This window comes from Gallinula chloropus (genome assembly GCF_964237585.1).
Source record: "Gallinula chloropus genome assembly, chromosome: 3".
Classification (NCBI taxonomy): Eukaryota; Metazoa; Chordata; class Aves; order Gruiformes; family Rallidae; genus Gallinula; species Gallinula chloropus.
The window spans coordinates 29,431,639-29,575,817 of NC_140087.1; the positions used below are offsets into that span (position 1 = coordinate 29,431,639).

General features: G+C 39.8%; 1 protein-coding gene across 1 annotated transcript; it reads right to left on the bottom strand.

The window, feature by feature from the left end:
* Positions 1-39,309: 39,309 nt before the first annotated feature.
* On the bottom strand, positions 39,310-97,061 carry SCAF8 (SR-related CTD associated factor 8; the record flags this gene model as incomplete). Its single annotated transcript, XM_084260979.1, has 20 exons — positions 39,310-41,734; positions 42,514-42,735; positions 43,317-43,397; positions 43,881-44,025; positions 45,401-45,531; positions 46,707-46,863; positions 47,515-47,628; positions 48,916-49,016; positions 51,414-51,607; positions 52,090-52,202; positions 52,347-52,478; positions 55,211-55,328; positions 55,742-55,821; positions 60,962-61,138; positions 64,482-64,612; positions 66,254-66,410; positions 69,039-69,200; positions 73,493-73,537; positions 74,988-75,071; positions 97,032-97,061. 20 exons carry the CDS (start codon positions 97,059-97,061, stop codon positions 40,260-40,262), a joined length of 3,849 nt encoding a protein of 1,282 aa, XP_084117105.1. The 3' UTR covers positions 39,310-40,259.
* Positions 97,062-144,179: the final 47,118 nt, after the last annotated feature.

The window sequence follows — 144,179 nt, forward strand, 5'->3', positions numbered from 1 at the left end:
ATGGGTTATTGTCTGCTAAGGAAATGACTTAAGACCATCGTATTTGAATGTGAACTACATAGTCACATATTACATTCCGTCAGCAAAACCAATGCTCTTGCCTGCTAAGCCACACAGTCCACATTAAGTATTTGTTCTAATTGTGCAAATATTGAATTGCTCCAAGTCATCAAAGTCAGCTAATACTTTTTGTAAAGCCAGCACTACCCAGATTCAGATGTTTAAAGTTGCCAGAAAAGGAAAGACTTTTGAAAGTTTCCTTTGAAGCTGACTAAAGAGAGGGGTGCACTGCAGGCCTCTCCATATTCATGTCCCTTCACAAAGAAGGGCTTGTCCAGATGCTGAGGGAAAGCACGGGAGCCTTCTCAAAAGGGGATTCATCCAAAGAACAAAAAGACCCAACCTCTGCCCTTACCCTAGCGCGGGAGGTTTGCCTATTTTGTTGTGTTTTGGTTTTTAATTGCTCCTTCGACCGTTGGGCAATAGTCACACAGCTTATCAGAGAAGTTCACCCCACAAGACAGGTTTAGCTCCCAGCAGCTCCCCCCCACTCCGTAAGGCACAGACAAAAAGCTGCTTCTCTAAAGCAGGCCCTGCTCTGGGGGTTTTGACATTCAGATTCAAATGGTGCCATGGTCAAGCTCAAGCATCTGTAGCTTTGTTGGGTTTAGCTGGCCACAGGCTCAGCTTGTACCTCACCCATAGCCAAAGGTCTGCTAGTGCAGGGGACTCCCGCTGCCCTAGCACTGCCACAGCACGCAGCCTTCACTTCTGTTTCTCTACAAGAGTTTTGGTCATCAGAGTAATTTAAATGACAAGAATGTATACCTTTCATGACGATGTATTTTTCTTGTACCTCAAGTACTGCCCCGACAAGTGATTTTAAAGTTTGGGTGGTGTTTAAAGTTTCGGGGAGTTTTAGGGTTTTTTTTTCCCCATATAGATTTACTTAATTTCCAGTGTTTTATTTTCTTTGCAGTGTTACTGAATCAAGGAATACTCCTTAGCCACAAGAAAGCAATATGCTTAAATAGAGAGTTTAGGTGCCAAGATTAGTTAATTGACTAGTTAATTGTTGGCTCCTCCATAAGCATAAGCTGACCTAAAACTAAACTGCTGACAAAAAGGTGTTTGTTCCCACCCTCTCCGTGGTGTTAGAGCTGGCACAAGAGTCAAACTCTTACACAGGGATGTTTTCCATCAGACCAGGAAGCCTGGTGTGCAGCGCTTTGAGGAAAGTAGTGGGAAGGTGTGAGCCAGGCTGAAGGGGAAGGCAGGAGTGCCCCTATGAGGAGCACAGCCTTCGGATGACCTTAAATTGATAGGGAAACTGTGCTGAGAGCCTGATGTATGACCCCATTTGCATTTCAATGCCCTGGTATGGACTTAGATTCGGCTTAGACTCAGCTGCTTTGCAGCTTTTTTCTCCCCTACCTTTCCAGGATTACTAATTAATAGAGTCCAGATGTCAAATACTTTAGTATGGCCATAAATTCTGGATGTGAAGAGCCTGATCTCCTTATTGCCCTGGGGCCTTATGTGCAAACTGAATTTAAGTATCACTGTGGATTTGCTAACATTTTGTATCCCTCTGCCCTTTAACCTGTTGTAAATCATGACAGAAAGGAGAAAAAGGTCCAACCTTACAAATACCTTCCTCTCTAACAATTTTTGCCATGTCTTTTTCTACACAGTGACCAGCTGTAAGCAAGATTCGAACCCAAGACTTGCAGATACGACATAAAAGTAAAGAAAAAAGATGAGAAACAAAATTTTGAATTTAGATCTTTATTATACAGGCCCAAAGCTGTGGTCACCATGCAGATACACTGTAATGGGAATGATTTTGCTGAAAGGATCTCACTAAACAAATGTAAAGAGACCACAGACTACAGCATTCCAAATAACTGGCACTTTAATTGTTGAAAGAGCAAAAATAAATAAAGGAATGACGAGTATGTCCTTTTCACATATGGTGGGGCATATACATGTTCCTTCTTTCCTATAGCTATTCAAGAGACATTAGCAAATACTGCCCAAAACACAGACCTTTCATGTGAGGACTCAGCTAACATAGCTGTTTCTCTCCCCTTGGCTCTTAGATCAAACATACATCCAGACAGGCACATAAGCCAAAAAAGAAATGCAATGTATTTTTTTATATTTTTTTAAAAATTTTATTTCTACTTCCTGCCCTTTTCCTCCTCCTTTCAGGATACTAACAGGAAGCAATCGGAGACATCTAGTAAAGTAAAAGCCCTGGAACTCTTCCCCTCTAGTTTTTCATGATACTCTCATAATTTAAGGATTCATCACAAATCTAAAAAGGTTCCGGTGTCTCACAAGGAATTCATCATCTCTGGGATACAGACAGCCACAGTGAAGAGCTGCACATAGACTGCACACATAGTGTTTTGTAAAAGTGGTTATCTTTTAAAAAAACCCAAACCATTCTTTTAAAATTTGTAGATCAAAACAAAGCATGTCTTACTCCCTACAGGATCTTCTTGCAACCTGCTCTTCAATTATTTGCACTAGGAGATGCTACAAATGGTATTAGTTACAATATACAGTCCACTGTCATCTTCTGGTCCAGCAGAAGAACCTGTCTCTCTGATGGACGCAAAACTGTTCATCTGAGCAGATCATCCTCAACAGCACAAATATGATCTAGAAACTCATAGAGTTTATGGTTTTAATTTATAAAATTAAACCTGCCCCAGACAGGTAATACTGGTATGTAAGTTTGCCATCCCTGGGTTCTGTCAGAAACGGGGTACTGAGGTGCTCAGAGCCGTCTCAGTCTGCAGCGCTGGGATCCTTCTGGCACTTCAGACCCAAGATGCGATGTGATGCACGCTAGAACATGGGCGCACTTCTCACTTAACTCTGCAGAGCCCGGGACATGGTAAGCTGCCAGAACCTCCTTCATCTTGCCTGTTGACAAAAGGAACAATAACTAGTCATCACTGGTTGCTGGAGTGGAATTCCAATTTTAAAAAAGCCCTATAAATGAGAATATTTTTTCTTTAACCAGGCAATAGCAAATGTTTCATTAATAACATTAATTTGGGATAAAGTTTACAGTCTCTCTGTTAGCCACAGGATGCTTATAAAGGAGAATGGTGTCTTATACCCCATGGTTCCAAAAATGTTTTTCAGGATGGAAACATACCATAATTAAAAAAATATTATTAATTTTTCCTTTCAGTGTCCAGTAGCTTAGTACTTTAAAATCTTCATTAAAATACCATTTCTGTAAGAATATTTTTACAGTAGATTTCCTGGCTAGAAATGCCACATTGTCCCTCACACACACTGTACACAAACACAGTGTAAACAAGTGAAAGGATTAATAAACAATTAATGAGTAAGAATCCAGGAGATTAATAAGTGGCTTACAAGTGGCTTAGAACTCTATCTAACACATATTAGTCACATCCATTATGTTTTGCTAACAACTGTTGATCATAACAACACTAAATCTTTCATAAAGGGATTAACAGAACTGAGGGTCAGAAAAGACCACTAGATTATCTGCTCTGATTTCCTGTCAATTATAATTCTTCCTGATAGTCCTTGGTGTAGTACAGGCACTTTGGTTCTCAGAAAAACAAACTTTTAGTATCACAGACTAAGAAAATGGAAGACTGTGAGTACACTTCCAACACACATCTGCTGCAGAACAGGAGGAGGCACCTCTGGAAGGTGATTCACCCACTCCTTGGGCCATCTCTAAAAGTTGCCCATCGCTTTTTCTCCATGGATTATAAGTAGACTAAAGTCCGAACTTTGTTATTGCTTTGTATCCTACCACTGGTTATTTATTTCACATAGACCATTCACAAAGCCATCAGACCCTAGTAATTTTCAATCAATACTGACACATGCAAGATTAGAATAATAGCTTCAATCTAATGTAAATACAGGTCAGGCAATAAATTGCAGAACTATTATTAAGGTCTTCAATATCTAGCCTGAAATTTCATGGATGTATCTGAAGAACTCTTTGCATGTATAATTATTACTCTAATTATAATAATTATTACTTTATTGCATAGATTGAAAACCCTAAAGGAACAGGGCTAGCAGCTAATTTGAGAGATTGCTTCGTCCACCCCAAACTATGCTATGCCTGCTGATGTTTGTCTAACCTAGCTTTAAACATCGGCAAGGCTGACGTTTCCATGAACGCCCCCTAAACAACCTACTCCACTTCCCCTTGCCACTTACAGTTTTTTTCCTGATGCTTATACTAAGCCATCTTTGTTCAGATCTAAGCTTATTATTGCTTTTCCTGTACTGACAGCATGCATGGCAGCCAAATCCCTTCCTCTTTAGAGTGACCCACTGCCATACGAAGGCTGCCATGACATCTTCCTTTTCTCCTCTCTCCTCCTCTCTAGACTAAACAGCCCTTCAACCTTTCCTGGAAGGCTCACGTGATTCAGATCTTTGAGCCCAGCTTGCTCTCTTGCTGGATCCTACCTAAGCTGCAGTTCCTGCAAGTGGGTAAAGCTCTTCCACTGAGGCCTTATCAGTAGAGCAAAATAATTATATTTTATGCTTTATTACTCCCCTTCCTGTGGCCCACAACAGCGCTGGCCTTGTTTGCAATAGCACAACATCGCCGGTGCGTGTTCAGTGTGGGGTCATTAGGACACCAGGTCTTTCCTGTGGAACTGCTGCTGGCCAGTTGCTTCCCATCTGTATTTTACCTGCAGCTGATTATGTCAAGCTGTATGTACAGTTCTGCATTTGCAGTTCTGCATTACTGCTGGAAAGCTGGTATTTTCTAGGCTACTTTGCTACTTTATCAAGGTCATTTTCAATTGCCTTGCTTCCAACACGCTTGTTTGGGTCTATGAATTGATTAAGTGTACTTTTTAACCTTTCATCCAAGCTGTCAGTGAGAGTACTGAATATTACCAGAATGAGGAAAAACACTTGCAGAACCACACTTAGTTGTGGATTTTTGAGAACTACTCTCTGCGTATGGTTTCCAAATTATTTATGCCCTCATGTAATGATAATTTATTCTAGCCCAGTTTCCCCAGCACATGAGAATAATAACAACTGACATATTTTGTCACACAGTCTTGTTCAAATAAAGCAGATAATACCAGTAAATATCTTCTTAAATGAAGTATTGTATACATTTTGAAAAAGAAAGCATTACAGAGAAAAGATTTCAAGTTAGAACACGGTCTTGCTGACAACTGATTTTACATCCATATAGCTGCTGTTATGAAGTATGTGCTCTACTGGAATATTGTTCAGTTTAGGCTTAATGGGAGTCTTTCATAGCCTCTTAAAATTGAGTTTTGTTCAATGGAAACCTCTGCTGAGAAAGCAACAAAGATGTACCACTGCAATACCTCTTCTGGAAATAAATCAGTTGCACAGCTTCACAGACCTCCAAGCCACAAAATTACTGTTTACTATTTATCTTGCATAAATTCTTGATCAGAAACCTACTGAACAAGGACTGCTAGCACCAACAGGACTGATCACACTGTGTCTTTCAAAGAAAGAATTATGATTTACATCAATCCTTATGGACATACAAGTCAATTCCAGAAACACACGAGGCACATATCACTCTTCTTACCTAATCTGGGTAAATAGGCAGACCTATTCTACTTCTCCCTCTATGATATATTCTGTTTATGAAATAACTTGTTTACTAAGGCAGACACGGAGTTCCCAGTTCCTTCCCAGTGACGTACAATGTTGTATTTTCAGTTCTAAACTGGAAGAATTGGAGCCCAGCACAAGCTGAAATAGTAAATATAACACAAAGCCCACCTTCAATTAATAAGAAATTTGATTTGATATTTAGGAACACATCCCATTAGATTTCCAGTGAAAAGAGAGAGACTGACTTTCCTCTGAAAAATATGTGAATACGGAGAGACAGCAGCAAAAAGAGCATGCACAGATACTTTTGAGTTTCTCCAGTGGAAAAGAAATAGGAGAAGGAAGGGCGGGCAAGCCAGCCTGACCTGGGATCGCTCATGATGTACAGCCTGCTGTCTGACTGCCGAGGCAGAGAAGGATTCCCACAAAAAACTCACTTGTTACGGGAAGTCAGAAGTCCCAAGGCTGAGATAAACCAGATGTCTGCGCCTCTCCGAGAGGAGCTCGAGGGATTTTAAATTATAAAGATTTAATAGATTTCACTGAGAATCCTAGACATCCAGATACCAAAATTACCTTGGTCTTTTTGTCAGAGACAGGGCTAGGATTTCCAACCTTTCCTGGGATCAAGACCTTTGCTATCAGTGAAAGGGAGAGACAGACAAACTGCTCAGTCAGAAACACAGCTGAGAAAACCCTGGCAGCCACTCACTCAGGAGCAGAAGAGCTGATACTCTGTTGATGTGGAAAGATGTATGTGTCGTCGTGACTTAAAAGATCATCATTGTTCTCCTCGGGATCTAGGATGCATGTGATGTCAGTAGTGCATCTGGGTGGCTGGGTTGGTATTACTGTGACCTGAAACCTAGATGGCTGGAGACAAAGGTAATTCCTGTGCAGTAGTTCCACAGTGTAAAACTGTTTTACACAAAAACCTTGTGTAATCCTGCTACAGGTTCTTGAAACATACCTGGTGCATTTTTTCCTGAATGACTGCTGCTTTTCTGAGGTGGCTGAAGCTGCAGACAAAGATACAGTTCCAGTGCATGCAAAATCTCCTCTGATGCCTCACACAACGTGTATAGGAGCTGCTCCAGCCACATGGAAAGAGGCAGGGCACCCTCACCTCATCTGGGTTTGGTACCTGAGGATGGGGCTCGGTTGTCTATGTTTAGGTGTCTAGTGCCTTTTCAGATGCCCTAAAGGTTTCCTGCCACATTAGCATGGACATCTTTAATGGCACCAGACACTACTGTTTAAGGTAAGCACATGCTTGATAGATGCCACATGCTAAGCCAGCGTTATCTAGAGCCAGTCAGGAGGAGATGTCAATGTGAGGAGAATTTGTCCCATGCTCGCCTCAGTGTCTAACACAAGTGGCAGGAGGAGCTGTGAGAGGTGCGTGGGTGTCCCACCCCCACTGTTTAGTGCTCACTCTACTCTACAGAGACAAAACAGTCAGCCTGGCAGTGTAAACGTTTTGCAAGGGTACAGTTAAGTGAGATGAGTCCCACGCATTTTTTTCAAAAGCCAAGTTAGGAGTCTGTGTATAAAACAGTGTGATGTTAGCGCGGCGACTGACAGGGGGAGAATTGCTAACACCCAGTGTAATTAAGACTGAAGTTACCAAGTAGAGATTAATAGCAAATGCAAAACTTTTCCTGATGTTAGCAAACAGCATACAATCTACATAATTTAACTGTCTTTAAATTTCAGTGAAAGCTTATGAGTAGAGTAGTAGACTACTGACAATGAAATACCGCGAAGAGATTTGCTCCTTGAAGTCAAACATTTTAGCCTTTGCAGTAAGGAAATGCTGATGTTCGTGTATACTTGAGTTAAATTATGAAGTCCCTGTCTCTGATGTTAGAGAAGAGTCTATCAAAGCAATAATGATATTTGGAACGTGTTGTGACGTTATATATTTCAGTGTCATATCTAAAGAGGTGTTTTATATGACTCAATTTAAGGGTTTCTTTGCAGAAGAAATGAGGAGGGATGTTCAAATACCTGAATTGCTGCATTATTTCTACACCTGTATGCAAAAAGATTCTTACAGAAAAAGATTGCTTTAGACAAATGAACAGGGAAACATTAAATAGAAGCAGTATGGTTTTCATGAGCTCCGTGATGTGACATTTCTCCATGAAGCTTCTCCTTCTGAAGAGGGCTGCTCACATGAGCACCCAAGTTTTTACCTTTTAGTTTATTTTTGTATGCTCACTGATGCAAACAAGAGGTGTAAAATGTGATTTTAGGTGCTGATAGGCTCAGAAGAGACTGAGAAAAACAGAAGGCAAAACAAAAGGGATTTCCAAAGGCTTAATTTTAAATGTCAAGATTTTAAAACCAGGCACATAACTGGGCACGATTTTGGAATGTTTGATATTTGCAAGACAAGAAGCATCCAAATCTGCTGTCTTCTTGCTTTGTAGGCTGAAGCAGTTACTGTGCTCTGCCTTGCCACGAGGGAGACAAAGATTTATGTTTGTTTTGGGGTACAACTACACAGTTACATGAGGGAATCTTGACCACAAGCCACCTCTCCGCGTACTTGCTAGAACACTTCATCTACATTCGAGCCAAACACTGCTCACCGAGGTGTCTACAGTATGGCAGAGGGTATGAGCTGGAAACTGCAAACAACACTTCAAGGTGTTAATGAAGAGCAGCCTTCATCTCTCCTCAGCTGGGCTTCAAGTTGGGAATGCTTCTGCTATGTGTCAAGGCAAAGGCATATTCATAAACACAGCGGGGGCAGCTCAAGTAACCCTTCTGTGCTGAAGTGGTGAGGACGGGCTCACCGAGCGCTGGTACGCACGGCGACAGCCATCCCACCACACAGCCATGCGGCTAGTGGGACAGCCGGGCACAGGCACCACAACTGCTCACATGCTGCCACATTTATCCTGCAGGATAAGCCTAAGAGTAACCTGGACTTCTTGGCATTGCAGGAGCCAGGGCCTATGGGGGAACTGTCTGCTGCCAGGGTCAAGGTGAAGGTCATTTGTCCCAAACTGCTGCTTTTTCCCGGTGTGAGCCAGCAGGGAGGGGAAGCACCCATCGCTGGCACCTCTCTCACTCAGCAAGGTAGGTTGGGTGCCACTGCCTCCCAGTCGTGGGGCTGGCGTGGTCCCATAATTGGTCGCAGTGGGACAAGGTACTTAAAATGCCGTTGTGCAGTCACTGAATATCAGATGGATCAGGTAACAAATTGCCAGCAGCACAGAGCAGTACTGTCTCAAAGCAGTAACTGATGGTTGTCTTCCAAAAATGTGAAAGAAGTAAGATGAACCCCAAATTGGCATCCCTACCAGGAAATGGATCCATCTGAGCATTTGTCAGGGCTGTATCACACCGATGGCTTGTGGAGATACTGAGACAACCAACAAACCTAGATTCTTCTTTTTTCCTCACAGCTGAGGTATCTTCTTGCTTTTTTTACTAATGCATCCCACCTCACTGAATACATACTAGTGTCTGGTTCCCAAAGGCAATCTCAGGAGCATAAAAAATTGTTCACAATGTTTTGCTATGTGGAATAGGAGTGGTACAAAGTAGGGGAACAGGAGAAAGAAAGGTCTCAGTGTGTAGGCTCCTCTTAGTCCTTTCCATTAACTGGCCAAGTTCCATCCTAAAAGTCATGTGTGTTTTATCTTTTTTACATCTTTTTCCTTGTTATTCCAGAAATTCATTGCTCTGATGGCTAGAATCTTTTTTTTTTTTTCCTAATTTGCAGCTTAGATTCATTCACGACCAATTTATATCCTTGAGGTTTGTGTCTACAATAAGCAGATTGCTTGGTTTTCAGGTGTATGCTACTGGAAGGCATTGTGATCACAGTCTCTTTCCCAGGCTTCCTTTTACTAGGTTAAGTGAACACCTGTTAACATTCCCTATTCTTTCCCTAGCTTGCCTCTGAATCTCTTCCAGTTTGATTTAATCTTTCCTAAACACAGGTGATGTGTTTACATACTTCATCCTACAAAGGCTTGTTTAGGAGACTGGTTGCCAGAGTCCTTTGGGAGGCAGTTCTGATGTGCAAAGGAGTCCAGGAAGGCTGGACATTGTTCAAGCAGGAAATCTTAAAAGGTGTAGGAGTGGGCCATCCCTATGTGCTAAAAGATGAGCTGGCAAGAAAGAAGACCGGTCTGGCTGAATAGAGAGCTTTGGCTGGAAGTTGGCAAAAAAAGGAGTTCATGGCCTTTGGAAGAAGGAGCAGGCAACTGAAGAAGACTACAAGGATGTCATGAGGTTATGCAGAGAGAAAATTAAAAGGGCTAAAGCCCAACTAGAATGTAATTTGGCTACTGCCATAGAAGACAATAAAAATGTGTTTGTAAACACATTAGCAACAAAAGGAGGGCTAAGGAGAATCTCCATCCTTCACTGGAAGCAGGGGGAAAACACAGTGACAAAGGATGAAGAAAAGGCTGAGGTACTTAATGCCTTCTTTGCCTCAGTCTTTAACAGTAAGACCAGTTGTTTTCCAGGTACTCATCCCCATGAGCTGGAAAACAGGGAGGGAGAGCAGAGTAAAGCCTCAAAAATCCAAGGGGAAATGGTTAGAGATGTGCTGCACCACTTAAAACACACACAAGTCTATGGGGCTGCATGGGATTCACCCAAGGGGACTGAGGAAGTTGTCAGAAGTGCTCACCAAGCCACTTGCCATCATTTATCAGCAGTCGTGTAACCAGGGAGGGACAGTTGACTGGAGGTTAACCAATGTGATGCCTATCTACAAGAAGGGCTGGAAGGAGGATGTAAGAAACTACAGACCTGTCAGTCTGACCTTGGTGCTGGGAAAGGTTATGGAGCAGATCTCCTGGAATGCCATAATGTGGCACGTACAGGACAACCAGATAGTCAGGCCCAGCAAGCATGGGTTTATGAAAGGCAGGTCCTGCTTGACCAACCTGATCTCCTTCCATAACAAGGTGACCCACTTAGTTGATGAGGGAAAGGCTGCGGATATTGTCTACCTGGACTTTAGCAAAGGCTTTGACTCCATTTACCACAGCACTCTCCAGGAGAAACTGGCTGCTCATGGCTTGGATGGGCATACTCTTCACTGGATAAAAAACTGTCTGTCTGGTTGGCTGGGCCCAAAGAGTTGTGGTAAATGAAGTTGGTAACTGGTCACAAGTGGTGTTCCCTGGGGCTCAGTACTGAGGCCAGTTCTTTTTAATAGCTTCATCAGTGACCTGGATGAGGGGATTGAGTGCGCTCACAGTCAGTTTGCAGATGACACCAGGTTGTGTGGGAGTGTTGATCTGCTGGAGGGTAGGAAGGCTCTGCAGAGGGCTCTGGCAGGCCACACCAATAGGCCAAGGCCAGTTGTATGAGACTCAGCAAGGCAAAGTCCTGCAATTGCGTCACAACAACCCTATGCAGTGCAACAGGCTTGGGGCAGAGTGGCTGGAAAGCTGCCTGGCAGAAAAGGACCTAAGGGTGTTGGTCAAGGGCTGGCTAAGCATGAGCCAGCAGTGTGCCCAGGTGGCCAAGAAGGCCAAAAGCTTTTTGGCTTGTAGCAGGAATAGTGTGGTCAGCAGGACTAGGGAGTCCCACTGTACTTAGCACTGGTAGAGGCCGCACCTCAAGTGCTGTGTTCAGTTTTGAGACCTTCAGTACAAGAAGGACATGGAGGTGCTGGAGTGGGTCCAGAGAAGGGAATTGAAGCTGATGAAAGCTTTGGAGCACAAGTCTTATGAAGAACAGCTGAGGAAACCGGGGTTTTTTTGTCTGTGAGAAAAGGAGGCTGAGGAATACCTTATCACTCTCTACAACTAGCTGAAAGGAGGTTGTGGTGAGGTGGGTGTCGTTCTCAAGTTGTACCAGGGGAAGGTTTAAATTGGATATTAGGAAAAATTTCTTCACTGACAGGGTTGCCAAGCCCTGGACCAGGTTGAGTCACCATCCCTGGAGGTATTTAAAACACTGGTAGATGTGGCGCTTAGGGACATGGTTTAGTGGTGGACTTGGCAGCACTGGGTTAATGGTTGGACTTGATAAATTGCAGAGACGGTGTTTATTTCGTTAAATGTCTGACTTTATATTTGTACTACTAAATTTCATCCTGGTCTTTCAGCATCTCCGTTGGATGAAAGGTACCCATATGCAGTTGCCCTCTAGAGTTTTGCCAATCTGCAGAATTAATGTGTTTGCTGTGCTGATGTGCCCCTCTGCTATTAGGAATTGTGTCTTCTGCCTGGCTTTAGCCACACAGTGGAGAACATCAGCTTCCTTCCCACATGCCCTTTGCAGTTTCCTCTTTCCAGTGTAATTACCTTTTCAAATAGCCACGGTGTAGGAATTGCCTCTCTGGTGAATTAATAATGTTTGAGTAGCCAGGAAAGGTGAACCTTGCAACCTAGAGTTTCTCTTAAAGATCTTGAAAATATCAGTCTACATTTAAAATTAAATATTTATATTTAGGTTCAGTTAATACCTTAAATAACTTTATTTTAGTTAAAAATTAGGCTCTGTCACTACTTGTGCTTTCTCTGTGATCTTAGCTGCTATTGATCAGAAAGTCAGTAATTCCAGTGCTGATTTTGTCTTGTTGGGCCTGGAAGGGAAATATTTTGGCACCTTTAATTGAAATTTATAAATTATGTAAAGAGATTGCCTCTTATTCCCATACTTCTGTTATTCTATAAATGTCCCTGTATTGAGGGCAAAACCATCCAGCATTAAATAAGAAGACACTCTTGCTGTAAGTAATTTTCTTTCAGATCATTAACTCCCTTTTTCTAGTCAGCCATCCCTCTGCAAATTCTAAAAACATTGAATCTATATCATTGATTGAATCTATATTGGTGTTACTGTGCATCCCTACCAGTTATTCTATTCAAATACCACAGCACATGAAAAAATGCCTTCAGTGATCATGATGGGATGACAAAGCCTCAGGGCCCAGGCAAGGCTCTGCCACCTGTTGAAGACTATTGGTCGCTACTATGCCACCTATGGTCTCCCCTATAGTCTCCCAGTGACTTACTGTTAAATCCGCACTGGAGGTTTAACTACATGAACTGTTCAATGGATTTAATTTCTACACTCGGTCATATTATATTCTAGACATTTTAGGATGCCAAAATCTAGCTCTTAAAAAATACATATATAGAGAGAGTAATAATCTTTAATATCATTTTTAATAAAAATAACTGAAATAGCTGAAATAGTTCTGTATAAATAATTTCGATAATTAGAAAAATACTCAAGTAAGCAGTATTATTAATACTACTGCAAGAACCAAAAGAAATCCTAATGAAGAAGACAAGAATTAATTACTTTACCAGCTACTGAGCCCACCTTTCTCTTCTACAATACAAACCCAGGCACTTTTCATGTCAACACAGAAACATCTCCATCACCACTAACTTAACTTCTCCATTAACTATGACAAACAAAGACTTTGATGTGTTTTTAAACAATGGTAGTTGCATTCACTTGATACCACCACTTTTAAAACGATCCCTTGTGCACATGCCCAATTCTAAAATCTTCTGAAGTTCCAAAGTTGTCTGGCATCCAATATTAGGTCCTTAATATTTTATCTTTTTAAAACATATTATTGTCAGTAGACAGTAGTTTTTCAAGAAATGGGAATATTAAAGTAAAATTCAACTTTAGCTCTGCAGAGACAATATTCTCTTCTAAAAATGACTATCACTAGAGTTAGGGTTTCTGTTCCTCAGGTCCATTGCAGACCACCCAATCTACAGAAAGTTATCCATCAGCTCCAGTCAGTGGAAGAATGCAGCCTGCTCTGCATGCCAATGATCTCCAGAGAGCAACACAGCCAAATTCATATCATTCCTGTTCACCAAAGGATTTAAACCAGAAATGTTCTTGCTAATGACTGTAATCTTTTCTTACTGTAAGTACCATCAGCATTTCTGAAGTGCTCTGACATTATGCAAAGCATGAAAATATATTAACAGATTGTCTGAGGCAGAGGAAGATAAAGAAACATCTGAGGATAGTTGGTTTCTAATCAGATTAAATGGTCAAGAATATTAAATTCAAAATTAATCTGATGACCCTTATTTTCACCTGGCAGAAATATTCTGGGTGGTTTGGTTTTTTTTTTTCATTTGAACAAAAATTCAGCACAAAGGAAAATCCCTTTAAAAAAAAACTAAGGCATTGCAATAGAAGGTGTTTAAGATATACTAAAAAGAACAATCTATCTCAATGCCAAAACAGTTTTTAAAAACAAAACAAAGCAACAGAAGCAGAAAAATGGTAATTAACTTAGTAACTGTTAGGTCATGCTCTTTGGCTTATATCACTAATAGAAAAATCTTACTACCAGTATTTCATCTGTAATTCTGCTTTTATAAAGTGAATCAATATGTATTTTTTCTTTAATTGTAGGACATGTTTCTGCAGTGGTATAAATAGTAAAAATAAAAAAACCCCAAACCATATGTACTGTGGAGAACAACTGCATCTGACCAGAAATACATACAATTTAATGGAGACAACTGAGTGCAAAGGCTCAATCAATCCAAAGAAAACTTTATCCCCACAGCTACTTTAATTATTGAATTCCTACATATGTGAGTGTAAGATTGGTGAAAGATAACAGTCACCTAACATATATACTTATTATATCTCTTGGACAGCTTTGGCCTAGGATAATTGAGCCTGGTGCCTTTAAATACAACTTCTTTGGAGATTCCTAAGAATGTAGAGGAATTTCCAAAAATGTCATTTGTAAAGTTTTGGGTTTTTTTGTGAGTGGGGTGCTGCCAAATATTTTTACCACTAAAGAAATGCTATTTCAGCTGCATTTGAGCAGAGTAATAGTGGTAGCTAATGGCTTATTCAGTTAATCATAGTTATTCACTCCCTGGAAATGCCTCAGTATATAATAAATGTTTTGTTTTCTTTGTGGGCTCTTAAATTACAGGCATTATATAATACCCATGATATATAACCTATCAGTATGAATACAAACTGAATCCAAAACCACTCCCCTAAAATAATTCTAATATTTGGAACCTCCAGAGAAAGAAAAATGCTGTTGTTACTCACAGAGCTACTGAAATAGCACTGATAGCAGGGTAAGAAAGGGCTATAAAGAAAGTTCTGGTTTAACTAAAATGTGGCTATTTGTCATCCATTTATGGAGGCCTAAAATAACTATTATGGAACACTTTTTAAACAAAGAAAACAAGAAACACGCTCAGATAGCTGAACCACATACATCCTTTCCTAAAGGAAACAAATGGCTGCAGATGTAGGGTCGCTGTTTGGCCCATAACAGACAGATAAACCTTAAAGTTTTTGCTCTGAGCCCAGTGCTCTCATAGGGTGTTCTCCCAGTACAGGAGTTACCTGCCTCACCTCTTGTTTTTACAGGCACATAAGTTGAAGAAGCCCCTGTCAGACGTAGCTCTGCTTTGTTTGCTGCTCAGGGAAGATTGTATTATTGTATTATTTTTATGTTATTATATTATATTATTATATTATGTTGCATGTTGACCGGCTGTCAAAAGGGTACAGTCAGTACTGGTCATCCCTCATCTCTTTGTGACTGCCATTACACTGGTGAGGCACAGCACCCCTTGTAGTTTTGGGTTTTTTTTCAGGAAGTTTCTTCTTTAAAAAGCTGCAGAATACTTCTTAAAACAAAGTTAGGCTTCCAAGGTCAGGACAGGCTGTGGTTTTTAGTTGCAATTGCTTTGCACAGAGGATTAGATTACATGATCATAAAAATATTCCCCTGGCTACTTCAAGGAGTGAAGGCTTCCTCCAAAACAGTCCTCTCTTGGCTTCCTGCATGGAAGAACTCCTCCAGGAAAGCACACAAAAATCTCAGAAAGGCTTTCAAAATTAGGACATGGACAAAGTTCGGTATTAAACACCTCTTTTATTTCTCTTGGAAAAGAAGATACTTAGGTGTTTGCTGAAGAGGTAACCTGGCAGGCCATCAAGTGACAAAGGCCACTGCACAGGAGGTGGTGTCCTAGCTTTAACTTTAGTTTCATAAAAGAACTGTTATGAATTTAGTGATGTAAAGAAAATCAAGTGAAAGTGATTACAAAACAAGAGATTAAATGACTCTTAGGAAAAGAAGAGCAGACAAATGCTAGGGGAGCACAGGGCATGCAGGCACAGCCAGTTCCAGGGACTAATCCAGGATGCCCCCAGGCAAAGACAGTCCAATGGGAAGAATTCAGGGGAGAAGACAAGTTTCCAGAAGGGCAATGCTAAAGGCACAGCAGCAAATTAACTCAGCTCAGAGTAAACCAGCAGTATGCTATACCAGGAGACATTTAATTACCTTAAAGCCCTAGCATGTTGGGAAAACTGCAAAAAATCCACCGTGCAAAGACACAGGGTAAAGAAAGAATATTAAATATAAGAAAAAAATGCCACAAAGGTGTTAGAAAAAGGAAGGAAGCATAGAGCTACCTTGCTAGTTCAGAAATAAGCTCTGCCTGAGAGAGAGAAAAAACTGCTGCTGTCACCTGGTGCTCCACAGAGGCTCCTTTAGCACCTGAGTTTTGCCTTTGGTGGCTGAAATGTCAGTTACCTCAGGTCACCCTATGCTGGCACAGTGACAAGCAGAGAAAGTTTGACTACGTCCTACAGCAGAACTGATGCTCGCTCACCAGAGAGGTGGACACAGCCAAACACAGAACTCTTTCATCAGGGTTCTCAAAAAAAGCTAGTTCTAATGCTGGTGCCTTGTACATTTGAGGGTCTGGTACTTTGGTGATAAAAGAGACTTGTAAAATCTGATATGATATAACTAACTGTGTGAGGTTGCAAGCAGTTTACAAGATTGGATTAGGATTCACCATGATCACAGCAAATTGGATAAATGTTCTGAAATTAATGCATTAGTTTCACAAAGAGAAATGCAAATTACCACAGAAGGATAATTCAAGCGCTCGCGTATTAACAGGAGACTTGCTGGACAAGTGTGCTGCAAAAAGGATCTGCAGGGGAGTTACAGCAGTCTATAAGGAAATTATAAATCAGGATGATGTCCTGTTGCAGAAATATGAATAGATTATATATGTTCATAGCAAATCAAGTCATTATTCTTCCTCTACCAACAGTGGCAAAGCCTTATTATGTTACTGCATCCAGCTCTGCCTACCGGGCTGTCGGAGGAAGGAGACATTTGGAGGGAGTCCAGGTAAAAGCCACAAAAGATGAGAGCAGATGTAGAACAAGGCAAGTTTGAGAGAATTAGATTGTTTAGTCTAGAAAAAGTGAAGACTAAGAGAAGACAAAATAGCATATTTAAAATATGTAAAAGTTTGTTATGAGAAGAGGACAGTGACTAATTGTTCCCCATGTCTGTCACATAAAAGACAAGACAATTTAGGCAGTTGTGGAGAAAAGCTTTCTAGCACAAGGATGAGCAGCATGGCAGCAGGTTACCTACAGGTACCACATGTAATGCTGTCACAGGAAGCAATGAGCACAGTTGAGACAGACACCTGTCAAGATGAGGGTAGGTTTGCTTGATCCTCCCTGAAAGCAGGTGAACAGCCCAGGTGATCCCATGTGAGACTAAGCATCCATCTAGCCTTACATCTCACACTTAGGCACAGAAGCAAAGCACAGGCCAGAGGTTTCCATCAAAGAGACTAAACATCATGATGTGTACGATGTCATTCATCTGAAGATGCCGACGGATCCTGCAGGACAAGGATCTCCCAAATCCGTTTAGTTAATGAATCCGATTGGCTGGAAGCAGCAGAGGGCACCCACACAAGTCAGTGCTGCTGGCTCTTTTACTTGGGTGACATGCTGATGCCTGGCCATACCTTTATTTACTTCACCTTTGCTGCCAACAACCATTTTCACTGTTTTATGGGGCCTGCTACACAGTAACGAGGCACACAGTGCTGTGCAGCCCCCCGAGAAATGAACAGGCTTTAAAAGAAGTGGGCAGGGCCGAGGCCCAAGCAGTGCTGGCAGCGACCAGGATGGTCACGAAGGCGGTAGCCCAGAGAGGGCAAATGGCGCATAGGGCAAAAGGGGGGACATGCCAAGTGCTTGCACCGTGAGGATTCCTGTTGGTGCTGAATCTCTGATGGGATGGGAGAGCAGCTCTGCCGCTTCCCCCTCCCCAATCCAGTGCAGGGTTGTTGTACACAGCTGGCTGGAGAAATAGGATCAGAAACCCTGGGAGATTTAGCATCTGAGGAAAACAGGGAGGGAACGGGGAAGACAGCCTTCATGAGGGAACATCAGAGGTGAGGGCCTCGAGTTTGGCCACCTTCAGAAGAGTCTTGAGGAGTAAAGATCAGGGGAAAAGGGCGCAAAAGGTCCTATTCCCTCGCAGAAGGGCAAGCCTGAGCACGCAGACCCTTAGAGAGGCTTTGCCCTGTGTGCTGGTGGATTCACAGCAGGTCTCTTACTACTAACATTATTAAGGTTTCTTTGTTAAGCAGCACAGAACTCAGGGATTTTCCAAAACAAATCCACGTGCAAGCTGGTGAGCAGGGCTCACTGATTCACAGAGGTTCTGGCCGCACAGCCAGAAGGTGCTGTTGGGGTGGCCACTGCCAGGGCTCTTCCACTGTTCTTTCCCTCTGGTATTGTCACACACAGCCCATGCTGACTTCACTGTGTTGGGCATAAAGTGCCCTGACTCGACCTGATGCCCTCCTGGTAGAGCAAATCCATCTTCCAAACCACAGCATGTGCAGTCAGAGTGCAGAGTGAAATATTTCCACTTTTGTGTGGTGTTTTGACTTTAAACACAATTATCTACAAAAACAAACTGCCCGTGCTTTAAAATAAAATGGAGAGCAAGGCAAACAAGTCTGCTCTCATCCTTGATGATTTGTAAAAGCTGCAGAACCACTGCATACGCTGAAACTTTCTCCTCGCATGAGACGCACAGACTATGTCTCTTGTCCTGGAAAAATCAAATCCATGGATAAACAGGATTAAACAGATCCTGTCAATTACTCAGTCTTCTTTCCATTTTTCTGTTAAGCCTGACAGCCTTCTGAAAAACTTCCTCAGGTTAGAACAAAAAATTAAGTTCATACTTCAACCATTTTTAATGATTTACATGATTTTCCTGGTATGATATCAAAATTGCTGTAATTATGTTAGTTTTTACTTACAAATGTAGATGACTAAGAAGACTGTACAGTTTAGAGAAATTCAGATGTGAATGTTGTAACAGTCCCTGCAGGGGAAAAAGCTTCTATAAAAGAAATAGTACAATACTGATACAGAAGTGTTTGTAACACAACATCCTGATTACTCCCTATTCCTTGTCCAATGTACTGAGGTAATATTAGTGTGTAATTGCTTAATGCCCTTTAAAATTAATTTAACAGTTGTCTTCACCACTTTTCACTACTGGGGGGTGCACCTGTAATTCTAGAAATGAGCAACAGAGCAATGCTCCGAGGCACTATTTCCTCCTTTGATTCCTCAGCCGCTTTAGAGCCACTGTGGTCTGCGTTGCGTGATTCCTGAAGAAGAGTAATTCTGCAGGCGAGTTCTCTATAAAATGATGTAGAATCATAGAATGCTTTGGGTTTGAAGAGACTTTAGAGATCATCTAGTTCCAACCCCCCACCATGGGCAGGGACACCCTCACTAGACCAGGTTGCCCAAAGCCCCATCTAACCTGGCCTTAAATGCCTTACAGATTACAATCTGTAATCATCAATTTCCAGAAAATGCTGCCTTTTCTTCATTTAATAAAATTGGCCTATTAGGCATCTACTTTAGTCTCTGTGCTGAATGCCAGCACCAGCGAAATGCTGTGAATGTAGTAAATCCTCTTTGTGCTGGGTATCGTGTCATCTTTAGATTGCTTCAAGTTGAACAATTATTACAGACAGTTATGGTGAGACATATGCTAAAAAGACTAATTAGGGACTGAGGACAGAGGAAAGAAACATGAGCTTCCATGGTCAGAAAAGTTGCCCATAAACTCCCAAACTACATGAAAGCATCCTTGTCTGTCTTAAACAGTTAAGTTGAAATCTCCCAGAAAGCACACAGGACGTTAGATGAGAAGACATCACAAAACGTTCCACTATCTGGAGTGGCAGCAATGCCTAGCACTTCTCCTATGAAATGTAACGCACACATGCAAGTAAGTTCCTCAGCTAAAAGATCACACTCTAAAGAGGTAAGAGAGAGAACTGAAAGAAGGAAATACTGCCATCATCCCTTTATCATGAACAGAAACCCAAGACACTGAGACATGAAGCAGTTCGTTCAGTATCACGGTGAAAGCCTACAGTAAGCCATGTGAGATCTTAACTTCAGAGCACTATCATTGATGTGTTGGAATGAGAGTCCCAGATCCCTTCTGACAAGAAATAAAGGGGTGAAGCTTCTCATCTGAACTGGAGAGTACATAGCGTGGGAGCAGGAGGGTGTTAGCCAAAATGCTCAGGTGATGAGATACAATAGGAAGGAGAAAAGTAAAGCTGCAACAAGGGATCAAGGTTTATGGAAGTTAATATCGTGCTTTCCCCTGATCTCTGCAAAACAAGGAAGAGGAAGAAGGAATTCACGGAAGATGAGCAGCCACAATGCTCTAACCATCACCATAAAGTTCTGGATTTTGTGACTTTAATTTTACAAAGAGCTTAGCACAAGAGCATGAAAGATAAAACAGCGTATTTGTGCAAATGGCCACAAGTCCAAAAGAATTGAACCTGTTTCAGCATTGCACCTCAACTCTTTCAAGTCAAGGTCTCTGGACACAAAGTCAAGCACCTTGAGAAACTGGGTGATGGTGTGTGCAGGAGCTGGGAAGCTCAAGGAAAGCTTGAACATAAGAGACATGACACTTTGTGGGAAGAAACAGGAAAATCCAACATGAAATACTATGTACGTGCATATTTATAAACACGCATAGAATGCTTATTCTGTGATAACCTCACCCTTGTTAGGCTGATTTCAGCACAGCTAGCAGAAGCTATCAAACATTTTGATTCAAAATCTGCTCTACTTCCCAGCTGCAGTTCCATTGGGATTCCCACCCGCCTACTTGGGGACAAAACTTGTGTCTCTGAAAACCCTCTGTATTGCACTCAGGATGAAGGGAAGCCTCAAAGGAAGGGAACGATGTACATGTGTAACCTCTGAGACTGAAATTGTTGCTTTATCTTTAGTACTGAAGGCCAGATTGCCATGTCTTGTAATTGACTGATTACTTTTCATAGTTACACAATTGTAAGCTAAAAAAACCTGATAAAGGTAGAAGCATTCATTTCTTGTGAGGAAAAAAAAAAGATTCTTCAAGAGCAAGGAATAAAATGGCCTTTTCATATCTGCAAAGCAAATGTAATTTATTATGGCAGAGGAGTCCTTTTTTAATATGATGACACATTTGATTTTTGGATGTAGCTACAAAGCAGCTTTATTTTGTGTAGCAGCTTCTATACAAATCTTATCTTCGTTTAGGACTTCTTTTGTTTAAACAGTGCAGCAGTTCAATAAAACAATTTCACAGTTTATGTAAAATAAAAGCAGAAAAGGAGACAAATTAAGGATGTGTAGCTATTTACATCTATATCCTCACTGGCCAATGGGGACTTAAAAGTGCTGTAAATTTTCATCTGTTAAAAAAAAGAGTCAAGCTAAATATCTGTAATTAAAACTTGAAGGATCTTTGTGACGAGGTATTTTACCCAGACAACACCCAGGCTTATGGACACTCATTTGCAGGCGTTAAAAATATGGTTTAATACACATACACAAAACTCCATTAAAATCTGTCTCAGGTAAAAATCTTGCAGCCTGGAAAACTTACTTGCTTTATGAAAACCTAATTAAAAGCCGAGGCAGGCATCACACACATCTCATGGGGGTCATGAAAAATCTGCCTTCTGCTTCTGTCAAAAAACATGAAGTGCTGCTGAAAGCAGATGGCAGGACAGAGATTCACAAGGGACAATTTGTGACAGATAAGGCACAGGGTGTTTCAGAGGTTTAAACTCCTGAAAGTGAAGTATTTTGAAATTCGCCAAAGGTAACTCCATCAACCATCCAACCAAGGGTAACCATCAAGTGAGAGCTTGCTGGTGGGGAAGGTAGTTTTGGTGTAACGTTTTCCTAACTTATAATATGAAACTAAGAGAAATCAACCCAGTTTCATGAAATGTCATGGGTTTTAAAAATCTGAATGGCACTGCATATTACAAAACCGAAAGAAAAATCTCACAAGCTCATCTATCTTGACCCACAATGTCAGGAAAACAGAAACCTGGGAAATAAAAACATAAACTGAACAAAAGGACAAACTAGTGGTGTGATTTAACGTATTAGATTTTAAAACTTGTTGCTGCTTTATGTCAGGCTTATAACCAAGTAAGCAGTCAAGCTTACATAATTATTGTTTTTAAACTCATTTTTCATTTTGTACAAGTATTGTTTACGCTATTTTCTGTTTCTCCGTAGCTGCCTTAGTTGTCCCTTTTCACACAGGCACTACTGCAACTACGCACTCAACATATGCTTAAATGTAAGCACATAGAAAATGACAGTGATTCTAATCAGACCCATCACGTTTTATGTGCTTGGTTGGATTAGTATCCAGATTCTTGAATTTAGTATTAATCATAAAAAGGAGTGGTAAAAAAACCCAGCACAATCGACGGGGGAAGCAGTTCAAATCTTCTTTTCAAAGTATTAACGAGAAATTGAAGGCCTTTATTGCTGCAAGGGTTAAAGCACTGCTGAGTGTCTAAATGAACGCTCTCACAGCTATGAGATGTATTCCGTGGACATATTCCAGTGGATTATGTTTATGCTACCTCTTTTTGTCAGCATCGCCCTTCAACCTCTTCAAATGCACTCTGATCCTGTAAACTGTCAAGGATGAAATAAAAGTGTACAAAAGAAGGCAGGAGAGCTATAAAGCACATACCATTTTGAAATTAATGTTTAATTATTGCTTTCAGATGGTCATTACTGAGAGCTTAGATTCAGAAAGCAACTGTGCAATCAATAGCTACCAAACAACATCCATCCCCACCCGCCACCAGCTCACATGTAAGATAAAAGGAAAAAACCCATGCAATCGGTTTTAGAACAGCAGCATAATTGGAACTGGCAGGAACTGGTCATAAGTTTTCTTAAATTCATTAACCTGTCCTCTGACAAGGAAAGGTCTAATAATTTTCAAACCAGAACCTAATCTAACTGCAAATACTTCATTTTGACTAAATTCTACCACAAGGTTATTTTCCTACCTGTTTAGATACATTATTAAAACTAACATTACATAGTCTCTGTAAAAAAGAGTACAGACAGGGGCTGGTCATGAGGCAGAGGCGACAGCTTAAGACTCAGCTGCCTGGCCAGTTTGAGGGGTGCCTTCCTCACCCTCTCGGGGGGGTTGGCAGAGCAGGACGAGCATCTGCTCCTGACACTAATACTGATGATGGCCCCTCATGTCACTGGAAATTACCGAGTGCTTCATTTGACATCAAGCAAGAAACCAGGAAACAGGTAAGGTAGGCATCTCGCCAGTCTGGGAACAACTGTGACCTTAACTAAGCCTTGCTGTCCACAGCGATGTCTAAGTTGGCCTAAGTCAGTGCCTCTAGTTGTGTTGGTGTTGAATATTTAAGATATGCTTTAGAACAACACATTTTTGTTAGGGATACAGAACACGCCTGGAGCCACAACGGGGAACTGTGATGGCCCGACAACCATGAAAACCCCAGTAATGCAGGCCCTCTTCTGTGTCAGCTCCTTTCATGCTTTAACATGCAAGCTCAAATTTGCAGAAATCACAGTATAAATATGATCATTATATAGAAGACATACATAGTTTCTCCTCCCAAACTCTCATCCTGTTTCTAGGCAGTAAAAAAAATGTTAGCCACTTTGGAGATTGAGAATTGAAGTGATTTTGTTGGCTCCTTCCAAATGATACTATGATTTCTCCTGGGTCTCTCAGATTTTTACAAGCATCTTAAAAGGAGGACTGTAAAATAAAATGAAAAGTAGCAGTTTTTCCCAAGATTTGTCAAGGTGCCAGGAGAGCTGTTTCTCGGCAGGAAAAGCCTGAGACTTTGTGTTTCACAGAAACTCCTTTGGGTAACATCACCTTGCTGGGGCTTTGTTCCAGGCATGCCCACTAGCAGATGAGCAACAGTAGGGTGGGTGGCTCGTAACTTCATGAAATGAGCATATTTTCTTGATATGTGAAGTATCTTTAAGAAAGCTGACCTTTGGGAACTGGTATATTCAGCGAGCAGTACACCCTCCCCTTGAAAACTCCAAGGAAAGTTTGTACTTTGCTCTGACAGGAAAGGGAATGTTTTGCTCCTGCATCTACTTGGCCAGCAAAGGGGTGTGGTGAGATGACTCCCTCCCTTCCCTTACTTCCTTGGAATATTTAAGAGAATTATAAAAATTATGTATCTTATTTTCAAAGTGATATTTTTTTGTTATCTTCAATTCTCACCCTTTGAGTTACAGTCGTTATCTGTAAACAGTATTTGAGGACCTAATCAAATTTCACAAAATCACAGAATCACAAGTTTCGAAAAGGCCTTTAAGATCAAGTCCAACCATTCCTGTCCTATGCTAAACCATATCCCTGAGCACCTCATATACAATTTTTTTAAACACATCCAGGGATAGTGACTAAACCACCTCCCTGGGCAGACTGTTCCAGGCCCTGACAACTCATTTCCATTTGCTTTATACTCTCCTATGCACTGAAGTTTGTCTTTTGCTTTACACAGGCAACAGAGTTTTCTTTGGTATATCCATAAGTATCTTTGGTATATCCATCTGCCACATGGACAAAGTGACTGTACAAAAGCCCATCCATGTCCTTAGTGCTCTGACTCTGCCATGGAGAGTGGCCTTTAAGCACTCCCATTAAGCAGGCAGCTGCTGTGCTTCTCCACCCAAGCTGTCCTCCCATGCCATCCATGTCCTGCCATGCCATCCCACCTGCCATCTCTCCAATTACTGTTCATTAACCAATCCAATGCTGCTTCTCTTCTGCCTCAGCAGGAGCTGGACAGCCTGATCTAGAAAATCTGGAAGCCAGGAGAAATCTCCTTCTCTCTACTACCAGAGGAGTGCAGAAGCAGAGCACTTGACAAGGGGAAGGGACCAGGTGAGATTTTACCCCACTCAGGTGCCCTCAGTAACATGGTAGCCAGATGGTAAAGAAGAATCCAAGATGGACAAGCAACAATATAAGGTTATGAATGAGACAACTGCCACCCTTGGCTCTACACACAGGGAGACCCGTCCAGATGTGTGTGCTGGAATTGCCACACTACCCCAAAGCAGCTACCAAGTAACGTGACTGCTACTTGATCCAATCTGTGTATTGATGTGTGGAAAGTAATCTCTGCATCCAAACAACTCTAACGAGAAAAAGGACTTAGAGAAGTTTCTTTCTTTGCTGGTAAAAAGAAAACTGGAAAAAAAAATATGCCTCTTTCCTACTATTTGGGACAAATCAGGATTTCTGTTAATAGACTTAATAAAAAAAAAAATCTACCAGCTTCATTTTTTCTAAGCAAGAGTTTTAAAAAACACTTTATCGAATCTGTATTTGACAAGACTTCATGCTCTTATAAAAACTGAAAATGTATTTATACTCTAAAAGCCCATGGGTGTAAAACTAGATTCCTCTTTACTTCCTTCCGGAGAAGAACCATGAAAGACCTTTATTAAAAGATAAATAAGAAATTAGTTGCTCACAACGATGGTTATCACATGAAAATCTCTATTTTTCTGGTATTTCCTTTTGCATGTCAAGATTACAAGAGTAAGCTCATGCGCTGCTTTTGATGCACTAAGTACAAAGCACTGTGAAAAAAAATGAAATACAAAAATCCAGCCAGCATACAGTGTAGTAAAGGTAACCCTGGCCTACAGAAACTGGCGTAGATAGAACACCCTCATAAAGACAAATCTCAACCAACCCAAACTGTACTCAGACTAATTTTCTTATGAATGAGATTAAGGTTTTAGTAAGCAAAGCAAAGCAGCCTTCAAATCACTAGCTCCTTTAGATGCAAGCTTCCTTTCACCACCCCTCCTCCCAGCCACCCCAAGCCAGTAACAATGAGACTAAGTCCATACAAGTAAGTTACACTTGAAACCTATTGTGCAGCAACCAGACATTGCATTGCCTAGCAGAACCCCTGTTGTTCTCTAAGAACAGTCCCCAGAGTCAGAGACATCAGAGGCTTGAGCTACCTTACCAGCATCTGAGCATTCTTTGAGGCAGAAATGGTCTTTACGTGGAAAAGAAAGAACCGATGACATAATGAACTGCTTAAGTCACTGGCTTCCAGGCTGCGTGTCCCAGACATCATTAGACTATGGTTTAAGGTGAGAAAAGAAAGACCTGAGGGAAGCAAACCCCACCACAACTTGCTTAAATTTGCTGTTTGACATTGAAGTGACCAATTAACTTCAAAACATTTTGAGCTATTTCAGAGGGCTGAGGAAGCTTCAAAGCTTAAGTCTGCACCAGTTACAAAAATCAGTGTTCTCTAGACGTGGTTTGACACTTTCCTACCTCTTCCTACAAGGGCAGTCAGCTGGAGGGTGACAGGAAGAGCATAGGATGATGTCTGTAATTCCGTAAGAAAAGTTTTTTAGGGCAACTGCTGTTTTGAGTTTCTGTTTTCACCCAAGAGATACAAAAATAACTCAATTGGAATTATGAAAGACTTTTTTTTTTTTTTACAACCAACAATACAAAGAAAACAATTTTGAAGCTTTGAGATCCAAAGTAAGGCATTTAATTACAGTGTCACTCAGCTAGAAATGAGCCTGGCCTGCTAGAAATAAGCAAAAAATCAACTTGTATTTGATACAATGAACTTGATTCCAGCAAGAAGCTGGAAAAACAAGATGCTTTGGAAAAAAATTACAAATAGAAATTTGTTAACAGGAATATGTTAACAGGAAATTGATCTACCAGTGATTTATGGCAGGCTAATTCACAGAATTAGTCACTTACTCTAACAATCAAGTGTTAGAAACTCAGATAGCCAAACATAAGGGTAAAATTAAACACAGGATAAAAGTGCTTCACTGTGTGACAAAAAAAATCCTGTGATGTGATATTATGCAACTACATCATACTGATGCAAAATGAATATTCATTCATTGGGACTGTACAAATGTACTGCAACAACTCTGGAGGAATGGGGAGACACCCACAGCCCTGCCAAGCAGTGGTATATGCTGCAGGGAGAAGGAAAATCCCTATCAGAGAGAAGGGATTTGAAGGCGGGGCTGTTACAGAGCTGCTGATCAATTCTGGAGCAGAACTTGACAACCTGTCAGCACACTGATTTCCTAAGCAACTGATAACAAAACAACATGAGCAGTCAAAAAGCAACAGGAGTATTACTTATCTGCTGAACCACAGCACTCACCATTATCCAGCAACATCAGAAACATATGAACAATAATCTAAATGCACACAAGCCCAGGAGTGTTACTCTATGAAGAAAACTAATCTCATTGACGGTCTATGCAAATACAGGGGAATACTATACAGAAGAACACAGGAGCAGAATCATCCTACCAGAAACCTTGACAGACCTTCAAAGCACCTCAAATCCTAACCCCAGACACCACAGCAAAAGGTTTTAGACAAAAGCTTTTTACACTCAGTTCTTTGCAGAGACGTATTTGGCCAGTCTCCTTCCAGACATGATCCATTTACAGGGTTAAATTAAACAAACAAACAAAAAGTATTCAACGTAATGAAACTTACTAAATAGTTGTTAAATAGGCCATTTCTATCTGCAAAAAATATATATTCTGAAGATAATGAAAAGCAGATTCCCTCAGCTACATTTCTTAACTGAGCTCTCCCAACCACGTTTCTCTGATGACTAAAATAGAAAGTGTTTCAGGATCAAGCAGAGCAGCACCAGTCTGACAAAAAGGAGCCCTGGACTTGGAAAAGAAAACAAAACTTTTAAAAGTTATCAAGGTCCTTGAACGATTTTTATAATGGGCCAGGTAAGGTAGAAACTGGTAGACAGTAGGCAACGAAAGCTGGTGGGAGCAGGGAGGGAGGGTGGGAGTCATCAGCAGAGCCCGTGTGCTGACACAGGTTAGTGTCAGGAACAGTTTTGTTATGGGCAGTTAAAAATGCAGAGAAAAATCTAAGCATCCACTTCCAAAATCCTTTCTCATAAAATAGGGTGGTGATAAAGAACTACGATTCACCAACGTTATTTTAAAGTAGGGGGACGAAATTGCCCCCACTTAGCACACACACACGCGTATAGTGCAGTGAAGCACAAGAGTGAATTGTCTTGAGAATCGTGCTGAAGTGATTGGGTACCTCGCCGGAACAGGACTCCAGAGGGCTGCTCTCCTGCCTCCCATCTATCCCCACGGCAGTGGGCGGCGAAGAACCAGCTACGATCAAGTACGTTCCGGGCCCCCTCTGCCGGCTTCACAGCAGCAGGCAGCCACCGCCGGGAGCCAACGCGGTGAAGCGGGCGGGAACTCCCGGGAGGAAAAGCCACCTTCCGTACAAGCAACGGTCAGGGGAGCTGCTCACCTCACTTTCAAAAATTAAAAGTAGTAAGCATCTGAAAAGCCTTTTTATTTTGAAATTACGGAAAGAAGGTCCCTTGCTCAGAGATGGTCATTACAGGAAGGAAATTACCAGCTACTGCTTCTACTGCAGCTTCTTAATAGCTGATGAAATTTAATTGCGTTTTTCAGAGAGACATTTAAATGGGCATTTGGTGTAGATTTTGGTATCCTGTTCGTTTGTGAGAGAACGAGTTAAACAGACTGATCTTAAAGATTTTAGCAAAGAAATTGATGTCAGTGATTAAGTTGTTTTTACGTAAGCCAGACATTTTCCTATCAGCCACCTCATCTGTCTTTCGTTATGTTTTCTATCAAACTCAGACAGACACTCTACTCTCACAAACACAAGATTCAGCATTTCTTGTTTTTGGAATCACTGTTTTCCTTCCAACATAGCTTTCAGGAACATCACGGCTTGCAACAATCATTTCTGCTTGGCTTACAAGACTCCTCTTGACAGTTCACGGAGCTACACCTGAACCTCCACCTTCATGACTTGAACTCTTGCATCTCTGAAATTACCAGAATGTAAAGCAAAACAAAACGCTGAAGTATACCAATGCTAACCCTCAACAGCAGCCAGCTAGTTAGGCACCAAATCTACTTTATAACCCAGGGAAACCTCAACTAAAGCCCAGTTAACTTCCCTTAGTATCCCTCACAAATCCTCTAACTTCACAACTCTTCAAAACCGCAGTAGTCTCCCTGTTGTCACTGCTGATGCTCCTAAAAATATGTGACCAGCACTAGAACGCAACATAAAGGAATATCAAAACTCGAGTTCATTGCATCACTAGCAAAATCAAATGCTTTGAAAATGTTTTTGACTATGCAACACTCTTGTCTCTTCGTGAGAGGAGCTTCTATATGACATCTAATTTTCACAAACCCAGGACCTCTTAAAAAAAAAATCCCGTGATGCTCTGTCACATGACAGCTTGCTACTGCCTCTGGATTTGATTACAAAAGTGTTCATCATTTTAGAGCAAAATATTGCCGTTAACCACAAGTAAGGTGATGGAACTTCCAAGATCTCTCCTGTTCCTCTACGTACCAAGCTGCTTTAACAGACTCCCCCCTTCCTGTGCTATTCATCCTGCATTTTGGCTGCGCTGCTTTACATCCCCTTCTCACTCCATTATGTTGTGATATGCTCACATGGAAATAAACTCAGAAAACATCAAATTTTCCAGAGAAGTTAATAAACTACCAGTAATTTTTTCAAGAAGCGCACTGTATATAGAACCAATATACAAAATACAAAGGATAAAAGGACAAAAAATTCTTAGGCTGCAGTGTCTATAGCCAGAACATACCTGTTTGTTTATGGCAATACTGCGTTCCAAGAAAGATTTAACCACACTAGAAAACAGTTAAGAGTCCAGGGTCCTCACCAAGGCCAGACACTGGCCTTGCAAGTCATGTTAGCTCCCTGAATCCCAGCACAGGTGATAAGTTACCAGTAACCCATCCAGCTGCCATTCTCACCTTCCTATATGCTGGGGCTTCCTGCAAAAAGGAGCTCATGGATTGGGTAAGGTGTTCTGGCAAGGCAGCCTCGCTCTTTTCACATGCTCCTCTCTGGCTGCACATACTCTTCACAGTATGTATGCAGAGGTATGCTGTTCACAGAAGGTACAAGTATCTTTTGGGGACATAATGAACTTTCTTTTCTTAAGAAGGTGAAAGTAGGCTACAGTGTCTGGCTGGACACCACTGCTTTATGTAGCAGGGGGGAAGTATCAAGGCACAGCAAGAGGGAAACTGTTCCTTCAACACCCATCGAACTTCACTTTCAGACTTACGACACTGGAGACCATGCTATAATCATCAGCTTTGAAGTGCCCACTGCAAAGACCTTTTGCCAAAGAAAAGAAATTAAAATAGACCTGAGGAAGTTTTTTTTTTTACTCCAGCAGAGATTTTGTGCCAAAACACATCAAATCTGAAATTTCAAACTCTTTTGAAATGGAGAATGATGGCATCAGAAGGATTCAGCAGGCCACTGGAGGCACCCTAAGACCATCTTACTTATGCACAGTGATGACAATGGGATGTAGCACTTTCATACCAGCTGTCACCAACGGTCAAGACCAGATGAGGAATGGGAATGCGAATGCAAACAAACGGTGTGTTTGCAGGATCCACCTACTACTAGTATTTCAGGAGGTCAGTATTTCTGAAGAGTTTCAGAATTTAACTCTTGGCCTTTTCCCAGCAAGTGAGACCTACAAGTAGGAATCACACGCCTGCAACGTCTCCAGATACAGTTCTGCTTCAGAGCAATCCAAACAAGCACCTACAGTGGTTTAATCATCTCTCATCTTCCTTGTTCGTAGCAGGGTTCCTTGCAAGCACAGCACCTGGTTCACAAATCTGACTTGGCCAGCAACGTTCAACTTGAAAAAACCATATTGCTTAAGTACTTCTATTTTTAAGTATTAACCCTGTGGCAAAGCTCAGTATAAAGACTGTTCTGCTGCCTGCTGTAGCAATGCTGCAACTGTGGCTCAGGCAGAAGAGAAAACCTAGGTCATGTCTATATGGCCCATGGCCAGCCCACCTCAAGACACCTGCTCGGGCATCTGTAAGGTGCAGCAGTCTGCACTCCCTCCATTACATCACAGCCTGAGGTGTGAAGTTGCAGTAGTGGGTTTTCCAGCCAAGTGCCAGAGTAATTAAGCTTTGTCACAGTCGACTGTTTCCTATAGTGTTAGGAGCTTTACATTCTCACACAACTAAACCGATCACCATCAAGACTGAACCTTTCCTAAGTATGCAGCAATATTTTGTTTCATTTTACTGAAAAAACCCCAAGATCCCAACCACCAAATGGTGTAAAAATCTGTTATAACCAACCAGCTATACTTAGACCCCCTAACTTAATATTTAGTTAAATATTCGCCCAATTTTCAGAGATGTGCACTTACACCTATATGTGAACAGACCCACATGTAACTTTGACCCCGTTGACACTGCAAGAGTGGAAGACAAAATAAAGATCCATCAGCTGCAGGAACACCGTGTCACATATACAGCAAGAGGAAGAGGTCATACTGTGCTTTGTGGTTTGTTTCATATGGTGTAGAGTAAGAGTAAATAAGAGTGGCTGAGCTTTCCAGAAGCTTCTGTAAGATGGTTATATACACATATCTCAACAGTTCAGTAACAACAAATTCTAATGTGTTGTGCACCTTGTGCCAAGTAGCTCAAAGTCAATGCCAGGTGCGTTATTTCAAAACTGTACTGGAAGGTGCTTAATAGGTCCCAGATTTGGGGAAAAAAATTTAAAAAGATCAAAGAGCAACAGTGACATTTCTTTGAAAAGACCTCTAAAAAATAAGTAATTTTCAAATAGATGACTTTGAAAAAAAAAAAGCCAATCAGATCGTGAAACAAACCACGAATTAACAATTTTCTGGTACTCTAGCAGACTTTCCTTGGATCTTATTTTCCTACCCAGAAAAAGCTAGAAGTGTTTAGAAAATTGCTTTCACATATTTGTTTCCTTGCTTTTCTGCATCAAGCTGGGAGGCATTCAGAACAATTCTCAAAAGTTGGGCTAAGTGCAATTCTTCATGATTTTCAGACCATCTGTTGGTTAAATTTCCTCACTGTGAATATGACAGACTACAGTATGTGCTGACAAGGTAAGGCACGGGAAAGGGAGGTACAAGACCTTCTCTACAGGGTGCAAGGGCTGCGTGGGACACAGCTCCTGAGGTCGCTCTAACTTGTGTGGAACTTTTCAAGTTGCTTCTCAGAGGCAGCACAGACTGCAGGTGATGTGAATAGAAAGCCCTTTCGGTTATGTTCTTTGGCATGCTGGAACCAGACTATCATGACAAAAATATGTAATTTTGGATAAAAATTTTATTTCTTTTTTACACATTATCCATTCTTATTTCTATTCTAGTTAATACAGAAATGTAAGAACTTTCCATTGGAGAGGGAAATTTATTGATGAGTGTTAGGCAGCGCATCATGAAATGAAATGAGAAAACTTTATTAACCTAGTGCATTATTTTTTCTTCAAATCATCTGAAGAAGAAACCTGCTATTTAAATAAAACATAGCTTGCAAAGAAGCAGTAAGCAGACAGGGAAAAGAAAGCTAGATGACATAATGGATTCTAAACAAAGATCGTTAACCTCGTAGCACAGGGCTGCTCTACATGCTGCAGTGGAAAGATCAACTTTGAAAGTACAATCGTCTGGGGAGAGCCAGAAGACAGGACCAATGCATTTAACTAGCTTTAATTTCCTTGCTTTCTTTTACTCCATGAAATTTCCTACCACAGGACTAGGTAACTACAGCTCCTGCAACTGTTTTCTCAGACATTTTGTACAATCTATTCCACCATACTCTCAAAATCTTGAAAATTTTGAAAGACTCTTTATTAGGGCTGCTTGCTAATAAACACACTGGGAAAAAGGCTTTGAAAGAAAAAAAAAAATATCCCCTAGAAGGCTTTGGACTTCAAAAAGCCACAGGAAAATCAATGTAACTACAACTAGACAGTCTTCTACCACCTGCTTTTCCAAGGGCTGCACAAGAAGAAAACTGAGACACGCAAGACTAAGCCTCTGAAATTCTGGATCCAGGGAAGCCAGTTCTGATGCCCCCTGATAAAGTGAGGCTTATATCCCATACTGGTTTATTACTAGAACAGAAGCAGCAGTATCTTAAAGTAAGGTAATGTAATAATTTTCACTAAGAAAATTATATTTTTTACAGATAGCAGAAAGCAAATGATTCCGTAGGATAGGACTTTCCCAACCAGGATGCTGTTGTGAAATGCCTGCTTTTAGCTCCTGAGATGTTTGAAAGTAATCATTAATCATCTCTGTCCTAAGTAGACGTTCTTCAATAGCTGCGTTTCAAACTGGTCGTTCATACAATCCCATAGGCTCCTCTGTTGATTTATCTGATGGTTTTGCCCCAAACTTCTCCCTATCTGTCTGTGTCTGTATTACAGTGGCGTCATACATAGGATGTATTACATATTATACAAAATACATATGCATTAATCAGAGTACCCTCTAATCTGTGTTCAGAGTAGAATCCTGAGCACAGTCAGTAGGGGACTGGAAGATAACACAAATGAGGAAAAAAAAAATCATGTATTTTACACCAAGACCTCATCTCAGCACATAGCTTGCAAGCAAGATAGTTCTTCAGTGGGCTTTTACCTGGGTTCTGCACTATCTACTACTAAAAATATGCAAATAGGTATATTAACTTTGCATCAAGTTATTTTTCTAACCTTTTAATCTTAAATATTACATCTTCCTGCATTTTCTGTTCAGGGTGGGTTGGTGGTGTTTGGTTTTTTTACTTTTGTGGGAGTTTTGTTTGGTTTTAATTGAGGTATGAGCAGTATTAAGAAAAATGCTCCGGACTAATTAAAATCTTTGGATGTTTTCTTGATAATTAGTGAATATTTAACCAGAATGTACACATTAACTTTTATTAAATAATTTTTTTAAAAGTTTATTCATGCTTCATACTTGAGGATTTTAGGCTAACAAGCTCTTGCCTCTGAAGCAAGAATTATCCATCCACTGGTTTACAACACAGATGCAATCTGTACAGCAGTTCTGGTGCCTGCAAGAACTGGTCATCATCTACTTTCCTGTTCCCCACAGCAGTTCTCATCACGCAATGAGGACTGTGGGTTTAAAGGCTGTATACAGAATACGCACAGGAACTGCAGACACTGTGCACACAAAACTGAAAAGACCACATTTTCCTACTTTGTATGAGTATTTATCCTAACCACTTCAAGGTTTTATGGTGTAATAAAAACAACTGAGTCCCTCACTCATTTTATCAATTCATAGAACTACAGCCCATCAAGTTCAGATTTTTAATCAACATGAAATTTGAAAAGATGTCATTATTTTGCTTTTAATAAGCAACAATATTCCAAGTTAATCAATAAGCAGTTCAAGTTGGTTTGAGTATTTTAATCAGAGACTGCTTTAACAGGTAATCATACAAGAAATCCATGAATTTCACGACTTAAGATTGTCCTAGATTTCACAAACTCAGCTATGCAACTGAATTACATGATTTAAATCTATTTTTTATTTGTGGCAAGAGGAATTTTGTGATGGCACCACTTGACAAAATGTATTGAAGCACATGAAAATACATGAAAAATGAACTGGACAAGCAAGTATAAATTTCAGTAAAAATTTTTGAAATGAAGAGTCCATTTAGTATTTTTGTAATTACGCTATTGAAATGACACAGATTTTCTTTAAGAAAATCACTGATGCCAAAATTACCTTTCAATTCTACAGACAAAATTTACTGATTTCGTACACATTTTTATATAAAGTTTGAAACACAGGCTTTCAGCGGGAAAAACTTAAGGCACACTTAGAACTGCATTTCATTGCATTGTTGAATGAGATCTTTTTACCTTAGAAACAGCATAAATCTAAAGAATTTTTTTCCCTTGATCAGCTAACCTGACAATGAGAAAGCTCCCTTTGACTAGACAAAGGAAGATGGATTTTAAGAAAGGACTTTAAACACTAAGATTTAAAACACTATTTAATTCCTGCTGTTATTAAGAAAAGAATACATTCCTTATTTTCCCAGTTTTAATTACGGTATGATCTCGCCTTTAGTGTGAAAGTGATGTTCAGATCCAGTGTCCCTGTGTCTAAGCCCTACGTGAATCCTACCAACCTACACCTGAGTTAACAATTTCATGTACTTCACTCACTGAGAATTTTTCACACTGGCTTGCACACAACTGTAACGCTCTAACACAATTACAGTTCTCCAGTACACAAATAAATGCAGCTGTGAAGTTTACCCTACTTTTAAAAACACATCAAGTCATCTACCTTAATGACTCTCAGAATTCTTCTGCATGTCTACTGAAAGTCTGATACATGCAAATGTAAATGCACACCCGTTATAACACAGATATGCGTACAGAACATCATTCACAAGGAAAACTGGAGCATTAAAGCAAGGAGGAAAAAATGTTCAACTAACCTTTCTACAGGTTAAAATACTCTCTGACCACAAACAACAAAGCAGTCTCCTGTCTGAGGGTATTAGTATGATTTCATCTGATAGGAGAAAATTTGTAATTGGCATTAGTAGCAACTTTAAGAGAAAAATAACAAATCAGGTTAGTAAGCCAGTGACACCACTATGCACCAGTGATATCACTATGCAAGTGCTGAACTGTACGTTTTAAACTATTTAAAAAGAGAAAATACATTCATATCTTCAACTGCAAAAGGTATCTTAATCTGTTGATTTTTAAGTGTGCACAGATCACTAGTCCGTACCCTCCTCTAACCTTTGGTAGCAGAGCATCTAAAAGATACTAGAAGTAGGATATTCAGTAAGATTACCCTTTTTCATCAAGTTTGTAAAAGATAGAAAGAACACCAGAATTATGACAAATACAATTTAGTAACTTTGTCAAAAACCCTATTAACAGACGTTCCCATCCATAATACCATCCCATCACTGACAAGAACCAGTTTTCAGATCCTACACACCTCTGCTGGAAGTTAATTACTCTTGAAGACACGGCACTCATTTTCTTTTTAGCCGCTCTACTTCACTTTTCTTGAAAGATCATGTATATATGTTAATAAATATTTTGAATTTTATTGAGTACCCAAAGAACTTGTACAGACTACGTGGAGTGAATAAAATCACTAAGATGACCCTTTAAGGAGAAAAGGTAAGAGAAGTTACAATTAAGAAAGTCTTGCAACACAATAGGCTCTTTGACACTGCAAAATTTCTGCTGATGAGAATGAATATGATAAAGCAGCATGGCTGAAAGATGCTTTTGCCATTCTTGGTCAAATAAACAGTTTCAAATTCAAAAAGAATATACTGCCTTTATGCCTTTTAAGTCAATCTCTCATCTACACAAGTAGATGGTTTCACAGGACGTGCTTACTTGCGAAAGCTCAGCACTTGAGAAGAAATGGAAATGACTAATGTAAAATTCAAAGAATCACCAATAGCCACCAAGAGGGAAAGATCCTTCCATTACCTAAATTATCAGTACGAAAAAATTGTCCTGGGTACCCTGTATGACTCTAATACTCTGCATACTCTTAGCTCCCATTATTCACAAAAAAAAGTCACCCTTATTATGATGTTATTTTTACGGACATAAATGAAAATACAAGAAATGTCATTTGCAATCCATTTTTACCAGTGTTAAATCAAGTGACCCTAAGATTTGAGTTAGGAGAACATGAATTGATAAAACAAGTAGTTCAAGCGTTGACCAGCATAACGTATCCTTGCATGTGTCCAAAACCACTGACGCCGTGTTTTGAGCGAATTCTGCAACAGCTTATTTTATAAATACCTCCTATAGATAGTTTATTTGATAATTTAATTCCTGTGCATGCCACATTACAGGCTTGATTACAGCATTCCCATCTTGCCTTACTCAGGATAAGAGTACCTTAGCTTCATAAATAAAGCCATTTAAATCACAAAAATGGCTTGAAGAATGGTATAATACTCTACTGAAGCAAAGGAATCTAACAGAATCTATACCTTTGAGCTTGTAATAATACCATGAAGTGCTACTTTTAAAAATGAAAGTGTACCAATATTTCACAGCAAAAGGCTTCAGCAAAGAAGTCACCCCCCCTCATAGTAAATGAAGGCTATGTTTCATCTATGTAATCTTTAGGGACTTGGCATTCTGCTCAAATACAGTACAGTCAAAGATCAGAATCACAGGCTGTTTGAAAAGGTAGTAAATGCATACAACTTACTAACGTGTAAGGTCTTCAGGTAAATGTGCATGCCTAAATACACTGTTGCCTGCAAAGCTACTTGAAATATGTTTCAATATGTATGCTACATATTATGATCAGCTGCTTCATTTGCTAGACTCAACACCTTTCAACACTAGAACAAGCTTTAAACAGGTATAAGCCAGAACAGCTGCCCAAATGCCTGGCCTCTGTCTTCTTGCTGTCCCATTCTCACTCCTTTGCATCAGCAAAAATTACATGTCACTACCATGAACTACATCAAAGAACTGGTCTGAATCTCAGGACAGCTCCTTTCATGTGCACATGTTGGCTTACAATGGCTTAATCTATAGTGAGAAAGGAAAGTCTCTGATTCTCAAACTCTGAAAGACTTTAAAATTCCTACTGGAACTGAAATTCCTATGGAACCATATTGTTCTGATAATGTTAAGTACCTTCTGAGTTTCTGAATATGGCTATTTTGGTAATATTTCTCTGCATGCTACATGGATAAAATAAGAAATGGAACAGTTACAGCTGTAAACATGATGCAACTGAAGACTGTAAAAGAAAGTTTTATTCTACAAAAAAATAGTTGTTATATATTGATGGTATAACACATATGTACAGTAGCCAATTTGTTAATGCTTGAAAGATATTAACAAAGATGAAAAATCGTTAAATAATACATTGTTTTATACCACTATCAACCAAATTGTTTAACATCCTTCACCTGGTAATTTACCTAAACCATATTATGAGCAATTTAGGATACTGCCAGCCCCAGTTTAGAAAAAGGAGTGAGATTAACTTTTGGTTTTAAAAAGGCTTGAAAGTTTTTAAAAGAGGTTTGTTTGAAAAGTAAAGCTACTGCCAATATGTGTGTGATTCTGAGAATTTCTGAGCCTATGACTTAAGCCTTTTCAAACTGGACATACTAAAATGAAATAAAGAAAATCCCTTAAGTTCGTAAAGTATTCTTATAGCTATTTTGTGCGTCTGGACTTTCACACAACCGTATCTGCCTGGCCACAGTACAAATGGTAGGTGGTGCAGCAGCATCAGTCAAGTTCTCTGAGCCAGAATCTGCCCATGAAGGTACTTTTACCTTAAACATCATTCATCTCAACTCCTGAGACACGTTCTGGTAATAAACACATCATCCAGGTCTATTACAAAGCAAGAGTTATTTAATGCATATCTCACTACATCCTAATGATTACTACTTGCACAGTAAAGAATCACTCATTCAAGTCCACTCTTTCAAGGGGCTGCCTTCATTAAGCTGACAGCTTGTTTACTATCCAGAATGAAAGTGCCCGTAATTGAAAAACTAAACCGTGACACTGCATGAAAAGATACCCCACCTCCCGGAGGAAGAGGGCACCACACACATGCCTACCTTGCTTCTACCCTCACAGGGGTGCTGATGCTTTGCGCTCAGATGATTCTCTCACACTTTCATCTCTTTGGAGGGGGGAGCAGAAGGGCAACTAAAACCTGCGTGTTAACACTTTAATGTTAAAGATCAAAATTCTAATCTGAGCTAAAAATGTTTCTTCTACCAAAGGGGCATTCGTGTAACAGAATCTACTCTTGGATCCTATTATGCAAGAGGAAAAAACAACCTTCTCAAAGCTGAGTGAAAGGATGCTTTCAGACACAGAGTTTTAACAAAAGCTATGTTGAAAGAAGCTGGTGAAATGCACTTAGGTGGAACAAATTGAAAATCTGACGTTACCCTCCAGCCAAATCTTTCACCACCAATTTAAAGGGTACACAAGCAGCAAAAATAGGTGAAACAGGAGAGAACAGTGCTACTAATTTACCTAAGCAGCCAATTCATCTCAACAATTTAACAAGAGGTTCTACTTCAACATTAAGCCATCACAAGACAAAGTCCCTCTTATTTCTATTAAAAACATGTAGGGTTTTCTTTAGACCAACAACAGCTTTTTGCTTTTTGTGCAACATGTCTGGACTTCGAGTCACTAAAAACAAATAACCACAAAGTACTTGAACACTACCACTATCTACCCAGAATACCAAATATATTACAAAATAAGACAATGCAAATACTTGCTTAAGATTTGGCTTCATGCATATCTGCATTTTAAAAAGTAAGCTAAAGTCCTACTGTATATTCTTACAGCATATCATGTTCCACCTTCTAGAAGTAGTAAGAGCACTAACAATCAGCACAAGAAGGTAAGTGTAAGCTGGACAGCAGTGCAGTGAAATAAGTTTTGTTATCTTACTACCTAAAGAAGGTGAAAGGCAAATCTTTACAATCTATTTTCATTTCAATTTTATTGAACTGTCTACAATATTCTGTGAGTGTGTGCATATACACAGGCACGCACAGAAAAGGTGGTATCTACAAACAGTTTACACAAATATTTACATACATATATTATTTACATAAACTAAAAATGACTGCATGATTTTCATGTAAAAACCATATGCTTCTTGCACATATAACTGTTGCATTGGTCTTACAAAAGTAATAGAAACCTTTTGCAACAACTAGCTAAGCACATATTGTAGCTGATTCCAAGTTTTTAGAGCTTGCAGGTTTTTAAAAAAATACAATACCTAGAACACTGTTATCAAACAAATATGCTTTATTGGCATCTAAAAACAAAATGCACCCAACATTAAAATGTACTTTTTCATTTTTTTTTAAACCCACTGCAGTACGAGGAACAAATCACAAACACTTACTTTAGAGAAAACAGAGACTATAGTGTAGATTTTACAAAATCACTTTTAATCTCTGTGTTATGCTCCTTAAATAACATGGGCCATTTCTTTTTCTGCCGAATTGTAGGAACATAAAATATCACAGCTTTGTCTATACTTTAAAATTCTGCAGCAGCCTAAAAACATGGACAAGATACACCAGCACCTGTTTTCAAGTATAACAATTTCAATAGCCAACCTAAGGGTAGTATCTAAAAAATTCCATTTTCTTCCATAGGAAGTCTTTGTTTGACAAGCTGTTATTTAATCTTGGTGAAATTAAAAGCAAGTGGGGGCAAGTTTATGCTTTACCAGAGAAATAAAAAAAAAAATTTACCTACCATGTTCAAATTAAGAACAGTGTTCTATACAAGTCAGTTGTACAGTTATTTAAGTGAAAGATGAACATGAACATCAGATTAACTTAATTCTGGCAGACAAAAGTGAACTGCTTACGGTCCAGTCAGCCATTTATCTATTACAGAGAGATGACAACTTTACAAAAGGTATCTTTTACCTACTGAGTGATGATTATGTCCCCTCAGTTTCTGTGCTTTCTACCACTGGTTCACTTTCTATATCAGCTTCTGTGTCACTCTTCTCTTTGTTTATCTCGACGGAAGATGTCAGTTTTTCATACAGTTCTGGATCGTCCCGCACCTCTGCAGCTGTCTGACTTTCTGTCTCTGTATTTTCACCGTTTACCTGGGGCATATTATCGGCTTTGCGTTGGGAAGTGGCCCCGTCAAAATATTCAAAAACCCGTGGATGTGGAGGGGGGATCCAGTTGTTTGACATTCTGTCTCTTCCATATCTGCTTCCGTTAATTTCTCTGCAAAAATTAAAATCTCTGTCATCCCTATCCCTCTGTCTTTCCCAGGGTCTTCTGCGGTCATCAAAATCTCTGTGAGCATCTTGTTCAAATCCTCTATTCCAATTGGGACCACTTCTACTATCAAACCTATAGTTTACATGCCGAAACCTCTCTCTGTCTTCATGGAAGCCTTTAGGGCCACCATAAATAGGGAAGGCATGGTGCTCTCTTTCATCATAATCTCCTCTTTGACCCCAGTGCTTGTCTGAATTGAAACCAAAATGCTCTCTTCGACCAAGGTTGTCTATACCTGGTCTTCCAAAATTTTCTCTCATGTCTACATGTGGCCTTGCAAAGTGTTCTCTTCCATCTACCGGAGGCCTTCCTATACCCTCTCTTGGATCAACTGGTGGTCGCCCAACAGAATCTCTGACGTCCACTGGAGATGGTCTGCTAAGATTATCTCTGTTTTCCACTGGAGGAAAGCGGTAATCTCTGTCTCCTTCCTGCTGGATGTTATCGCCTCCAAGCGGCAGTCTTTTCTCGGGATTCGAAATGCTATCGATATTTTGTCTTCCTGGGGTTCCAAAAGGTCTTTCCGTTTGATTGAAAATATCTCCTGGAGGAAAAGGACCTCGAGGCGGTGGGTGAAGAGATGGATCAAGGATTGCTGGAGGAGGAATACTACGCTGCGGTGGCATCCCTGGCTGCATTAACGGAAACCTTGGTCCAGGCGAATGGGGCATAAGGCCTGGACGGATGTCTATGAGAGGCATTCCAGGCATTCTTTGACTACTAATATTTAAATGAGGCATGTTTTGAACCCCAGCGGGATGCTGCATTGCCAGAAGTCCAGAACTATTTGAAATATTTGGTGGTGGCACTCCCATAAGTCCAGAACTGCTCGAAACATTGGGTGGTGGCATTATAAGAAGCCCAGAATTGCTTGAGACACTTGGTGGCTGTATTCCTGCCAGAACTCCTGAGCTGCTTGAGACATTGGGTGGCTGCATTCCTGCCAGAAGGCCAGGGCTACTTGAGACACTGGGTGGATGCACTCCAGCTAGAAGCCCTGAGCTACTTGAGACATTTGGCGGCTGCACTCCAGCCATAAGTCCAGAGCTACTTGAGACACTGGTTGGCTGAACTCCGCCAGCAAGAGAAGAACTACTGGAGACAGTAGGCAGCTGTACTCCTCCCGCAAGACCAGAGCTGCTTGAAACTGTCGGTGGCTGCACTCCTCCAAGTCCAGAGCTGCTTGAAACACTAGGTGGCTGTACTCCCCCTGCAAGTCCAGAGCTACTTGAGACACTGGGTGGCTGCCCTTCTCCAGTAAGCCCAGAACTGCTTGAGACGCTGGGTGGCTGCACTCCTCCAACAAGTCCAGAGCTACTCGAAACGTCACTTTGCACTAAAAAGTAGCAACAAGAAAAACAATTAACAGAAAATGCCAGTGTAACACAGCATTCAAAACAAAACTCAGCGATACTATTGCTGACAAGGTCTGTCTCAGTTCCTACTGTGAACTTGGATCATTTTAATCAAATTAATGCCTCTACATAATAAAGGATGTACAGCAGATTAAAAGTTCCAAACCCCACAGCCATCACCCAATTTATGCAAGGGAAGCATTAATATCTTTGATGTAATTCTATAAATTCTATACTATCCTATCCTTTCCTGCTCTTTTTCATTAAATGCACTTTTAAGAAATTTTCTAAAGGGCTCCCAGTCTCAGCTTTACTTCTTGAGCCTATGCAGGAAATATCTTTGGGCATCAGCTGCTAGAAATTAACGATCAGATGATGACAAAGATGGTTTCCACCACTCCTCCAACTTAAAATGAAAATGATACCCAGCTTAAATCTTCCTACTCCACAGTTACTACTGCAAAGGAGTACTACCTGCAATAAACCCCCTCAGCAGCATGTTTCCAGTCTGCGAATATACCAGATAATACACATTCCTCACCAGATCTACTGTTTTCACTGGAAGAAATCTGAAGGTCTGTAAGATGCGACCCCTTTTCATCTGATTCTGGTTTGTTGATTGGCAGAGGATTAAAAGCACTTCCAGCTGATAACGTTGGAGTAGCTAGATTGCTAGTAACTGTGCCAACTGGTAGAACAAGGCTAGTAAAAGGAACATCCTTCATCGTCTCTTGTGCAATTGGTAACGGAGGCTGTACTAAAGCTGTAGAGAAAGAACAGAAGTGTATCACAGCAATCATACATTCAAGCCTTATTTGGCAAAGATCAGGGTGATTAAGTGAAATTAAGTACCCTTTTGATTTTTTATAACAATTTCTTATCTCAATCAGCACTGTAATATTTAGGGGGTTTTGTAGAGACCACTGCAGGCAACCTAAGCAATCAGTACTCTTTAACAGGTATTTTTAAATGTTAAAATAATACAGTTAAAAGACTAAACAATAAAAAAATATAAATTATTCTGTAATTAATGCCAAATAGTTCAGGTAACAGATAAATCTGTTACAGACAAGTATAAATATTGAACTATGAATACAAATCATAAATAATTAATTTGCCCCTTTTTAATTTTTTTTCAGTAACTCCTCAGCAACTATCATTTTTCAGTCAATCTGGAAAGCTCTGTAAATTTTTTTCTCAATACCTACTTATAACCAGCTAAACAGTATCTTCTAAGTTGGTGTTTTCCACTAGACAGGATTCACTCGCTTTTCATTAAGTAACAAGTTGCATATCAAATAATTAAGCTTTTCATAACACACAACTATAAGAATCAAAACTTACGTGTTGGAACAACTGGTGGGACCACAGGTGGTGGGACCACAGGTGGTGGGACCACAGGTGGAACTGGGGGAGGCATGTAACCTGTATGCAGAAAAATGGCAAATTATTACAAGGGAAGCAAATAAAATTCTGCAGTACAAGTTGCCTACATGGTTTATCCTGAAAAGCTGCATCACTGAAGACTAGCAAACAATAAGATTATGGATTGTTATTGGTTTTGAAAACAACTCCATCTGTACTGAAGATGATCTGTGATTTCTGCTTAAAATATACAAAGAAGAGTATGACATGATTAATTTTGTTTTTCCAAAGAAAGGATGTTAATCTTAAGGATTGGTAACAAAATTTTTAAAAGTTTTTTTTTTTAATTCTGCTGTAATTCCTATTCCTGACAGAGTTCACTGGTAAAATACTAAGTCAGGTATTTGGCATTTCATACTAGATTAAAGATTCAAATGTCAACTGGCTCAAACAGTAACTGGTAGCTGATGGAAAACTACACCCAGAAGCTCACAAACTGGGTATATATCCCCTACATATTCAACTTCACTTTTACAAACTTACCTGGAGGTGGCTGTGTAGGGTTGAAACTTGCTCTCAAGAAGGGTGGAGGAGGAATTGCGCTATAACCAGGAGGAGGGACAGACATTGTGACCGGAAATGCAGGTGGAACCAAGCTAACAGCAGGCACAGCTGGAGCTACTGGAATCTTTCATGGAAAGAAGAAACAAGCAACTTCAATACTTAATGGTATTTAATGACATTAAAAGAGAGATAAACTGATTTGACTGAAATTCACAATAAGCACTAAATGTACCAGAGGCTTTGTATTTATTCTGAACATGCTGAAGAATTAGACTGCATTCTGAAATGGTACCTACGCTACAGGTGAACAAGGACACTTGAAGAACCCTAAGCTATCTTCTCTTTATTCTAAACAGAACCAAAAAATACAGTTAAACACTCTATCAAAAATAAAAATTTACTTATGGGAGAGAGGTGAACGAAGAAAGGGAGAGGAGGAAAAGGAAGGAAAGTGTAGATAGTGTGGTGGTTTGAGAGCACTAAGAAAAAAGTCATTCTATTCGAAACAAAAAATTCACGTATTTTAGAACAGGACTGGAAAGTTTAGCATATGCAATTATAAGGCTAATAATCCTGATGAAATCCTGAAAATTACCTAGTATTTCTCAAGAATCTGTTTGAACTCTGTGTGAGGAAAGGTAAAATAGTAAGAATACAGAATTTTTTCTATTAAGCAACTGCTTCTCATCTTAAAAATTTCATATGGTCATTACAAAAAAGTATTTAACAAGTTGGTCAAAAAGGATTTGTATCCTTTTTGTATACTTGATAAACATGCTTATTGTAGTACACTAAAGAAAAATTAGTGTATTCTTCCAGCTTTCCACAATACCTTGTTACTGACTGGTTGGTAATAAAAATTATCTGGTTTAAGCACAAGGAAAAAAAAATAAGTAAAGACTCTCATGAATTACTATACATAGAGCTCAAGAGCCTACTACTTGAATAATCAGATCTTTTAAAGGTGAGACTGACCCTTTGAAATCCTGCCCAAAATTACTGAGAAAGTAATTAAACTTGTGTTAAAAACTGATAGGGTCAAAAGCACAAAGGTAGGGAAGAAACAAGCACAAGCGCAAAGATGATTGCATTGCTTAGCTTACAGAAAGACTTTTTCTTCTATAAGCAAAATAATTCCTGTAAACTCATTTTAATTTCTGTTTTGCAAATTAACATGCCAGTATTTTTGTGGGGTGTTTTTTGATGTTGGGTTTTTGGGGGTGTTTGTTTTTCTTTTTTTTACAACTGCTCAGTCTTGAACATCTAAGCCTTCATTTGAGATTGTACACAAGTTGGGGACATGCTGTGCATGAAGTTAAAGATCTGGCTCAACAACGGCAACTGATTCATTTCTGAAATATTTCAGAGATAAGTAAGTTCTGTGTCCATGTGTAAGTTATTAAAATTGACTTGAATGCAGCATTAAAGTTTATCTGTCTTGAATAAAAAGTTTGCCCTCTTGTTATGAGGGGTTTATGCAAACTCAGACCAATACAAACCTGCAGCATAGTGACTGGTTGTGTGTAAGCTTCTGTCTGTGTTGTAATAACAGTACTCTTATCAACTGCAGCGCTCTGTGTAGTCTGAGTATTTTCTTTAGCAGCTTCTGAGCTTCTGGCTGTTTCCCATTCTTTGGAGAAAAAAATGTATATTTTTAATATAAGAAGTTAATTAATGTATTATTTTTGTTTGAACTCTAAAAAAGTCCTCTTCCTCAAACAATAGATTTTTTATCTGTTATCTATATAGATTCATTACAAATAAAGCCAAAACTTATGTGCAAATTTATTATTATAAGCAAGTGCAATTATTATGTAAAATTATCCTTAATTACCTTCAATACTGTTTAATTATGCGTGTATACAAGCTGATTTTTCAACACTAGCCAAGCTGTTTCACCAATCATTCTGTTAATAATTTCTAATATAAAAGTATTGCAGTTTTCTCAAAACTATTACTGTCAACATGCCCACGTGACCAGCTGGCCACTGTACCATGACAAAGAATCTTCATCTCAAACAAACCTCACATCCTCCATTTTCTTCCTTCTGCCACTTCCTCAAAGTTTTGTAGCTTACATATAACAAAGTGAATGTATTTCAGTAATGATCCATGTTTAATTTTTCTGTCGTTTATATTCAATTTTTACTCAAAGCAGGTCTGCATTTTGACATGAATAATTATTTTTGCTACTACAGAACAATATTATTCTACTGTTTACTTCAGCATAGTCCAGTCATTTGGTGCTAGAGCTGTTTCAAGAAAACACAGCACTCCTGAATCTTTTACAAGCTTAGCAGACCTCTCAATTAACTGGGTTTCAGAGTAAAGGTCTAACGTTAATTGATTTTCTGTCTCTTCAACTTTACGAAGGAAATACCTTAAGGCTCAGCTAAGCTCTAACTATCTGGACCAGTTCCAACTCCCAAGTTGAGTCTTATTCCTGAACAGAAAACTTTTCACAATCAGAAGTAGATTGTAATTTCTTCAAAAGTTAATACTTTACATATTTGGAAACGAATGCACAGCAAATTCAAGACTGCTTTTAAAAAATGCTAACCTTTATTAATTTGCTTAAATTAATTCTTCTTTGTCAATACCTCATTGTCATGACAACCAACTAGTTACCTAAAAAGACAACCCAGATTTCATGATTACAGTTACCATTTAAATCGTTAGCAAGTAGCTAGTAATATTTATGTAAATTGAAAAGTAGTATTACCTAAATAATAAACTTTCTGATGATTTGCAGTTACCAAAATAAACACTTTTTCTAACTATCAGAATCATTGTTAATGCCTGTACCTGTATTTACTGTTTCTTGGTCAATCATGCCACCTTCAGCGAAGCCCTCCAAATCATCCAATTTTACCTTCTCCCAAGGTATATAGGAAACTCCCAGATCCACATCCCAGAACTGCTTGTATTCTGTTTTCACACCTTTATTCAAAGCCCAGGCAATCTGAAAATAAAACCCAGCCAGATGATCTGGTTAAATCATACAACCTGTGAATATACTACTCCAGATCATTTTCCTCCTCTTTCTGTCACTGCAGGTCAGTATCAGTTTTTAGAAGTCTTTTGCATTAAGCGAACCTGTAGGAAGTTTTTTTGCAAATGGTATGCATAAGATGGATTAAATCATACAGTTTAAATCTGTTCTGCATTATTTCTAACATACATATAGGGAAACTAAAAATACTGTATTTCAAGGTCCCACCCTAAAAGCATCAAAGAAAGCAGAAAAAACCCACAACATTTAATCATATATATAATTCTGTAAGAATTCTGTCAAACTTTGTATTATGGGATCCACACAGTCAAGTACAGGGCTTAGGTTGTTTACAGTCTTGTACTTTTATCACTAGCACACAGATAAAATATTGTCCCAAGTACTTCCTAAGTAACAAGTCATAATTTATTTTACTATCTTTCATTTAATCCATTAAAAGCTGCATTTTTCAGAGAGGAAATTAAACAATTTACACCTCAGTGTTTCATTCTTCTTCTCCATGTTGTACATTTGAAGGAACAGCTACTAGATAACAAATCATCATATTAAAACTGTAGTGTATTTGGAATCGGCAGCATCCTTACATTAAAATCAACTCACCTTAATAATCTTAGATCCAATTTTATAGGACCCAGAACTAAGTTTCTGAAGAGCACGATATGCATCTTGCCTATGAACCATACAGACATAGGCACAACCTCTTGGGGGAATCATCTAGGGAAAAAAATGAAGTGGTCTTAAAAAGTTGGAAAACCAGTATTTCAGATTACATAACTACACCAAGTGACTATTTATACTAAAAAGAAAAGGCTTACACTGTAAACAATTGTTTACAAGAACTAGGAGCTATATTATGGCACCTTCAGAAATGCAGAGGCTGCTGCCTCTTCTTTAAGCTCCAAATTCACTGTGAGCTGAGCAACAACCTGTCACAGAGGCACAAACTAGTGATTAAAAAGTATCTTGCATTTTTGAAGGGTAGAGTCCTAGCTACTGATGTGGGATTTCCACTAGCTTTAATGTTTTATTCAGGAAAGAAAAGTATTATGTAGCAAGTTATCTTTCAAAGTTTGCAAATCATGCGTAACAATTACTTCTTTTAGTTTTAGTCCAAAATGTTGTTTAGGAGCACACATTAACATAAACCCCCAAAATATTACGATGTTACTATTACAGTATGTTTAAGATACACAGTATCACAACTAGTGATTTATTGCTAGTCCCTGCACACAAAATGATGCTTAAATGCCAAGGTTGTTTTTTCTTTAATTGTGAAGTTTTTTTAAAAATTCTGTAATGCCACAAAACTGTTCCTTATTAATTATATATTTGAATATATTAATGTGATATGAAAAATAAAAATATTATCTGAAATGAATGAAAATGCATAATCAGCACTTCAAAACTGCTGAAGCAAGAGAAAAAATTCAAATTTTGCTCATGTAAATATGTTATTTTGGCAGAAAAATACCTTCTCTTGAAACTAAATTAATCACTGAAGCATGACTAAATATCTAAGTCTAAAACACTCTAAATCATGAGAAATGTTGTCTCCTAATTATAAGCATCTTTTTCATTCTCACATTTTAGAATAAATACTTCTCTACACTACATTTCTCTTCTGTTTTATCTGCATTGATTCCATTTATGAAACCCTCTGTATGGAATTTAACCAAGAATAAGATGGATATACATCAGTTTGTGTCATTAGCCCAAGGAAAAGTATCACCTGCCCCATATCACATCACAAAAAGAGAAAAGGCATAACCTTTTATATGTAAGCTATTAGTGCTTGGGAATAGCCATTTACCACAAAGCTCACTGTCTTTAGTGTTTCAAAGGCCAACCAACAAGCCAATATCATAGCCACAGTTTTTGAACAGTGATAAAACCGCGTCTCCTGAATACAAGCTTAAGCTGCTAAAGGGAATTCAGAGGCACAGGCATGTCGAAGTTGCTAGTCTGTAATCCCTGAAAATGCACGATAACATGCTTACTTACATTAATTGATTCTATTTGTCCAAATTCTTCAAACAAGTTAGTTAAATCTTGCTGAGTAGCCTTCTTGTCTACTTGACCTACCCAAAGAGTAGTACTGCAAACTGTCAAGAGACACATTCACATCAATCAAAATACTAGAATGTTAGCTTATAAAATACTCTAAAGCGTAAATACAAAAGGATTTAAAATTACACAAAAGTCACTGATCAAAAAGCAAGAATAGTAAATCTATTACTTACTATATAGAGCTTAAGTACATTAACAAAAATGTTAAAGGGTTAAAAGACAACAGTTATTCAGTATGAGTGTTTATTCTTGTTTCATTTTCTTTTAAACAAAATAGTTGTTTTAAAAGAAAAGAAAAAACTAAAATTCTGTAGATTATTAGCTAAGGTAAACTGCAGCAGAAATTATTTATGAAACAGAAAAATAATTTCTGTTCTATAAAAAAAAACATGCCTCTAGGATTTAAAGTCGGTTTTCACAAAGTTCTACCTGGCCAGAAACCTATTACGGAAGGAACTTAAGTACAGCATTTATGAACCGTGCACCTCAAAGAAACAGAAAGTATACTTTTACTTTACCTTGGGGAACATTCCAGAAAGACAAACTTGGCTGAGGCCCACCCCTGAGCTGCAGATGGCCATGATACTGACTCTTGTAATTTATACAAGCCCAGAAACCTGCAATTTGTTTCCCAAATGCCCACCCCAACCCTCTCACCAAAGTTAACTCACTGACAAGTGAGATAAAACTTCCTTTTTCCATATTCATGTGGCTTCAATTCCCAAATCGTACCCAATCTACCTGTGCAAGCTTTTACAAATTCATAGGAGTTATTTCCACTTAACACAGGGTCACCTAAATCAGCAAGAGATTAAGCCAGAATTGGTGGTTTTCATCAAATATCTAACTATCTGGAGTAACCCACTCAGGACTTCAAAGGATCTAAAGCAGAGACAATCTAGGTCTCTTGGGCCTGCCCATCATGAACCAAGGAAAATCTCTTTCCTCCTTATCATCTTGATACATAAGACATCCTTCTTGTATCAATCCTAGAGTAGCAAACTGAAAACCAGTGCTCTGTGTTCCTCTGTCAACTGACATTTTCAACCGAGCAGTACTCACAAGTACTGAGAATTAAGCCTTAAGACTTCTTTTGGAGAAAACTTATTCCTCACATGCAGGTAAGATGGCCCTTTTGCTTCTCAAGGTGTTAAGCTCTACGAAACAACTCTTTAGACCTCAGCAAGCGAGAACAGTGGCTGTCAATAAATTTTGTGAAATAAAATGCTTGTCAGGCAAATGATTGATTTATGTATTTAACACCCCACTGTTCCCATGCTTCACTTAGCCTTCTTAGTGTCTTCCTTTCCACGAGCTGGGTCATTTCACAGGACCTCAATTACTGCTGCTGTTCATCAGCTTACTTAACATTCCTCCTCCCCAGCTCCCATCCGTTCTGCTTTGTGGACTACCAGGGAAACACTACACCATCAAACTGACTGGCCACTTTTCACATGAAAAGCCAACAAAAAAAATACACTTCCAAACTGTAGTACAGTCCTGAGTTTAAAGGGACTTTGTCATGATGCAAAATGTTAATGCTAAGAGAATAGAGCACCTTTCCCTTTGCAAAAAATGATGATGAAATGATTATCTTATAAGAATAACACTACAGTTTTAAGACACAAAATAAATGCAACATTACATCAGAAACGGTGTATGGCCTATGGAAACAAAGTTAAATTTGAGAACACAACATCATTACAAAAAATAATTTAAGTACAATTCTGCATCCCAAGAATTTAGAATCCTGCTAACCACAGCAATGGGATATACTGATACAGCAGCACTCTTTGATTTAAGCAAATGAATGGAGAAAGTTCTCCTGCCCTACTACTTTGCTTCTTTGAACTGTTTAAATTCTCTGTAGAAACAGTAGGGCACAGCAGCATCCTGCAGAAGCCAAAATCCAGTTGTTTTTCTGGATACTTTAAAGTAGGACCATTATGGTTTGTCTTATAATAGCAAATTGTTTGTTTCACCTTTCCACCTTTTTAAGCTCTGTGTTCCTGTGAGAAAGCCTTTTAAAAACCACTCTAAAGGTTTGACAAAACTGGCCTACAAGATACTCAAATGTCTAAAGTGTGTACCAAGTACTTCATTGTCTTATCAGCACACCAGTTGTCAGATCAAGCACTGATCATCTTCAAAGGCCCCACAGAAGACAGCATTAAAGAAAATGCAGATTTTAACTTTAACAACAGCCCTCGTTACCCTCCTGTTCAAAAATAAAATCACTGGTGCAACAGTATGAGTAAAATAATTGGTAGAACAGTATGATATTTGTTTTCCTCTAAGGTTAAGTGACATACCTAAGTTGTAAGAAACATCAGAAATGAAACTTAAAGAATATGGTTACTGTGTTTTGTAACAGTACTCAAGGTAAGTCCTGTTCTTTCCTTTTAAAGGTACAGACCGCAGCTGCCACTTACCACTTAGTGTTTTTGACCGTATAGGAGGCAGTCCCTTCTTTTGCCGTTCTTTTTCCCTTTCCCTAGCCCTTCTTTCACTGGAATAGGACCGAGATGACTTTCTCTTCCTTTCTCTTGATCTTGAGCGTGAACGTTTCCTGTGTTTACGCTTACGAGAACCAGACCGTGATCTAGACCTTCGTTTTCTTGGAGACCTACAAAATACTTAATTTCAGTATGCTCAGTTAAAATAACATATTCTAGTTTAGTTGTCTTTTAACTACAAACTTTAAGCCTGATACAGACATTTATGTTACACTCAAACTGCTTCAGGTAGTAAACTAAACGCCACTTGTCTGAGGAACAGAACACACACCTTGAGCTAACCAAAGCACATGCAAAACGTTCTATAATAGCACCTGTTCTTCTGGCATAGAAAACCTGTCCAAGTGGTCAGTGTCAGCTATTTTTGTTACCTGACCAGGTCTTTAAAATTTTCACGTTAACCATATATATGCAAAATGAACTGCCATACAGAAAGTTTGCATCTAATACACAAATATTAAATGAACACTTTCTTCATTGTCAAAACCTGCTCATGACCATTCTGGAAAATACAGAATTGAGAATGATGATGAAAAATTGCAACGTTGCTTCAGAAGACCTTCATTTACTTAATACAAGTTAATTATGAAACCTTGAACGAGATCTTGATCGAGTTCTTGATCTTGAACGAACAGCTGATTTCTTTTCTTCTACTTCAAAAATCTCTTCTTCAGCAACATCCTGTCCTTCATCTATATCCATGTCCTGAGGTCAGACATAACAGATGTTCAGTAACATTTAATAAATATGCTCACAATATATATGACTATATGAAAACATACATCCATATTACTAATGTTAAATCATTTCAGCATGTGTTTTCCTTTCAACTTCTGTAACCAGTTTTACCTGTTGTTGAATATCCATTGAATCATCTACATTTGGTTCCACTTCTAAAAATTGTTGTTGACTGCTCCCTTGTGATGGTGATGCAGAGTGTTCTGAACCAAAATTTCCTTCTTGATTCTCCTCAGGGCTTGCCTACATAACAAACAATAATATTCCATACAAAGTACCACAAAAAGCCTCATAATTCAGAACACTTACTGTGTCAAAATGTACTATTACCAGAAACAATTGTTCCAATACCTCTGAAAAACTATTTATCAATTTTCTCTTTTCCCAGTTCCTATTAACATGAAAGCTGAACTGGATGTCACTCCGTTCCTCTGTTTCTATCATTGTTAAATACAAAACTTGTAAATAATTCATATTCCTGACTTGAAAACAGTATCTATTTGCTGAATCAAAAACCCAAAGCTACATTATTTGTTGCTTAATTTGGGTGGCTTCAAAACAAAAACTTACAGGGCAAACACCATTGATGGCAGCCATATGTACAACGCCACTGAAAGATACCTGTTGGTCACTCATGCACATGCATTAATCAACTGTATTTTCTTATTAATATAATGAAAATACTGGCAATTCCAGTTGATCTAATTTTAAGATTTACATTTAACTGCAAAATTTTTTATAATATATTAAGACAAGTAACTACTACAAGATGAGGAAGGGTGTTGTGTCATGTAAATTGGCATGTCAATTACAAGAGACCTAACAAAACAAAACAGTTCTGAAAAAAACATTGTAACTTAAAAAATATAAAATACTAAATGCATTAATGATTTATAGAGAAAAAAAATGGCCTGTACACTGCACTGAAAGTACAGATTTTAAATAAATATTTAATATATAAAAAGAAATTCTAGAAAAACTAAAAATGCAATGAAAATACTCAGAAATGCTATAAGAACTATTCTGAAAAGTAATTATAAACCTATAATCCTACATTGCAGGTAAACAATTCAGTGATTCTCATTACATTTTTGCATAAATTGAACAAGTACTGGGTATTCTATCTGCCAGGAGAATGGTCAAAAGCAGAATACCATGCAGCACCAAGGTTTTTTTGTTTTATCTTCATACTTTTAAACAGCTTGTAAGGATAACTTGGAGAAAAATAAAAAACCCCAAGCCCTATTATAGTTCTGTTAATGCCTTTGCCTTCTAACATTATCTGGTTTGTCTCATCTTCCTTATATTTATGCTTCAACAATCTATTTCTGGGTATCAATTCCTACATTTCTTGTTGTTGCTTCTGTCCTCTATCCTCTCCTTCTTCCTCTGCTCCTAATCAGATGCTTAATAATTTTGTGCTTTATCTTTCCTTCTCTTTCCTTTTATCTCACACTGAAGCTTAAACATGGAATTAAAGAAAATCTTCCTCATAACATGTTGCAGTCATTACACAGTAGTTCCAGCAGAAGTTTGTATCTCTTCACTGCTATCAAGGTGAAAATAAAATTTCCTCTTGTACTGACTAGACATGCAGTTGAGTGGACCTGCAGGGAAACAATTTCTGGACTTGAAATAGAAGATCAAATAATAAGGGCTGAGTCATATGAACGTTCTACCCCTAAATGTACTGTAACTTAATTTCAAATTTTCAAATTAATTTAAACTCTAATTCTGCTTATTTTAAAATAAGGTAGGCATACAGTACTTTTATTTTCAAATTAGATAGTTACTTTTAGATGTGTCTAAAACTCCTAAAGCTCCTAAAACAGATGTACTCTTCAAAGTCATATTCCTTTAAAACTTTTACTGTTTAAAGCCAGAAATTGCTAGATATCCACCAACATCAAAAAATACTTAGTCTCAGTTTGTACAACAGACCTATTCTGTTACTGCACTTAAAAGAGAAATTAAAACTCAGTAAAATAAAGTAGTACAATAAGAAACAAATCGCTAGTAAAAATGAAATTGCTGCTTTTCTGAACAAGTGAAAACTCAAAGTCATAAATTCTAAACTCAGACGACATTCTTGACTGAAAGCTGAGTGACTGCACCTTTGCACAGGTTAAACTAAAATCCCCAACATATGTTTAAGACTGTGGTCTCTTAGATTTTCTTTCAATCTAGGATTTAAACCCATTTTCATGTGAAACAAACACTTCACAGAAAGTCCACTTTATATCTGGTCAGTTTCAAGACAGAACAAACTTTTTTGGTGTTTTCTAATGGGGTCGGGAGGGGAGAAGAGCAGTGAAGTATCAAGGACTAATCTCAGAAGAAATAAGTGGATCTACTTCAATGTAGAGTAGACAGGACTCGATTCACATAGCTAGGGAATCCTGGATTGTCTTGAGGATCATCTCTTAGTGAATCATTTCTCAGGAAATACATAAATACATTCCTTAGCTCAGATTCTTCAACAGAATGAGACATTTGTTAGCCAACACTTAAAAGCTTGGTAGGGGAAATTCTGGTTATCCACAAGCTCTATTCTGCCCTCTTGATGGTTCTGCAGCAGCAGGCTGCACACTGCTCTCCTGTCACAGGTAAGAGCACAGTCGCTTCAGTGCTCACCTTTCTGAGAGTAGGGAAGGAGCTTTTCTCGTCCGGCCCCACCCCCTACGTATAGAACTGAGCAACCAAAGCAGTCAGTAGAACACAGCTAAAGGGTACACTTGCCTAAGAGAAGTAAAATGTGCATCCCACACATTTGGTTGTATACTTTTTTCCTGCATTAGGCACTTTCTTCCATTTATTCCACTTACTTACAAACTTATGGTAGATGATCAGCTAGTGGCGAAGACTTTTATTATAAGAGCAATGTCAGGACAAGACCAATTTCTTTACCCAGGAGTATGAATTTTTCATCAGTGGAGAACATAAATACCATGACAGCCACAAGATGGAGTTCTTACCTTTTGAGGTTGCTGTTGCTCCAGAAGCTGTTGTCTGAGGTGTTCTAAATTTTGTTGCTGTAGCTGTTCAGCTAGTTGGTGAAAAAGTGAGTTGTTCACAGATTCTGATACTAAAGGCCTAAAAGGAAACAATTTAAATTAAAAAAAAACACAACACTTTGTCCCTTAGTTTAAAGAGCTCTTGGTAATCAGCTCTTCATAACTGAGGTTCCAGTTTAACTAAAAACATACAGCAATGAAGACAATATAGCCAGTTCCACCTTCAGTTATCATTATCACATTAGCGCTATGAATGTAACTAACAAAGCAAGGAACTTGCTAAATTTACTATGAAATCAACAGAACTTCTGGCTCACAGGCTTGTATTAAATATTTTTAAAATTTATTTAGCAAACTGTCTTTTCTCTTTCCACTGTTTTAGTATACTTAAGCTCTGAAAAAACCAATATTTTTCTTACTATTTAATCCTAATGTTTAACTAATGTCAGGCAAGCTTTAGCATTTTCCTTAATAAACATAGCTTGATCTTACAGTTGGGAAGGGGGAGTTTCCTTTTTAGGCTCTTCATTTTGTTCAGATTCTTCCCCAAAGTCAAACCTGTCCATCAGCTTCTAGGAGAAAGCAAAATATGTATTACTCAATACTCCTTATACATCTTTTTACATATATTTACTTTTCCAAGAGAAAAAATGCTCCTGTTTCTCAACTTAAGAAAAAGTCTGGCAAATAACCAGAACAGGAAATGAAATGTCATCCTGCTACTGCTTCCAAACTCTTGAATGCATCAAATACCAATTTGTGTCAGTGGCTTTCTTGAGCTCTCTGTTATAAGTACAAACATATTGTTTCCACAGTATGTAACAGGTAGTTTGGAGGAAGGCTTAAATAAAAACTAATTTTATGTAATGGTACCTTAATTAGAAGAAATTACTACAAAGTAGCCAACTATTCAATCCTTTAGCAATCAGCAAACTGCTCTGCTCTTATCAAGAGACCTACAAGCTTGATTATTTCACAAAAAATTACTGTATTTTCACACGTGTCATTTAGACAACTTGAATTCCTCCAAATATACTGCTCCTTGAAAGCAACTCCTCACAGACTCTGTAAAAAAAAAAATCAAAGCAAGCAGTTATCATGTAAGAGGAGTAAGCCTCCGGAGGGACAAACAGAAAGGTATCTCACAAGCAAAATTGAAAACCTGGGTAAAATTCCTGGTTTATCTGTAAAGATATCTATGCTATAATTCTGCTGAATTAAAACAGTTGGATTTATTGATGGATTTTTAAACGGTACAAAAGTATTTTGCCTTCTTGAAGAAAATACTAAAGAACAAGCGTAACGAAATACAACAAGCATTATTTGTCACTGAGACTGTCGTCTTTTTTTCAGTAACTATTTATTGGTAGAGCAATGCTACTAAACCCATGTCCATGCATCTTTACAGTTTGGAAGTTTTCTGACAAGCAGAGTTGATGCTGTGCTACCAACTGCTGTAGCTTCTTCTCAAACTCTGCTCTCAGAAGTAAAATACAGCAGGACAAGAACACAGGGCAGTCATTTTGAAATACTAAGGCAAAAACGTCTCATAACAAGCCGTGGTGATTCAGTAGCCCATTCTCTTTCTCAGGATGCTCTATTTAATCTCAATTACTAGAGTCCAGCAGAAGAAAAAAGCACAAGCTAATAAAGAGACTGATCAAACAAGAATTTTTAGAACTATTTTCCCAATGAAATAATCTAATATATATGAAAGCAGGTCTGAATATCTCTGAGAAAACCCAGCACAAACAGACCATCAAGCTTAAATGAGATGGGATTATAAAATCCAGAATAACTTTCACCATATATATCTAGCCAATTTGAAGCAAGGCGACCACTTTCTTTTTATTTTTTCCACACTGTTAAAATATTTTCAAGCACTTGTAAAATGCTGCTGATTTAAAAAAACCTCACATGTATTTTGAAAAAACAACTAGTCTGATCTTGAAAGTATTATTAATCATCATATATCTTACAATATGACAAAGTAAAAAGGAAGATAAAAGAATAGCTACTATTTAAACATACAAGAAAAGGAACAAATTGAAAGTAATCGGTAATTCATGATATGCAAAAAAAATGTTTAACTAAACTGGGGCCAAATCAGCAACTTCCAACCAAGATCAGTGATTTGTTTTAAATAACATAGTCGATATTAAATGGAAAAATCAGAACTGAAATATCTTTGATTTTAAAATAAAAGGCAACAGAATGCTCTCTACAATAAAACAGCAGAAATTAAAATGAAATGAATATTAGAATACCTAGCTTAACCCACGACATACATGCATATAAAAGTACAGAGCTCTCCATGAATGCTGTATCTGTCACTAATTACCTGAGCAGCATATGTTTGGAAAAAGCAATGGAAATTATTAAAGACACGAAAAAAGCTATTTCAAAGGACACAAAATTATTCTTAATGAACAGAATATTCTCTTTAGAAATGAAAAGGAACAGAACATAAGTGTATAGGAAACGATCAAAAATCTTTACCATTACACAAAGATACGGTCATAAAGCAAGATCACAATACATTGAGATTTGATGTTGACGAAAGAAAGGAATTTTTCATGCAATGCCTATTAATCTGCACAACTCTACCACAAGACACTATGTAGACTGAGGAGCTTGAAATCAAAGGACTGGGAGAACTGACAAATTTATTAAAATTTTGTTTTGGTTTTGAAATTATGGATGCTTATGTATTATCAGAAATATTTTACACTACTGTTTATATTTGTTATCCAATTCACCATCCTTGTATCACTGAGTAAGAACTAAGCTTCACAGTTTTCTCTGGATAACAATACTTACTGTTTACTTATAAAAGCTGGGGGGTTTGTGTCTGCCAACTCAGAACATTTGCCTTTTGGACACTGCCTTCAACCACATAAGTATTTCTTTATCCACGTCATGGCCTCATCCTTCATTCTTTAAACTCTCATCAGTCTGCTCAGTAATCTTCTATGGAAACTATGTAAAATTTCTAATTATTTCTTTCATGAATTGCTAGATTCTCCAATTTTCCTGCTGCAGTTATGGTGTTGTTTTTAAGATGTTCAGTGATGGTGTCTGTACCTCATCCATTTCCCCTAAATGGCTGGATCTCTTCTGCCCCATTCTTCATATATTTTGGGTTCACAGGACCGTCCAGATTGAAAGGCACTTCAGTAGTTCAACTTTCTGCTCACTGCAAGCTTAGTTGTGAGCTCAGATCAGGTTATTCAGGGCTTTATCTGGTTCAGTCTTGGAAACATCTTAGTTTCCAACAACTGAGAGGGCACAATCTTTCTAAACAACCTATTCCAGTGCTTGACTGTCCTGGTATGTCCTTATATCCACTCCAAACTGTTTCATTTTAATTTCTGTCTGTTGTCTATAATCCTGCTGCTATGCTATGCTCTGAAAGGTCTGGCTTCATCTTCTTGGTGACCTTCCTGTAGGTGCCGGGAGGGGGGCTGCTGTTAGGTCTCCTGGAAAGCTGGCTCTGGCCCAGGCTGAACCAGCTACTGTCCTTCAGAGGGACAGCCTCTGAGGCTACTACACCACTGTGGTGGTGTACAGCCTCCAGCCTACATCACTTTGGTGGCCCTCCACTAAACTCACTCCAGTTTGGCAATGTCTTTCCTGCACTGGGGCAGTGTTGGAGAAACTGGATATGATACTCTAGATGCAGTCTAGAGCAGATGGGATGATCACTTCCATCACCTTGCTACATGCCTGGTCATACAGCCCAGAATGTCACTGACCCGATTTGCTGCCAGGGCACTCTGCTGCCTCATGCTCTGTTGTTTTAAATATGCCTGTGAACAACTTATTTTCTCATAAAAACCAGAACCCCTTTTTAACACTTTGTTTATTAAGGCTGCCATGTCTAGTAAAAAAATTATACAATTAATTTGATCATAAAATGGAAGTAACAGACTTATTATGACTCATGGCCTCAGTTATTGAGAAGTGGGATTCAGATAGGAGATGATAATTAAAAAAAGGCAAGTAAATTATTTTCCCCAAAACTTACAACTGCAAAAGTAAGATCACCCATTAATGCATGTATGTTAATACGTACTCTTCTATAATAGGTTCAGAAACCCTCAACTCTTGGAAAAAGGAGAAAATAGGTATGGTAGCTCCAAAGTAATATTAAATAAAACACCCCAGGAGGCAATTATAAACCAAAGTGCTATTTCTGCAAAGCAGCCTGAATAATCTTTGAGTAAAAGCCTCAACGGACTAACAAGACATACATTATCAGTTCATTCACAGAGATGTTATAGAAGACTGAAAAGGAATTTGAGAAGTATTACAATCTAACACTACTTGCATAATGCAGAACTGAAGTACAGATCACACATGATAAGCACAATTCTTCCACAGCTTACAAGATCACTGAAAGCTCGTATGTTATCACACTGCCACAAGAGTTCCTGCCACAACACTTACCTCCAAAGTCCCAGAAACCCCAATTACATACATTCCCTTCGATGACAACTTCCATGACAAGACAACTCCTGCATACCATTACTGGTATAAACTAACTAATGAGCACCAGGCTGCACTCACTAAAGATATATAAACACCTCATCAGAATGCCAGTTCTTTCAATTTGCTCCAGTTACGCTGTCCAACATTCAAGACAGCCACAGCTACAAGCAAACCTATCCATATAAACGCTGGAATTGAAGTCCATGGAATAAACCACAACACAAAGCTGTTTTCTTAATTACTTTTTGTATCTAAATTTTAAAGCAGTCTATTAACTGATGCATTCATTCCCTGTGATTATAGCCTGCTCAAGTGGATGGTTAAAACTGTGATACACGGGTACAGGCCTTTTTTTCCTGACTTATTTTCACAGCTGCATTACTTTCATTAGTAATGACAATTACTTCAGAGATCTGAGTTTAGCTGAACAAATTCTAGAGATGTAAGATAAATTGTCCTGAAACTTAAAACTCAGCACTTGTGAAGTTCTGAGCAGCTAACTGCCTGAAAGAGAGATCTGGGTACAGGAAAAAAAAAAGAAAAATTTTGCTGCTCTGACTTCTTTATTATTTATTCACCTCAGGACAATCCTAGAGAGATTTTTCTACTCACAAGATGTTTCTCTGAAGGCAATGGAACTTAATCTTTGTGTAAGATTTCTTCATTCTTTACTCTTCTGATATTATACTAATACTACTAGTGTAATTACCAGCACAGTTATTACTACCTGGCGTTCGACTGTATTAGTTGTCTTAATTTCCTGCATTCTGTTTTATGGATGGGTTGAGGGTTTTATGTGTTTTGGTTTTGATTTTGGGGTTTTTTTTGTAGATTTTTTTTGTAGACAGGCACACATGTTGCAACACAAAGTTTCTTTACCTAGAGGATTTATTTTACATTTTTTACATCCTCCTTCAATTCTCACTGCTGTGTTACAAAGGGTGAAGAGAAACATAAAATAATGGCTTATCTCACTAAATCAATTCCATCTTCATACTCAGTGGCTCTCATGGGTCTCTTCCAACTCAAGATATTCTATGAAATGCCATTTAGCCCTAAAAACTCATATAACACTAGTATTTACTATATACACTACTCTCCAGACATTATTTAAATTTTTCAAGATAGAGCACATTTAAAATCTATTAAGTCAAACAGCAAAATCCAAGAGACAACTCTTTCACTTACATGTATTTTAAATGTCTATTATTGTACTTCTACCTTATTAAAAGAGACACTCTGTTCCAGTGGATTAAGTGTGTTAGCAGCAGCAGCTGCAGCTGTAAGTTGTGCTGTGAGGGCCTGTAACTGAACGACTAGACCAGCATCCAAGGCTTGAAGTAGTGAAGGCTGAGGTTTCTGCTGCTGAATCTGCAGCGTCTGTATCAACTGCTGAAGCTAAAAGAGAAAAGATAACAAATGCGTTAAACAAGATTTTTTTAAAGCAAAAACAAAACAAAAAAAAAAAAAAAAACAAACCAGTGTGTTTTCCCATTCCGATTAGGAAAAAAAACCAACCAAACCACCTCAGGTATGCAGTATCATCTAACCTATGGCTATTATTTCATCTTAATTTGTTTTCATTTACAGCAAATTTTGTTCCCACTTACTGGCTAATTTGTTTTCTGTAGCTGTTAAGACATGCAGATGCTTCTTCCTCCTAACTTGCTCTGACAGGTTGCATGATGACCAGTCACCACTCAGGATTTCCTGCTTTCTAGGGTTCCCCCTCTTCTGTTTCTCCAGTTTGATTCCTTATGACCTGAAAAAAATCTGTTAGCCTACTCCAGCTTCCTAAGGGCCCACCTACATTAGGAAAATCCATATTCTGTAACAACATTTGTGTAGAGAAAGTACCTGCATTCTTGCAAGCTCCACATTAAGCTGATGCAATGTGTCTATATGAAGAGCTTGCACTAGTGTCTGGATTACTCAGAAGGAAAAATCTGTGAAAACTCAAGTTTATGCTGACAGAATGCAATTCCTTTGCTATGTTAACAAAACATAAAAAGGCAAATTAACCAGGAGCTGGAAATATAACTTGACTGCAATGGCGCAGACTCTGGGTTCTGTATAGCAACATCTTAGGATAAAAATTGCCTAGATGCAATGCTGAACCAGAAGCAGCAGTTCTGAGGCAACAGACGTACAGTAACAACAAAGTATGTTACACTAAAAAAAAGTATTGGTAATACCAAAAGACAGAAGTTAATAACTGTTGTTTAAAATAGCATCAGGTGTTTCAAATATTATTTAAAAATATTTCTTGGGGGTAGTGTGGTGGTTGGTTTGTTTGAAGAACTCCAGTCACAACTGGATTTAAGACATTTCATCAGAGTATATCAGGACACACTAAGAGTGCCTGCCTTCAAATCTAGAAGAAGAAAGTAAAGAAAAATAAGAGTATCTTCCATAGTTTTTTAGAACAAATGTACAATCCAATCACCTGGTCTATCCTGACTTCCTTATTCCAACATGCTCTATGTTTATAATTTTTTAAAAGACCTGTCTCAATGAGGAAATAAAAGGCTTTTTCATGTGTGTATCTATTCATCTGCTGAACAGAGATTCTCCTATAAAATTGTACAAATTTACCTTAATGCAAAAAGAAAAAATACTATGCCTATGGAAAGACGTCTTCCTAAAGTACCACGGACTTAAAGGAAGCAGTCCTTTGACTTTCCATGAGGTAGGGAAGGTCTTCCTGGAGTCTTACTACCTTTGGTTATTTCTGGAAAAAGAGTTCAGCAAATACAGGCAGTTCAAACTACGATGACATAAGTCCCTGATTACCTTTGCACTGCTGAACTCTCATAAGGTTCAATCCCTCCCTTCTTAATAGGGCTTACTAGAAGAATCTGTGTAATTTGCTGATCTTTTCCACAATGCATTAAAAATGTACGATCCTTTTTCAAGACTGAAACCTATCAGTTACCTTCTGATAATGTGAAACAACTCTTACTTGCTTTAAGATTCCTTATACAGCAGAGCCTCTGAAAAGGCTTCGATTATTGTTCTACCTAACCAAGAGTTTCCACTGATTATTGCAACAGGAAAAGCTGAAGAGCTCCCTACTCCCCTCTTGGCCAATCCACAGAAGATGAACCATATGGCTGGTCCACCTTGTGCGTTGCTCTGAGTCAGAAGGAATCAAACTGAAGAAGCAGAGATGGCAGCCCTAGAGTGCGAACATCCTGGGTGGTCACCGTTCTAGCTATTTTCATATTCTTACTGGTCACAGCTTTCTTATTCTGCCCTCTCCTATGTCTAGACTCTATGTTTACCTGCAATGTTCTCATCCATAAAACACAACCCTAAGATGAAACCAAGGACTTAGGAGTTTGGCAGGGAGGGGAGGGAGGACAGAGGGTTTTGTTGCTTGGGGAACAGGAAGAAAAGAGATGGGACAGGATGGGAACAAATGTTGTGGTTCATTTACCAATTCTAGAGATCTGTATGAACGTATCTATTGTATGTTGTCTGTCTCCACACTTCTGCTTAAGACCATTTCCCCCCCCACCCCCCAAATCCATTCTTTCCCTCATTTTACCATTTAAAGCTATACATCCAAACGTTATTTTTTTGTAATCTGCTGTTTTAAACTGTAATCCCCATCTCATCTCCTTAATCTTTTTCTTTTGCTTGATCACCCTTCCCTCCTCCAACCCTGAATACTATCTAGGTTATTATCTTTAGAATTACCTTACTGACTTTCCATGTATTTCCCATTCTCATGCCACATCCCTTCCTTGCTTAAGAGCTATTCCACTATCTTTCCTCCACATTTAACAAAGCATCCCACAAACGTATTTTGCTTTGCTTTTCAATGACCCATCAATTTCTTTCAGTGTAATCAGACAAAAACAGTCAGTGGAAACTGAAAACAATTACAGACAAGACTACTTAGCCAAACACTGTAAAACAATAAGTAAAGTTGGTTTTGTCAGCAACAGTGCTTCATAACAGTTCATATGCATTGGATTTCTGTTTAGTACCTCAGCAGGTACAACATCCTATTCCTCAGTCCATATGAGCCATAAGAGCCATGATGCCAAAGTTATGCTGGTGCCAGAGTTCCAGCATAAATTGAAAAACAATGATCTACATTTTTACAGTAAGCCAACCGCACGTGCTCAACTTGTGTGGCTGCATGTTAAGAGAACAAGCAGTTCAATGAATGCTGCACATCAAGACACTTTTTGTGGAGTTGAGCATTTTGAAACTGAGAAGCACAATCACTTCTATAACCTTATTTTCAAATGCTGCAAAATAAAATCTACATTTAGCTGATGTAAAGAAAAAAAATTGAATCAACACTAAATTCACTTTGAGAATAAGTACATTCTCATTGTATAATGATGTACAATCCTCAGCTTCCTGGGGCATCCAGCAGAGACATACGCTTAAACTGGCATTCTATTTTATACCTCTATCGATGAAATCTTAATGCTAGTCTTGGATTTAGTCATCTGCTATACTATATAGTAAAGAATGTACTGCAGACCATCTTGTCTGAAGTCACATTCTGCGATACTTTTAAGGAACAAACAGGCTGGGTTATACAAAAAATAATGGGAAGTTTTAATGTACTTGGAATTTACTTGTAATGAACAACCTCAGGGGACAGTTAACATGGATACTGGACACAAAATAAGACATACACATGAAAGCAGTGTTCTTTAAGTGTACAGTAAAGTCACAAAGTATCAAACAGTGCACAGTGTGTCTACAAAATATTTACCTGTTGGCCTTGAGGACTCTGTAAAATCTGTGCAACAGCAGCAAGGGTATCTGTATTAGCAATCTGAGATACCCAAGGATCCGGTATACTCTGCACCACATTTGCTGGAGTGACTGGCGTCACAGGTGTTCCTAGGAAAGAGAAAATCCAACAGGCAAAAATATTTTAACATACAGGCTTAGAAATAGGAAAAAACCCCATAAAAACTAAACCCAAAATTAAACTCTGATGACATTAAATACTAAGAAAGCACTCACTTAAAACCATTTTTCTGACACGCACATAGGGGCACGCACAATTAACAAGGACTGACATTGACATTCCTCAAGTAGCAGGGTTACTCTATGTAAGGGTAGTTCACAGCTCTTTCTACTATTGAACTATGGGGACTATTAACAAGAACACCCATGATAGAAAACAAGTATGTTTCGCACAGTATACCAAACCATTTAGTGGAAACAATGTATACCAAATTATAATTGTTACCAATCTACTCAGAAAGTCCAGAACTTACTGGAATTGCACTTTATTCCCCGGAGAAGCCTTAAGAATTCTACTAAAAATTTCAACCTGCAGCAGGTGGATTCATGAGGATTGATCATTTTATCATTTTTTTCCTCAAGAGGCACACTGAGACTACATCAGCAATCTGACAATTACTTTCATACTATAATCCAGAAGAATCCTCCATCCCTACAAATAATTCTACTTTTAGCTCAGATGTAGATACATCAATACTACATGTAAATTACTAGATTACTATTTTTAAAGGTAAATTACATCTGAATTTTAAAAAAGCATTAGAGTAAAGCTATGGATATGTGAAGTAATCAAACTAATGAAAAAATATCAAGCTAGAAGATGCAGTAAATCCAATCCAAGAACCAAAACTTTCACATAGTTACATCAGTGAAAAATAAGGTGGATTTGTCCACCTCTCTGCTTTTCAGCATGAGATCAGTGGAAGATAACATGTGACAAAAGCAGGTCTGTGTGTGCCCAAAAAATAGATGTTATGTTCTATACGTATTATTTCCTATACATCCCAGCCTTAAATGAAAAAATCTCCACAAAATGAAAAAAGCTGAAAAGCCAGCTCCCCACCATCTATCTATGCAAATCAGGAAGGCCAAAAGCACAAAACTGTCTAGCCTGCATGTGCAACAACAATAGCATTTGGTAAGCGGGGACATAATATGTGAGCAGTTGTTTGGCCATGTGATTCTACAGAATGATCCCTGGCCTAGACGCTTGGGATCTGAGGAAGAAGGAAGTGTTGTCACTGGCTGCAGATTACATCATCCACGGGATTTTTTTCCCCCTTGAAATCAGTGTCTGTTGGCCAGCAGAAGTAAAGGAGGACTGTCTGACATTATCCAGCAACCTCAATCATACAGGCAGCAGAAAGACACTGATGTATTCGCTTTCATTTCTCACAATTGTGACACCACTAACTAACAAAGATCGTATTAAGTGCTGTGTTGGAATTTTAACACTGCCTGTGATCTACTTTTACTTTTGAGTGCAGAACTAGCTCTTACTGCACTATTATTCAATCTGAATACATTTATAATATACAGTGATAAAGCAAACAAAACAGATTGCCTCTTGGTTTTGCTGTTTCCCCAATGTACACCCGGCTATAACATGTTTCTAGCATTCACCCGAGCTGTTTAGAGGAAACACATGACATTTTTCAGCATGTTAAAAGCCTGCATATCAAAGTTGACACAAGCGTTTGGATTCAAAGTATGATCTTAACCGGGGTTTACCTGGTGTATTGTTGCTCATAGCAGCTGTAGTGCTGGGCAAGACAGGGGTTACAACTGGAGGAGGAATTCCTGCTGCCATATCCAAGAGAGGCTGAATAATTTCACTCTTGAACACATTATTCTTCTGCCATAAATTTAGCACTCTAACAATTTTACTCTAAAATGAAGAAACAATAACAAAAGACCTGAGTCATGCTTATCTCTGCTGTATTATCAGTTATGGAGCTCTTAACTCTCAATGTCAATCTGTCTAGGTTGTAGCACCTTTAGGTAAGAACAATTACACTGGGTCACACCGAAGATGTCTGAACTAGGAACCTGACACTGACCCTAAGCAACAGAAAAAAACCCACTATCCAAATAGTGACAGTCATCTCTCAACAGAAAATAAGACATATTCGACCAAAACAAATATATCTGGTTCTTTTGTACCTTTACACTGGGAAGATGGTATGGAAGAAAAATTATTTTAAGGAAGCATTTTAAAGCATTACTGTATTATTAAAAACAAGGTATTACTAGTCTCCTAAACTTTTATAGTCAACACATATGAATGCAAGCCTGCTCTACCTATGAACCAGTTATTTGTCCACTGAAAAATGTGGATAATAATAAATAAGAGTATTTTAAAGAGCAGAAAGTTCTTTATAGGGTCTTGTGTTCACTGTCACAAAGACAGTTTAATGACTTAAAACTGTATAAAACATGAAGACAGAATATTTAAACACCATGTTTAAACCAAAGAAAAAAGTCTGTTTGCACAGAAATCCAATTATTAATAGAAGTGCTGAATTTTCACTGTATGGAAGACAGAGTGCTTTTAAAGAAACCTCTGAAGGCTTCCATTCAGCATTACACTACACCAGCCTTTTCTCTTTGGAAGTTCGTTTTATAAGACAGCCCTTGACAAGATCATCAGAAGCTCCAACTTCCCTTGTCTAATCAGAACAGGAATATAAAACTATTTCTGTGCCTCAGTATCTCCCTCCCTCTTCCACTTCCCATGGCTGAGCCAGACTAAGGAATCAGTGGGAGTTTTTTTGTTACTTTAAATGAAATGCTAGGGTACTTACGCTTAATTCAAAAACAAAGCAAAGCCCATATTTGCTCACATGAAGTTACATGTTGTGTTTCTCCATTATGACTTTTAATCAGATTAAACATCAAAATGCTAGAAAACAAGTATGTATCTTAGTATCTCCCACAGCACAATTTTTGCTGGGTCAGATAGACGGTAACTACATTCACAATACGAAGACTTTCCTGTACTGAATCCATACCCAACACAACACAGCAAGGTTTTAGATTGCAAACTACACTCTCCGTGAGGTGAAAAATATACTAGAAATTAATCTGATAGGAGCTTTACAGACCATAAACTGGTTTACTGTCCTTCAGTTGCAACAGTTGTCACACTGTCACACCATAGGATAAGTAGCACTACTTCTTACCCTACAATAAATTTACTGTATTTTTTTAAAGCCAGACACAAGTCAAGTACTTGTGCCTTCTGTCAGCTCTCCCTCTTTAACAGGTTAGGGTATTTCGACATTAGCGTATTTCCCAGATTAGTAACCTAAACAATTATACAAAACAAATGAATACTATTTAAGGAATACAACTAAACAAAGCAAAAAGCAGGTTAACTATCACGCCTATTTACACACAAACCACTGTGGAACAGAAGCAGTATAAGTTGATCACGCAGATGGACCTAAAACCAGACTGGAAAAATGTCATTTAACTTAAATAACCTGTTCAGCAGCACCTCAGAACTCAGCTGCAGAAGAAAAGATAGACATTCATAGCAGAGGTTTTTCTAACCACTTAAAATCTGCAGAACCTGACCTATTTTTCTGCAGTCCTAACTCCACTAAAATGGCAGGAATCCTAAGACCACTGCAGGAGATACGCAGTGGCTGAACTTGCCTTTATCACCTTCTACAGATGCCTTTCTGGATCTGGTTTTCAGTCCTTTGGCTGAAATACAGCTGTAGGAATGCACATGACTATTCAAATAACTTGTCCTTCTCTTCCTGCAGTCATGCTTCGCTTAGCTTACTACTTTATCTATGACTCAATTACACAAACATATGTGGAAATAAAGCCCTTAGCATTTCCCATCTTTTTGTGGTTTTTCAATTCAATAAGAAGCAAGTCAGTGGCAAATATGAAGTTGAACTGTCTGCACTCTCTGTTCTTTCCAGCCAACCTATTATAGAGATAATTTGGTAGTGATCTTGATTACTGTGGTCCAAGGGGACAGTTGAACTGTTTGGTCAAACTATTCAAGTCAAGCCTTACTCAGCCATTGGTTGATTCTGTAACAAAGGAAAATATAACTTTTAAGATACTTTGCTGTTTTTCTATTGCTCCTGTAGTTCAAAACACTGGCTTGTACTGAAGATCGTGCCTACAAGAAAGATATTTATTCCTTGAGACTAAGACAAACCCTGCTCATTTTCTCACTGAAGAGGAAAAGACAGTAAAAGACTGACTACAACTCCCTGTCCTACCACATGCCCACTTATTTGTTTTCCATCAAAATATATTAACTCAAATTAATGCAGCCTTCACGAAAACCTTTCCGGAAGTCCTTTTCATGTACTTGGATGTACCTTCCCCCATCCCTACACTTAGGGAGGAAAAAATAAATAATACATATAAACATGCACATATGTAATTAGGTCCACTCTAGCAAGCAGAAAGTGAGATCACAATCTGCATTCTTTACAGATAACATACTAAAGATTGTTTTAATTAGAAAAATCTGTAAGTGGTTTACCTTGTCATCCCCAGGACAACGGTACAAGTTCTGGAAAGTGCTGATGATGTTATTGCTGAATCTTGGAGCAAATACATCCTTCTCTTGTCCAAACTGATGCCGGGACTGTCTCACAATGGAGTCAATGACATACAGACCAGGTACCTTGTATTCTGGTTTGCACTGCAAAGAATGATAATTTGAAATATGCATATGTGAAAAATAACAAAAGTGGCAGAGTAAATATGAACAATCCTCTCTAATTTTTAAATGGGTCAAAGTATTACTAAACTGTTCTCTATTTAATAAATTGTCCTGAAAAATGAAACTCTCAAAAGTTCCTATCCTTTAATATACAAATTATCACATCCATATGTATTCTGCAAATATGTAAATGGTTTAAAAATCAATTTCTTACCACTGACAGGAATCAACTTTTTAGAATCTAGCTATTAAACATGAGCACGTGAACCACATATACTTTTTAAATGCACTGATCTTTAAGAGAACATAAAGCATAACCAAATTGTTACCACTACATTGGGACTAGCTGTAAATATAATTCAAAATATTTTGTCCTTTATGATCAAAGTCAACATTAAAGTTAACATTTGTTTATTTTACATCACTAATTAGTGTGTGGTATATCCTCCCCCTGCAAGAACAAAAATATATTTATGGAGACATCTGTTTGGTTGAGAATATACCAGTGATAATTATTTTAGAACTCTGGAAAATGTGCATACTTTACAAATAGCACAGTATTTATAAAACATGTCTGCTAACTACAATACTAATTACTTCGGTAATTCTATTTATTTGACAACTTAAGGTAAATTTTCTGTATTTTCATTGATAAGTCACTGCACCGGACTACTGCAGTCAATTTCAAGACAGAAAAGTGGAACAAAAATACAATGAAGTCATCACCAGAATATACTATGACATGGATTCACTTAATGAATAATGGTTGTACGTGCATATCCCACAAGGTACTATAGAAAACATGGGAAAGTACACTCATTCCCTCTAGCCCAGGTATTCTGGAAATATGTTGCACAACACACTATATTCCTAATCTCTAATACAGTCCCAAACAAACTCTTCAGGCTATTAATTTTATTATAGCCTAGATACAAACTTCCTGTTTTGACAAGTACAGATTTGCTAACATTTACAGCCTTGATGAAGCATTTATTTGGGCTCTAAGCATGATTCAGTGCATTTAAGAACAGCATTCTTTATTTTTAATTATGTGCATGGTATCCTTTTTATAGTAAGTGTGCATTATTAAACTTATGAAATGAAAATCTAATTGGATATAATATACTGTCTTCGTAGAATCACCCAAATGTATTGTAGCTACTGAAATTTTAGCTAAATTAGTACCAAAAATAAGAGTATTTTGCATACAGAACAGACAGGTATGCAACTCTGCACAATATTCAAATTAATAAACCCCGCAGATATTTAATAAGAAAACTCAAGAAATGAGATTATTATTTAAAAACATGGCACATACAGAAAACAAAAGACTATAATTAATGTAGTAACACCGATGATAAAAATAAAATACAATAAAATACAAACAAAAAATTAAATAAAGATGAACTGTAACTGGGGCATTGAGCCTGAATATCCCTAATCTCAGATGAGACAGCTTTTACAGAACAAATATTTGAGTGGGTCTAAGCAGTAAGATTCTGTTACTCAAAGAAATGATTCAAGCAGAGAGCAACTCTTGCTCTCAGAGTTGAATATCCTTACATATATGAAATGTGGTCACTTGAGTTCAGAAGTGATGTTTTAACTCTGGCCTGTCCAGAACCAGGGCACCAAAGAATAAAACAGCCAACCAAAACAACAGAGCAACTGCCACAAAAGAATGTCACAGGCAATTATTCCACCTGAAATTTCAGTAACCTCATCAGATTAATTTTGAAGAAATGAAGTACTGGAGTAGTCACGAATCAACAGTAAACTGAGACGGCACTGACATCACTCAGGAGAAGTCTATGGCAGATTTTAATGGAAGATTCAGTAGTCTTGAGCTTTAATTCGAAAGCAACTGCTTTCAGAAAAATAATCCAATTATCTTCCAAACATACAATGTAAGTCCATAAATGCCAAATGGCTAATTTTCATCTGCTTATTTCCAAATCTACTAAAATAAGAACTTGCTATTTGACATTATTAGTAAAATCTGTCTTTTACTCTCTCTTTCATGAAATACTGAAAAAAAACCACTGAAGGGAAACATATAATCCACAGTGATCATCAACAAGGTTATCATTAATAACATACATCTGCCTTCTCAAACCAGCAATCAACAGCGCAGAACTCCCTCATCTGAGGGATTGTTCTGAACACAAATGCATGAAGACAACCCACCCTCTCAGTAGCTTGTGGAAGGGTCACAAACCACCAAGCCAATTCCTGACAAATGCCATTATTTCATTCAGTGGATAAATCTTTTCTCATGTCCCTGAACACAGAACTGCCTATCGCTGCCACTGCAACTAAGAAGCAGTATTTGGAACTTGGGCAATTCCAGATTAATTCTGGGACATGAGCAAAGTGCTACTGACAGAGATGGTTATGATGTACACATGCCCTCATCCTCCTTTCATTTTAAACAGGGATCAGAGGATATTCATCCTTTTTCTTAGAGGCAGTAGTCAACACACTAGTGGTGATGGTAAAGCATATTGAGTACTCTTTAAAACGGCCATGAAACATGCATATGATACCTATTCCACACAGGACTGATGTTCGAGTACGTAAATAAATCATTCATCAACTGTGCTGAGGCACTTAAAAACAACAGGCTGAAGCTGAACCCTGTTTACACTTCCCAACCACTGCCAAAAGGCACTACAGCACACACTGAGCACCAAGGAGTAAAATGAAACGAGAAAGGCAGGTTACTGACACAGAGTAATCTAGCCTTCTTCATGAAAGGGACAACCGAAGAAAAATCACATGCAAACTGCATGCAACATGCAATTATCAGACCAACTTCTCCAGCTTGTCCAAAAAAAAAAAAAAAGAGAAAACAAAAAAAAGGCCAATTTAATCTCAATTTACTCTACTTTAGAAAAAGAGAAGAAATTCAGTACCAAAACGATCAAGTGAACAATCAGGTACAATACAGACAAGGAGAAAGTATTCAAATTGGAATCCACACACTTCCAAATGAAGGTAAAATGCAGTTTTACCCAAGAATAATTAACTGTTGCAAGAAAAAAAATTGTAATAAAATTCTGTTGTGGTTTTACCCCAGCTGAGAGCAGAGATCCACGCAGCTGCCTGCTCCTTAAAGGAAAAGAGCAGGGGGAGAAGGGGGCGAGAGGGGGCGGTGAGGCAAGGGAAGGGAAAAGGAAGGGGCAAATAACAACCCCAAAACCCAAGAAACGAAGAGGCCCGTGGGTTGGGATAAGGATAGCTTACAAAGATAACAGAAAGATAAAATATAACAATGCTAACAGGACTTTAGAGCAAAAAATATATGAAACTGTTGATACACAATGCAGTTTCTCACCGAACCACACAACTCAGGCCGTGCCACCCAGAGCCGTCCCAGAACCGAACCGTCCAAAAACCGATCGTCCTGGAGCCGCTTGCTCCTCCTCCCATCAGCCCCCCTTTATACTGAGCATGATGTCATTGGCATGGAATACTCTCTTTGGCCAGTTTGGGTCACCTGTCCTGGCTTTGTCCCCTCCTTTCTCACAAATAGAGAAATATGAAGAGCTGAAAACGTCCTTGACTGCTTGGCAACAACTAAAAACATCAGGGTGTTATCAGCACTGCTTTCATTTTAACACCCAAACACAGCATTCCATCCGCTGCTACAAAAGAAGTTAACTCCATCCTGACTGAAACCAGGACAAATTCTTTGTTATTCAGAGTCTTTAAATTAATGCTGCATCTTCCTAAAAAGTAGTTCCAGCCTACCCATATGAATACTGTGTTTTAAGTTACTAGCAGGAGTCACTGGCTGAAATGCCTCAATTCCTGGCCACACAAAAGATGAGGCAGAACAGGGGGTTCTTCCCTTCAGCTTTAAAATCTAAGGGAAAACCTGGCAGAAAAGCAACTGTGACTCGCAAAACCACTGCCAATTCTTCTGCTGTTAGATGTTCACATGAACTACACTGACAGCCTCTTTTAACATTAAATTAATATATACAGAAGTAGTGAATATATACAGAACTACTCCTAAAACAATATCCAGTCATTCAGATCAAAGTATATCATAACTACAAAATGTATTTGTCTTTCCACATCACGTTATGATCAGCTAGTGATTAGTAGCAGAAATTGTATGTGACTAAAAACTGATAGAAATTAATATAACATAAAAACACTAACCCACATGTGCACCTAAACCCCAATGGTCTTCAATACTCTGTAATCCAAAATGAGGTATTTTTTTTCCCACTGCTAACACCAAATACCAGTGACTAACTTACCTTCTGAATGAATTTCTCAACGCTCTGTACAACGTGCTTGTAGAACTGGAAAACAAAATATTTCAGTAGTAGAAAATCTGAAGAGGCATATACTTAAGACATTTAATATTGACAGTAAAACCAGAATTAGAAACTTTGGTTGATCAACCAGCAATCCAATACCTACAGCTGAGTATTCAGTCTTCCTTAGCATATGAAAAGACTAACTAACTTTTTCTTGCCTTCTGAAGAACTTTTACACTGGATTTTTTTCAATAATATGATCTTATTTATGAGAACTGAGAGAATAATGTAATTAAGCCTTCAAAACATATGGTTATTTCATTGTACATGACTGAAGATGTTAGCCAAATGTTACTAAGCAGAGCGCTTCTATTTCATTTTATTTTCCAAATGTTTGCTTCAATAACCTGAAGACATGAGTACAGGAAGACCTTATAACACCAACAGAATAGTTTTTATTTAAAAATGCCCTGTGGTAGGGTATCCTTACAATGGCTCTGTATCATCTCAATAACTGCTTTACACAATTGTCTTTTGTTACTGAAATTTTAAGAGTGGAAGACGGATTTCCAAGTTAGTTACAGAATAAAACATTTTGTTTGTCATTTATTTGTTTAATAGAACATTTTATCATCATTATTACTCATGTTCAATAAAAGTTAGCACTTTCATTATACTGCAACATACAGACTTTAATTTACATAGACATATTTAAGAAGTTTAAGAATTTTACTCTCTTGTACAACTGCTCTCTTTCCAAATTACACCAACATGGATTTAATTATCTGAAAATGTATCTGCATTCTGCACAGAACATAGATAGGACAAGTAAGTTCATGGCTTTTTTGCTTTTATCCTATCCTCTTTTTTCACCTCTCCAACTTTCACTGAGTTTTCATTTGTTTTAATGCCTAACATTAATGGCATACTTTTTGTCATCATTTTTCAGTGGTGCTTTTGGCTGCTCCACTGCTGTTTGGCAATTAGCTTTAATTTGTGACAAGAAAAGTCATTAGTGTACTGATGCTGAAATTTAAGAAAACTTCATTTTAAGCAACACAAACTACAATCTATGAACAACAATCTTAAAAAGGCATGCTAGGAATTAAAAAAAATATACAAGCAATTGTATTGATCTGAAGGCACACACATCTTGCTTTTTTAGGGGGGAGGAAGTGGAATGGGGAGTTGAGGTTTTGTATTTATTCAGCTGTTTTCAGGCAATGTCAGTGTTTCCTTTATAATCTTTCAGATCTGATTAAAGAGTCAAGTTGGTATAATTCTTCCTTACATATGACAACCAGCAAATGAAAGTCAAACAACAAACTAAGCCTTTTGCTGCACTGCTGAAAGTCCCACCACTAACACATTTGATAATAATTTGGAAACTGTACACACGGGGAAAGTCAAAAGCTCTAAAGCAAGTTCTTTAAGCTATTCAGTTATTTTGACACAGATGAGAAATGGAAATCTAAATAAGCCAGTTTCTTACCTTTATAGCTTTGATTGCTGCCTTGGTGATCTGTGTCATTTTAGCTTTAGAAATGGGCGGCTTATAATCATTTAGCGAGTACAACTGAAAAAAAACAACCAAAACACACAATTATCAGAAGCACATTCTGCAGTTGTTAAGCAGTAAAAAGATACATTATTTTTTCCACAAGAAAATGCCACTTTTAATTTTCATTGGACTTTAAGTATGTATTACACCAGAAAAGACATCCTTACTTCAGAAAAAAATAAAAAGGCCCAACAAAATATAATGCAAGATCCAAAATGCTTAACAGGTAACAGGTTTTTCTTTTTAATGGTCACAATATACTTAGTTTTACTAGCATTAAATACAGCAGACACCTGGAGGTGAAGTTAGAAAGGAAATACATACAATATGCAAATATGGTAACTCTTATTTTCTTTTTAGGCAGAAAACTAAATATACTTGATCACCTTTACAGAAGCAGGAATGGTCAACATGGATTCATCAAGGAGGAATAATGCTTGACCAATCTGAGAGCCTTTATTAAGACAACTGTGGCCAGCAGTCCAAAGGAGATTATCCTCCCCCTCTACTCGGCCCTGGTGAGGCCACCTCTGGAGTACTGTGCCCAGTTCAAGCAAGGCACAAAACTACTGGAGAGAGTCCAGCACAGGGCTAACAAGGATAAATAATGAGGAGCCTGGAACATCTCTCTTACAAAAAGAGAGGCTGAGAGAACGGGGCTGTTTAGCCTGGTGAAGACTGAGAGGGGATCTCATCAACACTTATAACTGTTTAAAGGGTGGATGTCAAGAAGCTGAAGCCAGACTCTTTTCCTTGGTGCCCAGTGACAAAACAAGGTTCAATGGGCACAAACTGGAACACAGGAAGTTCTGTCTGAACATGAGGAAAAACTTCTTCACTCTGAGGGTGACAGGGCCCTGGGACAGGCTGACCAGAGGGGCTGTGGAGTCTCTCTCCTTCTCTGGAGTCATTCAAAACCCACTTGGATGCTGTTCTGTGCAACCTGCTCTAGAGGATCCTGCTTTAGCAGGGTGGCTGCACTAGATGATCTCCAGAGGTCCTTTCCAATCCTTGCCATTCTGTAACTCAACCAAATATTTACTATATTCATCATCATATGCCTTCTGAATCAGGTATTTTTATTTTCCATTTAACTAAAACATCCAGCCCAGTAGAATGAGCATGTAGCTACCTTTCCACTTAAGAGAGCAGATTCAGATAAAGCAGAGACTTCCTTCATTTACTGTGTTAACTCAGAGAAATAATATATTAAAAAATATTACAAATGCTTGAGCAAAAATCCAGCTGGGTTCTCAATTTTAAACACAGCTTTGCAACTTCATTAATATCTAATCGCCTGAACAGCCACAGTACACAGGTAGTGGAGTTTTGCAACAATTTTCCCCCAGGGTGCAGTAATAACTCTATTCTTTTACTGGTGCATACATCTCCTAGCAGAAGCAATCCTGCATGACAGACATTAATCAGAAATTTGCTACATAGTGAGAACTGTATGTAACTAACTTCATAGCTATGACTGATAGGTGGTAATTGGAAACAACTCCCTGCTTCACACTGAGTCAGGACACTATCATCCAATGCTATTTACTTGCTGTGAAAACCTCTGATTATTCACCATGTATAGCATTGAACAAAATGCTGCTCTTTTCTGCTTCAACACTAGGTGTTAATAGACAGTCTAGTATTTGCTGCTTTCATACATAAGACCAGACACAAAATGCAAAATCAGTTTTAAGGATGTACTTGACTTAATCTACATTGCATTTTTGTTTATAACATGTTTCAAAGCATATTAGCTAAAAAAATAGAGCCTTGATATAAAATTGTCTATGGATATCATTCCCATTATTTCTTTCATAAAGATAGGAAGAATTGGAGTTTTTCCATTAAATTTTACTCCAAACAGAAACAAAGCCATCAGACTCCCTCCAACTACACACCCTAAGCAATGCAACGTAACTGAACTAGACTAATATCCATACAGTTACTAACTTTACCTTCTTAAGATTTATTCAGCTTTTGGCAAACCACTAGCTCAGAAAACATAATTCAGACTTATTTACATTTAACCAAGTAAAATCTAACAGTGAACAGGACCCCACAGTGAAAAGGATTAGACAGCCTTATATATAGGTCACGTTCCCCAAGTTGCTTCTAAGTTGCTTATTCTCTGAAGCTAACAAGTAGATACTCTTCAGTCATATTTGGATTTCCAAGACAGAAGGATTTCTCCTCCCTAGAAACATGATGTGCTTTTTTTCCTATCCTTTCCTGTCAAAAAGTTTTAACTAAAACTTTCTACAGCTGTCAAAAATAATAAAAAGGTTTGTCCAAGCGTGCCTGTCTTCTAAGCATGAAGGGAATCCCATTAAAACAGTGAAATTATAACCAGCTCACAGTTAGACGTCCACTTTTAAAACTGTTACTACTTCTCAACTGATGCTAATTGTTGCTGAAAAATATTCTGAATAACTTACGTGCTTTTTATACAACAAAAAGCAATACACATCTAAAATTGAAAGATACACATTTTTTCCACCACCACAGAGGAACGGGAGAAAAGAGGCAAGAGTCTCCAACCAGTTTCTTCCCTGTTTTATACTCGTAGTTCAATGCTCAACTTTCAGCTACTCACAGGTGATTTACCAGACTGAGTCACTCATCCTGGCTAATGGCTTGACTGGATGCTGTGCAACTACAGCTAAACTACTTCTGGGGCCACTACAGTGTCAGAAACATTTAGCTTTCATTCAGGCAGTGCCTTAGCAGAGTCAGATTGGGTATTCCTGGTCAGCACTCTAAAAGAACAAAATATTAGTGAGTCACAGATAGGTGAGCAAATATGGTATCAGCCTAGATTCAAGAAGTCACCTTGCCAAACTGAAAACAGTCCCAGAAGAGAAAGGAACAGTAGCTCCTTGACCTGTGGCAAACACATCTATGGTGAGGTAGAAACACTGACTCATATAGATTAGTTGGGACCACACCTGCCCAGTCCATCACCTTTGAAACGATTAGAGGGGAAAAAGGCACAGAACAATTCAAAGCATCAAGAAAGCTTCCACACAGTGCTAAGAAACTGAAGCACCAGCTGTGTGCAGGCAGGTATTACGCAGCTGGAATATGCCAAAAACCAACAGGGTAACATGGCTTGTTCCTAGCATCCTATTAATTTATTGCAGGTAGCAGAGATCTAAATTTAGCATTAAGGACAGGTATTTCAAGCTAGAAAAAGATAACAAAAAGAAATAGAAAAATTAAGAACATATTTCTGTAGATACAGGCTTTTTGGACAACAGATAAAGCTGCTAGAGGTTTTAAAAACCATTTGAAAGAAACACCAATCCTAAATCTCGTACCTGGAAGAAGCCAAGGGAAAAAAATAATCCTGAATTATTTTTCCATAATTGTCTTTAAGCAGCTTTTAATTTCCTGCATTTTGTTTTGAAAAGCATATTCACTTGGAAAATGTGATTTATGTCTGTCAGTGCATGGCAGAAGTCCAAAGCAGCAGCATTTGTACAAGGGACAAAATGAGGGCCAGTGTGAAATACCTACCTGCAATTTTGAAAACTTCCAGTGGTAAGACCATACACAGTCTCTCTGGGCATGTGTTCCAGTGTCTCACCACCATCATCATTGCAAAGAATTACTTCCTTGTACCTAATCTCTACCTACACCCTTTTAGTTTAAAACCATTACCCCTTGTCCTATCACTACAGGCCCTGCTAAAATCTCTCACTCTCTCTCTTACAGGCCCCCTTTAGTACTGGAAGTCCTCAATAAAGTCTCCCTGGAGCCTTCTCTTCTCCAGGCTGAATAACCCCATTCTTCTGGCCTGTCTTCACAGGAGAGGTGCTCTAGCCCACTGGCACCTCATATCAGTGGCCCTCCTATGGACTCCAACAGGTCCATGTCTTCCTTGTACTGGGGACCCCAGAGCTGGATGCAAAACTTCAGGCAGGGGTCTCACCAGAGCAGAGCAGAAGGGGAGAATCCCCTCCCCTGACCTGCTGATCGCATTGGTTTTAACACAGCCCATTCGCTGTTGGTTCACATATGATTTCTCACCTAACAATACTCACAAGTCCTTCTCCTCAGGGCTGTTCTCAATCCATTCATCACTGTTACTCCATATATCAGTCTGTACTGATGATGGTGACTGACCTGACCCACCTGCAGGTAAACTCTGCATTTGGCCTTGATGAACTTCATGCAGTTCATGTGAATCCTCTCCTCAAGCCTATCAAGGTCTCTCTGGATGGTATCTCTTCCCTCAAGCATGTCAACTGCACTGTTCAGCTTGTTGTCACCTATGAATTTATTTAGAGTGCACTCAGACCCACTATGCCTTTAATATCTTTATTAACTAGTATTGATCCCAAATAGATTCCTGTTATTACTGATCTCCGTTTGGCCACTGAGCCATTAACAACTGGACTAACCATCCAGCCAACTCCTTATTGAATACTCCACCTGCTCTGCTGCTAGGGGAGGACTACTAAGACTTGGTTGCCACTCTAGTGATGAAAACTTGGGTGTTCCATCTAGCACAGATGATTTTTAGGACAGTGGGAATTTGAAGTAATCAGTTATCCTTCAAATCTAACTAAAGCAAAATAACAGCAATTTATTCAGGATTATAAAATAGTTAAAAGAATAAAAATACTACAAAAGCAAATATTATAACTGAAAATTTATATGTTAATTTTGTCTTTAAAAAACTTGTGCATATATTCTAGCTCATTCTTTTCCTGCCTGCTCTTTTGTACAAATGCTTAGCCAAAAATTTGCTAGAATTATTTCCTGATCATGCTTTTGTAAGGCATTCACACTCACTGGCAAAAAAGAACTGCTTGCCCCCACATAAAAGTGCCTTTACACAAACTCAGAAAAAATGGCAACATGGCTAAATAGTATAGTCAGGGAAACATATTTCAGAAAAGCGAAAGTAGTATCCCAAAGGGACAGGGGGGAGTGACCATAAAGTCTTGCTGCTAATGTCCATGTAAAAAATGTAAAAAAAATGTTCTCAAGTTTGAGGAAAAGAGGAAAAAGCATAAAAATGATCCTTTTTCAGAAGACTGAATGAATAGTAAATCTAATAGAGTGCTCCTGCAGGACAATCAACACATAAAGGACTCGCAGGAGATAAAGTCCTACCAAAAAAGAAAAAAAAAAAATCTTCCCGTTCTCTTTTTAGATCTACACATTAAAGAAAAACTGCAGAGACTTCCCATACCAGAACCTTCCTCAAGTGTGTTTATAAGAAGAACAAGCTCTCAATGTGAAAAATAATGCAGTGCTAAGACAGAACTCAAGAATGAAAAATCCTAGTAGCCGTGACTCATAATTCTCACTTAGCAGTCTTAATCTTGTAGTTCTAAGAGACAGGAAAAGCAACATGAATTTCTGATAAAGGTTCAGGGGCAGAATTAGAAAATAAAAGATCAATTAGGTTCAATGTTTGTACCAGAAGAATATTGCAGAAATGACTCAAAATTTTAAAAAAACAGTGAGCACACAGGTAATTCCACGCAGCTGCTGTTAAGGAAAAGCCACTAATATAGTCCACCTGGACTACCAAGAGACATTTTTACCAAAGGTCTCCTAAACAGGCCCTTGCATGACAAATAATGTGACCAATCACTCCTTAAAGACAGCCAGCAAACAATCTGAATAAACAGTCACTTCGTTTATAGTAGAGGAAAGTCCAAATAGAGTCCCACTTGTGCTGGGGACTGAGATCACATATATTCCAGACAGGACAAAGTCAGGCTCAAAAGCTGCACAAAAACATCAGTGACACTAATGAGCAATAAAAGGTAAACAAATTAAGCATGAATACACATGAAGTAGTGGGGACAGACCTTGAAGTTTACTATTGCCATTCAGGGAAGGGATCTGCTGATGCAGGAGCCATTTCTTTGAGGGCATCAATTCAAGAAAAACCTCAGCAGTTTATGCATCAAGCAGACTTTTAGAACCCCATTATTTAGGCAACTTTACCAACCTACAGGATACTCTCAATCTCTCAATATTTCTGGAATTTCTGTCCTCCCCTCCCATCTCAGACACTGGCATGAAACCACAGGGACAATTAAAACTCTGGAGAAGCTTTTCAGTGAAGAACAAAGGTGGCTAGGACTCTTCAGCCTGCAAACAGGATTAGTAAAGGGATGGCAGAAGTCAATACCCTGTGAATAGCAGAGATAAACTGAGAAGACTGAGACTGGAGGAGTGCACCAAACAAGACGAGCAGGTAGCAAGAGCCAGATGTGGCTCCAGACTGCTGGACACAATTTTTCTCCGGCTAGGAGGGCAGCTCTGGCATTCCTCTGAAGGACCTGACTCACTCCTGACCTCTTATCACCGATTTACTAAGTCTGTGCCCAGACACCATAATGAAATACGCCCACTCTTTTACATAACTGTAGTAGTATACAGTTAGTTATCTGTATGCTAGCATAACATGCAGCTCTTAGTTTAAAAAAGCATATTCAAATTAAGTTTGAGCCTTATCACATTAGACAGCTGCATTTCTCCCACAATAGAAATACAGGTCATTTAAAAGGGTCAGAAGTGAAACACTTATCTTCAAGTGGCAGACAAAACCTGAAGTTTCAGAGGTTTGAAACACACCAGTCATATTTACAATAGAAGCTGGAAGAATAAAGCAAAGAAGCTGGCACACAATGCAAACTTCAAAACACGTGCTTTACAGCTGAGCTACCATATGATTCTGCAAACTGTGAAGAAAATCTGCCTAATTCCATCCATACAAAAAAATACTTGTGCAAAACCACAAAAACTGATCAGGCTCTTAAAGAAGTCTGATCATTACTGAGAGCTTCCTGATCGTCAACAAACACCATGATCGTCAACGAACACCATTTCCTCTAGTTATTTTTGTAAGTTCACAGTTGTAAGGACTTGCATAGTCAAAGTATTTGCATCATTTCTTATGTTAAAAGCTATTAAGTGCAGAAACTCAAAGTTGAAATCTGAGCCCCACAGTTTGGAGTATTCGTTTGAAAGGCACACCAAGAGAATAAAAACTCCCCATTTACCACCACCTGACGATATGCAAATATTTCAAAATGCAACTCAAATACCACCTCACACTTTGGTGGGTCTATTCATATTCCCTATTCATTCAGTAACTGATTTTGCACCAGAAACTAAAAAGAATATGCTAATCTAACAAACCAATGTTCATCTCCCAGCTATCCTAATATCCAAGAGGGAGACAGAATGTTCTGATAGGTGCCCAGAAAAGGGCACTGCTACAGAGAGCTGTGTATTCACCCAAGGGTCAATCTGACAGAAACGCTCTCCAGAGCAAAGTCACCAGAACGCAAACACAACATCCAGGAGAATGCAGCTTCAATAGGATCAACTGACTTGAATAAACTGAGAAGTTAAACCCTGATTAAAAAAAACAAAACAAAACAATCAACCTATTACAATCTGTTAAAACATTATGCAGAGCTTTTTTTGTACTGTCCATTCTTCAACTATAGCACGTAACTCTCAAACTAAATGTGAGACATTCACTCTCTAAAGGTAGATGGCATTATCAGACACAAAATTAATTGAGCCACAGAAATAAACTACATGTTTGATGTTAAGACAGAAACAAAGACTAAAGTTCTACAGAATTTGATGGGGGTGGGGGGAGTGAGGTGAGGAAGGAAGTGTAACACAATCAGAGGCAAGTCATAAGTAGTCTGACTGTACTGTTAAGAGGAACCATTTCCAAAATGTTGACTTTTTTTAATAAAAAGTGTTAAACAATCAAGTTAGAAATGCAGGTCTCCTGTATGACCTTTTGGGAATAAATCTATTTTCCTCTATGAGAAAAATCATATTGAAGGTAAAGAGAATACGTACAAGTTACTGTAAAAAGGGACAGTGATTTTTTTCAACTCAGCTCACTTAGCAGTATACATGATTGCAATGTCAATGAAAAGTTAATGTTCTATCAGCTTACTCTAGAAAGCTATGACCAAAATTCTGAATTACCCATCTCAAGTATTTTAGAGAAATGAAAGTGCTCAGCTCCAAACACATTGCAAGCAATACCAGAAACTACAAAATACAAATGCACATTGATCTTCTCAACTCATTTATAGCTAAAGAAAACACCAGAACAATTTGCAGTGAATTTCTATGGGGGGGAAATTGTTTTACTGCTTTGCAGTATGATGATTCCATCCATCTATGGATCACCATTTTGATAATTAAGTGGGGGACAATGAATGAGGCTTTGATAGAGGTATGTGTGTTTGATTAAACACTGAATATAAATCACGGGAAATCCTTAAAGGGAAAGCTTGTATCTGAATGGTACTTCAGGGACAAAATGACTCCACAAAGATACACTCATCACCAAATCCTAATCTGTCTCAATGAAAGCAATTCCCAGGGTAATGATCTTGCAAAGTAAGAATCAGATGCCAGCCAAATGGCCATGTAAGCATGTAACGGCTTATTAGACAGATAACACGGAAAGGCTTCAAGATGATAAAAGTCATACATAGTTTTAAGGGTGGTTTTTTGTTCTGGTTTTACAAGACTATCTCTAAACCTGTTTTGTTACAGTCTGACTTGTAAAAATAAACCTTGCTATTCTATACGTTCTAATCCCAACTCATCTGAAAAGAAATGAAACACAGAACCAGAGAGGGTCAAACCTGCATATCTCCAAAACTATCAGACATTCCTGTGTCTCTTTAGAAGGGTGTATAACAGCTAACCAATGCACCCTGAAATCACACTTTAAAAAAACTTCCCCATCCAGCTGTGTGTGCATCACTCCTCCGAGTTGCCAGCCTTGTGTCACACCAAAACACTCAGTACTGTAACTTACTGTCACAGAAAGGTGAAAAACCCCACTGTGGTAGCTTATATAGATTCCTGGTTAAGCAATAGACTTGGTTAACTAAGTTGGAAAAGTCTTTGTGGAGGACTTGAAACATAGGGCCTCAGGTGTGCTCACTCAGGCCCATTCCCCGAGAGAAGACCCACTCACCATATAAGCATCAAATATGACATGTTCCTTTTCCAGTTCCTCCAGAATGTACTGAAATTGCACAAACACTCCCTTTTTCATTTACCTTCCATGTCCAAAGCCTCACAAGTCTTAGGTCATCCTTGTCAAACTTCACCCCACCCTAGTCTGCTTGGCCTTTCAGGTGTGAAAGCAGGAAATTTTGACAACAGATACCTGACAACTGTTTCAAGCTCCCTGACCAATCATGCCTCTGGGCCGAGCATCACCAAGGAGCATGCATTCCTCCTTGGACCCCACCAAGAAAAAATGGTTGCTATCAGGACAGCTTTTCTCTGTCCCTCTCTGGTTCCCTCTTTTAAAATTGTTTTTATACTTAACACCTTTCTATCCTCTTGTAATAATTACTCTTCCTTCTGTCTATACATTCAAGTTCCACCAACGTGGTCTTATGCGGTGCCAACTGGACTGCACGTGGCATAAGATAAAAAGGTACCAACAGTCTAATCAGTCTCTCTGTTCCTTTCCTAATAATTTCCAGGATTCTGATTGATATTTTGACTACCGCTGAACTTTGAAGAAGCATTTTCATTTCAGTTGCAAGATCTTGCTAATTAACAAATTACACAATTTCCATGCCTATCACTGCATATATAAAGCAAAGGTTGCCCTTTTCATGGTATCTCCCCAGCCTGAATTACCACATCTATCTTGATGAAATTGCAGGGTGCCATCTAACAGTCACTACAGCAATGAAGGTCCTTTTGCAACTCATGTGAGCCCTTCAGTACCAATATCCCGAAAAATTTAATACTGCCAACTTCTTCCCCTCCTTATTCTAGTCCTTCTCCACAGCATTTACAAATACAATGAAACACATAAATTCCCAGCACAAACCCAGATATGAGTCCCTCATGACAAAAGACAATTTCATTCTATCTTCCCTTTTAGAAGTCATCTAATGTTAAGGATGCACTCTCCAGAGCAATTTAACTTCTTTTCAAATTTCTGGAGGTGGCACTTCTCAATTAATTTTTGGATTTCCAAGTAACAGCACCTGTTTTTTTTCCTGTCCACATGCTTTCTAATTTTCTCAATGAACTCTCCCATTTACATGGCACATTAATTTCTTTCATACAGCCACACCAATTCTTCCTCGTTCTACTATATTCACCCGCACACTGTTTCAAGCAAATTCAAATTCTTCAACTGACATATTTTTTCTGTTCTTACACTAGTTAAAAAGAAAAAGTCCTGAGACTAAGGTTTTAGTATCATAACCTAAAACAAGTGCTTTTTTTCCATACTACTCTCTCTACTGCAATCAATCAGTGTTATCTGGAAATAGCTGGGAAATTGTCTTCACAAGGATTTTATATACATTTGTTGGACAACGACAAAACTGTCACTTCCTCATGACTCTCCTCCAGAATAAGCATGTTCCAAAAACAACAAATTACACAGATTTACCACATAAACATACACTCAAGCATCATATCCAAGAAAAGATCAGATTGGCAAATAAAGTCAACTATATTCCCAATTTTTTATTTTCCTCTATCCGATGAAAGAACAAAATTATCTGTAGAGAGAAAAGCAGTAACACTGAGTGAAGAAACTATGTAAAAGGCAATATTCCAGTGTACATACAAGGTTGTCATAACAGCATTATTAATATTCCCTTTCCCCAGCAAAATTTTAAATAAATTAAATCTTATTTCCAAACTTTGGGGAAAAAATATAGGCTTGCTCAGAGATTTAATGAGCTATATAAATTATACATTGGGAACAGGGGGAAAGGCAAAATCAGGTTGATGCTATAGATAAAGCACTGAATTTCTGCTCTGTATTTTTTATTTAGTTCTGTTTTTAAAAGGTGGTCTTCAGGGGAATGATTACTACAAGTGTGGGAATTCATCAGCATATTTCAAGTAATTGTTCACTAATGCAAACAATATTTGTATCATTACAACTGAATGCAAAAACTGCTTTAAGAAGTTAATTATATTCTAAGTATCTGTAAAAAGTGAACTCTACCACAAATAGCTGTAATTTACAAGGCAGGATACTACCTGGTGCTCGGCTACAGTCTAAAGTTTCTCAAGTGAACACCAGGTAGCATACACATGAACTACATCCTCTGTAAATGGACAGTCGCTGACTGAGCAAGTTACAGCATCTCCAGGGAAGGCAATGGCATACCTCACGTCTAGGAAGCACAGCACTACGCTCTACTCCAAGACCTTTAACCACTCTCACTCAACAAGCACGAGAGTCAGACAGCTGTTTCCCTAACAAAACTCTGCATAAAAAGTAGAACAAAGAACTAACTTAAACAGCTTCGTAAGTAATACATCCTTTTTCATACCTCTGGCCACATCTTACAAAATCAAGAGAAGAGTGGATAGGAAATAATTTTTCATATAAACCTAATTTTGCCACTAGCTATGAAACAACTCTGGTACCAGGTGATCCACAGGAACAGATATTCATAAAGATGAGTATCTGCTACACTGTTACAGCAACTAAGAATTTTGATACTGATACTCTAGGAGTCAGACCAATCTCATAAGTATGAGATTATGACCAGAAGCGGTGTCAAGGATATCAATTACACATAACTCTATTGAAATATTTTTACAGTTTCCTCTGGCTGCTACCAGGATACAACACTAACCAGACACTGTCTATAATAATAGACGTCTGCAATTTCAATGTGCAAAAGACAAAATAAATACTTAGAAATAAGGTCTAACATATATTGCCTTAACAAATAAGGTTAATTTGTTTTACATTTAAATAGCATTGAAATAAATCAAATCCAACTGTACATACAAAAATAGTCACTGAGTTGCTTACCAAATATTTAATATCACCACACTGCAAAGAACAAGAAAAGAGTATTATCAGTTATTGCTTTTAAAAAAGGACAGAATCAACAAAATTTGATTATGATGCATTTTACACACACTCCTGAAATGTAATGCCTAGGCAAAGTAACTTAAATTACATAAAACCATCCCTCAGTGAATAAGATTTTTCCTTCACGCTGACTAAAACCTACCAGTGAGAACTGTTACTCAAACCCAATCAGCACCTTGTTGCGCTCTGTGCTGCACAGAAATGTTAAAATATATACCAAAAATGCATGGGTAGTATGCCCATAATGGCAGATTCTCCCTTCTGCTGTAAGGTATTTCAGTCTGGAAGGAAAACAATGCCAAGTTCTTTGAGTTACCAAAATCCTCATTAGAAAAAGCAGTGAACAAATGAGGGTTGCAACTCAACAGCAATTATCTTAACACAACTGTTTTCAAATACTCGAAGTGTATATGACAAATTAAAACCCATAAAATAATAGTTAATATGCTTGACAGTCCAATATGTCTTCCTTTTATTGTTGATGTATACAAAATTTAAAAGCTAAAAAGAGCACTCACATGAAAAGCTTACCCACACATGTCAGTTTATTATATACACCACTCTTTGCATATGTTTGTTTAAAGACTTCTAAAGGTTCATCTTGAATGTGCAAGCAACTAAGCAAAGGAATATGCAACGGCAATACAGCAGTCTCCAGCCCACCACATTTCAGTACATGAAGAAGTTAGATGTTACCAACACCAAACAATGAGATGGAACTACAAAATTCCATTTTAGTCTTCATGTATTTGAACCAAAATGCAGATTACAGTCTATTTAGAGTTTCCTCTAAACACTATCCATTACTATCTTCAAAGAAAGCTTCTATGTTCTGTTGGCATAACCTGCTTTGTACAAACAGACTATGATAGAAACTGGAATTTTGGGAAACCACCTGGATTCAAGTCTAGTCTCCTGAACTTCATGCAACTACAAAACAGATGTTTAGCTCACAATAGCCTCTAAAACCTACTTCTAGAGGCTCCTAGCCCTTTACAAGCCATAAAATACGATTCCCCTTTTTCTCTCTACAGTAACTTCAGATATTTACTGCACAGGAAGAAAAACCTAAGCAGGCCACATAAAATAGCCAGGCAAGACTGAGCATTTTGCCAATGCCCAAACTCTCAACAACAGAAAGGTAAGCTTGATCAAAAAGTCCAGATGATCTTTGAAAGCATATCACATAGGAAAACAAGGAATATAACATGGTTATTTCACTTTCTATAATTTTCTCATAGTTTCTGCCATACCGGTATTTTTCACCATTAGCATTTTATAATGATTTAATAGCTAATTCTAGATTATCAGCAGGAAATCGATCAGCTTCAGACACGATGTCAGTTTCTGTAGATTTCCAGAGGTGAGCATGGGGGCTGCCTGCACTGGAAAAAGTGCCCTTTGGTCTGTTGCAATGCACTGGCTTAGTGAAGTGAGGCACAGTGCAGAGTTAAATGCCCGAGAAATCTAAATGCAACCACACCTCTACAACTACGAGATAGGAAATACAGTGACAGATCCTCAACACTGTGGAAAATCAAAGACTCACACATTTTCTCTGCCAACTGTTTTTAGGGCTTGCAGCAAACCTGTCCTGTCATATTGATTTCAGAATGTTCTCTCCTTAGATACAGTTTTAAATCCCCTAGATTCACAGTGGAAGTTCATGACTTACAATTTTTCAAAAATCATGGTTTATACTGGGTTGGATTTCTCCAACCAATACGTTATACAAATGCTCCTCTTTTCCTGCTATGTGTTCTACTTCACTCATCTGGAAATTAAGCAGCAGTGGCTAGTACTGCCTATCTGGTAACTAAGCTATGACAATCAAAATGTTTCCTGAAACTGATATTTAGAGCAGAATCAGAAAATAACCTACTCCTTTATACTACTATGTATTAGTTTAAAATAAAAATGAACTATAGAAGAATAGGGATGAAACACATAGGACGCATGTAATGAATTCTACTTCAGTTTCTAAAAGTAACTAACAAATACTAAAAATAGAAAAAACAAAAAAAAAACCCAAGGAAACCCTTATCACTCAATCCCAAATGAATAAGTATTTCCCGAACCCTAGGGCCAATCACAAGATGACAGATATTCTGTAAGATCTTTCTCAAAAATATATGCTATTCCAATTTAAATACTAATTCAAACATGTAAGACTGCCTTGCTTAAAACACCTTGTGTAGCCAGCAGTGTTTATAAATAAAGAATATTTACTGCAATCTTTCAAAACTAATGCTATAGACAGAACTTCACAACGAACAAGCTCAAGGCTACCAAAATGGCTACTTCCACTTTCTCTGCTGTTGCTTCCCTATGCTGTTTTCTTGCTCAAGTTACCATCCACCCAAACCACCATTCCTTGCCACTACTGCCTCCTAGATCCCAGCTGTGCTCCCATGCACATCTTCTTTTGAGCCCTCATTATAAATGGGATCCAGAGCACTGCCTACCAACACTCAAGCACCATCTTGCTGTTGCAAGTACAGGTGCCAGGACTTACTTTTTACATATGTACTTTATTAAACACATGCATTATATTTCCGAATGCCAAGGCATCAGAAAAATGCCCACCAGCAGCTACCTGCTTGTATAACCACAAAGCTAGGAGGAAAGGTAGTGATCCAGTATTATTCCTTTGAAACTGTAAAAAATATAAATCTCAAAATTAAAAACTGTACCCAGTAAAATCAGGTAAGTTCTTTTTTTTTTTTTCAAGAGGTTGCAGACAGAGTGAAAAGAAAATGACAAATTATTGCATACCCATAGTTGCCATTTTTGTACAAGTGGTAGTTTGCTTGCCAAAAGCCTAACAGCACAAAGAGTAGGCTATCGCAAGAAAATACACATTCATGGTGGGGATAAATCTGACAGAGATTCTTCTTGTGGCAATGCACTCATTCCCTCTTGCTTCCTCCAAATTTTAACACTCCTTTTAAAATTCTATTTTAAAAATGCCTCCTTTTGGTCAGTACAACTGGCAAGGAAGGCACATGAAAACAAGAATTAGTACAGCAATAGGCAAAGATCCTCTTTTTCTCTTAAAGAACACAATGTGGAAGCAGCTGCTAAGTTAGGTTAATAAAATCACCTAGCTGACAGCTACTGCTGTGAGTACTCCCAGAGAAATACTGCAGAAAAGTAAAAAAAGAGAAAGAAACGCACGAGCAAATCGTGAGAAGTTTTGATACAAGAACAAGGCCTAATATTGTTTGCTAAGTTCAAAGCCGAGCTCACTGAGCTCTGGATACACATGTGAACAGACAATCATGCACCATTGTCCCAGAGCTCACAATGGAGTTACACCAGGGGGTTCTGAGCCCAGGAATGTGGGCCCTAACCAAGGCTCAATCAGCCACTTGGGATAAGTATTTTGGTGTCTGTCTGGAGATAGAATGATGGACTAACTTTACAGAGAAGGAAAAAAAAAAGTAGGTCTCCTCCAAAGTGAAAAAAAATCCTCATGAAAGCAATTAGGTGTCTAGACTATATTTTAAGAGTTGCTTTATCAAATACTTCTGTTCTGAATGTGGGGTTTGGTTGGGGAGATTTTTTGGTGGTTTTCAGTTTGGTTTCTTGGGGGGTTTTTTGTAAAATAGCCATTTGGATTACAAGACACCACAAGAAGACTGCTGATGGCAAACTCAAATAAGACTTAAGATAATTTCAATTACTTTGCCTAAAATTGCAGCCCCAGGCATGGTCTTAGTGAGTAGGTGAAAATCAAAGGATGTGAAGGCATGAGAGTCCAGAAGTGCATTTGTGTTAAAGTACAAAATGGTTCACTGCTCTCTAAATGAGTAGCAAGCAGGATCAATACTTGCAACTACCCAGTTACAACTCCAGAGTGTTAGTAGAATCCAGAGATGTACATTTCCCTTCCGGGCTCATAGGGATCTAATCTAGACCACAGTTAAAGAAGAAACTACAAGTGTATGTATTCGGGGGGAAGAGGGGGTGCGCAGGGAAGGAGGAGGCACACAAAACACCCCCTAACATTTTGGGCCTTTAACATGGGATCATGTCTTTACAAAGCCAGAAGTCAAGATTCAGTGGCTGGTGAAAGTCTAAGGTCTGATCATTTGTTGAACATGTGATATTGAAGCTGTAAATATTCAGAACACATGAAGACATTTAATCAAGTGAGCATCTATTTAGCATTTATGGTATCACAAAGACAAAAGGACTTGCTTTCCTTGTGCTCCTTTAAGAAAAACCAAATAGTTGAAAGCCAGCAAAGTTCAACTCTTGCTGGGATGCAAGAGTGAAATATTTACATTTCACTGATACTGCTCTTAACATTCCTGACAGCAAAAGGGAAAGTAACAAATGCTCACGTATTTTGCTGTATCTTAAGGGAATGCATATTCCCTTAAGTTTGCGAAGATTCAGTGTTTTTTTCTGAGAACCACTATGGGGATTTTATAATAAGAATAAAACTGAAGCCCATTTTCACATTCACCTCAGAGTTTAAGAATGAAAACCAGAGACAACTTTTCAGAGGTATGTGTGTCCACATACACACACCAATATTACCGAGTTAACTTTTTCTTCTGAAATGTAAGAATACAGGTAAATCAAAAAAGCTTTCAGCCCAATTTGCTACAATAACATTTATGAACATCACAACATAAATAAGGTATCGGATAAACAAAATGCCTTAAACACATCACAGTTGCAGAATCCTTCAAAACAGCACAGGGTATGAAGTAAATTTGCACTTTTTAATGACAGGTATGGTATTAGTGAGAGAGAAAACAGACAAAGGTTTTCTCATTTTCTCAGCAACTAGGAAAAGAGCTCTGCAGATGTTTCAGCCAAAGTGAAACGTGCAGAAGCTATAAAAACTACCTTGCCAGAAAGTAGCCCTTTCACTGTTCCTCGTAGGTAACTACTAGAATCACTGCTTGCGCTCATCAAAGCCCTAGCTCCTCATTTCAAAGAGCATCTTTTTCCCCCACTCTCTCCAGCTACTGAGCATCAATCTGTATTTAGCATCTTCGTGAAGCACACCAGTTAGGCTTTTTTAGCATCAACTGTCAGTCTTTCATAAAAAAGCTGCCTCAGTGACTTAGAATGTGCCATTTAAATAAAATCGTCCAAAATAGAACACTTGATTTACACTTCTCTGCTTTTGTGCATCTAGACCCCAATGCTCAGTAATTAAATGCAGGTTATTGTCACATTTCTGAAAGTGTAGTCAACTGAACTGTTCCCCACCACCACTAAAAACATACCTTCTAAAGAAACACTATGATAAAGGTGACCAACAGACAAGGAAGTGCAAATATGGTATACAGACAAGAGCAATACCAGCAAATGATCAGTGACTGTTACATCCCTCCCACTGCTGAATTTCAGAAGAACAAGTTAACCCAAAGTACCAATGGTCACTTTATATCTTCTTATACAAGCAGTCTGCACACCAGAATCTTCCTGTGACTGTGCTCGAAGATGAGCTATGCAAGGACAACAATGTTCATTGCTAGTACAGCTGAACCCCAGCCCAGCAATCCAGAAAAAATTTTAATTGCGCCTCTCACATCCTAGAAGACCAGATTAACAAGGGAAAAGGCATAGGAATCCACATCACTAAGCAAACCACAGTCACTATCTCAACCATGAAGCACTTCATGGGTATCCTCATCCTGAATCACTTTAAGACAGAACATGATCCACTTCTCCATGATGACACTTCATTTTCCATTCAACTCCCTTGCATACAAAAAGATCAGCACCCAATTGTACAGAAAAGAGAAATTAAACTTTTTCTAAAAAACAAGCTCACATGAACATGGCATTTCTGAAAAGAATCAGAAGACATATGACTTTCTAATTCCTCAGCTTCAAGGCAGAATCTTTGCCTTACTCTTCTTTTTCTCTTTTTTAAAGATTACTCTTATTCACAATATCGTAACATATTGTGTTGCCTGACAAATACAAAACCTGCAACTTTTCCACTACAATGCAGCTCAAATTTGTAGCACTGGATGCTAACAACTACTGTTCACTGGATTCAACAATATCAGTTCTACAACTACGTATGGTTTTGGACTCTAAAGTTACCAAACCTCCCCACATAGGTTTTGCCATTGCTAAGCTTTTAAATTACTGAAGTACAAGACTGCAGGTGCAAGTCTCAACAACTTATAAAGTACAAATAACCAAAGTGCACATAGCTTATGCATAAGATATTTTTGTTTTGTATGCAAAAAAGCAGCAAGGGCAGTATCAGGGACAGCAAGATTTTATAAAACTCATACAAGAAGAGATGTGCCTGTATGGCACATCTAAAAATGTTGAGGAACATTAAATGAATAGAAATGAACTCAATTGAACTAAATCAGTGAATTACTGTCGAAGTTTAAAAAATAGCACCTAAGCTGAATTTGCCCTTTATAACTTAAATAAATGGCCTTCCCTGTTATTCCCGGTTTTCACTATTTAAAGATGCAGTTAAGGTAGCTAAACAAGGTATTACTTTAAATAGTTTGTGTTGTACTTGAAACACATTTGTGATTTTCATTTCTCCCAAAATCAATTCCAGTCCTCTCACTATTTACGTGTCTGTAAAACTACTCACACTTATTCTACAAATTCGTGTAGAAATAAATTTGAAAAATAATCAAATTTTTCAGAGTTAAAGTATTAGACTCCTTCCATACTTGTCTGCACACATTCTTCACATCATAATTTGGAAATTGTCACTCACCAACACATAAAGGCCAAGTACTGCAAGAAAACTTGGGAGAGTATAGCATCCAAACCCAACTTCAGGTACAGTACCTGAAACTGACATGGCTATGTTTGGTTGGAGCTAACAGCAAGACTTTAACACTGAATTGAATATATAACAGAGTTTTAATTATGTATGTCTGCAATTAAAACATTAGCATATGGGTGCTTAAACTGTGATGGTGCACGTCTGCCTCTAGCCCATTTCAATTTGTTTTTAACAAAATACATTTTATACAACTTGTAAGGAATTTGAAAACATTTTGGTCATTTTCTTCTGTCAAGACACGTTCTTGACTTTGATATTGTGTTTCTCATAAAACGTTTAGAGCCTGAACAGACACCTGAAGGAAAATGAATCTGCAATAGCCAGCCTTCATGATGTCAACTGTAGCAAATGATAAACCATGTGGTATAAAACATTGCCAATTACCTCAATGAATACTAAGTCAGTTTTATAATACTGTATTTTTCAGTTGCCAAGTGGTTTTAATCAAATATTAAACCATCAACCACTACACAAAACCAATACTAAGCATGTTTTATTTAGGAGTGTGATTGTTTCTCATCTTTAAATTTATCTTTGACAAGACTTTTAAGTGTTAAGAACTTATTTTAAATATATGATTAGGTACAACACTGACAATGCCACATATCATTGCCAGACACTGAATGTCTGCAACAGCAGGCGTTATTTCCATGGGTTGAGGTATTTCTCTCTAATCAATTTAATGATAAGTCTATGTTAATCACTTCAATTTTGACTATCATAAAGGACAGTCATAACACAGGATATTGCTCAGCTCACACAAACGTCTGGAGTGAGGTATGCTACCTAGATCGACATCTGCCTCTATTTTAGCTTCATTACTGAATCCAAACGTAACACCTTTCTTTAAAAAACAAAGGACCAACCCCTGAAGTACTCAACTTGCAGACTTCAGTGTTTAAATGTATTTGGAAAGTTCTTTGTAAAGCGTCATGTTGATTTCAGCAGTAAGTTACATAAATTGTAAAATTATTAACTGAATGCAAACTGCAAAAGAGAAAGTATGGGAAAAGTTTTTTGTACAGTTTAATCTATCACATCTACTACTAAATTTAATTTACATCTATTTTAAGCCAAAAATCTCTAGTACAGAACTCTGATGACACTTCTGGAGTATAACATGACCTTAAAATATAATACAAACAAAGAAAAGGATTTTTAGAAGTGAAGTATAAATATTTTAAAGTTAATAAAAGCATTTAGGTACAACACTGACTACAATCTACAGACTCGTACACTTCAGCTACTTTAGACTTTTATTAATCATTTCATAGTTCGAAAATGCAAAATGTGTATACCTCCGATCAGAGATAATGTTTGAAAGGTAATTTAAAGTCAAGTTCTGCACTGGGTACAGACATGTTAGAGTGGCTAACAATTACAAGATTCCCCAAATGTAGAAAGCTTTGTACTGTTTACTTCCAGAACTGAGGGTTTAACCATAGCACCTTTAAAACCTTCCTATCAGCACAGCCCAGCTTTCAGAGACATAGGTTAAAATAAAACTGAAAGAGAAGTCATAAAAACAAGTCTATTCATAGATGGTGTCTATTTATACCATAGGAGATAAGTTGGTTAAAATGTCATTGCCTGATCTTCTACATTTTCTTTTCTAACAACCTAAAGTTTATTCTTTTTCAAGCATTTCGAAGATTTAAGGCATGTACTGAATCTCCTCCTCAACACAGTTTTCACCTTAGTACTGTATTTATTGTACTTATACCCAAGTGCTCAGCAAGCCAGCCAGAGGCTCATTTTCAATATGAAAGTGAAGACTTACACTCACAAGTAGGTATATACAAGAAAAAGGTTCTAATCTACTGACATTCTTCTGCTCTTGTGACTAGACCCTTTCTTTCCCCCACTTACCAACACAGCACAAAAGCCAAACAAATAATAAAATAGGGGGGAAAATAGTTTCTAGTATTCACTTTTCTTCTAGTGGCTGCAATGCGATTTCTTCTACTTCAGAATTCAAATTTGATAAAGTGCAGGGTCTGCAACTGCGCATCAGTTCCAGCTAGCTGTTCAACTACTCCTGAGTTATTGGAAAGTACCTGCTCATTTTAAAAGCCTTATTGTGGCTTGTAGAAACAACATGGCTGGCTCACGGTTCCACTACAAAACCAAAGTAATATTTTAAAAACCCAAACCTGCACTATATTACTCAAAATCATTTAAACTGTACTACATCCCCACTGGGGGTAGCTAAAGGGCAACCCTTCACTCCAATACCTGAGCAGTCTGCTAAAGTATACGTTGTAACTAGAGCCGATACTTTCTTCAGTTAAGACAAGCACATGGCTACCTCTAAATAAACCACTTCTTTATTTTCCTTATTTTTACATTAAATTCAAAATATAAATAATAGAAACTCTCTCAATGAAGAGGAACAAAGCAGAGTTGCCCTAAGAACTATCCTGCAATAAAATAAACATTAGCTGCTGGCACAAAAGAGAAGCCAGGTGCCGCATCAATACCTGAGCCTGTGAGCGTGTGTTTGTGGGTGGTGTAGCCCACTCTCAGAGAGCTTTGGCACAGGACCTGAACTCTGTGCAGCATGTAGGGAACGTGTGCTTCCATCCTGACCACAGCAAACACATTATTCTCCAACGCGGAGACGAGCCTCCAAGGCCTTTGTATTCTTGTCCCCAGATGTAGAACAGCTCCCCGACATGTGCAGGCGTGGGGGGAACACGTTTAACAAGCGCCGAGGACCAGGGCGGCAGAAGAGGTGAGGGACACGGGGAAGCGCACAGACCCCGCACCCGACGATCCAGGAAACCCCCCCTGCCGCCCGCGCAGCCTCCTCCGGCCGCTGCGTGAAGTTGGCCGGGCATCTCCCGCCCCACCGCACGCCAGGCGCAGGAAAGAGGCCTCCTCCACCTCGGCCTTCTCCCGCTCCCTCCCCTCCCCGCCGCCAGCGCTATTCTTCACCGTTCCGTCTCCCCCAGCCTCACGACGGAAGGAGCGGGAGTGGGGGTGTCTCTATTACCCTCTCCTTCCTCCCGCTTCCCAGGGACAGCCACAACGGCCCGCTCCCGCCCGACACGGAAGGGGGGGCAGTATAACAAGAAGGGGGGGGTGATGGCCAAGCTGCGGGCCCGCACGCGGGAGGGCTCCCCCACCTTGGGGCCCCCCGCCGCGCCGAGGCCCCCCCCGGTTCCCGTCCCCTCCCCGCGGCGAGGCGCGCGCAGCGGGAGGGGGCAGGGAAGGCACCGGGGCCCGGGGCCCCGCCCGCTCCCCGACCCCAAGGGGAAGGAGCGGAGAAGGGGTTACACACCTCGCTGTTGAAGGCTTTCACGGCCTCCATGTCGCGGCGGAGGCGGCAGCCGGGCGGCTTCTTTCCGCTGATGGCGGCCGGGCCGGGCCGCGGCCGGGAGGGGGCTAGACTCGCTCTGTGTACGCGCCTCGTTCAGGGGCCGCCGGGCCTCCTCGCCATGGCGGGTGGCGCAGGGGGCGGGCGCGGAGGGATGCGGGCCCCGCTCGTTTCCGTCTTCTCCCGGCAGCGCGCGTCCTCCTCGCCCCGCTTCCCGCCCAGCGGCGCGGACGTCCCCTCCCCCGCTCGGCTCCGCTCGGCCGCGCCGGCAGGAGATGGAGGAACAACACGCAGCGGCTGCGGCGCGGGCGCCAATATGGCGGACACACGGGGGCTCCTCGCAGCGCAGCTCCGAGAGCAGCCGAGAGCGACGCGGGCGGCTACAGCGCCCTCTACCGGGCAGCTCCCGCCCGCCCGGTCGCGCCACAGAGGCGCTGCCAGGATGGCGGCCCGCCCCTCCCTGACCGCCCGCCCGCCTCCGGCCCGCCCCGCCCCCGCGTCCCCGGCCTGGCCTTGCGAGCGGGAAGGGCTGGAGGAAACGGCGTGTTAAGTGTTTCGTCACCGGGCGCAAATCTAGGAGTTCTCGGGACACCGGTTTCGCGGTTTCCAGCCTGGAAGGACGGATCTCTGGAGGGAGGCGACCGTTTTCCCTCCTCACGCCTTGCCCGCAGAGCCTCATCTCCCTGCAAGGCCCGCCCGGGAGACGAGGAACAGCACACGCAGGCTTGAAGAAAAACAACAGGAAAAACAACCAGCGGGACATAGAAGGGCAAAAAAAAAACCCGCCAAAAAACAAACCCCATAATTAAAAGAGTCACACGCGATTAGCAAAGAATATTATTTATCAAGAGGAAAGGAGAAGAGCAAAATTGCAGCGCGAGTCTGTCACAAGTCTCTGTGCACTTAGCGCATTAATATTTTCACTTGACAATGAGTCCAAAAAGACGCCAAACCCAGCACCAGATTACCATTTCATCACCCAGGGCATATGCCCAGGTGAGGTTTCTGACAGGGTACACCTTCCTGTGGAGAATGGTGCCACCCACACCCCCACTGTCATGCCAGCCCAGCAGAGCACCTCCCTCACTCTGAAGCACAAACACCTCACTCAGCTGAGAAACTCCAGCAGCAACAGCAGTATCAAGCAAGACTTGCTTCCAGGGCACAGATTTTCGTTCTCTCAAACACAAAGGCTGCCACATGACTCACCTAGGTAAGGGAGAGCCTCAAGGAGCTCAGAAGCACTGAGGATAAAACCTTAGGTTTGTCTTTAGCTGCTGTTTTTCTGAAGCACGTTCTTTCAATTGTACTGACACTGCAGAGCTGTAACAAGGTGAATTAAGCTCCGATTTGATGTGCATTTCACTATTTTCTCAAGACTCTAGGTCATACTCTGGACATACTGTACCCCCTATGCCCTGCCAAGCACCCCTCCATCCTGAGCCACAAGAGCTCTTCCTGGCCAATGAATGCTCCCACTACGGGCCAGAATCAGAGACAACCAAACTAAAGTGGGCTTCACTCAAAAAACCAAGTTAATTTATAAATTAAGATAATCCCAGCATTTGAGGCAAACCTAGAATCCTACAGCTCCATTTTTACAGAAACAGAAGTGTTGTTACAAACATAAATGGAAGGTTTGCCCCCCTCAATAGGCTAAGAGAAAAAGCCCATCTCTAGCCATTACTGCTGTTGCAGTATCAGGCCACCAAGAGGGTCAGGACACTACAACAAATGCCCTGTTAGGGGAGGATAAGACTGGGTCTGTCCAAACTGAAAAAAAACCCAGATGGTAGGAAGGGGACCCGATAGGAGCCAATACCTGCAAAGTAGAAGTGGCTGAATAAGGCTCCTGAGAATTTTTGATCATTCAGAAACAATTGGGTAAGGTTCTAACAGAAATACACAGGAGGAGGTCAGTAGTCTTAAAGATGGAGAGATTCTGACATAACCCAAGGGAAACCTTTTTCCTTGTGAAGACGAACAAGCAGTGGAACAGGTTCCCCAAAGCAGTTGTGCATCACCTCACATCTGACCCTGCTTTGAGAAGGAGGCTGGACTAGAGAACTCCTGAGGTCTCTTCCAAGCTTGGTAACAGTGATAACCGTCTGAACTGCACAGCTCAGTGCAACCTTCTGCCAGAATCACCGCCCCTTCACAGATGATTTAAGAGAAGCACACTACACTACCCTTACCAGGAGAGAAAAGGCTTCTGTTCCTCTTTTGTTCTTTGGTTTCCTGTGGGAATCAAGAGTAAAGGAAATGTGAAGACACGACTATTAAGTTAGTGTGGGGGATTTACATGGGATTCTAATTATATCACAAGAGTAACTGGTAAACCTATTGGCTTTGTACTACTTGGGAAAACTTAGCAAAATGCCATAGTTAAAATCCTCCAGGATTTGATAGCTTTCTTGTAGGTGAAATTGAAGCAAGTTTAGTTTTCCATATTAAAATTGATGGAATACCACACTGTACAGGAAAAAAAAAACTTTGCAAAAAATGTTTTGAAATTGGCCTCAAAGTGACCACAAAACTTCCATGCAGTTGCTTTTCCAGAATATTTATTCCAGAAGCATAAATTATTCCAGTGAAGGAAGGGGAAGAGTGAATAAAGTAGAAACCAGAGAAGGAGGGGTAGGATTTACACTTAGATATATGTGCACAAAGCCTTGACCTCAAAAGCTCAGAACCTGAATTTGAAACTAAGTGGTTCCCCTCCCCCCATATTTAGCCTGTTTGCTGTAGGTCTGTAATAAACATTTAAACAAATATATTTACCACTTAAAGAGTTTAAGTAACAAAGATATTTAACATCCCAATTTAATTCCAGCACTAGGAAAAAAGCAAAAGAGCACACTACATCTCTGATCTCATAAGGAGCTAACTATCATCCAAAAATAAGGAACAGGCTACAGAATGAATAGAACAATACATCTCCAATTATAACTAGGTGTTCTAAGTTAAGCAAGCATACAAATGGAGTAATATCAAATCAGTAGTAGTGCAGAAACACTGGACTGTTGCAGGGCAAGGCCACCTTGCTCCGCATGACTAATTCAATGACTTGCCCTATTACTCATAACATACCAAAGCTGAGAGATTTCTCATTATGTTGTGGAGAAGAATGAGTGTCACCTTGCTGTGCAGCATACACTTTCTGTGGTTCCAATGCTCTGCACAACTGTTTAAACTCATACCACAAACTTCAGCTTTGCAAAGAGATCCTACTTGCTTTTCAGCATGTCAGGAAATTGTATGTGGGGTTTACAGTGATGAGGCACACTTCCTGTGTGGATGCAAACACCTAGCTTTGCAATTCTGAGAGAAAAGTAAGACTGAGCACATCTTAAATCTACTATTTAGTGAGGGTTTTTTTTTTCTTCCCATAAGAGAAGGTAAAATAGGTGCACCTGCCTTTTTCCTACTGAGTAAAAAAAAATATTTTGGTCCAAATACAGACTCAGTAGATCAAACAAATATCATACTGGTAACTATCCTTAAGAAATCCTCCATCCAAGTGAGCAATTCCCTGTTGTTTTTTCTCAGCAGAAGAAACTACAAACAAGTGTGAGATTCAAAACCACACACAAGTATTGGGAGGGTGAGCTGGTGTTCCAGTAGGCACAGAGAACTGTAGATCTGTTAATAGCCACTTGAAGCTTCAGGTAAGAGGATGTCAGAATTTTATCCTCTAACTCCCTTTTCTGAATGCACAGCTACAAGTCATCCTCCATGCACACTGCTAATCTTTAACTTTCCAGTGCATTTTTAAATGAATTTAATGAATTTAAATTTAGCACATTTCTCTGTCCTCCTTCACTAATTCTACCTCATCTTCCTCTTCCCTATAACCACTATAAAAACTTTTCATTTGTAACTAAAAGTGTAAACATAAATTTTCTATTGAACTTTTCCTGAATTTGTTACAGATACATGTTCCCATAAGGAGTTTTTTTTTCAAGTACTTGCTAATCTCAGAGATTGTAGGAGAAATTTTGAGTTGTTGTATTTGCAACCATGTGCTGCTCGTGATAGCCTGGTAATTGGGAACCCCAGTCAGTTTACTATGCAGTTCCTTCTGGTCAAGCTTGACTTACTCTGAATATCTTGTGCATGTGCTAGCATGATGGTTAGACTCTCTCAGCATGACACCACAGAAATCACCTCAAGACTACATTGGAAAAAACATGTTCAAAGACAACTGAAGCTTTACAGGCTTTAATTTACAGGACAGCTTTTGCTCTCAGATGCATACCCAATAAGTCTGCATTGATTTCAAAGGAAACTCCTTTTATCAGGAAAGCAGAAGAGAGAGACTTAGAAATTACCTTCAAGTAACATTTCCAGAACTTGCTTGTAGGAGGTTTGGATAACCTGATGCAAGCATGCTGGCAATACAAGTCACACCTACTGTGGCATTTCCAGCATCACTAAAATAAGCTCAGCCTGGGAGCATTTCCTAATGCTTTCTTATATTGTGCAGGGTTCTAATCTTGAAGTTTGAACTTTGTACCATCCTGTTTCTGATTATAGTGTACAATTACAAGGCAGAGGGATCACTGTTTCCTATAGCTGCATAGTCACCATTTAGTTCTGCTCCTAACAGGCAGTTCTTTTAAAAGAAAGGTCAGGCAGTGGTTTCGCAGCAGCAACTATAACAAGCTTATCCCATTTTAATATTACAACAGAACTGCAAGGATAAAACATCCTTATGATCTCAGCTTGCAAATACCATAAACCAAATATTTTAAAGCCAGTTCCAACTACAAGCATATCCTTTTTTTTTTCTTTTTTTGCTTGGGGGAAGCTCAAACTAAAACAAATTAAACAGTTTTTCACTAGATCTATATTAAATATATATATATGTACCAACATATTTTTAATAATTAAATTCCAGTTCAAAACAAAAATTTCAAAAATACGAGGAGGATTTATTGATAAACTTTAGATGCTATAAACAGCAAAAGACTGTTTATTTGGGGTGATGTTGTTTGTAGAGCAGCAAGCAGCCCTAGGGTCAAAAAAGCCTGAAGTAAGAACAAGATGATGGACTGACAATACTTCTTAACTAAAAAAAGGAAAGAAGTGTTTACCAGCTGGCTCATATTCCTTTTAATATACAGGGTGAGAGCAAGGAGATCAGACTTTGACCAGCAATTGTGATCATTCCTTCACATTATGTTACTTTGTCTATCCTGCCCATACGTACCAGATTTCCAACTGGCAATGACAAGGCTGCAAAACCAGAGTTCTTTCTCCCAATCTAAGACAATCTCACTGTGGAGCACAACAAAAGTGAGCACAATACACTGAGTCGTTTCCATCATTTCTTTTCACTGTCTCAAGCAAATATTCCAGGAAAACACATTTGAGGAAGAAAGTTGACAGAAATTAAATATACCTTCATACCACATTAACAGTTTTCTCATCATGTCCAGCCATTAAGCCTGATTTTCCAGTTTCAGAACTTCTTTTCTAGCAAGTTATAACAACAGTCATATCAATTGTACTTTTTTTTTTTGTCTAAAGAGAGAGAGTTCTTACCTCTTCCATTGCCTTCCATCAGATGGTAATTCCAGGTAGTGAAATAAGCTATTTCCTTTCACTTACTTCCTTTGTTAGATCTTTGTCAGTGAGGCTCGGCTCATTAGCAATTCACACCACAACAGGGAGACAACAGAAGTTCATGGTGGTACAGACTATAGAGAAAATGTTTTCTTTCCAAAAACATGCTTGTGCCTTACAAAAAGAACAGGTCAGTCTGAGTGAAAAATCTTGCATTGGAAAAGTTAAGTGGAAGCAAGGAGAACATGTATAGAAAGGTGTTGGCCAGCATAACTTGTGTTCAGTTTTGGGCCACTCACTACAGGGAGGACATGGAGGTGCTGGAGCATGTCCAGAGAAGGACAATGAGGCTGGTGAGGGGACAGGAAGACAAATTTTATGAGGAGCATCTAAGGGAACTGGGACTGTTTAATCTGGAGAAGAGGAGGCTCAGGGGAGACCTAATCACTCCCTATAACTACCTGAAGGGAGCTTGTAGGGAGGTAGGGGCTGACCTCTTCTTCCTAGTGACAAGCCATAGAAGAAGTGGAAATGGTCTCAAGTTGCACAAGGGTAGGTTTAGATTGGATGTTAGGAAAAAATTCTTCAGAGAGGGTTGTTAGGCTGTCGTGGTTTCACCCCGGCTGAGGGCCAAGATCCACGCAGCTGCCTGCTCCTTTAAGGAAAAGAGCAGGTTAAAGGGAAGAGGGAAGGGGGGTGAGAAGTAAGGGAAGGGAAAAGGAACAGAAAGGGGCAAATAACCCCAAGATCAAAAAATTAAGAGGCCCGTGGGTTGGGATAAGGATAGTTTACTAAGATAACAGAAAGATACAATGTAACAATACTAACAGGACTTCAAAACAAAATATATGAAGCTGTTGATACACAATGCAGTTTCTCACCAAACCACACAACTCAGGCCGTGCCACCCAGAGCCGTCCCAGAACCCGACCATCCCCCAGAACCGTGCGTCCCGGAGCCGCCCCAGGCCTTCCTCCCGTCAGCCCCCGATATCCTGGGCAGGACGTAACTGGCATGGAATACTCTCTTTGGTCAGCTCGGTCACCTGTCCTGGCTTCGCCCCTCCTTTCTCATGAAGAGCTGAGAAAGTCCTTGACTGTCTGACAGCAACTAGAAACATCAGGGTGTTATCAGCAGTACTCCCATTTTACTCTCAAACACAGCATTCATCTGCTGTTACAAATGAAATTAACTCCATCCTGACCAAAACCAGGACATAGGCATTGGAACGGGCTTGCCCAGGGAAGTGGTGGAGTTGTCATCCCTGGAGGTATTTAAAAGACAGGTAGATGCAGTGCTGAGAGACATGATTTAGTAATTGTTTTAGCAGGTTAAGTTGATGGTTGGACTTGATGATCTGAAAGGTATCTTCCAACCATGACAATTCTATGATTATACAAACATCCAAGGAATTTTAAATTGCCACCTTACCTGGGGTGATAAGGAAAGTTGTGGAAAAAAATACTGGCTGCTTACAACTTCTGCAGAAGAAACTAACATATACCTATGCTTTCTTCTTATGTTTCCATTCCAACATGATTGCTGAAAATTCATACTAGAATGGCAATATTTGATATTTACACCACTAACTGTGTTTTGAAATAGTATGTCCTTAGCATCATAGTTAACTCTGTGTCAGCATTCAGCTTTCTCTCTACATGTCCTAATAAAAATTACTCAAGGCATATGTAGTTGGGATAAAACAACCAAAAAAAGGGGGACCCCTTGAGTGTAATGCTGAAGTTCCATATGAGGAAACAATCATCCTTCTTGAATGTCAGGCAGCACTATCAGCACGCTTCAAGCAAGACATGACCACATGCTTACTAGTTTCCACCATTAGACCACCTGTAAGACTGGTAGATCAGAACTAAACTGAAGGAGTGTCAGCAAATGCTTTTCTTCCTCCTCCAAGAATAAAACCTACCTGGTCCAAGCTCACAAAGACAATACAAACATTTAATAAAGAAAATTCCACAGTAGATGCTTAAATGAAAACATCAAAGGTATGCAGGTCAACCAGGTATCCTCTTCTGAAAGTGCAATTAGGAGAGAAGTTGAATCCCTGACGTAGCAGATGATGGTGGCCCACATGGAGCTTGACAGGAAGAAATGCAGACACCTATGTGTGCAGAATTGTTGGTCCACTAAAATCAAGTGGTTAATGTCTAGAAGTCCTTCACCAAAGGACTCCTTAGACATCTTTTTTACCCCTTGACCAATAACTAGCATAAGACAATGACTATCAAAAATTCTTTGTAAACTCCATCCAGGGAGGGAAATGCTTGCCACTTGAGTACAGTTACTTTTAACACTCTGGCCTCGATGTTTGACTCATTAACTCCATATGCATCAATATAGCTACAAGAGCTCTTCATTATGAAGGATAATGAGAAAGTAAGCAAACTAAGTCCGATGTGCCTCTGCAAAACACAGGCAGTGCTCAAAGCTACTAAACTGAACTGGGTTGAGCCGACACAGTTATTCAGGTGTGCCAACACTACACCTCCCAAAATCTTGCGGCCACCAGGGAGGAAATTAGTTCCTCACGTGCATCCAAACTACTCAACTCTCCAAATGCAGATCCCAGGATTCAGAATTCAGCTCAGAGGGATGCTAATCTTGGGAGTTGGCTAGCTTCAGTCCACGAGAGTTTAACAGTAACATTCGCAGGTATGTCTTTAAATTTGTCAGGCACAGCACAAGGAGACACCTTTAGACCTGAGCGGTCCACAAGACAGTCTAGTGAAACCAGCATAATGTTTTGGTTCATATCCTTCTCTGGTTCACATCCTACTCTGGTTCACTTGAAGCCCTGATCTCAGGCCAGAGAAGGCTGTGTGTTTAAAAAAAAAAATCTATAAACTATTCAGGAAAGATTTTATTCTTTACTTTTAAAGTCAAAGTAGAGGAGCAACCTTTGTTATCATTGATACATTGAAACAGGTAGAAACTTGTCTTTTCCTTCAAATTGATCATTTGGAGGGAAACTCCCTCCAATATAGTTTAATATACAACTCATTTTGAAAAAAACTTAAAGAAAAACAATTATGGCAGTGCTACAGTTTTCCAGTCCAAGACTGTGCTTTTCCAAACACAAGCTGTACAGAAACCACCCTCTTGTGTGCATTAAACCCAGGACTGAATAAAACAGTAATGGGAACATCACATTGGCTGCTGGCACCTGAACTGGTGGAATCAGGAACGTTGCTGGGGATAGAGACACAAGTTCATGCTGCCTCTGTAGGAACACTGATACCTACTTGACAAGATAGTCCAAACCATTCTGTTGGCTTTAACTTTGATACAGAACAACTTGTAATCCACCTAGCCTTTTTAAGTAAATACCTTTTGCTAAGAAGGTGTGCTTTGCCATCCTTAAGGATGCTCCACCTTCAACTCTTAAGACTTCTTAAGGGAATATATAACCTTAACATAACAATAAGAATATGGCCTATATATATATATAGCCTTTCAATTCCATATAAAACTACAGGTGCACAGGTGAAAAATATTACTGCTAGAAGGATGTAACCACTGAGAAACTTAATATTAACTTACAATTTCTCTTAGTGTGATAAAATAATTGTGATTTGTTGTGATTGTTTTAACTAAGTAATAACAGGTAGATCTTGCATTGGTCGGAACTTAGCTTTGGCAGGGGGGTTGGACCTGATCATCTCTCGAGGTCGCTTCCAACCGCTACAATTCTGTGATTCTATGATTTCTATGAAATAAGGTCAGAAGCTCTTTGTCAGCTTTAAGACTTTATAGCTGTAAGATTTGGACTGTTGACTCTCAAAGGTTTTTGAAAAGCAACACAGCAGAAATCATCTTGTTGAGCTTGATGCATTTTGTAGCAGTCACTCTATTTAAGGACAAGTCTTAAGGAACTAGCATTGATGTACTTGTTGTGTCTTAACTGGAAGATTATTTTTCTTAGGTAAGAGTTTGTGTGACCAAACCTATTCCTAATGTGAATGCATTAGTGGAAGAATTGCTCTCATTAAGCAGTGATAGAGCTAGACTAAATCACTCAGAAGTTGCTAAATGATCCATTCAGAAGAGAAGCAGGACAAAGCAGAGGCAAGGCTTGGGTGTGTTCATGGAGCTTTTCAGCAAAGCAGTAGGACATAATAACACTTTAAAGACACACATCCCCAAATTCCCCACGGAACAATATATGAAAAGGAAAAATAAAGTTTATCTCTCCAGACCAGAGCCCAGCCACTGGTGGAAAGAACTGTAACGAGCCAGGTGAACCTCCTCAGTCTTATGCTTACTTTGCAAAATTCACAAAACAAGGTTATATAATTGAAAAACTCTTACACAACCAGAAACATGGTATGTGCCCTACTGGTCAAAAAAAACCGCATTCACTTATGGCCAAATTGAGCACTTCTGCTTCGTATGTGTCTGCTCAGGTATAACTGAGCTGACAAGAGGCTAATCTGCAAAAATATCAATCTCTTCAATGTCTGATCTAAAACTATTCTGGTGATGGTATAGAGGTAAGTAAAATGCAAAAGGTTGACAAACAGAATAAAAAACCATAATGTATTAATGAAACTTTTGCCCAAGTTTAAAAAAAACTTCAAATTGAATCTTGCCTTGCTTTTGCTGTATTAAGATCCATATACAGAGAAATACTGCTATTTATTCTTATGCCCTTCAGATAAGAGATACTGAGAGAGTTGGCTTTCTTGACTTTCAGTTTTTCTAGCATGCTGGCCACATTTACTAAGTGCATTACAACAGCATTCTCGAAGGAAAAGTTGCATCAGCAGTTGCCACCTCACAGGTTACCTGGCCTACAAAACTTAGATTCCTCACTTTCTGGACCACAGCCTGCAGTCTCTTCTCAACTTCTTCATGCTTCTTTACTATCAAAGCTTTTTCCCTAAAAAAAGCCTCATGAAGGAGATACAGTTCTGTGGAGCTGGATCAAGATCTTTCAAGCTATCAGTAAGCCAGGGCAGTGGGTAACTCAGCCTGCACAAGGCCTTGGACATCCAGCCACAAACAGGGCTAACTCTGTGATGGCAGTTCTGAAGGTGAATAGCTGCAGGTAAAAGGCGTTACGTTTTAGTTCTGGGTTTAAGCTGCATTTAGAGCCTTGCAGGCTTTTTTGTCCAAGAGAAAAATCATAGAATGTGCTAGGCTGGAAGGGATCATTAAAGGTCATCTAGTCCAACTCCCTTGCAGTTAGCAGGGGTATCTCCACTAGATTGGGTCGCTCAAAGCCCCATCAAGCCTAACCTCGATTAGCTCCAGAGATGGGGCCTCCATTACCTCTCTGGGCAACCTGTTCCAGTGATCCACCACCCTCACATTGAAGAACTTTTTCCTAATATCCAACCTAAATCTCCTATTTTCTAGTTTAAAACCATTATCCCTCGTCCTAGTGCTTCACACCCTTGTGAACAGTTCTTCCCCAGCTTTCTTATAGGCACCTTTCAGGTATTGGAAGGCTGCTATGGGTCCCCCACAGCCTTCCCTTCCCCAAGCTGAACAAGCCCAACTCTCTCAGCCTATCCTCATAGCCTATCCTCCAGCCCTGTGATCACTTTTGTGGCCCTACTCTGGACACACTCCAACAGGTCCATGCCCTTGTGTTGAGGGCTCCAGATCTGGACAGGGCACTTCAGGTGAGTTCTCACCAGAGTAGAGGGGCAGAACCATCTCTCTCGATCTGCTGGCCACGCTTAAGTCAGCCCCGATTTTCGGTGGAGGCATCGTTACAGCCCCCCGAGGGCAAACTCGGCGCCTGGCGCCCCCGCAAGCAGCAGACGCCGGCCCGTCCCGTCGCTTGCCGTTCCGGACGGTGCTTGCAGCGGGACGCCCAGCAGCGGCCCTTTCCCACGCCTTCCCGCGCGGGCAGTCCCCCTCCAGCCCCAGAAGTGCCAGCCCGGCGCGGCGCAATGGCGCCACCTGGTGGCCGCGCGGGGGAGCAGGCCCCGCCGGCGGTGCCGGAGAAGGGCGGCTTTCTCCAGGGAAGGGCGAAACGGGAAGCAGCGTCACCCCGGGCAGCCAGGTTACTCGCGCTTCTGGAGAGAAATGCGTTTCCCTGCCTTTCCGCGTACCCCCTTTTCTCCCCGTACCAACCTAAGGGCACTTCTGCCTGCGGTCAGGACCCAGCAGCAGCTCCCCGCGATGCTTGCCCAACGCACTTCGCAGTATAAACCTGTGAGGCTCTACCTGCCTGCTCCTCCAGAGGTGTTGGCTGTCCTTGACTCCCGGCTCTCCCAAAATCAGTACATGCTCTCCCATAGCATGGGTTTAAGAACACAGCTGAGAAGAGGTGCCTAGCTGGCCTGCTAATGTTGAACCACATTTATTTTTCTGGAATCCCTTCTGTCCCCCCCTTCCATTTCCCACAAGTGGAAGCAATTTAAAAGAGGAAAAAAAAAATCATTGTTCTGCTAAGTCTACACTCATAAAGGATTGCCTTTACTTATATGCTGTTCTGTATGGGCATTTTATACGTGACATCAAAACAAAAGCTGGATTCTTAGCAAGAGATTTGCACTTCAGCAGCAGTTTTTACTTATTTTTACTCAGTTTAGGTATTCTAACTCAGCTGCTAAGTCCGCATGCATTTGCTTTGGTTTAATAACAAGATTATACTCAGTGTGCTTTGCATGCTGAGGGCCAGAACTTGGGAACTCAGCTTTTGTCTATCAATCACTGCATTCATACAGAGCTCTGTTGAAATAAATAGAAGTTGTGAACCACTTCTGCTAGAGGTATCCTCTATCCTAATCATTTATGGACAAATGACATCAAGTATAAGGAGATATAAATTGGGACTCTAACAGTCCATTAGTGTCTTCAAAAACCCATTTTCTTTCTTAGTTTTCATGCCTTGGTTTCCTCCTTTTTAATTTTTCTCCCGTTCTGAGCCCTCTGGTCCTGTCACAGGCTAATGACTGCTTATCACTCAGCACGCAGAGACAGGATTGCAGTCTTAGTTTTGGCCCCTCAAAGCTAGTCATTACCATTGGTGAATTTTCAGACTTCTTCATACAACTCTGACACCTTTGATCAGGTAGGGCTGAGTCTGTAATGTGATGTAATCAAGCAGAGGCTATACATTGATAAAGTGTGTGCTAACCACAGGCATAAGATCAGTCAGCTGTAGCACCTGTACTTACTTAAAAAGGCCTGACAATCCTGTAATTAAAGCACTAATTCTAATAAAGAGAACCCAGGCACAAGTTATTTCTGCCTAATGACCCAGTAGTGAGGCAAAAAATGACCCAAGTACAAAAGTTCTAGGCATGTTAAAAACCCAACAAGTTTTAGTCAGTGCTAGAAATCCAGCAACAGTAATTAAAATAACAAAAAGAATCATTAATAAGCACTCTAGTAGGCAACCACAAAATGCAAACAAACATATGCTACTGTCCGTATATAATCCCAAAATAATTAAATTCACAGTTGTATATTTATCAGCTAGGGAAACGGTAGTATGGGGCAGTCAGATCTGCTAGGCATGCTATAGTAATTAACACTTATAGGTGCTATCACCCTGATTTCTGAAACTTTAGTTGAATCAATTTTTGACAGATCAAAGGAAGTGTCTCTAACTCAACATACTTGTCTTACTCCAGAACGCTCTCTGGACAAAGAAAAAAAAAATCAAAGAAAGCATTTAATACAAAATTTGGTCCTAATAATTCAGTACAGCAATTCCTCTCAAATCTAACGTCAAATTGTCTGCTTGAGTTCAGACCTGAACAATCGTCTGAAGTTTTACATAAAGGAACAAAGTGTCATCCAATTATAGGATCAGGCTCTGCATGCCTAACTGATGTTGACAGTTCCCCAGGACTTCTCTTCAAATCTGTTTAAGAAAAGATTGGTTGGACCTGGAACACAAGGAAACTGTCAGAAGCAAAGCTAAATTTCATGGTTCTGTTGCTAGTGAGACTAAAACAAGTAATGACTGTTCCTCTAACAAGGAAGGTACAATAAATGCTATTGTACACAGTTTCTTTATCACAAGTCAGATGTAGTCCTTAAACTTTTGGCAAGCTGCCAGTACAATCCTTCACACGGAGGTTTTCTACCGAGAAACTAGGACTGAGTTTTCATCTGTTGTGACTTATTCTGTATTGTTCATTCTGTAATACCTAGACATTCAGATTTGAGTGAGACCTGGAAAAGACTGGAAAAAGTAAATGCTACAGTAAAAGAACAATTTTCAAAAACAGGCAAAGGCTAATTAGACTGTACTTAATCAAACAGAACTTAAACCAAAGACTGTACTTAAACAAAACCAGCATGGGTTTATGAAAGGCAGGTCCTGCTTGACCAACCTGATCTCCTTCCATAATAAGGTGATCTGCTTAGTGGATGAGGGAAAGGCTGTGGATGTTGTCTTCCTGGACTTTAGCAAAGGCTTTGACACCATTGACCACAGCACTCTCTAGGAGAAATTGGCTGCTTGTGGCTCGGCATACTCTTCACTAGGTAAAAAAATTGGCTGGTTGTCCATGCCTAAAGAGTTGTGGTAAATGGAGTTACATCCATTTGGTGGCTGGCCACAAGTGGTGTTCCCCAGGGCTCAGTACTGAGGCCAGTTCTGTTTAATATCTTCATCAATAATCTGGATGAGGGGATCAAGTGCACTCACACTCAGTAAACTTGCAGATGACACCAAGTTGTGTGGGAGTGTTGACCTGCTGGAAGGTAGGAAGGCTCTGCAGAGGGCTCTGGATGACCCTCACCAATAGGCCAAGGCAAATTGCATGAGGTTCAGAAAGGCCAAGGGCAGAGTCCTGCATGTGGGTCACAACAAACCTGTACAACACCAAAGGCTTGGGGAAGGGTGGCTGGGAAGTTGCCCTGCAGAAAGGGACTTGGGGGTGTTAGTCCACAGCTGTCTAAACATGAGCCATGCCCAAGTGGCCAAGAAGGCCAACAGCATCCTGACTTGTATCAGAAATCACATGGCCAGCAGGACTAGGGAAGTGATTACCACCCCATCTCCCACTCAGCACTGGTTGAGGCCACACCTCATGTGCTGTGTTCTGTTTTGGGCCCCTCACTACATGAAGGGTATGGAGGTGCTGGAGCATGTCCAGAGAAGGGCAGCAAAGCTGGTGAAGGGTCTAGAGTACAAGTCTTGTGAGGAGTGACTGAGGGAACTGGGGTCGTGTAGCCTGGACAAGAGGAGGTTGAGGGGGGAGACCTTATTGTTCTGTACAGTTACCTGAAAGGAGGTTGTAGTGAGATGTGAGTTGGTATCTTGTCTCAAGTAAGAAGTGATAAGACAAGAAGAAAGGGCCTCAGGTTGCACCAGGGGAAGTTTAGATTGGATATTAGGAAAAAAATTCTTCACCAACAAGGTTGCCAAGCCCTGGAACAGGCTGCCCAGGGACATGGTTGAGCCACCGTCCCTGGAGGTGTTTAAAAAACTTGTAGATGTGGTGCTTAGGGACATGGTTTGGTGGCTGGACTTGGCAGTGCTAGGTTAACACTTGGACTTGATGAACTTAAAGGTCTTTTCCAATCTAAACAATACAAATTTTATGAATCCTGTACAAAACTCCTAGTGTTCTGATCACTAACTCTGCATAATCTCCCTCCAGAGACCACATCTATGTAAACTCACCAGCACCAAATAAGGTAATAAAGATGGCATGCATTCATTTTGCAATTATCATTAACATAACAAGGCTAAATTACATAAACTTGAAAGTCACACACATTAATCTTAATCATCTCTACTAACTATACATTTCCTCTCCCAAAACATGACACCCAAAACCACAATGTAACATCTTACATTTTCAGGCTAGCAAAAACTCTAATTATACTTCAAGCTATACTGTTATGCTAGATTTTGGAATTGGTTTTGAGGCAAAGAGAAATACATCAGTTTTTTCCACGGAGGGATATATGATAGTTACACAGGGAAAGAAAATGGATTTAGTCTATTCACATGCGAGGAATGTAATGAAGACATTCCTCCTGAACTGGAAGCCCAACTTAAAATTGAGATATACAGTAAATATTGCCTTGAAAAAAAACTCCACATTGTTGTTTTAACAAAAACCTTAATTGACAGCTATGTCTGCCTTGTTAAGAACATGGACAGGACAATCACTGTGTCCCTGTTAGGTCTTTATCTTTTTTTCCTATTCTCTTCTCCAGCACTTCCCTAAAAAGACTGAACACTTACCTAAAGGAAGCACCTCTCAAGATAGATAAGGCATTTAATACCCAATACTAGCAGGTGAACACCACTGTACAAGGAGTGGTATATTTATCCTGTCCCTTGCCACAAACACAGCAGTGTTTACCACAAAGTATGGGAACCTGGGGGAGGGTGCTCTGATCTGGAACAGAGGAACCCTAGCATCCTGGCTCTAGAGAGGTAAACTCCAGAAAATGGTAGTGTAGGCACATAATCATAATTACAGCTTACATTAGAAAGAAAACCAACATGTAGAAAAAAACCCCATGCTTTGGCACAGATACCTGTAGTAGGGGCCCCTTTTCCTCCTGTCCTTTTGCACACCAATTTAGCAAATGTTTTTATTCTCCCAGGCTATTACAGTGGCACAATAGTTTCCTTAGTTGATGGTAGAATAAGGAAAAGCGAATCACAGCTTCCCCACCAATGAGAAACAAAAAGGGAGCTTGTACTCTACCTGAATTCCCGTAGGAAGTCCTTTCTTCTTTCACTCTGCATAATTTATGTACACAGCAGTATCTATGGCAGACAGAAGTTTGTGTCCTGCTATTTCTCAAAAGAGGAAAACACCTGTGTCACCACCTTGACACCCAGAACAGATAAAGCACTTACCTCAGATACATGAATTGCAAACAGCATCTGCTTCTCTGAAAGGAACTGAGACATTTCAATCACTTCGGTGATGTCAGTCAACAACCTCGAGGTCTCATGAGCATGGGTAGTCTTAACTCAGCAGAAATAATACCACCCTGATTATCTGTTCCAGCCTTGGGGAAAGTACTAGTGAGCCACAGATAAGCATCTTCTGTCCTAACACAGTTTGTAACTGCATATTAAGTGCTAGTTAACCTTAGTATATCAGGCTGTAAGCTACAGCTCTTGGGAATTAGTTTCATACAAAGCTGAGCTTTCCCTGCTACAGGATAGCTACCCCAGGAGAGGAGAAAGAGCAGAATGAGATTGTTTTTCCATTACCAACTTATATTCTTGAGCATCATTTAATAGTAAACTAGCAAAGTATAGTATGAATTCTGTAGCAGTAATAGAGCTTGAAATAAAAATAATAGGCTCTTAGAAGTTCTGCAAAACTTAATTAATCCAAGTCATTAACATAACCATACAGGATTATTAAACCAATGAAAAGAACACCACTTTTGTCATCACAACCAAAGCACATACTATATGTTTTGTAGATACATACTGATGTACATTACATATTTAGTACAGAGGCATCTAAACAGCAAATAAATATGACAGCTACCTTGTTTTAGCACTTCCCTAATGCTCAATCTGGTATTGTGAAAGCAGAAGAGACAGCTGCCCAAACCACCTTCAATAAATAACTTCATCTGTTTGATGAGAATAAGAGACAGGTGGCAGAACCTAAGGGCCTGCATTTCAGCTGTGCCTACTTAGGGGTGGGATAAGGTAGTCTATTGGAGAGGAAGGATATAGTTACCTATTTCAAATTGTAAGCTGTCAAAAATGTATTGTTATAATCTAGTGTATGGAGGTTGGAGAGTTTTGTTTATTGTTATGTGATGTTTTAATAAATTTGCTCTCAGATGCTGAAAATCAGAAGCCTAATTCTAAGGTCTTATAGCTGGGGAGTTTTGATATGTGTATTCCTGCTAATAAAAGATAACAGTTTGTCTACTTCTACCTAAAAGGTTTAGTTAACTATGGGGACAGAGGAAATTACTCTGTTGTTGTAATTAAGAACATGTTAGCCTGTAAGTCTTGTGTAAACAAACAAACAAACAAACAAAAGCAGTAATGCTTGCTGCTGGTGTAGCATTGGTAGTTTTTTGTGCTGTGCTGCTACATAGCCTTCTTGTTAGTCACTGATCAAAAAAAATGCTCTGTCTCAAAGGCTCACATAAATGAAGACAGTGGCTTAGTGTTTTATAAAAGCAAAGCTATGCTAGAATAATGAGCAAACAAAAGGAAGTACTAAGAATGTCTAGGGGAAGAATTCAGGTACAAAAAGATAAAATTTGTGCTGTTTACTTAAGCTTTTTTATTATGTTCTTTAATCAGTGTGGCTTGTGCAGTAATAAAAAAATCTAGTTAGTACTTTCAATTTAGATGTCTATAGTGGATTGACTTGACATAATGGATTTCTATTGTGATTTTTAGGGGGGCTTATTTGATTTGTTCAGGCTGTCTGTAGACACTGTGTGTTTGTCATGTTCTGTAATCTCTAAAAGCTGAGATCCATAGTCTGAAGTTGAAAGTAAGGAAACTTGAAACCCTGAAGTTTATGGTAACCTCTTTCTTAAGAGCAGTACAAATTAATTCAAAAAACCATATTTCTTCCTCATGTAAAATACAGCATGGAAGTATTGACTTATCTTCAAAGGCAGTACTATCTTTAACCTAATAGAATACTTCTGATCTCCATTATCTGTGCAACTACTTGCTAGGAGTCTTGGGTTGGTTTTTTCCTTTTCCTTCCAAGTAGTAGTGGAAATACAGAAAGTGTGATGTAGGAAGCAATTAATATTCTCACAGAGATATTTAGCTCATTACAACACAGGAGAAGTTTAGAAGAACTAGCTTAATTCAAGTAAAAACTGATAGATAACTGAACTATAACTAGATTTAAATAGATATAAATCTAATCTCAGTAGTAGCATTTAAACAAAGCTATGTAGTCCTTGTTTTGGTTATCTCCTTTTGGAATAGAGCTACAAGTGTAATAGGAATTATATGAACAAACTCCTTAGGGAGTTTGAGCTTTGAATACAGGCATTTTCCAAAGCAGTGTTACTCTGTTTTCACTGCAGGTCTTATATATGCAGCATTATATACAGCATTACCAATGTTTTCTTTTGTGCACTTTATTATTCAGTTCCAGTTTATGCGACCTCCATTCAGAAAATCACTGAAAGGTTTTTGCCAGCAAAGGTGGGTTTTCTTTGTCGTTACTAATTGAAAATGGAAGTCCTCTGTTCCTGGATGCATTATTTGAAATTAGATGCGTGCTTTGGAACAGGCAGGAAGAGATTAATAAAATGCATATTTTATTCACCATCATCTGGTCTTCTAATGTAGCATAGTAATTAAGCCCTAGGGAGTTATTAGAGTGTGGCGGGGTTTATCGCTGGGTGGTACATGGATTGAACAGAAGAGATTTTAGCCCAGCACAGCAAGGAAATTGGAGTGTTATGGGCAATAGCTATGCAACCTCCCACATAAAATAATCTTGCAAATGTTAATCTGCTTTAATCTGTCATCATAATATCTTCTCCAAAATTCAATGGGCTCTCTGCAGAATAAATCCAGTGTGTATCTTCCTTTAATTGTTTCTACCCTAAAAATAAAACAAACCCCTTAATTTCCGATACCTCTCTGGGATTACTGAGCATGGTGAGGTTGGATAACTTTTGCTTGAGGCCCTTGTTTTAAGGGTGGGAAGTGCTTTTGCTATCTTCATTCCAAAGAGGGAAAGCTGTCCTCGAGAGTCATTTTAGAAACAGAGGGTTGGACATTTAGTTACAAATCTGAATTTTTCCTTTGGTGTGTGTTTGACTCTGGGGATTGGGCTGCTCCAGGACAGCATGGGCTTCAGCTGTCCAACTCACTGCTGCCATAGACTCAGGTAAGAGGCAGAAGTGCTCTTACTGGAGCTCTGGTTAGTTAGCACCCTCCTGCCAAAGTCCATCTGTCAGTGAAAACAATGGATAGTAAAGCCAACCTAACTTCCTCTGCAGCCCTGAAGTCAGGGCACTTACTGGCTTGTCTTTTTCTCTGCCTTTGAGGCTGAGAAACCAGTCTTGGTTGTCTGGAGCTCCTCATGCAATAACCCCAAAGACAGGGTGGCTGCTACACTTGCGAATTCAGTCCATTTTTTTCTCAGCATAACTTGGGTATTCATTCCCTTAAAGGACCTGAATGTAATTTAGGTTCTGCTCCTTCACAGTAACAAGAAAATCCTGGTGAATAATGCTATCTGATGGAAGAAAATGGGAAAACAAAATCTTGATATGCACACTGTAAAAAGCTATTATAGCCCCAACAAGTGGTACATGGGAGTGCTCCAGTTTGCTTTCACTCCTCCACCTCTGGAAGTGGATAACCTTTATTCTGGTACAATGATACTGTGTTAGATGTGAAAAGGTCCCCTGACATTGTATGGCTAATTGGGGCTCCTCAGTGAATAGGGTCTGGCCTTTTAGCAGTATCCTGTATGCACTATTGACTTGCTGACAGGAAGCCCTGTAGCGATAACAAAGGAAGAAGTGATTCAGCAATCAACGGAAAGCCTCCCTTGATTTCACATCTGCTAGTCCATCTATTTCCATGCCGGCAGAGCTGCCTTCGCATGAGGGCAAAGTCTCTCATTGTTCTGTACGTGGTTCTTCTCTCTCTCTTTTTTTTCTTTTCTTTCTTTTTACTTTAAAACGTCACACTTTCCACAGGCAGTATCAAAACCAAAATAAAACAACTATTAAGGTGATAGAATGTCAAAAAAGTATTGACTACTGCTAGCTGCAGCAGAAAGACAAAGTGCTGCATTATGAGTAACAGGGCAATTTCTAAAATTAGTTTAAGAAAGTCCAAGGGATTAGGGTATTGTCTGACCCAACTGTGGCAGACCATTACTGTCTCTAGGGTGACTCCACTGCAGCCTTTTAATAGCAAAATTCAAAATCCTGCTTTAGATAAGTTGTTTGGGGTTTGTTCCTTTAACAAAGAAGCACTATTCAGGGTTTAAAGTGTTTTTGCTTTGTATTACAGATCCCAGTGTGTTTAAGCAGTTGAAGAAATATTAGAAAAATATTTTATTTAAAAAAGAAAGAAAAAAAGCCAGTGTTTCTGTTGGTCCATGCTTATTGTGAGAGCACAGTGCATGCCAGCATGCTTAGCATGACTAGGAAAATTCTTTTGCTGTATTTGGGCAACACATACACCAGGGCATTTTTATACTTATCTGGATGAAGTCAAAACCTCTGATGTTCTGGTCCAGATATCGGAGCACAGTCAAAGTTAATAAATATGCTTGCTAGGATGTGCACAAATAACAACAGCTGTCTAACCTGATAAGTTTGTTTTAAAATGCATAACAACATAAAGGTTACATATCATTGTCTTAATGTGGATTGTGATGTAGGAATGTACTTGTGATGTAGGAATGTACAAGTTACCGCATGAAATCAAAGCAGTTGTCCATATATTTTGCAATTTCATTTCCTATTTAAAACTAGTTTGACGTACCCTTGAAGTTGTGTTCTTTGCCCAAATTAAATCAAAAGGAAAGTACTATTTGTTCTGCCTGTTGACAGAGAATACTGTCCTCTTTCTGAAGCAGCTTAAGCTTTTCCACATCATGCTTTGAGTGACTCCTTGCCCTAGTCCTCTTCTTCCAGCTCTTATTGTTTTCGAAGTGTCTGTGTTTTCTGTGATGCTGTATTGCTGCATGGTTTCTACAGTTTTTTAAATCTTGATTTAGGCCTCTGGATTAGTTTCCTTTTTATGAGGGGATGTAGGAGTGTTAAGGATTGTTTGCTGAGTCATCCTTAAGATCTGGTGTGAGAACTTTCTCAAGGCCCAGGGAAAGTTTTGACAGATGGAGTTGAAGGGGTACAGTTCTGTGTTGGAGTCAGGGCAAATCTCAGGCTAACCCTGTAATTGTCTGAAGGGAGCATAAGATGATTGTATTTAGAATAAGGAAGGTAAGTCCCAACTTTGGGAGTAGTCACCACTGTAGGACTTTATGCAGGGTAGGAAGGGGGTGGCCTGGGAGAGGGCAGATGGCAAAGCACGCTTTCCTCTGTGACCTTAACAATGTGGCAGTCTGTAAATGTTGGCAGGGTCAATATGGACTAAACAGTTAAACTGGTATAAATCTTGAAATGAAAATGTCACCCATATACTCCAAAGCAACTGTGTGTCCAAAAGTGTGACATCCAGTTGTGATCAAGAGGATTTTTTTGGGGAGGGTGGCTGTGGAGCCCACAAAGCACATCCTAGCAGTGTACTTCTGCATAAGTGGCACAATTATTTTTTGGGAAACATTGCAGTTCCATTTCAGAATACTTCCAAGCATTTTAGGGAGGAAAATGTGACTCTAGAACAGAGCTCCTAGCTGAAGGGCATGTCAAGCTTTAATTATGGCTTTTTTTTCTGTGTATAAAAGGTCAATCCCTATGTTACAGAAAGGTAGGAATAAAAATAATAAAACGTTAGGAGAGGAGCACCAGGGGATGGGGGAAAAGAGAGAGAGCACACATTTATAGAGCAGGATGTTCCCTGTTGACCTGGAATTCAGCTGTGAAAGTGGAATGAGGACATCAAGCACCATCTTCATTACTTAGGCAGCTTCATTTGTCATATCTATGAGAAATGTTTGAATTATCAGTGTTTCTTCATCAGGTCTGACACTTCACCCTCATGTATTTATTGCTGTTTTGTCTGTCTCCTGTGCTGATACCAACACAGGCAAGGCTAAAACACCTATATGTGCAGAAAGCTGCTTTTCTGTGGGACAAGTGTAAATATTTAGTTGTGCAGTGGAGTGTATATATTTATAAACCATAAAAATAAGTCTCTCCTTTCTATAGATATATTCACAGATCGAGATGCATTGCATGAATTGAGGTTAATAGAATAACGATATATCTGTATCTCTCTACATATACATATACGAGCATATGATGTGATCCCAGGAAAGACGTGGTGTGATAACAGCGATGCCTTTGATCGAGGCCGGAAGTGGGTGCCGGGCGGCGGGGGCTGTGCGCGGGCGGGCGGCCGGCGCTGGGGGGCAGCCCTGGCCCGCAACCGGCCGGCGCTGGGGGGCAGCCCTGACCCGCAACCCGCCGGCGCTGGGGGGCAGCCCTGGCCCCGCAACCCGCCGGCGCTGGGGGGCAGCCCTGGCCCCGCAACCCGCCGGCGCTGGGGGGCAGCCCTGGCCCCGCAACCCGCCGGCGCTGGGGGGCAGCCCTGGCCCCGCAACCAGCCGGCGCTGGGGGGCAGCGCTGGCCAGCAACCCACCGCCGCCCGGCTGCCACGCTGGGAAAGCACTTGGAGGTTCAGCATGCTGACAGTGCTCTAAGGGGCTCCCCGCAGCTGAAGGGCAGGCAAACGCAACCCTGCGCAGATGCCTTGAATGCTTCACACACACACCCCTTTTTATTTATTTTAAATAAGAAACCCTATTTTCCTGTTGCATCCCTCACGCACATCAACCGGTTAGAGGAGCGGCGTGAGCTCACAAGCTCTCTGCCGGGCTCGGAGCAGTTAATGCGCTGAACTCTCCGCGCAGTCCGTTTTTGCAGCGCTGTGCCTGTGCCAGGAGATGACGGGACCCGATGAGGCAGAGCGATCGAGCCCTCCCCGCTCCCCCCCGCCCGGCTCCCTAGAAGGCCTGGAGCGCGCGGATCGCACCGGCACCACAGAAAAGGAAACGTTAAGAGATGGGTCTGGTCGCCTCAGGTGGCACAGGGATGGCCTCTGTTCTCTGTAGGGACTGTCTAGTGATACAGGGATTAATTTTGGTCTTCGGGGTACTTCGTCTTTACATTTCCAGCAGATCAGTCAGTGCGGGAGAGAGCCACCATCTTCTGTTGCGTTTCAAAGAGCAAGCAGCAGGAAGTTGCCCATTATGCTTTTTCAGGGAAGCATTACTTTTTCCCCCATATGCTGCTATTTTTTTCCCCATGAATTCAAAGTAACTCGAAACTGAGTTTTTTACTTTGAGTTTCAAGGCTGTTCTGAGTATCTGAAGTGAGCTGTTAGCCAATGTGACAGAAGAAGTATCCCATATAAAGGAAATTCTTGATCACTGAAAGTCCATGCTAAAAAAAGCTAAATATTTATTGAATGCTGCTCCTAACATGAACCTTTTAGTTGTCCTGGGAGGCAAGAGGATAGTAAACACTGGTGGATATGTTATATAAAAATGTATATGGCATCCAGCTTTTGTCTGGCTCTATGAAAGCTCAAATTCTTCGGGAAACATCTTCTTTTTTTTTTTTTTTTTTTTTTTTTTTTTACTTATCTGTTGTTCCCATCGCTTGCTATCTTTGTTGTTGTTGTTAGTGACTTTAGTTTATGTCACTGGGTAATAATAATTTTCTCTCAGCTACTGTTGATGCTTTGGTTCTGTAGAGTTCCCTGGGGAAGCATCGTCCCTAAGCCCGTATTCATGTAACAAAGCGCAGCGATTACTTTCTGACTTCATTTGTGTATGTAGAGGTTACTCACTGTGCTAAGAATGGCTGTGATCGAGCCATCTCTGCTGGGATGTCTTACATTGTGGGAAATAGTGTTTCTGCTCCTTTCAGTTTATCAATGCAGTTCATATTCCCACGTGTAAAAACGGCGCTGTAGAGGTGAATTCACGTGTTTTATTTTCTGTTGGAAGACGTGTATGGTCCTTGTTTATTTTTAGGGTATTAGGACCACAAACCCAAACTGTGGATGTTTTCTTTGGTTTAGCAATAATGATAATACCTGGCTCCTATAAGATACTGTTAGCTAATGTTATTTCCATTTCATATGCGGGGATCTGAGGCACAGCAAAGTAAAATGAGTTCCTGGAAAACTCCCAAGAAGCACATGGCAAAAGCTGGAAAACAATCAAGTATTCTCAGAACTAGTCATCTGCTTTGTGCACAATGGTTCTCCATTAAAACTGGAAGGATTTTCTTTTCTTGGGAATGAGGAGGTCAAGCATTGTGTAAGAGGCATTTAAACTCAAATGTAGCTCAAACTAACTGAAAAAAGAAGGCAACAATCTGCAACAATCTGAAACATAAATAACATTAAACATTTTACTAAAAAATACGGAGGGAAAAAAGGGCCGGAAGATGAGAAATTATGGGAAGAGAAGAGGGAAATAGCAGTAAAGAAATTAAATTGCTGTTGTTGTATTGCTGTAATAACTAACCCGTTCTGACGGGTTTGTAAACTGGGTGCAACTAACCTGACACGACTTCCTTCCTGGGTACAACAAACCTTGACACAACTTCCTAGTGAAGGAACACAGAGCTCTGGCTAAAATGCATTTTGTAAGTACTTGCAGTCACAGATTCTCATTATTCTTTATTTCCTTAGTAACCAGGGAGGTGGCCTGTCCCACCTCTCTGTGGTAGGTGGTCCCACAATTACAGAGTGCTCTGAAAGGGGAAGGACCCTATTTACAGGACAGGTGTCATAAAACACGTGCTTATCAGCCATGACTGAGTAAGGCTTTTGATCCTGGCCAGTCACAGTTTTCCTTTGAACCTACCAGCTGGAGAAAGTGCCTTGTGATATTGAAACTGTTTTTTTTACAAAACATCAAACCTCCCACTTTGGACATCAGGAAACAGACTCACTCTGTCAGACTGAAAATAGAAATCCCTCATCTTCCATCATCTGCCTCTTTGATCTTGTGCCTCTAGGTCACAGCAAGGGTGGCTGCCTCCTTCTCTTGTGACTCAAGGGTGGAGTATTCTCCAGGACCACTTGCCTATCCTTCTGGTAGTCCTGCAAGGATTTTTCAGGGAAGCTGAAATCCCTGTGATACTTCATGCTCGTGATAGTTTTGGCCAGGCTAATCTGCCTTTTTATCTGCACAGAGCAGTCACCTACATCATGAGATGCTTGGTCTAAACATCCGGTGATCCTCACGCTGCTGCAGGAATAAATAGTCAGCTTCCAGCAAACAGAATTTCTACCTATCTGTGGGCTGGTATTTTGGTATGGGCAACCTGATTAAAAGATTAGTAAGAGTCTGAAAAAAAAAATCATATTGTGGTTTAGCCTTACTTCTTTTGAGAAAGAAATGCATCTCCAAAGAAGCACTCACTTTAAGGCAAAAATATTAAAGATTGCTTTGGGACTACTAGAAAATTCGGTACTTCAGCCTCACAGTCCTTCAGAAAGTGAAAATATATGCCAGTCCTGGCGGGATTCAACAGGCAACTGGTTAATAACTATCACCTTGAAGAACACAAAATGCCTGTTTACTGAGAGAGTATGTTAAAATTGAAGCTAAAATATTATTTCCTTCTCATTGCTGTGATTAAAGTCGGGGGGAATCACCTGTTATATTGGGGGCCTCCAGTGCTTTCATGTTATGGGATAAAGAAGATTTTGGTAAGTGGAAACTTTCCAGTATTCCAGGAAGTTGCGGGATGATGCCCAAACACGCACATGACACACTGAAGGCAAGAGGGTGCCATTTCTAAAACCATTTCATTGTGTGGCAGGTCTTATCTATGCTCATGCAGCCCATGTGTGACACTGGCAAGACTAAAGGCAAATATTCTTCGAATGGGCTCAGTGTGGGGCATCGGTGGTTTGCTGGCTGTGCTTAGGCAATCAGAAAGTATATTGGTTATTACTGGTGTGCCTTAGTGACAGAGAAGGGAAGCATGCTGTCCTATGGTCTTGCAGACTGCAAATACAGAATGGCATCTGTGAATTACTGATTTGAATCTGCTGCTTTCATGGTCAAATTGAGCTAGAGATCTACAATGGTTATTTCGGGTGATCACCTGGCAGTACATTATTATTTGAGAATGTAAAAGGATGGTTGTTCTGGTCATTTTAGGAATAATTTGCTCTTTAAAATTTCTGTGTTACATTTCCTATAATTCTTTATTCTAATGATAAAAATGTAGTTGAAAAGTTTACTTTAATAATTTTTTTTTAAATCTCGGTATTGAGTTAAAATAAGACACAAACCTTTTGTTCTCCAATGATTCAAGTATTATTCAGATCTAATAAAACTCTCCTAATATGTATATTTTTAAATTTATTAATATTTTTGAACAATCTCTACTGTGCAGAAAAAATCCTCAAGTTCTTAAATATACAGTTAAGGGAGGGGTGAAGGTTTGGCAGACGATCTGCCTGTTAGCAGTGTCACAAGAGGAGCACCCCGATGCTCTCTTTGAAAACAGGCCTCTGAGCTGGTCAGGCATGTCCAAGTCCCACAACCATGCTCTGTCAGCCCAAGGAGGAAGAGGATGCAAACATTGCTTAAAGCCTTTTCTCTCTGCCTCAGCTTCTAGTACAGCACTGCTTCGTCAGGCCAAAGAATCTATTGGATTCCATCCAGATTTCCCTTGTTCTTAGGGCTGGATTTGCTGGAGTTTAAATAACAATGAAATGTGAACTGATTTTGTTAATCTGGCTGCAATTTCAGTCTCAGATCTCTTTGTTCATTTCTACTCCCATAACAAGCAGCTCTTTCCAAAATCAATACAACCACAGATCTGGCAAGCCAGGATGCTGCTAAAAAAGGAGTGTGTTGGAATTAGATCCCCAGATCGCAAAACTGCTGGCTCACAGTCTGTGCTAAACACCCGACTGTGGTATTCTCATGTTAATATCAGTAACTGGTTGTTGGTGGTTTGTGTGCTCAGAACTTTGCAGCCAGAATCTTTCCTAGAGCAGCCTTTGCCATGTGAATGGTTAAAGAGCTTGGTGAGTTAGCATCACAGCCTAAATATGTTCTGGCACTCTCTGAGCTAGCTTTACCAGACAGCAACCAGAGTAGTAACTCCAGTCCCCAGCTCAAGGAAGGTTCCTTCTAAGTGACACTGAGAAGTAGAGATTGTTCAGAGGAGAGAAACAATTTCCTTGTTACTCAAGTGCTGGCGCTGATCAACCAGTTGAGGAATACTTGGTGGGATGCTTCACCTCCGCCTGCCTACTAATGACCCCCAGGTCAACTCTGGAGGAACTCCAGAGAGCTACTACGTAGCTGAGTCTTTTTATGCCCCATGTAGCTGATGAGATATGTGGGACATCTACATGTGATGGTGTGTGACAGCAATGATCAATTGCCTGGAAGAAGGTAAGTGAGAAAGGTTAATGATACGAACAGTGTGAGCTGGAGTGACAGTTCCTTTCTGAGCACACTGTGAGTGTCCTGCAGAAGTGTCCCAGCATTCGCAAGGTCTTCATCCTGTCTCACCTCCAACCTAACCTGCTTGCTAACCTGTTCAGACCACAGAGGCCAGGTTACAAAGGTAGCTGCTGGAAATATTCAAGTTTGGGGGAAAAAAAAATCTGCAAATTCCCTTTCTCATTCAGACTTTTCCAAACCTAGTATCAGTTCTTTTTCTTCCTTATGTTCTTTTTTTTTTTTTTTTTCCCAGTACTGGTATGGTCTGAAACAATGCAAAGCAAAGTTGTTCATATATATATACCAAATATTTAAAGTGCTCTGATATTTGCAGAATGAATTATGTCTTTTGCAGAGTCTAAGACTTTAAAAGTCAGGGATCTGCAGGGAATCGGCCTTCTATGGAGCGTGGGAAGCTTACCTGTGTTATTTCCCCCCAGCAACGGATACTTCTTAGCATCTATTAAAAGGGGTAGAATCAGAAAGCAAGCAGCACAGGTTGCAGTGGGATTTTTTTTAAAAAAGAAACCCACAAAATCAATATTTGGAATGCTGCCTTGGTAAAGCAGCCAAAGGAATAGTTTCTTTGACAGTTTTATTAGTGAAAGTTGTTTGTGGTCATCAGCAGCCTGCTGTTTCTAGTCTAATAACTCCTGTCTACATGTGCCTATCTATTGAGCAGATCCTGAGCAGGCAAATAATTTTCTAGAGCGTGTATAATTTGTATAGAACTGGGAAGGGTATTTACAAAATGGAGAGGAACTAGAGATAGAAAAGGATTTGTCTCAGCAGGGTTTTCTGGAAAACAGAAAGTTGAAGGTGCCAGGGGGAAGAGATGACCCAAAACAGCTTCCCCTTGTTCTGTGGGAGACCAGGCATGCTGGCTGCCACTGCTGTACAGTAATGGGGAGCCCCACAGGGGTTCGTGTCTGGGACCCTCTGCTGTTAGAGAATGTGGACTGTACCAACAGGCAGTAACTGTTCTGACATTAGAGGGACATGACTGATCAGTGACATTTTCCCCCAAGATAAATCAGCAGCAGACTTGACTCTTGTCCTTTCTCTCTTGATGCTTTGATTGCTCTACTAATTCATACAATGAAGGTTAATATGTTGCCCTTTTCTGTTAGTTTATTTCTAGTTTTGAGGTCCTTAACCCAGTATCATCTGCTTCCTGTGCACAGTAGAAAAAGTTGGAAAACCTCTAGTGAAAAGGTGTTTTTGAGTCAGGAGATGATGTGGGTTCTACAAAGATTCAGTTCTTTGTTTTGACCAGAGTACTGCAGCATGTGAATACAAGATGGTTTTGTGCATAGCAGCAACAACAATGATAATGTTATCTGGAGGTATCATGTTCAGTTGGATTGCAGCTGGGAAATCTGCTGTGCAGAAACCTTGCCAAAAGAAGACCACAACCAAAACCTCCAAAACCTCCTTGCTTTCAGGAGTTTCCAGTCCAAGTAGCTAAATCAGAAGAGAAGGCAGTCATTGAAGTACCTTGGGATGGCTGTGTGTTGGGGAAGGAAGACAGTTTGCTTAAGCTATATGCCTATCTCTAAGATGGCTAGATTAATACAGAACCTACAAGTATTTGCCTCTTCCATGTTTATGGGGCTTCTCTGTGACCTGAGAATACTTTTCCATCAAAACAGACTGCACCAGTGTGAGCATCCCATTATACCACCTGTGTCCAAAACCACATTTCCTCATTCTGTTAGCATTGGCTGAAGCTGATGGCAAATTACTTGATGAGGAACCTATATTGCCAAGGCAAAGGAAAAGCACCCCTGTAGCAACATTTACTGCATGAGAAGGGTGAGTAGAAAACTGGGTTACTGCAACAGAAGCACTACTGTACATGTTGTTTCATCTTGTATTTACCAGAAGTTGTCCAGAATATGAAATGATGGAATTGTGTGGGCTCCAAAGCTATGTACAAAATCTCAGCAGAAGGCTAAGAATTATTTTGTTGCCTTATTTATAAAAGCAATGTTGCTTTCCCATTCATTGTCACATGCTGGTGTGTATTTTACAATTCTTGTTTGCTCTTAAATTGGCTTGGGATGAACTGTTGAGGTGGGGGTCAGCAATCCACTGTTGCTGGGATGCTGGCTTTGGTTTTCGTGAGCAGCAGCGCACTGTTCATAACCCGCTTTGCCAGCTCCCTCCCCCTCAGCACAGGCGAAAGGCTTCCAGACAATAGCTTCTGTATTCCGTAAACACACCAAAGGTCATAAAAATACACAGTGCTAACTTTAGCTCCTGCTTTTCAGCCCCTGCTACACCTATTTGACTCCATGTGATTGTGTAAGAAAGGTGAACAGGTGTCTTCAGGCTTAACAGTGAGGTGTTTGGTCACTTCTGTAATAGGAGAAAGTTTTTTCAGTAAGCGTTGCTAACTTTGAGGAGTTTTGTTTGCTTTTTGAATTTCTCTGTCTTGCCAGCACTGAGGACACCCTTAACAGGCAGAATTCTGCCCAGAGTTCTACTTGAGTGGTCAGAAAACCACTTCAGTTACCTGCGATTAGATACGGATGTCTTACCCTTGGTTAAAGTTTGCATACAGGGCTTTCTGGGGTCATTCATTTGACTGCATAAGTGACAAATATAGCAAGAATGGGACATTTAATAGAGTCTAAACACTTAATGGCACAAGGCCTGCCCTCTCCCACTCTGATTGGTGTTTTATTCTGTAAAAGTAACAAAAGGAATGTGTGCTCTCTTTAAAATATTTGATGAGCTCTTCCGAGAGAGGCATCAAGTAGCATATCAATAAATTAAAATCAGTCCTATAAAACTGAGCTTTGGGGTTTTTGGATTTCCAGGCTCTGTGCACGTCTCCCTTAAGCCTGGCAAGGCAGTGAGGGCATCTGTTTCCGTGAATGAGCAGAATATGCTTGGCCTGTGAGCAGAAGCTGTGTTTCGGGCTATAGTATCATATTTTTTGCTCTGAGACCTTCTAGAAAACATCACATATATATTTAAGGTAGGTAGTAAGCAATGTGAAAATATGGAAAGCTGTTCCTGCTGTTACGTGTCGTGTGTGTGTGTGTCCCAAGTTAGAAGTTTCCTATCCAACCTCTTTGAGAACAAGCAATGGGACGCTGCAAACTTTCCACAACCTATTTAAAATGATTCAGAGATTCTATAACCTCACTGGAAGTTGAAAGTGCACTGTTGCAAAGAGCTGGATCCAAAATTGGCTGTTAGCATTTCAAACCCTTAATTTCAGTATTTTTTGTTTGGAAATGTATAATCTGATATCTGCTGTTTTATTTAGGATTGTGAGATTTGCCTTTTTTTCTTGTTTCTTCTGCTCAGATGCCATCCTGGCACCATTGCAGTAAAATGTAAAGCCTTCATCTGAGATCAATAAGAGGAGGATTGGACCCCTGGCTGCTGCACCTTGGAACTGGAACCACCATGGGCAATAGTGTTCTAATGTACAAGCACTTCAGGTAGCGCTGTTCTCCTGCATATCATGGAGCCATGAAGAAGGAATTCTTTGCTTAGGTGCCTTAACCTTTGCAGGATCTCATCCCCATTATCTAGCCCAGGTATGTCTTTTACACCAGGATTGTGCTTTTCCGGATCCAGCTCTGCACCTCTGGCTTCCTTGCTAATTCTGTCTTTGTACTTGAAATGCAGGCATGCTGCTGTCATTAGCTAGAGATGCAACTCCCCATCCTCTTAAAATTCTTTCAATTCTTTAGTTTTGCCATAAAAGCAATAATAGCTTAGAAAGAAAAACAAAAAGAGCGTGCTTCATGTAATCCAAACTTCGTCTCCCCCAGTGGATGGCTCCGCTTTCCCATTTGTGATGTCAACAGAAGTCTTGAAGATTAAGAACATATATCAAATTTCACTGGCTGACTTAAAGTTACCGTGCTGGGAAATGTTGCAGAACCTTTTCCATTTTGCCAAGTAAAATCTTAAGAAGTTTTAATATATCAAAAAAAAAAAAAGAAAAAGAAAAAGAAAAAAAAAGTCCTACTGAAATGAAATGGGCATAGGCCTCCCAAGCAGGGAGTACTGTGCAGCCACCTTCTGGCCAAGATTCATTCCCACCCTTCCTGCCCAGCACTGGGACAGCCCCCACTCCCCACTGCCCAATCCAGACTTGGACTTCACCTGCTCTGGTTACCTGCCTACCTGTTCTAGATTTGCACTTTCTTCCAAAACTGAGTTGTTCATCAAAAGTTTCTCCTCTCTTTTCTGTCTTCTCTGCAGGCCACCAAACAAGAGCATCTGCATTGCTACTGTGTTTCCACCTAAATTTATGAAGACCTATAAATGAGGTTGTGTTTAAGTTTAATGTAGAATGAAAGCAGCGGTGTGGATTCTTTTTCCTATAATGTGTTTACATACACCCAACATAAGAACTTCTGTTTTCAAGGAAGTTGCGTTGTCAAAAGAGAACCTTTCCCTGGATCCCTTCTGATGTAGTGAAAAACAGACCCAGCCATGTTGTCCTGTGCACTCTGCCACACTTTGGTAAGTAAGCAACAGCATTCAGTATGTGTTTCCACACCAGGCACCAGGCCTTGTACCTTTGTTAGCACTCACTAGTACTCTCACATGCTACTTGTTATCTACTTGCTTCTATACTTTTGGATAAAAATGTGACTTTTTGGAATTAAGACACACACCAGGAAGGAGTCCTTTCAAAAGCTATGAGGACAGGGTCCCAAGGAGCAGAGGGTTCAGCTTCTGGTATGGCTCCTGCTTTCCTTCTCTGAGCACGCACTGGCTCACACTAATGGAGGGGGTACAGCCCTCCATTCCCTGTAGTATTTGCATCAGATAAGGCAGTAATTATGACTTAACCTTTCCATGGGAGCAAACTTTCCCTTCATTAACACTGGTGTCATTAGCGGGATGGGGTAATTCACCATGTGATTCAGACCTGGCTGTGACCTGCATGGAGCCATCCAGTGGCAGTGCTAATTAGTGCCTTAGTGCCATGTGAACACTTTTCCATGGTCACTTTTGCTGTGGCTGCAACTAATTTTGCATGAATCACTAAGCAGCCATCGCCTAGTAGCTAATTTTGGCTTCTAACTGCTTCGGCAAGACCTCCAACCCTGCCGCGGAGGATAAATGACATCCTGTTGTTATCTGTCCTCTGGGCAGCTGCTAAATTCCCACAGAAGCTTTGGTTTGCTGTCTCAGTCTAAGGATACAGCTTCAGGCATTGCAGCATGTCCCTGATATGAACGTGAATAACGAGTGTTATTAGGGGCTGACCAGGCAGGGACGTGTCAGGGCCTGATGGCAGAAATTCAGGTTGGACCTTGGAAATACTTCTTTCTTTTTAGTCTAGTTTTTAGATCAAGCTTTCCCCAGATTCCCAGGAGACACAGCTTGACACCTTAATGCATTTAATTTTGCCTCCAATCATTCGACGTGGCTGTGCAAAGCGGCTGCGTGCATGGCACTGTGAGGAGCTGCGGGGGAATTGCCTGCAGTGAAGGATTGCTTGGGATCACAGAGGAGGAGAGTAGTGTGCTTCGGCAGGGGTGTGCGCAGGGTTTGCCCAGGAGATGTAAGAAAGCTAACTTAAACTTTCCAATTAGTTGGATTTTATAGTTAGGCTTTGGAGTTAGTGGCATTCAGTGAGCTATTACCTACAATGCAAAGTGTCTTCTTGCCAGGAGTCCAGAATATGAATTTCTCTTGCGTTGTTAAATTATGGTTTGATGTCTGTTGTCAAGGGTCTCTTAGCTATTTTCTTAATGCCTCCTGCATTAGAAAGTTGAGCGAGCCCCTGCTGCCTTGAGAACAGGCCCTGTGTGACCGGAGCGAGCTGCAGCACGTGCACATGCATCCCAAGCTCATGTCCCGACTGCTGGTGTTTCACTGAAACCTGCCACTAGACTCTGGTGACAGCAGACTCTCTGCTGCTGTTGACAATGGCTGTGCTACATGCTGTCTGCATTAAACGTTTGGGAGACACATCAGAAACGACAAGAGCGCTGTTTATCAGAAAAAAACCCCACAAATAAAGAAAACACCCCAAACTCACACAAAAAATGTTTAGTGCACAAGTAAAAACTGATCACCCAGCTCTGATTCTTGAAAGACGTTGCTGTAATAAGTGGTCCAAATACTTCAGAATGCCAGCTCCTGCACTTTGGTACTGAAGACACATTCTCTGTGTCGATGTTTTTTTTGGTGTGTGTTTTTTTTCTTTCTCAGCTGTCTACCTTGCATTTCCCTGGGAGAAATCCACCCTTTTCCAGCAGAAGCTTCAGAATTGTGGTAGGCACTACAGCAACGAGTCCAGGGAGGGGAATTAAGCAATTGATTTAAGACTAAAATCTGTAGTATCTTTTACAGACAGATTATCAAGCAAAGACCTCCACACAGTTAAAATAAATCCAAACAAATGTATTTATGGACTGGATATCTAGCTTTTGAGTTCAGAGGTTTCAGCTATGGGACTGGGCTTTACCATAAGGTAGAAGATTATCTACTAGTAAAATACGATGTGCCAAGTGGAACCTCTGAAGTGAAGCAGAAAACCCAACCCCCTGGCCATTTGCAATCAGTAAAATGTACATGGCCTTGTTTATAAGGGGCCTGTTCTGTGGTTCTCAAAGTATTTCAGTTTGTGTTTGAGCCTGACCTTCTTAAAATATATTTTTTTTCCTAGTTTCTCTAGTTCACTGAAGCAGTGCTCTGCCCTTTGCTTTGCAAACCATCACCATATAACATTTAACAATTCCAAACTGATCAAGTTTAGTAAAGGATGAAGCATCCCTCTTTGTGTGTGTTTTTCTGAAGCTGCTGACAAAAGCTATGTAAGTGTAACACATGACCACTGTTTACGGTAGATTAAGCTTGTTCAGCATTTGTCAGTAATGTACCCAGTTTGCAATTAAAATAAAAGGATTTTGTGGTGGGGTTGTTTTTGTGATTTGAGTTAATAATTAACCTAATCTGACAAAAACTATCTGGCAAAAATAGCTAGACCGGACAGATATGTGGCAGAAGGCTCCTCAGCAGGAAGAAGGTGACCTTTGGAAGTGAACAGCAAAGCTGGTGCGTTAACTCTATGAAGACTCCGAAACAGTCCAGCTAGATTTTAATTTTTTCCCCAACACAAAATACAGTTTTACCATCTCTTTTTCTGTTGTTCCTGCCAGCAGTATGCTCTCATTTGCCTAGCCCTCCAAGAACGTAGCTGTGTGACAGTGCTTGAGCCAAACTGTGCTACACAAGCTGTTGTGCCAAATCAGGAAATTTTAAAGAATTTGGGGACCCTGGAGAAAAAGCTCTAAAAATGCTTTGACCCATGGAACAAAGCTGCTGCATTCCTGGGTTAATTTAAATTCTTTTTTACCTTTGCAGTTTACTTTTAATAGACATAATCCCTGCATGAATAACAACTACAGTGGTCAGTGTCTAGCAGCCTTGTCAGGGCAAACTAAGAGGGAAAGCAGTTTGGATCTTTGAGCTATAATGTGAATGGAAAAGAAAGGAGGATGCTCTGACTGGTGGCACACCGACTGAAGGGAAAGGCAACAAGTATGGTGCAATGTCTTGGATTTTCTGGCATCTAACAAATTCTCCTTTACCTGTCCCTGCATGTTTCCTTTTTTGTATTTAAATTTTGTTTAATAAAAGGGGGTGGGTGTGTGTGTGGGGGAAGGCAAGCGCTTATGTTCTTCATTTTCAAGGGCAGTGGAAAATCTACAAAAATTCGGGACTAGAAAAACAAAGCAGATGAAGTCAGTGGGTGGTCTGTGTTCACTGCAACATCTTCTCAAGTGTCTGGACACTGAATTTTTGGTAATCGCTTTTGCTCTTTTGCTTTCTAAGCATGTATCTGGGTGGGAAGGGAGTAGGGGAAAAGAGAAAAGTAACAAATGTTATTTACTGAGACAATATGTTCCTACCAATACTGATTTTAAAAAAGAAAGTAAAGATGTTTCCGGAAAGGAAACATGAAACAGGGAGTTGTTAAGAATCACTTTGTTTATATTTTTGTGTCACAGCCCAGCCTCAGTTCTTTTGTGTCATTGAATTTAATTCTACTTTTAAGCTTGCTTTTGTTTCTTACTTAAATGAAGCTCATATGTTAAATAGTTCTGGTTCCTTTATAAACGCTGATCCACTGAAGGTCCTAAACCCTTGTGTGCTGGAAGAGGCAGACTTGCTTTGCCTTTGTTTTTTTGGGAAGATACCTGCATTGCTGTGCATTTGCCAGTGGCCAGGAGGCTTTTCAGATGCAGAGTAGCCACGTAGGTGTAGCCTCATACCAGTGGGCAAAGCTTATCCTGTTGCTGGGTGGATGTGTCAGAGAGAAGTGCTTTTAACTTTTCTTCTCTTTTTAAAGAAGCACAATTAAAACTTTTTTTTTTTTTTTTTTTTTTTTAAAGGAGACTCGAGAAAGCCACTTTGTATTTAGTGTGTATGTCTGTCCAGGGCTGCCTTCACTTTCCCCTCATAGCAAATATAGTACTGGGATTGCTTCCCTGTACCAAGGGGGAGGGAAGCAGGGAGAGGGGGAAGGAGCAGGGGAGGGAGGGATAGATGTCCTTACACAAGGTCATTAAGGACTTTCCTCCCTTCTGCCCATGAGTACCAGGCTCTGGGCAAGTTTATTTGAACAGCCTGTTAACACTCAGATTTTAATCTGATCCTCAGCCTGCAAGCCTTGTGCCTGCTCCTAAACTCATGAACTCATGAATCTGAGTGTATGCGTTGGACACCTCTCCTTGCAGTGACAGGACAAGGCCTTTGGGGTAGCCTTTGCCCTTCTCCTCCATGGAGAACCCCCCTCCCTCTGCAAACTGCAGGGCAGCACCGTATTTACTGACATGCACACAGTCTGAGGTGACAAAGAGGTAAGGAAGGTCCCGCTGTACAGTTTCTACAGAGCTGGAGGCTATTGGGGCAAACTGTACTGTACAAAGTCCTCGGTGAATAATACCATCCTTGTAGATATAATCCCACATTTGCAAATGCCTGCTTTCTGTATTACATCACCCTCTACCTTATTGTTGTGACCTTTTATGGAGCTTTCTTGATGAGTTATTTATTATTTTCCAGTTGCTAACACAGCAAGCAGGAGTGTGAAGGTGAAATCGTGATGAGTATTTCTCCTCTACAGTAATGGAGTAGTGCTCTGTGTTCCTGATAGCTGAGTCTGACTGTCTAGCAAAAGTCACGCTGTAGAAAGTTGCTCAGATAACATAATTTCAATTCCTGTTTCTCCCAAAGTGAGAGCCAGGATTTTTTCATGCCTACATCCTCTGTACTCTTCTTCCCTTTGGCTTACTGGATAAAGCTGAACTAAAGTAGCAAATTTGATTCTGCTTCACGGATGGGTGAGGTTTGTAGCAACTCTGACCTGAAACAGAAGCCAATTCCATTATTAAGTTGCCTCTTGAGATTGTTTTGTTCCTGACTACTGTGTCCCACCCCAGAGTTGATATAATTAAACTCTCAGATACTTTTGCACACTTTCTTTGGGTTTTATTGTTTGTTAACTTGTTTTTTTTTTTTTTTAAATAATAATAAAACCACTTTGTTACACACCCTGGTTCAAGGCAACTTGCAGGAGTATGGAACATGTTGTCCCTGAGGCTAGGTAATGTTCCCTAGTCAATGCATGCCAATCAGTATCAGAAGGTCCAGCTTTGAGACCATCTCTGGGCCTGGAGAAGATGCAGAAGCAGCTTTCAATTGCTTCTCACTACCTTGCGCATGGTAGTGTCTTTGTATGTCCAGCGGTAGCATTAGTCCTGGTCCTTCTAGGCAAGCTGTTTGCAACCATGAAAGGAAACATTTTTCTACCCAGAGAGCTGCTTACCTTCTCCCTGGGGGAAAATACAATGGGTGAGGTAAGAACAATCCATATTCTGGATGTAGGACAGAGGCCATTATTCCTTAATAGCAGTAAATTTAATTTTAAATGTACATTTCATTCTTTGTAAAGGTTAAATGCCTCTTACATGTTATTGATATCACACAGGAATGGAAGATTCAAACGTATTGTGTGAGTGAATTATGTGCTGTGGTTTACACCATGTGTTACGTAACAGCTAATTCAAGGTGTCCCCCAGTTTCTCAGGATCAAACAAATGGGTGTGAGGCCTTGTATATAAATCTCCTCCCACCAGATGCACACCATTGTTTCGTTTTGTCTTGATCTGCCCTTTACATGTTCTATTGTTGCATGCAGCTTGGGTTAAGTGTATCTTCTTTGGTGTCACAAAGGCACACTTCCTTGCATAATGTCTATCAGTATTCAGCCCTCCACGTTACCCCTGCATTGCCAAAATGCTGCAAAAGAGCTGTAAGATGAAGGAAGACCAAAGAAGGAATGTTTTTGCTGGACTGTTCAGCTTTGCCTGCTTTTCATGTTACAAGTGATTATAACAAATTTAGGTGGACTCAGATTCATATGGAGTCTAAGTGCCAAAATGGTGCATTTAATTGTAGAGTATATCCCTACAGTTTATAGACCTTTAGTTAACTGGAGAATTCAATGCCTCTGTTTTCCACTGCGTGGGTCTCCATTGAATCTGGCACAGGTTCAAACGACCTTGTAGCATCCAGCCTTTGTTGGATCATAAAGCAAGGACCCTCCCTAGGAACACAAATGGAATTTCTTTCCACCACTACCCTGAGATTAATGACAGTGTTAGTAGGGTTTTTTCTTCCCCCTCTTTGTCCTGTAAATTTGAGTACTGTTCGACTAAACTGCCTTTTAAAGAAAACAAACTAAAACTCAGGCTGCTTAAATTCTCCTGAGGCACCACTCAAGCCGGCAATATTTTGTTCATCCCACAAACCTTTCATAGCACTGTGGACTTTGGGCAGGAGATGTATACAGGATCAGGCATGCTGACAGAGACTACAGGGGTTTGCAGTTGTAGGAGAAAGGGGCCACACATCAGCTGATGCTGCTGATGTGGTGATGGATTAGCGAACAGAGAAAGGTTTGCATTGTGCTGAAAATGGAAGGATTAGCAGCTGCCCTTGTTGAGTCAAGCGAGAGGGAGGATGATGAGGAGGACAGCAACATGCTGTGGCACTGGTCTGCACGAAATTTGCTGCCAGCATCCTTCTTTACTGCTTATCTCCCTCCTCTTCAAAGAGAAAAATACTTCTAGAGACCTTACTTCATATCAGAGGATAACTTATTTTTATCAATTCCCCCTTGCTTTTTTAATTGTTACTCTGCTGATTGCATTTTAACTTTATAGATATTTTTAATCCAAAGTGTATTCCAGATATAGAAGAGCTACAGGTGCTATCTTAACTGCAAAGGCAGATTCCAGCCTGAAGTAACAACGAGAGATGTTTGTGCATATGGATTTATTAAATGTTACAGGTGTATGGCTGGATGGACACCGTGACCTCATTGAGATCCATTCCTGTGATGTGTGGTTTGGAGTTCAGATCTGCCTCTAAAATTAATAAGCCACTTTCTGTTTCTTAAAAAAATAGGAAATTGGTTGCTTATATTGATTTTTAGCACTTATTTCCTTAGACCCCCTGTTTCACTCATTTGATACAGTTCAGCAATCGAGACCCTTATATTTGGCACAAAACCTGTTTCCCTAATACCAACAGTTAGTTAGCATCATTGCTGACGGACTCTGATGAGAGCCAAAAACCTTGCTAAGACTCGTGCTGACTTTGGCTTTTTGCTATCCCCTCTGCTGGGAACTGCTACCCCCAGAGACTCAACAGAAGGGAAGGTGTTTCCATTCCTGCTGGTGGTCATGTTGGAAAGGGCTGGGGTTGAACCTTAAGTCACTTTTTAGTATGGCTCTAACCTCATTTGGGATGTGAATGGGAGCAGCTGTGTCACCATGCAAATCCCACCTGCCAGCCCTGCCACCAGCCCACAGCTGCCAAGCAGCATATGCATTGTGGCACGTGCTCCTCAAACCTGGCACTTCTTCTGGGGCTGTGCTTAGGCACGTTGCTGAATTAGGCTGTTGCCACTTCAAGGTCCCTCAACACTTTTAAATGCCATTTGGCCAACTGAAATTGTATTCCTCAAGGAAGTGGTTTTGCGTCAGCAGATGTGATGTTAGCAGGGAACTCAAGCTAATGGTTGTAGGTGAGTGAACCCCCCTTTACAGAGCTGCATTCCAGTCAGTGAAGCTTCTCCCCATCGGATGAACCTAGACATAAGGATTCTTCTGTAGAAAAAGAGGAATAAAGCAGGAGGCTTCAATTACCTGATGGTTGGTAGTGAGACAATGCAGCACCAGAGCATCACTTGTAACCACTGCAACTCCCTACCCTGGCCAGCTGCAAGCATAGTGTTCATGATGACAGCAGCTTTTTACACAACCCAGAACTCCTACCATGGGCAGCAAAATTAGGCCCTTGCTAATACGGCATAATGGTTTGTGGCATTTTTCAAATACCTGCAAAGAGCTTTGTGGATTAATATTGGTACTTTAGACCTGATTATAAGTAGCATTTAAAAAAGAAAACACACAAGATTGCTGAAATGTGTCATAGGACAAATTGTTCTGGATCACTTTCCATTAGCCAGTGTGCAACATCTCTTGACATTTCAGATTTCTTTTAATTTAAGGAAAAATACAAGCAAAAACTTAAGCGCCCAAATTCTGAAAAGGGTTTACTTAAATAAAGAAGCTTTGTTCCATGAATTTCTTTTATCCTATACTGGTTAAGCTCCTGCAAGCTTTTCAGAAAACAGGGTGATTTACTTCAGTGTACCACTCAGAACTAAGTGCTTCATTTGGGTTTATCCTTTTGAAAAACACATCTCAGTAAGGCAGTTTTCTCACGCGAAGGATTTTAAGGTGATGGTCAGGCAAACTGAAAGAAGCCTTTTGAAAATAACTTGATTAAAAAAAAAAACAAACCAAAAACAACTGCTGAGGAGAATTAACAAACTTAAGTGCTGTTTAAAACAGGTGATCCTTGAGAGCAGACCAGTCCCTGTGCAGTGCCTGGGGGAGCTTGCCACGTGGGGTCTGCTCAGCCCTGTCTCTTCTGAGCAAGGACAGAGAAACATTTGAAGCCAAGAGGACTCCTGTTAACTTGTCAGAATCATTATTTGCTGCCTTATTTTCTGTCACATAATAATCTAGTATATTTGGGACGTCCACCTGAAAGGAGAGGAAGAGTCACTGCAGGTACATGCAGGAGCACTCCTTAGGGAAAATTATGAGAAGAACTTGCCAAGTGAGAAAGCATTTCACCATTTGTCCTTTCAGAAAGATGTTTGGAAAGTTAGGACAGGAAGGATGTTAGGAAGAATTTGGCCATGTCTCACTTCAGATTTTTCTTCACCTTCAGGGAAATAAATCCATGTTAAAAGCAGATATTGGAAAGAAGAGAGGATTTCATTCAATGTCACATCTTATCTTGCTGACTTGAGCCTGTGAGAATGAATTTTCCCCATCTCTAAGCATCATTTTGTAAGAGGCTTTCATTGTGATGGGCACCTGTCATAGCTGTAAGGGGTGTACCTCAGGAGCAGCTGAAACCAATACTGCAAAAACACTCAGAAGGGATCCCCGATACTCTCTGGTTCAACTTCTCAGGCAAAGACTAAGCCATGTTATTACACTGTGACACCTGAGGCTACTTCTGGCCAAGTCCTGGACGCTTCCTGCATGGGGATTGCACAGCTGCTCTGGGTGCCCATGCTGTGCCTCCAAAACCTTCCTTGAGATGAAAGTAAGGAACTTCTGCACCACTTCTTTTCGTAACAAACATGTGCCCAATTTACAAGTATGTGGCAGTAGACTTTGTCTGCAGAGAGGCAAGGGGATGGAGGGCAAGATGAGGGTTTTTGGGTTTTTTTTAAATCGCTAAAAACACAAGAAGGTTTTCTAGCCTCAGCAAAAGGGGGGAGGTTATTTGGAAAAGTTATTAATCTGGTCTCAATGGAATATTTATAGCATGTACTTGAAAATATAATTAATTTACATGGATAATATTAAAGTTAGTTAAATGTGTGAGGGCGAAGAACATGTCTGGAGCATGACTTTTCTGGCATACTGTTGAAGAATCAGACTGTTCTTATTGGAAGATAAAGAATAAGACTCACTCTCATCCATATTAGATAACTATTCCATTGAGATCAAAGTCCATGGAGCTTGTTGAAGTGTTTGTATGGATATGAAGTTAGGGCTACGAGACTGCGTTTGATGATTCATTTAAATTAATCCATTTAGAAACCAAAACCAAAATCAGATATTGTGATTTCACAATGACTGAGGTCCTGAAGAGTTATCTAGAGTCCTTACTGCATCCTGATATATATGATTTCAGGATTGTGACTAAAATAATACATTTGACAAAAGAACATCAAAAAATAGTTCTCCAGTTCATGGTCTGTCATCTGAGTTGTTTGGGAGATGGACATAAGCCAACAGAAGTATTTCCAGGAGTTCTCTGTGGGTTCTCAAATTCATTCCTTTCCCTGTTACAGCTGCTTTATGAAGTATCCCTGCTTTTTTAGTTTGTTTGTTTCCCCAAAAGGCTCACGTAGGCAGAGAACCTGAAAGCGTGAGATATTTGGTGTCCCTCCTTCCCTTCCAAGGTTCAATTAGTTTCTTTCTTCCTGTAGAAAACCAGCAAATGACAGAAGCACTTCAGCCTACATGCCTGCTTTGTGCAAGCTCCTCTGCATGCTCTGACAGACCAGGCTGTGGAGGCAGCTGTTGCCAGCCTACATGCAGATGGCTGCATCCAGCCAGTATCTGAATATGCTTATACTGAGATTAATCACTTTCTGAAGTTGATCACTTTCTACCCTTTTAAAACCTCATGGTGAATAGCGGTGAAGCCTGTTTCCCAACAACTGATGGAAGGTCTTTCATGCATGAGCCCAAGGTGGCCTTCAGATAGGCTGGTAGAACACTGACATGGTTTCTATAGGACAGTCAGGACCCTGGACACCTGAGTGTTTGTGGTGTTTTGCCAACTGTCTCTCTTAGGTTTGTATTGGCTACCAGTGCTCTTCCCACAGCTCAAGTGCCTGTGCTGTCCTGCTGAACATGCTCACAACATCTTGCAGTTCTGCTTGACTCCAATGCAAATCCATCCATGTAGCAAGTTCAGGAAAAGGCTATGGTAAAGTTGAAATAAGATTTGCATGTGCTGTCCTGTATTGTTTTAAGAAGATTCTGAATTAATTTAACATAGCCTGAGACATACTTGCTACATAGAGTTCTGAAGACTTGCTGATGACATTTTTTAAATCCTCACAGTCTGAGAAAATGTTCTGTGTTCTACAATGTTTGGACACCATCTTTTTTGTGCATTGTACTTATGAATAACCCAGGTACCAAAACTGCTGGGATTCTATGACATTTTCTTTCACCTTCAGAACTATTATTCTGAACAGCCTTCTTCAGCAGGTTGATAGCAACAAGTACAACTTTCAGCAATGGATCTCAATCCCTTCGTCAGCTCACAGGTGGTGTCTGTTAGGACTGTTAGGACATTATGAACATAAAAGGCCAATTTCTTTGTCAGGAAACAACACTTCCTGAATAATTTATAGCTAAACACTTCTCACGGCTGAATAAAGTATTAATACGCATATGAATCCTCAGTTTATCTTCAGTGATAGTGAGTCACTTCCCATGTTTGTGTCGGCCATTCAGCAGCAAAAAAGAAGAAGATATCTCAAACTATGTGAAGTTTCCATTCTTTATTAGATGGGCTTCTAGTTGCCAATGCTCCTTCAGCATTAACACTGGAAGCGGCTCCCCTTCATGTCACTTCTGAGTTTTTGATTTGAAACGAATTATTTCCTATAAACAACATCATTTGAGAATAAATGCACTACTTTAAAAATAAATAAATATATATATCATGCTATCCAAAAGATTTGCTTTTGCTTTAGCTCCAGGAGCTGATAAAGCTAGAGCAGTGGCATAGGTGCATATATTTTCCATGTAAGATAGATACACATGTGTAAGTCCAGTTTGTGCACCTGTAGGTAGGATGACCACAGTATCTTTGAAAGCCTCACCCTCTGCCTTCAGATGAATGCATTCTGCAGTTACTAATCTTCGAGTACTTTGCTCACAAGCAAATGGAAACAGAGGAAAAAGAAGCACAGGTATTTTTGAACAGCCTCACACCCTGTTGGGAGTTGAGCAGACTCACAGACGTGGTTCTCATTCCATGTTCAGCCAACTGCCACAGCACAGTGCCACAAAGGTGGTGAATTTTTGATGTGAGGTTACAGGATCTTCAGAAGAGTGGCAGAAGATCCTAAATGTCTGATGATAACACTGAGTCTTCATTTTGCCAACTTTTGACAGCCAGCCCTAATATTAGGCCTTTGAAACTCCCATCTCTGAAGAGCTTGTTTTGAAATGCAAACCCAAATCCTTAATTGTCTAATGCAATCACCAGCTAAGAAGCTCCTGTCAGCATAGCTGGCCTTGCATTACAGTTCGCTTGTAAGACTCATAAAGCTTTGGACAAACCAAGCTCTGGCTCAATGCCCGCTTCCAGTGTCCTGCATCTGTCCCGCCTCATCCCCAGACACTGCTTGGTGTTCGTGTATTGTGCTCGTGTGACAAATTTCACACCAAGCATGGTGGGTTCTCTGCGCTGTGAAAGAGTTTATTCTAGAAAACATGTCCTACTCATGACTATGGGATAGGCACATGTTGAAGCTTCTTTTCTGACTTGGGACTAAAGAAGGGCTGCAAACAGATTTTCCCTGGCAGTGAGAGATGTGCAATAGGTGTACTTTAGATAGAGACTTCCAGGAAAAAGGGGAAAAGAACAGTGAAGGAAGGAAGTGTAGCAAATGTTCTAGAGACCTGATAGAGCTTATGATCCCCTCCAAGTGTAACAAAAGTAATCTTTATTTCTGTTCTTCTGCAGTTTGAATTAAAGGAGTCTTTGATATACAGGCTAAATTGAAACCGGACAGATAGGTGATTTAGTAAAACAATGAGGTACTTCATCAAAAGGCAGCATGATAATACTTATCATTTATCAAAATGTGTGCAATTGATACATGGAGTAGGACAAAGTATATTAAACAAGTCTATATTATACAGACAAGAAGCATGCAGCCTTCTTATCTGTTACCAGAGATCCAAAGTTGGAGTTTGTTCACCACTATTTGAACTAATGGAGTATCTCAACACTGACATTCCTTCAGGAGAGCTTAGTTCAAATGCTGTTTGGGTTCTAGAGATGGTAGCTAGCTCTAGTGAGCAATGCTACTGCAGGATCTGGCTCAGATTCAGGTATGCAGGAACTTAAGATTGTTTATCCAAAAGCTTGAATCACCCTCTCTTGCATCTGAGCAATTTTGGCTGGCAATCAATCAGGAAGCAGAATTCTTCACCAGCAGAATGCTAGAGGCAGGGATGTGTTTTACACACAGGGAGGATGTGACATGCCGTTGCCTGGCTGGGAGGAAAGGAAGTTGTTGCTATGATGTAGGAACACAAACAATCATGTCACTTTGTCTTCAGAGATAACAGCACGACTGTGAACCTAGACATCTCTCCAACTGGGAAATGCTATAGCTGCCCCTCTGGCAGTTTTATTAGACTCACTGCTTACGTGTGTTCTTGGGAGTTTGTTCTTCCTACTATTGCTTATCTCCCAGCACGTCTATGGACAAAATAAAATTGTTGCTGAGGGAATAGGATTTTTATGATTTCAGATGCCGGTATGGGATATGGCAATAGAAATTCACATCTAACGTCTGCTGAGATCAAAGTTACTTTGAACTATGGAGACTGCAAAACTGTACAGCTCTGGGTTCTACAAAGTTCCTTGGCATCCCAGGACTGGGCTTCCAAGGCACAGGTGTTAAAAGGCTCCAATAAACCTTTCATTCATATTCTTCAATAAAAGAAGGGATTTGAGTAGTAGTCACATCATGGAAGGAGAGGAGAAGTATAAAAAAAGAGAGAAACATTGGGGCTTGAGAACTGAAATTCAAGCATTAGAAGTCTATTTTGGCTCAGCTATTGACTTGTTGTGTGGCCTTGGACAGCCTGGTTTATAAAACAGGGAGGGGAAACTGGCACAGGAACATCTGAGGACTAAAAGATGTTTACAGAGTGCTTTGTACTTGAATCATTTTATCTTTTCAAAGTGTTTATTAATTTTGAGCTTGTCTCTTACGCCAGTGTAACAGCACTGAACTTTCCTCAGCTGGATCTGTTTCTTCACAAAACAATTCACGTGTACATAAATAAAACCCAGCACTCCGACCAATTTCTAACCAGTTATAGAAGTCTTAGTATCATCTCGTAGGTATTCAGGGCTGAAGAAGATTGGAATCCCAAAGGAGAGGGAAAGTCTGTAATGGGATAGCTGTCTTGTGAAGACTTTCTTATTTGTTAACTGCTTAGTTAAGGAAATATTTATTTGACAGAGAAATATACTTTATGTATGTTTCCTAAGTCTCTGTCATTTTAATTCGTATTAACATAGTGGCATCTTCTGTGGCATGAAAGAGCCACAGAAGGACAAGGGAAATCACAGTTGCAGACAGACATTGAACACCTGAAGTTTTCTATATGCAGTAGCTGTAAAGGAAATGTTTCTGTGCTCCTGCTAATTGAGGTCAGGAGCTCTGGGGGGCCAGCTACACTCAAAGTTCAAGAGTGTTAGCTCGTTTCTTCCATTGTTAATTACACCATATTCTGTCTGCTTTTTGCAGCTCTGAATATTCAAGCAGTCATGTGGCATGTGTTTTGGATGGCTGGAGCCCTTGGAAGTTTTGTGGGAGCTTCTTTACATTTCACTAACCACAGAACTTCATGTCTTTTTTCAGTAAGCTTGAGGATCACACCAGCAAGACCAGGGAATTAACATACCTGTGGAGGAGAAAGGTACACCAGGTTTCCATCCTTGGATTTTTCAGGTGTGAAGTAATGAGAAAAACCCCTTCAGACTCAAATGCCTTTGGTCAGACACTCACATTCAATGTTGGTTTATACAGATAAGCAATTTAGTTTCCAGGAATGGCAAAGGGCACAGCGAGCTACAGACAGGTGAGACTCGTGTGACAATCAGCAACTGTCACAGCCAGGGTCCTGGTATTAAGTGCTTACCATCAGGCACCTCATCTTGAAAATGTTGACCAAATGCCACAAAACTGTGCTTCCTTTAGAAAATGGAATATGTGGGTTTTTTTAAACTCTAATTTGTAGTGCTGGAGCTCTGTAAACAGTCTCAGATACTTCCACTATAACATTAATATGTCATTTGCCAATGGAGAAATAGATGAGCTTGATTCTTCCCTCATTGCCCTTTCTTCTGCAGTTAAGGTTGAAGGACTAGAGCTAAAATGATTACTAGAATGCTCTCTGCTTCTGCCTTTCCATCTAAAACCCTTGTAAGAGAAACTGTTTGTCATCCTTGGTTCTCATTCCTGGGGGTTAGGCTGTTCTCACCCCAAACGATTTTTCAGTTTGCTTGAAGTCCCCTTCTTGTGCCATAGTCTTGTGCCTTTCTTGTCCCATAGTCATGAGTAGGACATGTT